Source organism: Strongylocentrotus purpuratus, unplaced genomic scaffold, assembly GCF_000002235.5.
Source record: "Strongylocentrotus purpuratus isolate Spur 01 unplaced genomic scaffold, Spur_5.0 spur5_scaffold_19, whole genome shotgun sequence".
In the NCBI taxonomy this organism is placed as follows: Eukaryota; Metazoa; Echinodermata; class Echinoidea; order Camarodonta; family Strongylocentrotidae; genus Strongylocentrotus; species Strongylocentrotus purpuratus.
Window position 1 is genome coordinate 21,788,440 of NW_022145604.1, and position 144,179 is coordinate 21,932,618.

The window sequence follows — 144,179 nt, forward strand, 5'->3', positions numbered from 1 at the left end:
GAAGATACAATTTTATGATTGTATTCAAATAATATCTCTTTAGGATTAGAGTAGACAAATTTTGATTGTTACTCTCCAATTAATTGTTGCTTATATATTTGTATAAATTCTATTTTAGCAGAAATTAGCACACTTGAATGGTTTTGGACTATAAACTACTTTTTGTGTGGTCTTAATTTCCCAAATGTTGCTAAGGAGATATACTGTTTACCGGTATATTTTTTTACAGTTGAATATTTGTACAGCTCATTATCTTTGGTGAATTGGCTGTAGTATAATGATTTATATATCGCTGTACATATTTGTTAGTGGCTAGTTCTAAGGCTCATTTACATTTTGTAAATAGGGGATTTCCCCTGTCATAGGAGAGGGTAAGCACGTGATATGTCAGGCATGACTTCACACAAGATGATAAATAGTCTATAAATAGCTTTCTGCATTTTAAAAATATAATGCATAGTTATAACATTTAAGCATTTTCTTGCAAGATGTTGATAAGTAATCATGATGTACATTGTTCAAAGTTTGAATGTTTGTTTTAATGCTTGATATTGTTGAAGGATTATGAAATTGATTATGTCACTATTAAAATATTCACATGCTTGTGAATTCAAACCAGAACATTTATCTATTCAACTACTGTTTGAAATGTCAAATATCTTAATTTTACTTCGAAGTTGTCAAATCTTGTTGTTTTTCCTTTCATATTTTTCACTATATTGTCCATTTTTTGACAAAGGTCAATGTTATTTTTTTACCACAATAGTGCTAGTGTCAAAAGCTCATCTAATACCGTGATAATCTTTTGAGATTGGCAAGCAGCAGTATTATTTTTTTCACGGCTACGCCTTTCTAATGTGCCTGAATTCTTTAGCAGGTAATGAAGTGAATGCAAATTTAAAAGTTTGAAAATTGCTAATGTGTGTGAAAAAAACAGTGATTGTAAATTGATGCTAAACCTACCCATTTATTCATTTTTCAGCATGTTAGCATCTTTTTAAGGATTTTACTGTTTATTAAAATCCAGGAAGCAAATGGTATCACCATTAATGGTAGCGTAACAAAAATGTACAAAGTGTGTACAGATAATATTTGCTCTTTCTGCTTATACATCTGGTAAATTTTTAGAGATCTGAATCAGATATCGTCAAGCCAAACTACAAGATTGTCTGTTCAAAGACTCAAGGGCATTAACTGTGTACAGTCAAACCTGCTTTAGTGACCACCTGTCTACAAAGACCACATATTTTGTTTCCCTAGAAAATGGTTTCTCATTGAAACATGTACTAAAGGAACATGTCTACAAAGACCACTTTTTGAGTGGTCACTATAGACAGGTTTAACTGTATTACAGTAAATGATTTAATGCCCTCTAGCTGTGAACGGACAAAATTTGCCTGATTGTCCTGAAAAGAAGCTTTAACCCCTTGACTACTGAATCATCTTATTCCCATAGACTTAACACAGGGACCACCAGGTTCCAGTAAGCAATGGGGTAATATGATTGACATAATGATGTGATAAGTCTAGTGGGTTGCGAAAGAAAGTCTTAAGTTCTAAGTAACAAACAACAATTAGCATATTATAATTGGTTTCTACAAGGTTTTCATAAGTGTGGGGGTGGATGTGTGTGTGTGTGTATGTAAATTGAAAAGTTGATCGTACAGTTTTGAAATGTGTTTTTCACTCTGAATATGACGACATGAACTTCAAAAATCATCCAAATTATTCAGGAACTTTGCCAATTGAATTGAAAGTTTTTATAGAGAATCGTTGCTCTGTTGTTTGTTTGTTTTTTCATGGGGGGAGGGTTGCAAACAATTTTATTTCAATATTGAGATTATTTTCTGGACATATTTGAATGTAATAATTCGCTGAAAAACATAATTTGTTTGCCATATAATGCTGCACTGTTCACCTTGTGCAATTTCCCTCTCCTCTTTTAAGTGAGGGCTGTTTTTTATCTTCTCTCAATGGGAAGATGATTTGTTTTTTTATTCAATGTTTTCAGAGACATATGTGTAGGACCCTGTAACTTGAAATTTGCCACAGATTTTGTTTGAAACACCTTTTCTCCAAGTGTACAGTAAAATTGCTTTGCCAAACTGTAGGATACTCATCATCTAGAACTATTCTGAACACCTTGAAAATGTTATGAAATGGATATTTTTGTGTAGTATTTTTTGTACTTCTTTACCAAAATAATGCAATACATTGCCAAAAAGTTACATGTAGCTGAATATGAACATGAATTGAGTATGTTGTATACAATATGGCAGTACTTGTATTCTTGCCAAAGCTTTGATGCTCTATTGAATTGTGAATGTTTGCGTGGGTGTGTGTTTTTATGTGTTTCAAATAGAGAGAATGTAATCATGTTTGTGTAGATATATTGCAATAATTGTTTCATTTTTTTTTTGTAGTGTCTTACTCAATGAGGAATAGACATGTAGATTTCTTTTCGTAGGTTCTTGAAGAGAGGCTCTGTACATGAAATTCATGAAGTTCATCAACATAACTTTGCATGGAATGCTAAAAGAGGAAAAACAAGTGCTCAAGAAAATGTCACGCCTTCAAAAGGATTACATTGATTTCTTTGTCTTTCTCATTCTTTTTCTCAATCTGTACTTCTTTCTCACTATATATATCTCTCCCTTTCTCTTTCTCTTTCTCTCTGTGTCTTTTTTCTCTGTCTCTCTCTCTTTCTTATTTTTTTTTTAATTTGTGATTATTTTTACATTAAATATAGATGGACTTGTTTGTTGAATTTCTCATACACTTTGTATTGGATAAAGGAGACAAGTACATGTAATTTTGGAAACATGTCTTATATATGCAGCAGTAAGTATGAATGTTTGATCACATGTGTAGTTGAGACCAAGTAAGGAGTTTACCAGTAATCTCAGTCTTTGAATTTCAATTAATGTGTGTTGAAGAAGAATAGACAATTGTGATGCAAATATCATTATTTATGCTATGTACCGTTTTCTTTGTATCAAATGTATTTGGTATTTTTTCCATCTTTATACTTCTACTATTTTCTTTTCTTTTTCTGACAAATTTCCCTTTTCACCCCTCTCTCTCATTCAGAGTCAATCTTTGTTTCTCTCTCTCCCTCTCTTTTCCCCCCTGGCTATCCCCTCCCCCCCCCCCCCCCCCCCCCCCCCCCCATTTCTGCCTCTGTCTCTCTGTTTTGATCAAGGGATTTTATGTTTAGTTGAAACATTAAAATTCATTTCATTGTATCATTGTTTAACATGAAATGCAAACAAATAAACTTGCAGGTGTTGCACAAACTTGTGTATGTTTCATCATTTGTGAGGAATGAATGTGCTTATGGTCGTCTTGAACAAAGCTCTGTATTCAAGAAATATTATGAAAATACTTAATATTGTACCAAATCTGTATATTTGTCAAGTTTGTTGCAAAATATTTGTCATTGTGTTTTTGGTGCTCTTTTACAGATTTTATAAATAATTTTCATATTACAGAATTATGTCATTAGGTGAAAGTGAGTCAAAATACTACATGTAATGTCTGTATGTAGTTGTATTTGATTTTTAAAATCATATATTTTCCTTTTTTGATGCAATATGATGAACTGAAAGTAAACGTGTACTATTTGTTATTGCATAAAACATTTCCATTGAAGTTTCCTTATGCTTCAAGATGATTTTTCACTTTGTTTTCATGATATTCATTGTCTAATATAATTGATGAAATTGCCAAATACAAAGCATGAAGAACATAGGTTTACATCAGAAGTTTCATTTATCTCATGTTGAACCCAGGCCCCAGTATGTCTATGAGCTCCCTCATAGTGCAATCAACAGATTTAACATTTGATTGAATTTTTAAGGAAAAGTATAACACAAAATACCTTGTACTCTATCCATCAGTTATTCATCAATTATTATACAATTTCATTACTGGTAATTTTATCTCAAATATACTTTTCTTGTTAAAAAAAATTGTTGTACCCAGTTAAAAAAAATAGAAGCTGTATTGGCCATTATTACCCAAAAGTTATGGATTATGAAATCCATTCAATATGTTTCTCAATCAAACAAATATGATGAAAAATTATTTACCAAATTGCACTTCATCATTCCTCTACATTCCCAATCCTTTGAATTCAGTCACTTTGATTTGGAGAAAGTAAATCATGTCTTCTCTACAGTGTTCATATTGCATTGTGTTCTTTATCTATTCTAGTTTTCCTATACCAGTACAAGATTATTTTAATGTTTAATAATCTGATAAGTCACACAAAGAACTTTTCTCAAAGATATTGAATGGCTATTTAACAATTTTTAATGCTGATATTTGAATTTTGATGGATTGAAAAGTGATTAATTCGAAGGAAAAAAATAGCAAGATTTTGTTCAAAATTGTCGATTGTAATTGATACTGAAATGTGTAATAATCTTGTTAGCTTCAAATTTGATATGTTGGAAGTCTCGAGTGCTGATGTTGGCATACTTTTAATTGTTTAGTTGAAGACTTTGTTATGCATCATTCTACCACCCTATTTCTACTTCTACGCTTTTACTCCTTCACTGTTTGACCTCCTACAAAACTGTATATGTAATATATTTTGTGTTGAACCATCGTGTGCCTTTCTATGTCATATAAATACTTCCAGAGTGCTAATCATGTGTCTTAACCCCCCCCCCCCCCTTCATCCTGGTAGGCGTTTCACAAAAAATGTCATCAGTGACAAATGACGGTTTCTGTTATAAGCTACTGAAATCCTTGCTTCTGATTGGTCATCAGCGGATTTGTCACTGATTTTTGTAATTTGTCATTGAAAAAAGGCTTTGTGAATGGGTCCCATGACCTCTATTTCAAACCTTTGGTGTCTGCTTGATAGGTTGAGAGAGAATCATTGAACTTTTGGTTTTATCTGAGGAGATTTGTTGGATTATCTTAATCAAGGAAGAAAGCACAATTTATCATGCCCAAGCACTTCGAATTTGTCATCATCATCATCATGTCCCATGTCTTCCTGACTATTTGTTCACTTGTGATATTTTGACAACTGCAATCATGCCACCTTTTTGTCATTGTCTACCTTTGGGGGAGGAGCCAATCTAAGGATAATCCTCTTCAAATTCAGAGGTTTTCTTCCCGTCTCTTCCGCTGTTCCTCTGTGAATTTCTCCCTCCTCTTACGAATGATATTTTGTCTTTGATTTTCTTTTGTGTTTTGCAATACTGATAGAAGATGTGCCATGCCCATACCCCTCATCTTGTACACTGTCAACTATTGTCATCTGGTATTCTTATCCTGAATATACCAAGTCAGGCCTAAAATAAAAACTTGTTGCATTGCCCTTTAGGTGCCAAAACATGGGTCGGTTGGTCGGAAAAGATTTTATTTTTTTTAACTTTTTTTTTGTCGCCCTCTTTGGGCCGATATTTTTCATTTTTTTTAATGTTTTTGATGTGTTTTTTTGTTTTTTCCCGCCCTCTTTTGGCTGATATTTCTCAGTTTTCTAGCTGGTGCAGTGTATGGTATTAAACTATAAACACGTACAAGAGGCCGGTGTCTACTTACACTCGTATACTAGGATATTAAAACTAGGGCAAAAGACTGGTGAGAATTTGGGAATAATTTTATTTTATGCATGTATTTCCCATTTAAACAAACAAAATACATATTTTTGTATTCATTAATATAACAAAATCTAAAAAACTTTTTTTAAATGCCGACCGTAGATTTTCAGATTTTTGGGTCGGTCGCAAAGGGCAATGCAACAAGTTTTTATTTTAGGCCTCACCCAACATCTGTTACACGTATATGGTCGTTGTAGGAGAGGTGTAAGGTCCTGTGTAACGTCTGATCCCTGCAGCAGTGCTCTTCAGTATTTGATATATTTGATGTGCTTCGGCCTCGAGGATACTGTTGGGGCTTGACTGGAAAATGTTCTGGTCTGGATCCTATGTCTTTCAAATGTTTTCCCAGGTGTTTTGAGTCTGTTCGGTACTTCTACATCTCCATTGGTTGTTTTTTGTGTATGGAAAGTGACCTGTTTGGGAAGTTCTGTAATAAAGGTTGTGATCCATGATGTAGCCTCAGTTCTCCTGTCAGGTTTTGTTATGGAAAGCTGTAAGGGAATAATTTACATATCATTGTGATAGTGGCTTTTCTGTCTGCTATAGGTCTGCTGTGATATTGTGTGCTTGGGTGACTGTCATCTTTTTCTCCCCTCTATCTGTCTCTCTCTCTCTCTCTGTTTCTGACCGATTACTCGTCCTCATTAGTTGACCAAGGAAAGTATAATACCGTTGTGCCATTCTCGATCTTGTTGCTATTAACAAGTTTTCTGTGCTTATCCTCTGCAGTTGAACACTTTCGGATTCTCTAGCTTAGTTTCAAATATCTTTTTTCTATTTAACCATCGACTGCTACGTGAGCTTTCAATGGAGAAGTTTATTTTTGTCCTCGTTCCTCATCCCATTTTAATCTATTTCTTTGTGATTTGCCATTCTTCTGAGTCACCATCGATTTTTGTCAACTTTGAAATGATCACTCTGGAAGGATTTATTATGATCATACATTGTAACATGGGTCTGATTTTTCATTTATTCCTAGGCATTAATCAAATGTACAAGGGGTATGAATGGGCTCGAAAATACTGGGGGAAATTGTTTGCAGATTAGATAATGAAACATTTAAATAAAGAGAGTTCCAACTCATTGATTATTATGAAAATGTAAAAGATTGTAACTGATTATTCAATTTCAAGAGTACAATTGAATATATACTTGCCATTCAAAATAATTGATCTCACCTGATGCGAGCACTTTCATAACCCCAGTATATCAGGAATAAAAACAAATTATATGTATACCGGTACACCTTGAATTCAAATTGTGTGTGATTTTGTACAAAATGGATTATTGCCATATCATTGCCAAATATACACATTCAGTGTATCTATTTTATTAGAGAAAACAATAATAAAATGAAAACAGGAAAAAAAAAAGGTCTTGTTTAATGGTGTTCTTTGTGTACTTCAAATGTTAAAACAGTGATGGTCAGGGTCATGAATTATGTGAAAATGTGTTCTTCTTATGGGGCATTGCAAGAAAGTTGCAATCAATTGCAAACTGAATCCCGAAAATCAAGCGTAAGTCTTGCGATTAATTGCAAATTTGTAATTGACCGCAACCTGAATTTCTTGCAATGCCTCATTAGTAAGAGAGAGAGAGGGAGGGGGGGAATAAAAGCTAGTTCTAGTTACCGCTAACTTAATTTAATTGTTCAAACTTTAATCCTAACAAAATCCCAGTAAATTTAGGAGACTAGTGGGGCATTGCAAGAAAGTTGAGTTGCAATTGATTGCAAATATCAGTTGCAAGTTTTGCAACTGGCAATCAATCGCAACTTTTTTGCAACGCCCCATTAGTCTATCGAATACCACCCGGCCATTAGATCGACAGTACATATATGGTCAACAAGCCGCAAGACCGACATTTACAAAGATTTCACTAAACCGGCGGCCCACATAACAAAGAAATACATGAGAGTATGTAGACGAGAAGAGTACTCCAAATCTTGAGATCCATGAGACTGACAAAACAAACACATAACTGGATAGCAAATTGTCGGTCTAGTTGGCTGTTGGTCTCTTCAACTCTCTTGCCCTCATAAGAGTTGACAAAAGGTCCGAGGGACAAACACTGTCGGTCTAGGGTTTGTCTGTTTTACAAGCTGTTGCCAATTAAAGCCGAAGTCTGCCTTGATACTAAGCTGGATTTAATAAAAGCAGAACATGAGAGAAATGGGTCGATGACAGTCTGAGCAAAAATTGATAAAAAATAAGAAAGTTTTGAAAGTGTGATCAATCAAAAACAAACTGGCAACTCTTTGACGAATCTTGCGAGGTCTTCTCCCATTTGCCCTGTACTAATAATCTTCAAATATTTATATTTTCCCATAAGGATTTTTCAATCATGCAAACATGTATGAATCAAGTCTGTTCTGTCATCAATAACTAAGAAAATAAAAATTTATGAAATGTTCTGCACGTAGCAAATTGGAGAGGAGCTCGCGAGATACATCAACGTTTTGCCAATTTTGGTTTCACTCATAACAACTTAAAACATTTTCTAACTTCATAACTCCCATTTTTAACCGGATATTACTCAGACTTTCACCAGCTTCTTTCCCATTTTTTCTGCTTTTATTAATACCAAGATCATGTCCGGATGGACTTTCCTTATAATTGATCCAGGGGAGTGTTTCACAAAGATCCTAAGTAGAACTTAACACTAAGTTGGACTTAAAAAGTATGGACAGCCATTGGAGCCTTAAAATGAAATATATTCAAAAGCAAAAATTGGAGTATTTTAGACTTTTCATCAATTCCACATCAAGAACATGAAATCTCCCATGATAATAGAAAATATGAATGATTTGAATCAACATTTCATGCCTTCTAAAAAAAAATTACAAAATATTTTCAAGGATGCTAATGGCTTCCCATAAATTTTAAGTCCAACTTAGAGATAAGTTCAACTTAGGATCTTTGTGAAACACCCCCCAGGGGGGTGTGTTTATTATCAGATTAAATGAATGTTTGATTGATTGAGTGGGTGGTGATTGGATGGGTGGTAGGTTTGATACAGTTGAGATCTATTCAATCAATTTTAAGACTTTTGAACAGGAGGAAAAATTATAACGGTGGCTATTGGTTGTTTCAGATTTTAAAGCATGATCAAAACAATTACAGAGAATTGGAGAAAAAAATGTTCTTTTATATTAACCAAGAATAACATACATTTTTGAGCATCTCCAGTTAAAACTCAGACGAGTATTTTGGAGGACCAAGAATCATGAAACTAACTCTTTTTTTTTTTTTCTTCTGATTTGTAATACAAGATACCATACGCTCCCAAGTCTGTCTGTATTCCCGACGTCAACTCAGGAGAAAATTCTGGTAAATCATTAGTTAATGTGAGAGTTTCTGACGATTTTGTTGTGGGAAATGTGTCGTATTTAGAATGAATGATGTAATTTTAACGTTAAGGCGGAGTTCTGTAGCGGTTTGACTTGTGAATAGCTGCTTGAAATGGGTAGAAATAAGCTGTGATGACGCAACCGCAATTTTAGAGGGTTGGCAGTGAAAGAGAGGTTAACAACCAATTTTTTGCGGGAGACTGCAGGCGTGGGATGGTCGCACCGGTACGTTCACAACTTCGGTGTATGATGCTGATAGTGCTCCGACTCGAGTCCCGGTCCCAGTAACAAGATTCGCCCAAAAGCTTTGCACTTGTTTTTTAAAGCAGCAGAATAGCACTGCAATAGATTGGTCAAATTTCTTTCAGTGATCTTCAGGACTGATCATGTCACACAATACCTCATTGAACTACAACTAGGGAGCTCCAGAGCCTGTTTATGAAGATGATTTAAACAGCGCTCGGGTTGGGTCACATTTTTTCACAATGTAAAGAGGCAGTAGACCTAAACTAATTACAGTTTTGACTCTGGGCATCTTTCCAACCACTTAAAATTATAAATTGAAGAAGTCTTTGATGGGAAAGTATACATGCACATGCACGGTAGCGGCGCAGCAAATATGAATATTTTTATTATAGAGCGCTGTTCGCTCGTAATTGCTAAATATGCAAGAGTTTGAGAAGGGCTTTGACTGGTGCATATTCAGCAATTTTGAGTTGCCTTTCAAACAATTACAAACTTGCTGTAATACAATACTTTGCTTTGGCAAACAATGCTAATGATATTTGAGGAGTTATAGTTTTGTTTCAGCTTTGATGAAGACCCAAGATCCTTTTCTCTTTATCACGCAGGTTTCCAAACATGTGGAAGCTTAGATCAGCTTTAGCTCAGAGTGCTCGCTGGCATTCAGCTCAACTCCTGCACAAGGTAAAGCCTAATATGAATAGAAAGAGATTTTTTGTGACAAAAAAAAAAACTGGGAAGGAAACATTAGAGGAAGATATGAGAGTATCTGGCTTCACCCAGGTAGATGCTAAAGACTGGAACGCTTGGAGAAGGTTCATGGAGCTGGAATGTAATGTCCAAACCCATAGGCCCGAATTCACAAAGGAGGTTTTCGTATGTCATATTACACGTTTTTACGCGTTTTTTACAAACCTGGTTTGTAAAAACGTGTCGAAATAAAAACCAAGATTTGTCGACAAACCTCCTTTGTGAATTCGGGCCATAGTGTGGGAAAAACGGATGTTACCTGATGATGGTGATGGTGATGATAGTGATAATGATGATAATTTTTGTTACAATATTCCTAAATCCAAATGCCTTCATAGACATTTTTTTGCTTCACTTTACAAGGTTTGTGCTCATGAGATACAACTTAATATAAAAGATTTCATATCAATTGATCATGTCTTCGATCAAATTTCTATTCTCTACAGTTTTATCTAGGGTCAAATCAAACTTGACTTGGTGTAAATTGAAACTGTAATTTGTAAACTATTAAATCATGTTGGTATACCAATACCAATACTATCTGCAGATGACAAGAACAAACAAATTTTCTCAAGTTGTTTTCCCCCAATGACTAAGCTTAGTAAGCTATGCTTCATAAAAGTTTGTGTGCACTTTGCCATCTCATTTTTGTGTGTTGTTAAGTCATGACCTTACAACATTTTCCAAAATATCAAGTTATGCTATTCTATGAAGAAAATTTTATTGAAAATAGGGATACTTTTTTAAAAGCCTATCTGCACTAGTTTGGCCAGGAGGGATTAGACCTCCCGGCATGGTCACTAACAGGTGGTTATCTCATCAAATCAGCTCTCAATTAACATAAGAAAAAGGGGACCATGGGGGACCAATGGGTACCGCTTAGGCATTGTTTGCTATATAGAGGCGCAAGTAGCTACAAATAGCGCAGTCCCGCTTTAAAAGAAAAAAATCTATATTTCACGATTTAGGATACTTTGTTTAAAGGAGAAAAAACATCTTTATTTTATGATTTAGGATACCTTCTTTTAAAGATTTTTTTTTTCCTTATTTCATGATTCAGGCCGGAGTACCAAGAGTGACGTGTATCAGCTGTTTGCACAGAGAGCCTCTGAATCCAGAATGGAATAAGCTTGCTGAGAAACAGTTGAAGGGAGCAGATCCGACAGAGAAACTCACATGGCATTCACCAGAGGTAAGCCTTCTTAACCACAGTGGCGTAGCTACAGGGTGCACCGGGGGAGGAAGGGGAGGGGGGGGGGGTGGCTTGGAGAATGATAGCAGTTCCTTTTTTTAAGAGAGAACTAGAAATGCTGTCGTGACCTGTTATAGTCCAGTGTCGGCCTATTAAGTTAATGATTAAGTGTTATAAACTGCATTGTAACACTGTTATTATTATGTTGCTGATCAAATAACTTGTGTTTGAGGAAAACAATTTATGCTCTGATGCTTTTCATGTTTCTTAGTGTCTAATTTCCCTACTGATCAAAATCTTTATAAATACATGAATACACAAAGAAAACCAGCACAGTTATTTACACAACCTGAAAACAGTAATACATTGCTTCGTAAAATCATACTTCTCGAAACAACACAGTGTATGACAAAGTGAGACCTGTTTACAAAGACCACTCATGGGAGACAAGAAAGCAGTGTTCATAGGCATGTGGTCTATATAATGCAGGTTCATTTAGTTTATGTTTCAATTAAAAACTTTATTGAAGGGAAAACATAAAATGTGGTCTTTATAGACAGGTGGTCTTTCTATACAGGTGGTCGCTGTAGCAGGTTTCTCTGTATTACACATATGTGTTTTTTTCCAAACAGGGTATTTCTCTGAAGCCACTCTTCACTCAACAAGACACAGCAAAGCACCCTGATGAGCTCCCAGGCAAATACCCCTACACCAGAGGACCTTATCCCACTATGTATGCACAGAGACCTTGGACAATCAGACAGGTAATATTCTTACTTTGTTCATATTGTAGAGGTATTGTGGTCTGGACTGTGAACTACAAGGTACAGGTTTGAAAGCCGTTTGAAACCTTTGGCAAGACAATAATCTACATTTTCCATTCTACCCAGGTGTAGTAAGTGGGTGGGTACCTGGTAGGATTCATTCCTTCAATGCACTAGTTGTTGGAGCTAAAGCCAGGGTAATAATCTTGAAAGTCCTTTGAAAGCGCATAGAGACGTTATATTACACAGAACGGCATATTATTATTATTATTATTGTTCTCCTTGATATTGAAAGTGAGAAATGTTTCTTTAGGAAGAAATACATACCGGTAAATGTTCAGAGGAGAATGAAATAGCATTTTGAGAAAATGATAATTAAATGGCCAATTCATTTAATGATAAATAAATTGATGTTGTGACAGGGTGCTTGTGTTGTGATTGATCGCAACTTGAAATATTCATAAATTTTGTATTTTTTAATAGGACTTCGCTCAAACTTTCACTTACCTGTTCCTCTCATTTTTCTGCTTCCATTAAAACCAACTTAATATCAGGGTACTGTAGACTTCCCCTTTCAACTAATCCAAAAACTCAATCTAACCATGAATCTTTGACGAAATTCATCTGGGAGCCATTGTCACCGCAGAAAATGTCGAGTCATTATCAGTAGACCACTGCCCTAGATATTGTGATAATTTCCTTTATCATGCATGAATATATGAATATTTATGTTATCCCTTGTGTTTTTTTTATTCAGTATGCAGGTTTCAGTACTGTGGAGGAAAGTAATAGGTTTTACCGTGAGAACATCAAGGCCGGTCAACAGGGACTCAGTGTAGCATTTGACTTGGCAACACATCGAGGGTAAGATCCTACCGTAAAGCTTTTCTTCTTTCTGCTTCTTTGCTTTCTCTATTGTTCTGTTATCCTCATTCTTTTTCCTTTCCTTTTCTTGCTCATTTTTTTCCTTCTTTTCACCGTCCTCCTTTTCTTCCTCCCATCTTTTCTTCCTCCTTTTTTCTCCCTCCTTTTCTTCCTTCTTTTCTACCTCTCTTATTTTCTTCCTCCTTCTTTTCTTCCTCCTTTCATCTCCTCCTTTTCTTCATCCTTTTCTACCTTCATTTGTTTTTCCTACTCTCTTCTTTTCTTCTTCCCTTTTTTTCTTCCTCCTTGTTTTCCTTCTTTTCTCCCACCTTCTCTTCCTCCTTTTCTCCCACCTTCTCTTTCTCCTTTTTTACCTTCTTTTCCTCCCTTTTTCTCTTCCTTCCTCTCTACCTTCTCTAATTCCTCCTCCTTTCTTTTCTTCATCTTTTTTAATTTTTTTTTTCTTCCTATATTCTTTTCTTCTTCCTCCCTTCTTGTTTCCTCCTCCTTTTCTACCTTCTTTTCTACCTCATTTTAGTTTACCTCCCTTCTTGTCTCCCTCATCATTCCTTTCTTCCTCAGCCTTAGCCTGGGCCTGAGCATTTGCCTTGGCCTATCGTTCAAATTTAACTTCCCCTTAACTCTGATTGTATTCCCTTGCAGGTATGACTCGGACAATCCCAGAGTGCATGGTGATGTGGGTATGGCTGGTGTAGCCATCGATTCAGTGGATGATATGAAGGTAAGTAAGGTGTTCCTCTTTTCAGCCTCATTTTGGACGATGGGGGCACATCAGTGCACATCACCTTTGATGCCAATACCGAATGCACATACTTTCAGAAAAATATACCGTGGGCATGTTTCTATGAATAGATTCAAGGTTTATTCAAACATATCTTCGCAACCAGATAATGTTTTACAGGATTTTTTTTTTTTTTAAGGATTTAGAATATAAAAAAGTACAATTACAATCACAATGAAGATATACAAATAAAATTACACAAAATACAAATGCAATTATGCAAATAGAAATGCAATTATGACAAACTTTAACCAATTGCGATTGTGAATGCATTCTTGTACTATTTTGGGGTTGAATACAAAATATGGTTTATGCAGGGTACAAGATTACCAACCAAAGCAACAAATCTGTCAATTCATACTTAAAGTCTTCAAAATTGTTTTGATTCTCCCAAAGCGCTAGTGCATGAGCTAAGGTGTGAATACATGCTTTGACAGCTGCTAAGATGCCTTGCAATGACTGAAAGGATTCATTCTGGAAATGATATTGATTTTATCGAGTGTGCATATTAAATAAGCTCATCCTTTTGATGTTTTTATCGTCATATTCCACTTGATGCCAGGTTTAGTCTCTCTGTCTCCTCAATTTCATTGTCATTTTATGTATATTCTCTTTATTTTTGTAGGTATTGTTTGATAGCATCCCTCTTGACAAGATGTCTGTTTCCATGACAATGAATGGAGCTGTTCTCCCAATTATGGCCATGTTCATCGCTGCCGCAGAAGAACAAGTGAGTATTTATCAATTTATAGGGAAATCAACCCTGATGAAAAGTTACTCTGAATGAATTTTTTTTTTAATTTGATCGACTCTCCTATTCTCTTAATTATATATTTTTGATTAAAGTCCCCATGTAAAAGGGACAAGGAGAAAATGAAAAAAATTGAACAGGAGGAGTTGTCCCTCAATAAATCAAAATTGACTGAGCAATTTGTTGACTTAACGCTAGACATTATTAATTTTTTCTTTATCTGTTTGAGTTGCTTGCTTTATATTATCTTGTTTTAACCTTCTTTATTTCTTTCTCTTTTTCTCACTCTATATCTGTCTCTCTAAATCTCTCTCTCTCTATCTCTCTCCCTCTCCCCCTCTTTCTCTTTCCCTCTCTCTATCTATCTCCCTATCTTTCTCTCCTATTTTCCTCTCTCTCTCTCTCCCTCCGTCCCTCTCTCTCTCTCTCTCACTCCCTCCGTTTCCCTCTCTCTCTCTCTCTCTCTCTCTCTCTCTCTGTTTGTCAGGGTGTAAGTCAAGAGCAGCTAACCGGTACGATCCAGAATGACATCTTAAAGGAGTTCATGGTCAGGAATACGTACATCTACCCTCCAGAGCCCTCTATGAGAATCATAGGTGACATCTTTGCCTACACCTCTCAGGTAACTCCTTTGCTGCTGCTGCTGCTGTTCTTTTTGTTGTTGTTGGAATTGCTGTGTTTGCCATCATATATTCAAGTAATAATAGTAATAATAATGATTAAAATAAAGCACATCCATACCAGGGGACGCCCTTTGAGAATCATAGGTGACATCTTTGCCTACACCTCTCAGGTAACTCATTTGCTGCTGTTGTAGTTGTTGGTCCTGCTGCTGTTTTGCCGTCATCTATTCAAGTAACAATAATGATATTAATAAAGCACATATATATTGTGGACATATCCATACCAGGGGATGCACAAGGCATCATGGCAGCATCTCACAAAACCGTCATATTAAGTACAAGTTTACCGACATCCCATTGAAATGGGTGTATTAAGTTTAACAAGGGTTTCAATGGGATGTCGGGGAACTTGTTCTTATGACGGTTTCATGGGACGCTGCCCATGGTACTATTGTTACCCTGAGGTAAGCGGAGCTGCGTGAGTGCGCAAAGACCATTCAGTGAATAACTTCCTACAGTGTACCCACTCACTGCACCCACATGTATGTATTCAGGTCAATGCCTTGCCAAAGGCCATTGGTGCCTCAGCTAGGACTCAAATTGCTGATCATTTGATCCACTGCATAGTAATGATAAAGAATGTGATCAGGTTGCCATCTAGCCAAAATCTTGATAAGTTTTTCTTTCTTCCTTTCTTTGTATCTCTATTACTTTCTTTTCCAGCACATGCCGAAGTTTAACTCCATCTCAATTTCTGGCTATCATATGCAAGAGGCTGGTGCTGATACTATCTTGGAGCTAGCCTTCACCATAGCGGATGGTCTGGAGTACTGCAGAACAGGTACCACTCTCCTCCATCTCACTATGCTAAATATGTGTAGCTCCTTGAACCATTTCATGTGCTTTTGTGTATAGTGTTTTGATCACTAAATAATAGGCAACCATGGGGACAGAAAAATGAATGAATTCTTTTCTCTTAGTTCTTATGTTTCTGAGTAAAGGGATGTCTTCAGAATAACGAGGTTTTAGGACTTGGTAGTACAGTAAAATCTGTCTGTAACGACCACCCAAGGGAAACACAAAAAATGGTCCTTGTAGTCAGGTGGTCTTCCTAGACAGGTTCCACTGTTTTATTCTTTGTCGCTATCCCCTCTCAGGCTTGAAAGCCGGTATGGACATTGACGAGTTTGCCCCTCGCCTCTCCTTCTTCTGGGGGATCGGCATGAACTTCTACTTTGAGATCGCCAAGCTGAGAGCGGCGCGTCGTCTCTGGGCCCATCTCATGAAGGAGCACTTCAACCCCAAGAAACCCAACTCCATGATGCTCAGGTGTCATTCACAAACCTCAGGATGGTCTCTCACTGAACAGGTTGGTGTTTATAAAGTGTTAATTCAATGTTAAATTGCTTAATTTGAAACTACAGACAGTGTAAGATAATGTTTTTTATGCCTCCGCCACCGAAGGTGGTGCCGGAGGCATCATGTTTTCGGGTTGTCCGTCCGTACGTCCGTATGTCCGTACGTCCGTCCCGTTTGACCGTTATCACAATATCTCAAGAACCATTTAAGATTTAAACTTAAGACTCGGGAATAGTATTTATCACCATAGGAAGACGATCTGATTAGATTTTGGAGTACGTAGGTCAAAGGTCACAGGTCACAGAGGTCAACTTATGAAATTCCTTGTATTGAGTTTGTTAGCGCGATATCTCAAGAACCATTTGAGATTTAAACTTCAAACTTAAGGATAGTATGTATCACCATAGGAAGACGATCTGATTAGATTTTGGAGCACGTATGTCAAAGGTCAAGGGTCACAGAGGTCAACTTATGAAATTCCATACATTGAGATTGTTATCATGATATCTCAAGAACCACTGGAGATTTAAACTTCAAACTTAGTGATAGTGTGTATCACTATAAGAAAACAATCTGATTACATTTTGGAGCACGTAGGTCAAAGGTCAAGGGTCATAGAGGTCAACTTATGAAATTCCATACATTGAGATTGTTATCATGATATCTCAAGAACCACTGGAGATGTAAAAACTTCAAACTTAAGGATAGTATGTATCACCATAGGAAGACGATCTGAATAGATTTTGGAGCACGTAGGTCAAAGGTCAAGGGTCACAGAGGTCAACTTATGAAATTCCATACATTGAGATTGTTATCATAATATCTCAAGAACCACTGGAGATTTAAACTTCAAACTTAATGATAGTGTGTATCACCATAGGAAGACAATCTGATTAGATTTTGGAGCACGTAGGTCAAAGGTCAAGGGTCACAGAGGTCAACTTATGAAATTCCATACATTGAGATCGTTATCGCGATATCTCAAGAACCACTGAAGAATTTTCACTTCAAACTTAATGATAGTATGTACCACCATATCATAATATCTCAAGAACCACTGGAGATTTAAACTTCAAACTTAATGATAGTGTGTATCACCATAGGAAGACAATCTGATTAGATTTTGGAGCACGTAGGTCAAGGGTCACAGAGGTCAACTTATGAAATTCCATACATTGAGATTGTTATCATGATATCTCAAGAACCACTGGAGATTTAAACTTCAAACTTAGTGATAGTGTGTATCACTATAAGAAAACAATCTGATTACATTTTGGAGCACGTAGGTCAAAGGTCAAGGGTCATAGAGGTCAACTTATGAAATTCCATACATTGAGATTGTTATCATGATATCTCAAGAACCACTGGAGATGTAAAAACTTCAAACTTAAGGATAGTATGTATCACCATAGGAAGACGATCTGAATAGATTTTGGAGCACGTAGGTCAAAGGTCAAGGGTCACAGAGGTCAACTTATGAAATTCCATACATTGAGATTGTTATCATAATATCTCAAGAACCACTGGAGATTTAAACTTCAAACTTAATGATAGTGTGTAGCACCATAGGAAGACAATCTGATTAGATTTTGGAGCACGTAGGTCAAAGGTCAAGGGTCACAGAGGTCAACTTATGAAATTCCATACATTGAGATCGTTATCGCGATATCTCAAGAACCACTGAAGAATTTTCACTTCAAACTTAATGATAGTATGTATCACCATATCATAATATCTCAAGAACCACTGGAGATTTAAACTTCAAACTTAATGATAGTGTGTATCACCATAGGAAGACAATCTGATTAGATTTTGGAGCACGTAGGTCAAAGGTCAAGGGTCACAGAGGTCAACTTATGAAATTCCATACATTGAGATTGTTATCATGATATCTCAAGAACCACTGGAGATTTAAACTCCAAACTTGTTTAAATTGCTCTATGGCGGAGGCATCATTTTCGACTGCGCGCAGTCAAAATTCCATCTAGTTTATGTGAGTGTTAATGTATTTCAGGTGTAAGATATATTGATTGGTGTTTTCAAAGTGTTAATTAGTATTAAAGTGCTTAATTTGAAACATATAGTCAATGTAAGATAATGTTTGTTGATGTTAGTGTTAATGTATCTCAGGTGTAAAATACATTGATTAGCGTTTACAAAGTGTTAAATTGTGTTTAGAGAGTGTTACATTGAAACACAATCCTATGATTCTGAAGTTTCAATCACAGATATTTAGTTGGTGTCTCACAGAATGGATTTGTGTTAACAAAGTTTTAATTCAGTGCTACAGTGGTAGAATATTGCAAGTGTAAGATAAAGTGCAACAGTCTTTAGAAATTTTGACAAATAAAATTTCAGTGCTGTATTGTAAAACCATATTCCTTTCCATCTCCTCTTTTTTCCCCGTTTCCTAGGATCCATACAACAACGTAATCAGGACCACGATAGAGGCGATGGCGGCTGTGTTTGGAGGAACCCAGTCACTTCACACAAACTCTTACGATGAGGCCCTAGGACTGCCCACCGTGACCAGCGCTCGTATCGCCAGGAACACACAGATCATTCTCCAGGAGGAGAGTGGCATCCCAAAGGTATTTTTGTTTGTTTGTTTTATTTATTCACCATCTAAAATAATTGTTTACAGATAATAAAATTCAGGGTATTACATCGAGATATAATACATAGTAGGAACAATGCATAAACAAAAAATGTTTGGAGTGCAAATTCCCTAAGATAACATAGCTGATGATAATTAGGTTGAGATAGAAAATGGCTTAAAATATAACATTCTGTTGTTACAAAAATATTAAAAAATACAAAATATATGTTTAATATCAAGGTTGTGGTCAAGGAAGGATAGGAGATTTTGTTTAGAGAGGATTGTTTTCCTGTATTTGGATTCATTACTTTTCTTACTGTTTTTGATTTTTGTTTTCCTTCTAATGCATTCAAATTGAATGCACACTTACAAACTGTTACATTCACCTTGTATAAGTTATTGTGTGTGCATAGTCAGAATCTGAACATCATCTGTTGTTAGGTCAAGAAATCCATAACTTTGTCAAACAACAACTCATATCATTGGAATGTAGTTCGTGTAGTTCATCACTAGGCTGGTTTATATCCGTTTGGGTGGATCCAGAAAACGAGTATTCAAACCAATCAAAAAGACACAAGACATTTGATACTCGATTTTAACATTCTTTATCTACAGGTACTTTTTATTTTGTACTCCACATTACCATGCTGCATCATAGTGACATACGTCTTATCGTCATGCAGCACTGGATCATGGCAGCAATGTGAACTACAGATAAACATTGCCTGTAAATTCTCTTATTCGCAAGGAAACATGGCATAAAATTGAACATTGTAGATATTGACAACAACAGTATACCACTTTGTTTTACTCTTATTTTGGTCACCTGACACTTTCCTATCTGATCACCTGACAGATTGTGGATCCATGGGGAGGCTCTCACATGATGGAGAACCTGACAGATGAAATCTACGAGGCGGCCAACAATATCATTGCTGAGGTAACCCTTCTACACTTTGTGCTCATTCACGAAAACAACAATTTCCCAGTCATAGATACCATGTAAACACATGGCCGACTATTTAACATATACTAACTGTAGGCCAGGGTGAAGTGTTTTAATGGACCTGAAAATTCAGTAAATACTCAAATATTTTTTTTTTATAATTTTTTAAGAAATTTGATGTATATAGGCCCAGGTTTCAACCCTGACAGACTAGGTACAGAGTTGATACATTGATTTATAGAGTGCAAAGTGGCCACCTCTTCCTTACAAAAGAATTGCCTATGCATTAAGGTGTCCTTCATGTGCAAAAAAATAGAGCGCATAGAGATATATTGTGATACGTACTATATAAGTATGGTGTATTATCGTTATTATTAAAGCACCATGTCTTGTTCAGCATTTTATGCATCTGTTAAAATTTTGCCTGGCTGGAATGCTCCCCAGGGAGTGGAAAATGTGCAGGCAAGCTTAAATCTAATGACTGGGGTAATAATGTATCCTGACAGCACTAAGAGATACAGTAGATGTATGAGGTGCTATACAAACCCAGATTATCACATTACCATATGTATTAACTGAATAGCTACAGCCCCACTCCATGATTTTGGTGTGATGTGTTCTTTGGTGTGTTTCAGATTGAAGAGATGGGAGGCATGGCCAAGGCTGTCTCAGATGGATTCTGTAAGCTGAAGATCGAGGAGTGTGCTGCCAAAAAACAGGCCAGGATTGACTCTGGAAAGGGTGAGAAGAAAAACACTTTCTTCTATCATTCATGTGTGCATGATTTTCAATAACACTTTAGTTTATACAATGTATGTTGAAAAGAAATAAATACTCTAAAAAAAGTATAGATTATGGTTGATTTTAGCAATCTGGTTCATTACTTCATGATAATTACCAACTGTTTTGATGTGAATGCAAAATTTGTAAGCTGAGACAAATTATGAATCAGACTTTAATAATAAATTTATGCTTCTCAAATAGTGTCATGTATTCTTTCTTATTCTCTCTTTATTAAATATATTTAGAATTAATGTTTATGTGGACAAGCAGACAGTATTAGCGTTGGAGCCACTGTGCTAATGTAGTGGCATGGCATGGTTTTGGCTATTGAGGGGGTACTAGCATCTCTGTAGAGGCACTGGGTTGTGCAACCTGCTGCTACTACCCCACTATGCTAACATGATACACATGATTTCCTAAACTTTCAGAAGTAATAGTTGGTGTGAACAAGTACAAGCTAGCCGTGGAGGAGCCAATGGAGGTGCTTTCCATTGATAATACTGAAGTGAGAGAGAAACAGATCAACAAACTCAAGGATATCAAACAATCGAGAAGTTCACAAGAGGTGAGTTTCATCTAATACTTATTGAATACTCAAGTCTTAAAGGGAGATGACGGTCAGTTTTGATTTGCAGAAGGTCAGAAGGTTATTTGAAGATGTATATGAACCAATGTAAATTAATATTTAAAAAGAAATTGGCAATTTGTACATGGAAATAACCAAGCTCTTGTAAAACAAAAAGTGTCTAATGCTTCCTTCCTTAGCAGAGGAGGTGCTGTGGTGAGATTATGAGGCCTGAAGTCAGGGATTAGGATTTCTCTGGTGGCATGATATATACAGTACCTTTGCCATTCTTGATCTTGGGGAGATAAATGTGTACCAAGTAGAAAGCAATTTCTTGAAATGCTTGAGAGCCTTATCAAACCTGTCATCCTAAAGCGATGGTAATTGATTCATGCTCCTTACTTTAGCACAACTAGATAGATTGCACAATATGAATGCGGGTTATTAAAATCACAAAACCTGAAATGACCTCTGATATATTGTTTTGTTGTTTTTTCCTTGCAGGCTGAAGCTGCATTAAATGCCATCTCAGAAGCCAGCTCAGGAGAGAAGAATCTCTTGGAATGCGCTGTTCAGGTAAATCACTTCATGTTTCTTTACAAGCCAACATTTTGGCATATAGATATTCTACTGGATGACAGGCATACGTGGCAATAGGCCATTTTCGTAATGTATTCAAATTCAATGCAAAAATCTTTGTTGAGTGCCTCGTTACAAATCATTTCATTCACCTGCTATGAATAATTGTATTTCAATAGTCGAAATGCGATTTGCATACATTGCGTATGTCTTGTAAGGTAACACAACCCATTATTTTTGTCCTACCTAAAAACAATTAATATATGCAATTCGCATTTTGACTACTGAAGTACAATTATTTCTAACATGGCACTTAACCAAGATTTATGCATTAAATTTGATTACATTACTAAAGTAGTCTATTTCTAGAGTTGTTGCCTCTCTGTGGTACATGTGCACACACGCACTGACAGCCCATTTGGGTGTGTTGTTAAGTTAGCAAACCTACAAGCCTTTGCTATATATATAATATATATATATAATATACCGTCACAAAAATAATAGCTTAAATGATATCTGCTCCTTCAGAAATCTGAAATATGTATCAAAGATCCATTTGGACTTGAGATGGTGAACCACTTTAAGAAAGATATAAAACTGAAGAAGAAGAAGAAAACAGAAAAAAAGATAAGCATTTTGTGTCTCATATTAAGTATCTTGTAATGGAAAGAATAATGACGATGATGATGATGATTATGATGTAATTTACTCATTCTTATGTTAATTTCATGGTATATACAGGCAGCAAGAGCGAGATGTACGGTGGAGGAGATCTCCATGGCGATGGAGAAAGTGTTTACCCGTCACGTTGCTAGCGACAGGATGGTGAGCGGAGCTTACAAGTCAGAGTACGGAGATGATGAGGAGATCCAAGCCTGCATCAGTCGAGTTGAGGTATGATTGTTTATTGGTTGATTACATGTATTTGAATTTGTGTTAATTGTAATTGCCATACATAGTTGTAACCACTGCCTTGTGGTTCAGGTTCTCTTTAGAATCTAAGGCTAAGGGAGCAAACCCTAACAGAAAACCATGCCACCATGACAGCATTGAGGTTGATTGACAATATGGAACTCCCAACATCCTTCGACCAGTCACTGCAGGGTCTAGTGCAGGCCTTCTCAACTGGCGGCGCGCGCGCCACTTGTGGCGCTTGCGGTCAGTGGGAGTGGCGCGCGACTGTTGCAACAACAAAACAAAAAACAGAAAGAAAGAAAATATATATTTTAGAATTAAATACTCAGCTAAATCAAAAAGTTGCAGTTGAATTTGAGCCCAAAATGCCTGCTTAACAAACAGTGAGAAAGGGGAATTTATCGTTTTTTACCATTTTATACGATTCTAAACTATAAGGTCTGAACAACAAATAAGCTTACGATGGGATACCAACTTTAACATTGCCAATCTCTGGAAACATCTTGTTTTTGTCTGTTTGATTTTCACTTTGTTTTGACATTTCCCGTGTTTATTGCACACAAAAAACTACATATAAATATACCTCCAGTGTAATTGTACCCAGGAATTGTACTGTTTTTTCACATCAATATAAAATTAATATGATTGATTATATTGTGGAATGAAATAGTGTTAGAAATGCCCCATTTGGGCCTTTTGAAAGCCCTAATTCCACCATCTTCAGGGGGCACCGACCCCTGCTACCCCCGTTAGGGCTTCACCCCTGGACCCCACCCATTTTCGGCTCAGTTGCTACGCTCCCTCGCAGAACAGTCAACCATACAGGGTGGCACTTCAACTACAAATTCTTTTCGTTTTGGCACTTCTAATAAACTAGTTGAGAAGGCCTGGTCTAGTGGTTCACACCGTCCTGGCTTGTCCTTCCCGGTGTGAAACTGCCACCAGTTCCCCGGCAGAGTGCCGTTAGTAACTTGCAAGAGCTACCGGTACTTACCCATCTTTGCAAGCAGCCTTCATGAAAGTGAAGGCGGTCATTGTCACTTCGCGACAGACAGCTACTACTACTACTACTACATGTATTTCAGGTTTTATGGGATCTGACAAGGCAAGAGCTGTCATGCCTACAATTTCCTAAACTATCCACATTCATAACCCTGACCCTGAACCTCCAAAATCCCTAATCCTACCCTTAAACATACTGTCAGTGCAACACATCAGTGGACCTACGGCTTTAAGTCCTTTACAAATTGCTAAATACTTGCAGATTAATGCCTTACCAAAGGGCACTAGCTCCTCAACTTACTTTTGAACCCAAGACCTTCCACAAGACCACTGCTCTACCACTTTGCTAAATTTTGAATGTAACCTTTAGTATTGCACTTTATTATACAATTGTCAGTCACCCAATAATAGCCCTCTGTTTCATTTTGATGTCTTTGATAGGACTTTGAGAAGGCGGAAGGAAGAAGGCCTCGACTCCTGGTTGCTAAGATGGGACAGGATGGACACGATAGGGGAGCCAAAGTGGTCGCCACAAGCTTTGCCGATCTTGGATTCGACGTCGATATCGGGCCACTCTTCCAGGTAAATATGATGGGAGAAAGTGTCTTCTGAGAACCAGCAGTACACTAACTCATATTGTGTTTCATACATAACATCCTTCTGGTTTTCAGCAGATCAAATATTCAATTTTCAGTAAAATTGTTGTACTCTTTGAATTCAAACACGATGCATGCTTAGCTTTCTTGCTTGCTTGTAGCCTTGTCAGTTCGAGACATCTATTTTTTTTGTGATGTATGTGACATTACTTCTGTTACCAGTCAGCCCAATGAACATATCCATGTATTTGATGCACTGTCTTCCTCTGCTTCTAAATGATAGGTATCTACAAAGAGTCAAAATAGCTCATTTAACATAGAGTTAATAGCCTTCTAGGGTATTAACTAACAGATTTAAAGATATAACCCTATGGTTCTCCAGAGAAAACATACCTCTAAATGGAGAAAATGAATAAGTCACCAAGATAATCTCCCAGGTTGTCCTGAAAATGTCAGTTAATTTTGTATTTGACTATATAATATGAATGGCAATGAATCCAATTTATCAATATGCCCATTGAAGCACCAAATGACATTTGAGATGAAAACAAATGTGTCAAAAAGAAACAATGTAAAGCATTTTCTATGTGCAGTTGTTGTGGCAGAAAATAGATTGATATTACACGGACGCAAATTCAGTGGTATTTATTTGGTCTGTCAGCTCTCTGATGCTACTTCAGGCTCCACTTGTCTCAATCTCATCTGATGATAATAATCAGGATTTATATAGCGCTTAAAATGAAATGCTGTCTCTAAGCTTTTTACAGATATTATTACCCTGGCCTTCGGATGAATTCACGAAAAGTGTGTACCATCTCCTATATATATATATCTTAGGAGTATTCATACCATTTGGTCACCATGAGGGCATATGGCAATTATGCAGGTGTCATTTGTAAGACGCACCTTTTGACCCCCGGGGATGGTGCGTCATGGTTGCGTCATGTTCCCCCAAATCGCGACGCACAGTACCGTCATGGCCGCAAAATGTCCGTCACAATACTGACCCATATGTGCGTCATAGTAAGTCACTTCACCACGTTGCGTCATTTGGTGTGTCAATGGGACCGTCACTTTCTCCAAGCAGAAGTGTTTCTCAAATGTGCGTCATTGGCTAGTCATTTTCATGAAATGGTATGTCATATGTTTGACTCAAATGTGCGTCGATGGAATGTAATGGTGTGTCACTTTCTGTGACGGAAGGTGCGTCATGGTATCAAAATGTACGACTCACATCGGTACAATGACGCACCATTCCCGGGGGTCAAGAGGTGCGTCTTGACAAGACAATGACAAGTGCATTACTAACTCAAAGGCTGTCGTCATCCTACATGGTCCCCATTTCTCTTCTGGGTATGGAGTGGCAAATGTAGATTAATACCTTGCCAAAGGACATTAGTGGTGTGTCTGGGATTACATTTAAACAACTCAACTACGACATCTCTCCTAACAACTCTACAGCATCGAAGACCAACTGGGATCCCTAGTTATTATGATAATGAAAAACTGACCAATTGCTATCCATGTTGTCTTCCAGACTCCTAGTGAGGTTGCCCAGCAAGCGATAGATGCTGATGTTCATGCCGTAGGAGTGAGTACATTAGCAGCAGGCCACAAGACACTGGTCCCTGAACTCATCAAGGCATTGAAGAACATGGGTAGAGGGTGAGTTTATGGCTTTCATTTTTTTGCTTTATAATTTTGGAAAAGGATGAGAGAAATATAATTCTGACTCTTTCGAGAAAAATCTATTTTCATCTATTAGAATACTGAAATAGTTTGGTTTAAGTTAGTAACTATGTGTTTGTTATGTCACACTTCATTCATGGGAATATTTTCTTAATTTTTCCTTTTCTTTCTTTCTTTTTCATATTTTGCACTATCACTAAATCATCTTTCAAATTTTCCACTTTAATTCATGTTCCAAAAGCAGATGACACAGTATAAATAATACCTGACATTTGAACCAAGATTAATATCAGATATGACAGATATGGGGTTAAATTTAGGGTAAGGGCTGCAGTTGGGTTTTATGGTTAGGGTTAGCTAGAGTATTTTCTTCAGTGTTTAAGTTACGTATTTCGTTCATGTCGTTATTGACCAGATATCATTTGACCTCAGAGCTTGTGCCTTAGAAACGGTTATAGGTTTAAAAATCATCTAAAATTATGGTGTCATAATAATAGTAATAATAATATTGGGCTCTTGTATAGCGCTCATATCTGTCAGACTGGACACTCTTGGCGCTCCTGATTATTTCCATGGCTTTAGCACGGCTGCCATTACGGTGCTCTAGCATTTCAAGGAATTAATTCCTACTCATATTGCATGCACAGATCAGCAAGTTTTGTTCATGTTCTAGAAGTTTCAATTATCAACTTACCCATTATCCCAATCAAACTGCAATACCCTGTACTATATTACTAACATGCTTCATAATGTGATTGTATTACAGTGACATTGGAGTGATTGTGGGTGGGGTCATCCCACCTCAGGATTATGATTTCCTCTTCAATGAAGGAGTTAAGAGCATCTTTGGACCAGGTAAGCTTCTTGGCTAATATTCAATTCAATATTTAGAATAAGTAAATTGTTAAGCTAAGAAATTTACTTAATTGTGACATCACACGGTCAATCAATAATAATGCGAAATTAATGCGCGCTAATATAATTGTGCGCAGGTTGTGATACTGCGTTAGAAAACCATATGCCTGCCAAATCAACGCCTCCTAACAATTGGCTTAAGTCTGGTAGGGAGCTGTCTCAAATCTAGGGTAAAATAATTAGCCAAAAGTTTGAACTGAATACCAAAATTGGCTAAGTATTTTATCTAACCCAACTACTAGGTACAAAGCTTAATTTTTTACTTAAGTATGGAATTGAATACGGGCCCTGAATCCTGAATCCTAAATATCCTAAGATATTACGATACTTTTGATAGAAGCAGACAAATTAGAGAAACAAATTAGTGAAACTTTGAGCCATATCTAATTAAAAATAGGAAAGTTGTGAATTTTTTAAGTTGTCATCAGTGAAACACAAATTTGCAACACAGGGACATATCTTGCATGCTCCTCTACAATTAGCTATGTACAGAAAATTTCATTAACTTTTGTATTCTTGGTTATTGATGATGGAATAAATTTGTTTCATACAGGGGTTGTATTATACAGTTATTGACTGGCAGGGGGTGTAATATAACATTATTTGGACCGCTGAAGGGAGTTATATTTCCCAAGTGGTTATATTTTCCCGAGCATTTTTGGGGAAAAAAAAAAGAAAATGTGGAAAAAATAATTTCAAGGGGAAAAAAAAAATTAATGAAAAAAAAAATTCACCAGCCATTAAAATATAACCAACCAGGAAAATATAACAATTTGGATCCTCGCAATTGATATCACGTGACAAGCTCTGGATCAATCACATCTCGGTCTCGGTCTAAGCTATCTAATATAAAAACATATTCGCAACATATATATTTTATGGGCTATGAAGGGTTAACCATATTCCTGGGATGTTTGTTTTCTAGGTACAAGGATACCCGTAGCAGCCATCAAGGTTGTGGATGACATCCAGGAGGAGCTAGGGAAGAGAGCACATGCTATGTGAGGCAAACCCCTCCTCTCTCTCTTTCTAGGATGATGGGCGTACAGTGGTCTCACAAGTGGAAGACTGTCGTTGATCTCGCTCTGTAGTGACCATCTTCATCAAGAGAAACGCTTTAAAGCTTCCCCATCCCCCTTCAGGGGCGATAGAACTTCCAATGGCATGGTCTTACAATCAAAATTTTAAAAACCGTAAATCTCGCTTTTTCAAGAAAACATATTCAAGAACAGCAACTTGGTTGGAGAGCCCATGCCATGTTGGCACCCACCCCCCCCCCTTCCCCAACAAAAATAGAGATCGAGATCCAACTTCCTCTGTCTCACAAATAAAAGCTTTCATGGATTTCAATGTTTAAAGAGTATGTCATCTAGAACCAACTTCTTCCCAGAGCACATACCATGTGAGACTTCTTGTTTGAGTAACAGTAATGGTGGGTTCTTAAAAAGCGCTCATGTTTGTCGGACTTGACACGCCTGGCGCTCCACCATTATTACCGCGGCTTTAGCATGGCTGCCATTACTGCGCTCTAGCATTTCAAAGAATGAATTCCTGCCATGTACTCATTTACATCACCTGGGTCGTAGATGTAACTTCAGTTGTCTCACAAGTAACAACCTTCATGGATAACACTTTTGAAAGAGCATGAAGTCAACAGAACCAGCTTCAATCGAGACCCCAAGCCATGTGAAACTCTTCATTTGATGAAAATGTAGCTTGCATCGTCTCATAAACAAATGTTCTCAGGCATATCACTAAAAAAAAGACAATATCTTCAAGAGAACCAGAGCTGAGAATGCTCTCCAGTATTCTGTCAGAGTAATCTAGAAGAAGAAAAAAATTAAGGAGTAGCAAATGGAAATGATAACATTTTATTTCCTCAAATGTCCTGGGAACACCATATGTTGAAATATCCCATTTTAGAAACTGCATAGTTTGATGATGATGAATGGCTTGAAGTAGATAATAAAAATTTCTAGAACTTATAAAGTCCATTAAATTAGTCATTTAGCATTGCAGAATTTGCTAATGTTTTTGTGCAATACTGTTTGATTGTGAAATGCAAAGATTGTTTCTGAGAGCAACATTGAACATTTGTACTACTGTTGTGATATTACCTGTACAAGTACAATCCACCCTCATGGGACATCGTAGCTATCTGAATAACTTTTGTTTTCTTTTTGTTAATATTACCTGTATTTTAAAAAATGCATGAAACTTAAGATAGTAAAATTGCAGACTATTGGGTCTTTAATGCAGTAAAACCTGCTTTAGTGACAACCTGTATAGAAAGACCACATTTTTTGTTTACCTTGAAAATTGGTTTGTCATTGAAACATGTACTGAAGGAACCTGTACATCAAGACCATCTGCCTCTTAAGACTACTTTTCTTGTGTCTTTTGAGCAGTCTTTATATACAGGTTCCACTGTATTTGAAATCGCACAATACTACTGTATCATCATTGATAGAAGCAGGAGGTAATTACTTTCATAGCTAAATCAATAATACTAATTGATGACTAGTCATAATTTTGTTATTACCATACAAGATTATGATTATTTTAGTATGCTTGTGATAAATTCTTTCAATCAGTATTATCGGAAAGACTTTAAAAACTCACCCACAGTAAATTCCAATTTCCTTTGCGCATTACCTTTTGAAATGGGAAATCGAAGTAATATTCAAGTGACATACTACATAATAAAATGTGATTTCTTTTCTAGGGTACTAAACTGCACTTGAGTAAATTTCTTTAATTCCATTTTTATCTTGTTAACCTTGCTGTGGGATAATTGTAACCATTTAATGGCTCTATTGTGTTGGGGTTTGTGTAACGTTCATTTTGCATTTCATAAGGTAATGATTGTGCTACTCGCATCTACACAGATTGTCCATATATATATTGATATCTATCATTTGTATTAATGGTATGTATTTATGCATTTTTGTATTCGTATGACATTCAATGATATTTCGGTCCTAATTGGTGAATTTATCAAAGATATAAGTCAAATGTCAATATGAGATGTGTTACATGTGTACAGAATTTTAAGGCACAAACTATTGTTATTCTAAAGCCTACAATTATTTGTTGGAAAAAGAAGACTAAGAAATAAATTATATCTTTTCAACAAAATTGTTTTCTGTCTGTGATTGTTAAATTATATAAAATATATAGAACTTGTAAATTACAGGAAAACTGGCGATAGCTATTTGCTTTTGCATAATAAAAGGAAGGAAGAAAGGAGAAGATCAAAGAAATAAGAGAGAAGAAGATAGACAAAAAGACAGAAGGTAGAAGAAGAAATTAGGATGAAAATGAGAAGAAAGAAAGTAGGAGGAAGAGAACGAGAACAAATAAAAAAAAATTAAGAATTGAGAAGAGAACAGAAGAAAGCACACTGTAGAATGAAAGAAAGTAAAACAAAGAATAAGGAAGGATAATAAATAGGAAAGAAAGGAGAGAGAAGAAGTGGAATAAGAAGGAGGAAAAGAAAAAAGGAGAAGAAGAAAAGAAAAAGGAGAATGATAGAACAGGTAAAGTAGAAGAAAGAAAAGAAAGAGAGAATGAGGACCGTTCCGGTGTGACGAGCTAGTCTTATACATCCATCGGTTTAGTTTGGAGGAGGATAAGAAGATAAATGGAAGAAAGAAGAAGAAGCTTTCAAGAAGTAACATGGAAAAAACAAGAAGAGTAAAAGGCAAAATGAAAAGAAAGAAGATGAAAAAGAAGAAGAAAAAAGAAAAAAAAGGGGAAGAAGAAAGAAGGAAAAGAACTAAATATAAAGGAAAAAGATGGAGAAGAAGGAAAAGAAGAGAGAGAAGGGGATAGGGAGAGGATGAGGACCACCCCAGTGTGATGAGCTAGGCTTAAACATCCAACGGTTTAGTTTGGTGGAGGAGAAGAAGAGAGATAGAAGAAAGAGTAAGGAAGAGAAGAAAAAGCATTCAAGAATTAAGATGGAATACAACAAGAAGAGGAAAGAAAAGAAAGAAGATGAAAAAAGAATAAGAAAGGAGAAGAAGATAGAGAGAAGGGGATAGGGAGAGGATGAGGACCGCCTGGTGTGACGAGCTAGGCTAACACATCCATCGTTTTTAATTTGGTGGAGGAGAAGAAAAGAGATAGAATAAAGAAGAAGAAAGAGAAGAAGAAGCATTCAAGAAGTGAGATGGCTAAAAACAAGAAGAGGAAAAGAAAAAGATGAAGAAGAAAGAAAAAGATGAAGAAGAAAGAAAAGATGAAGAAGAAAGAAAAAGAAGAAGAAGAAAGAAGTAAAAGAAATTAAAAAATTAAAATGAAAGAAAGGAAATGAAGAAGAAGAAAGAAGAAGTGAAAAAAGAACGAAAGAAAAAGAACAGGAAGAAGAAAGAGGAAGAAAACTAAAAAGGAGAAGAAGAAGACGATCTCTCTTTAGGATTAGATATAACATGAGGGGAAGAAAACCCCATAAGCACAATTTTGTTTTCTTTTTGGGATGCTACCGCCCCCCCCCCCCTCCCATGAGAGAGCCTGGAAAGGTCCCCTTTCCGACAAACCATAACCCTACATCTGCCCTGACGAAGAAGAGATATCGTGTCAGTAAACATTAACGCTCTCGCTCGGTATTCCTATTCAGCTATAATGTGATTTTGTCATAAATGAAGTGCAATGCGCGTGGGGCTTTTATCTCTGATATATTGATGAACAGGAAAGGATCTCTCTCGCACTGATGTCCTTCATGAAATTCAATGAATATACAATCTTGACCGCATTTTAAATCTTTTCCCTTTCTCGATACATATCTTTTATGAGCTATATCCGTTGCCTCTGGGTTCAAAACAATATTTGATAGTCCACTAGGGATAAGTTACGGCTCAACACAAATATCAGCAAAATGATTTAAGAACAAGGAACGGTAATAGCAAAGCGTCTCATTTACTGCGTATGTATTATGACGTAGACAATGCTCACGCAATGGCATGTTACACGCGCGCGCCGCGCCTCTGTTGATATTCATGGAGCTTTTAGCATACAACACATGGGCAAGCGCAAGGAAGGGTTAACATACAAAAGAATTCACGGAGAAAAGAGAAACGAATAATTCGATTTAGAAAATGCATTAAAGCTTTCACAACAAAGCAATTTAAAGTGGAACACGTAATATTGACTCAAGGATTGTGCCAAGTAACATGTAACGAAAAAGTTTTCATCAAATCCCACTTAAGGGAGAACACTCTAATTTCGGAGACAAATTTTCTCTGGAAGATTTAATGAGGACGTGACGCGAAGGGGAACGAAAGATGTCTACAGCAATGGCCAATAAAGTAATGCCGGATACTCAAGGTGAATTTGTAAAAGTAAAGAGACCGGACTGCCGATTGTCAAAAATATCCGCACTTCGAAAGGATTTCGACGCAAAAAAGGCTGCAGTTTTAAAGGGAAAGCCGAAGGAGAGAAGAGCAAGCGGTAAGTACACATTTCTCTTTCAAATCGATCTAAATTATGTTTCGCCTCTATTACTATCCCGATTACTATGCTTCCATTTGAGGTGATGAGTGTCTAGAACTTAGTTATTTTGTTAAAGATCATCGCTACCCTACATTGGAGCGATAAAGTGATGGAAATGATGATGATCCTGATGGTGGTGATTATGATGATGACGAAGATGATGATGATAATGTTGACGTTAATTCTGATGATGCAATGAGCAATAGATTACAACAAGCAACAATAATGATTAGATTACTCTTTAAATTAATTTTGAAGTTTCAAAATAAATTGTAATAATATGTATAGGAAAAATTATATTGATAACTGCTTAAGAAAAAAAAACCTGTATACAATAAAGGATTCTAGAGACAGAGAGATTAAGAAGAGATGTCGTTTTTTATTAGTATGCATTAGAAACATTTGCAATTAATGTCATTTCATATTCAAAACATACAAAAATAGTCACTTCGGCCTCATAACTTCTCAACACACAATGAGAAATTACTTGAAAAAACTTACTAAAGCAATGGGGTTTTTTATAACAGAGCCAACAGAAGAAGTAGGGGGTAAATATCATTTGTGGGTATTATCATTTTGTAGAAATAGTACCAGTGGTAGAAGTAGTAGTATGGTGAGGAGGAGGAGAAGGAGAAGTAGATTAAAAATTATCAATAACTGTTTACAGTAGTAGTGGTGGCATAGTAGTAGAAGTAGTAGTATAGTAATAGTAGTAGTAGTAGTAAAAAGTAGTAGTAGTAGTAGTATAGTAGTAGTAGTAGTAGTAATAGTAGTAGTAGTAGTAGTAGTAGTAGTAGTAGTAGTAGTATAGTAGTAGTAGTAGTAGTAGTAGTAGTACTAGTAGTAGTAGAAGTAATAGTAGTAGTAGTAGTAGTAGCAGCAGTAGTAGTAGTAGCAGTAGTAATAGTAGTCGTCGTAATATAGTAGCAGCGCCCGTATACAGTAGCAGGAGGAGGATGAGATTAGTTGCTTATGAGCCTCTTATACCTTTTTTTAAAGAAATATTTTCACCATCTTCATTAGATGTGGACACACTAGTGACTAAATTCTTTTCTTTCTACACAAGCAGACTTTTTATCAGCAGAAGAATGAAAGATTTTTCCCGTATTTATTATTATTATTGTTATTATTATTGTTATTGTTATTATTATTGTTATCATTGTTATTATTATTGTTATTATTAGTATTATTATTATTGTTGTTGTTATTATTATTATTTATATTCAATTCAATTCAATTCAATTCAAGTTTTATTAAAGACGTGTGTCGCAGCCTAATGGCTGAATTGGTCATGTGTACAATTAAAAGACTTATTGCATTTTTCAAACATAAATATAGTTACAATTGATTTGTCAATATTGAAATATATATAGTTAATATGGTAAGATTGCTATCATCAACATTATTATTCATTATCATCATCATTATTGTGATCATTATCATCACCAGCATCATCGTTATCATCATCATCATCATTATTGACACTATAAAGATTTTGAGAATATAAGACTATAGTGACCATATTTTTCACCTCGTCTTCACAAGATGTGAACTTAGTTGATACAGTCAGACCTTTGGCTGATCGCTATAAGAGTGAGACTATCGAGCGAACAGGTCACGCTGTTTAAAGTTAACTTAATAATGGCGTATCCATGCAGTAGAGGAGTCGGGGTATATTTATTTATTTATTTATTCCGTTTTATTTTAACAGGGTAGCCCCGTCAGTAATCAAAGTACTGTTTTCCAGGGGGCCCTGTACATAAATGAACATATATGAAGAAACAAACTACTTGAACAATATAAACATCATGGAAAACATTAATACATAGCAACATTTAACAGAAAGTGAGTAAAGAGTAAGAGTGAATAATGAAACAAAGCCGTAGTAAGAATGATAAATTTCAATGAACAATTTCAAATCGATAACAATATACTCTGATTATTATCAATGATCTATTTAGATTTTAACAAATTATTATATTGAGAAATTTATGTAAATATTCATGAAAGAAATAAATAAAGAAAGATAGGCAAATTTATCTTTAAGATCGCTGCTTAAAATAGAGAGAACAAAAATTATTCTTGGTCGGGGCATTTCGAACTGAGTGGGGTAGGCTATTCCACTGAAGAGCACCATCAACTGAGAAGGCACGTTTTCCACATTCTGTTTTAATTCTTGGAACAATGACGCCCAAATTGTCAGCATTCCTTGTTGAGTATCTATGAGTATGGGCGGACAGGGTGAACATATCATATAAATATGATGGGGCACTATTATTCATAACATCATACATTAATTTACTTTTATTGAACTCCCATCTTTTTTCCATGTCAATCCATCTCAGGGTACTAAACATTTCAGATGTGGGAATCAAAGTATTTATTTTCAGGACAATTCTTGCCATCTGCTTGTGTTGCTTAATCAAGATATCTTTTGTTCTTTTATTACAAGTACTCCATGAAACACTACAATAGTCATAGTAAGGAAGGATAAGGGAATTGGCAAGTAGTTTGGCACTATTGATTGTGAGATATTTCGTGACTCTACGAAGTAGGGCCAACCTAGAGGCAATTTTATTTGAAGTGTATTTCACATGATCCTGCCACGTCATGTGCTGGTCTAGACAAACTCCCAGATATTTTACACTTTGAACTTGCTTGATTGGTACATTAGAAACTTTTATTGCGATTGGTGTGTATTGCAAGTTCAGCAATTTCTGCGGTGTTCCAAAAATCATGAAGCATGTCTTGTCCGTATTCAGGGTAAGTTGGTTTCTTTCTAACCACTTTCTCACACAATCCAAATCATGATTAAGACATGTTTCGATTTCCCTTGGATTTGAAGAACTGTACATAAGGGCAGTGTCATCTGCATACATAATCACTTTACCGTGCTCGATGACTGATGGAAGATCGTTCATGAAAAGAGTGAAAAGGAGGGGCCCCAATATAGATCCCTGGGGGACTCCAGACTTTAACTTTAGCACGTCAGATTTTTTACCTAGCAAGGAAGTACACTGCGCCCGGTGTACAAGATATGATTCGAACCATGATAATGCTTGTCCCGTAATGCCATACAGTTTTAACTTATCTAGTAATAATCTATGATTAACAGAGTCGAATGCCTTTCGTATGTCAAGAAAGACTATTCCTGTTATTCTACCTTTATCCATGTTAGTCAACAAATAATTGCTCAAAATTGCTCAAAAATGCAAGTACGGGTATATACCCCTCCCCCTTTATTTGAAGGCCCAGAAACATAATTATCAACATGAACTATCATTTCCATCAGGTGGGGCTCCCAAGGTATATCATGCACCCCCTTGTTTTGGGGGAGTTTCTGGATACGCCTCCGGTTTACTCACCCATCCTGCAGTATCATTAATACACGGAGACCTGAAATAAGATAACATTGGTGGAGCGTATTGAGAGGGAGTGCAAACACATTTGGTAGATTAAACACCTTGGCTAGTCAAACATGTCTACGTACAGGGTGTATGTTCGTAATAGCAGATACTGGTAGTGACTCTTCATTGCGTTGTATAGCTTACAGTGTTTTAAGCTTCGGGAGAACAGGTTCCCCCCCCCCCTGTCTTTGCTTTCCGGAGAGGAGCATCGTGACCCCCCCCCCCCCCCCCCCCCCTCCTCCCCCTTCCAGCCCCACCTCTACTTTTTGTCTCTGTCACTCCCCCTCTCCACTCACTCCCTCCCCCTCTCCCTTGCTCCCTCCCTCCCATCCTCATTTCCTCTTTCCCCTCGCCCTTTCTCCCTCTATATCTCTGCCTCCCCCTCTCTTTCTGTCCCTCCCCTTCTCTATCTTCCCCTCTCCCTTGATTAATCCTGCTTCTTCCATAATAATGTGGGCATCTTAAACCTTGACACAGTGACCCTAAAAACTCTCTCGTATCGGAAGGTTTCTCAATGCGAGTGTTAACCTTTGCATCCATTTTTGGATTTCAAACGAAGGCACACATCCCTCGGAATTTCCAACTAGAGCAAGAAAGACATTACGACGATGTAAAACTATATGAGTTAACACCATTCAGACTTTCAAGGGACTTTTAAATAATTTAACATAGGCTTGTTGTTTCCGACATTGATGCCGACTTAAATCCGTTTGGGAACATTGCAACCGGAAAGAAGAATCTGTCCCATTAGTCGAACTGCGCGAACAAATCCGAAACAAACGACAGAATAATCTACATGAAAGTTTGATAAAACCAGATCGCAAAGATTTTTAAAGAATCAACTCAACTGAGGGCAATTCCAATACCTTATTGTATTGCCTAATCATTGTCTTTGTAATCTTCGAACATTTTCAGAAGGTATGGACAAGGCCATTAAACTTGCCTCATGTTGACTTTTCGAAAGCCTTTGCGATCATGTTTATTCTTAGAGCTCTATAAACATGTTAAAAGACAGATGTGAAAATTCACAATTGCAAATACTTTCAGTAAAATTTTCTGAAGGGTAAATTTAAAACCAAATCGTATTACATGTATAAAAATCATATTCATTATACGTACCATGTCTTCGTATTATAAGGTTCGTACATTTTAAATGGTAATGGACGAGACTAACAATTTGCCGTAAGTACATTTCTCGAAAGTCTTTTCTGATCCTGATTAAAGAAAGATATCAACGTTTCGCGAGCATGATAAGGAACAATTTATACAAGCGTTTGTCGTGGAAATGAACTTGACAACACCTTCGATATTCAACACCAGATGTGATTCAAAGTCGCCTGGATTCTTTAAGATGCAACTGCCGGGCGAGTGAACTTAATAGGAATTCACCGAATTGAATTCATCTTCGACATTCTGGCATTCAACGTGAAGGTTGAAATTCATGAATAATATCTGTGGAGTAATGGCAGCAATATATACGCTCTTTCTTGTAAAATAAACGCTATGGAGTTGACTCAGACACGATGCCCCATGCACTTGAAAAAGGTCTCCAAATTAACTTTAATGTGAGGGTCATTTCAAGGAAATCATCAGAACGAACATGGCCAGGCCTGTTATATCTTTCAGAGAAATGATTCTGGTGACAACAATAATGCTTCATGGTCATTTCCAATTGTTTCGTTTTTTATTTTGCACTGTGTCTTTGAGAATTCCATTGTAATATTTTTCGAATGAAACATGATTCTGATTGTATTCTGTATAACAGTAGGTAGAAACTGTTTGTATTTCGATTAAGATCACTCGTGATAATTATTTTAACAGCGGTCCTTTGTATATAAGACGATCGCAAAAACTTTCGAAAAATAAACTTAAGGTAATTTCTATAGCCCTGGTAATCGCCTTTTTGAATGAGCGAATATTACAATAACGTATTCGTAATACAAAGCAGATTTGTCTGAGCAAAACTATTAAAGGTACTGAAATTATCATCGAGTTAAAATAATTATCAGCGATAGTGTTTTATGTGTTTAATGAAGATTTTATGTTTAGTTTGTGGACGCTACTGGAAAATTCAGAGGATAGGAAACTTGGAAAATCAGTATGTCGTGTTCAGTAATATCATAGGTACAATGCAAAGCTATGTACTTGATAAGGTATATGATATAGTTTGTCTGCAGAGCTTTCCGTAAGGCCCTATCTCACTGAGCAGCGAAGGCTACTTTTCTGACGAATGTTGGCGAAAATCAGGGTTAACCTTTTTTGATGTTCAAAATTTCTTTGCGACATTAAAAACGGTTTGCGACAATGGAAACTGTGTGCGAACTTTCTTGCAACCTTTTACATACCTTATGCAACCTTTTACGAACCCTGGCGAAACCCCAAATTCGCTACGTTCGCAAACATTCGCCGCTCAGTGAGATAGGGCCTTAGGGAATATATTAATCAGTGTCGCTCCTCGTGTACTTAAAGGCACCATCGTTGCTTTGTAGGGTTATTATTATGACTAATGCTTCTCTGTCAAGTTCCTATACTAAGAGACCTTCTAGCGTCTGCCATGGGCCTATGATACTATACACAAATCCTTATTAAGCCCTTAACCTACATAAAACCCAATAGCAAACCTTACTCTAACCCTGCATTAAGTTATTTGACGTCTTAAGGGCCTATCTCACTGAGCAGCGAATGCTTGCGAACGTTGCGAATTTGGATTCGCCAACTTTTCTGACGAATGTTGGCGAAAATCAGCGACATTAAGTGACGTTTAGCGACAATTAGCAACATTTGAGCGAATGTCTCCGAAAGTGTTTGCGAAAGGCAGTTGGCGACTATTAGCGACTGTAAACAAATGTTAGCGACAACTTTTGCGAAGATTAGCAACTATTTGCCAATCCTTTGCCACTATTTGTGAACGTTTGAGACCTTTTGCTAACTACTGGTACTCAATGGGTCGATTTTATAAAGGAACCATATGGTAACGTGGTCGCTAGCTTTGGCGAAACACAGAGAACTGACGAAAACAAAGAGCAAAATCGTTTAACAACCATTTGCAAAGGCTTACGACTGTTTTGCAAACGCTAACGACTGTTTTGCAAACGCCTGCAACTGTCTGCGGAAAAATAAATTCGCAAAGAAATTTTGATCATGTTCAAAATTTCTTTGCGACAAGAAAAACTGTTTGCGATCTTTCTTGCAACCTTTTACAACATTTTACAAACTCTGGCGAAACCCCAAATTCGCTACGTTCGCAAGCATTCGCCGCTCAGTGAGATAGGCCCTTTAAGAAGCCCGGTGGAAATGTCGCCTAAGCATGATTTTGTCAAAATATTTCGAAACCATTGTCATATTTCCATTTGAAGATTTGGAGAATCATGACATGCTTTATTTTGAGAGCCAGAAGGCTGTTACCAATGATGCGTGCTAATGCCATTTTAACACTCAACAGCCGATCATAAGATTCAATATAGAGATTACAGAGATACTTGCATACAGGCGCGTACGCAGGATTTTTTTTCAGGGGGGGGGCGGTTAACATTTTTAAATCGGGCCGAAAATTTCACAACGACTCAGCCAGCCGCTGAATAAGCGGGGGGGGGGGGGGGAGGGGGATAAGAGGACACTTTTTTTTTTTTTTTGGGGGGGGGGGTCTCGAAATTTGGAAATTTGACATTTTGCTCCGTTGGGGGGGTAAGGTCTACTTTTTTTTAGGTCAGCCATTGGTATAATTTATATATTTTTTTTATTTTTTTTTATTTAAAACAAAAACAAAAAACAAAAAAATCCCAAAGGGGGGGGGGGGTTCTCCTCCAAAATACACACATAAAAAATACCAAAGGGGGGGGGGTTCAACCCCCAACCCCCCCCCCCCCCACCCCCACCCCTGTGTACGCGCCTGCTTGCATAGTTGTATGGAGACAAATCATATCGGCTGTTGAGAGCTTGAAGGACGCTATCGAATGTAACACCCTTTTGGCGCTTAACAGACGGTAATAATATTCAATACATGCAGAGGTGCATGTCGTCTTCTTAGTGCAGACTTGTCATGGTAGCAGTTGCCTTGTTACTAATAATTAGAACATGTAACATATCTCATAGTCTGTCTTCTGATTTGATAAGAGTCGTATATCAGTCAATATCGGAGCGCTCCTAACAATATGCGGTTGTACTCTCTATATCGGAAAGTCGATGGTGCGCTACACTGCAAACACTGCAAACACTGCAAACATTGTAAACACTATTGGATACATTTTGGGTAAGGTTTCGCACAATCAAGATCATCCTTGACAAATATTGAGTAAAAAATGACTTAAATTATAGGCATGTACTTGTCTAATTTGGTCGGAGACAAACTTATCCTATATTAAATGTTGCGCAATTTTACCCAATACTTTCAATTTGGTGTCCATATTTATCAGTCATCATTGATTTTGTCGGAATTAGGAATGTCTAGGATAAAAAACCTAAATTGTTAAGATTTCTCTTCATAATAGTTTTTGTCAGAACTGTAGGGTTAGTTTAGTGGGCTTGAGGATTAGGATTTTGGAGGGATAGATATAGCATAGTGTCACAATGTTGGTGTTGGATTGGAGTTGCGTGTCGTCGGAGGAGAATGTTTCGCGAAACCCTAAGTATCTGCAGATTCAGAGAAAGCTAAACAAGATTACTCTGTTTCTAGGACACATAATGCCTAACTGCGAGTTTGGCCGACATATTATGATGTCATAATAAACGTGAATCACACGCGTTTGCATAGCGCACACTCGTACCTTGATATTATGACGTTTGACTTTACATTGTATATGGACAGGGTATGGGGTTCTTCCATTTAATGTTAACGCCCAATTTGGCAAATTCCGATGAAATATCAAGAGTTCGTCTATGGTTTACTGTCCTTGATTCTCTGGCGGGGGAGGGGGTGCCCACGTCCACGTCCACGTCCTATGCTTAGTGATAAACTGTAAAACTATTGATATAATAATCATTACTAATATTATTGATATTATTAGTATTAGTTGTAGAAGTAGTAGTAGTAGTAATGTAGTAGTAGTATCATTATTGTTCATTGTAATGAAATGACTTTGTAGCTTGTGTTTGATGTCTGCCTGACTTGCATGCCGGTATAGGTAGGGAGCTGTCTTAAATTTAGGGTAAAATACTTAGCCAAAAGTTTTAACTGAATACCGAAATTGGCAAAGTATTTTATCTAAGCCGAAGACTAAGTAAAATACTCATATTTCAAACTTAAGTATTGAATTGAATACCGGCCAGTCACCCATGGCAGAAATATTATAAATATGGTAGCATTGACAGGAAACAAGTTACATCTCATCATTAAATAAATTTCAAAGTCATATCGGTTTATTTGGTTATGACTTTTAAATTAGGAGCTACCAAAGTTCGGTACACTTTTGTTTGTACGCACTCGTTGAATAAGTGTAAATAATGGCCCATGGAAAAGAAGATAGAATGACATTTTTTTCTTCTTTTAAATTAAGATATAAGCCTAGTTGTCAACTTAAAGATAAACTTGAGTTCTGGTAATGCGATTGCATTGCGAAAGAAATGGTGTGGAATGGATCAGAAAAGTTGATCATATAGCATGTAAGTAACGGTGGGTAATGCAAGGTTCTGGAGTCATCAAAATCATCATAAATTTGGCAGAGTCTTGGTAAAGTAACAATCACTTACATAGAAAGATGCATATGGGACAACACGCATGGTGTCGGGGCTAGTACTACCCTGATTTCCTTGTCTTTCTATGCTCATTACTCAGCCAGTATACATTTTCTTTCAAAATTGTTCAGCACATGACATTTATTTGTAATCTTGAACATTCAGTGTAAGTTTCGTTAAATTCTGTGAGAATTCATTTTCTTTTTTTTACCAGAACTCAAGTTTATCTTTAACATGTTTAACAGGTTTTCATGGATATGGGCTCAGGTCAGTGAGAGTTTGAGAAAATCTGATAACGGATAAGGCTGTAAATTCATCCTGTCTGTAACCTAACGATTTCCTTGCGATTTCTTTCTTTTTTAAATTGTAGGTATTACCGGACTTAAAGATGAAGTTGAGTTCTGGTCATGCGATTGCATTGTGAAAGAAACGGTGTGGAATCGATCTTAAAAGGTTGATCATCTAGCATATAAGAATTTGTGTGTATTGTATAGGTTCTGGAATCATCAAAATGATAAGAAATATGGCCAAGTCTTGGTAAAGTTACAAACACTTGCACAGAAAGATGTATATGGGACTACACGAACACGTGGCGTAAAAAGCTGGCCCCCCCCCCCCCCCGATTTTTACGATATTACATGCATATTTAGAATATGAAGGCATTTGAAGAGCCAAGCTTTTGAGGGAACACGTCTTAACTGATGTTCTTCCACACTTGCATAATAAGGATGATAACGCTCACAAATTATTTTTCACCTCTTCCCAAAACTCCGACCTTCTCTTTAAGGGGGAAAACAAAAGGGCATAATCTAGCATTTCCTTTATCAACATGTATATCCTGATATGGAAAGAGAAACAAATTATATATCAGCACGTCGTGTATCCGGACAGATTGTTATGCGGGGCAGTTGATGATTTCAAATAGTATTTGAAGAAGTTTACAAGCAATATTTCATAAATCTTTTAAGACTAATTTCGAACAATATTATATAGGACATAATTATGCTAATTATGGTTAGTGCTATTTGATGCTTATTTTTCATAAACTACCAACGGAAAACGTGACAGCTTTACTTTTGTTAAGTGTTCTGACCCCCCCCCCCCCCACCCCCATCCTGCACTCGTGGCACATCCACACCAACACCCACACACCCGCATCCACATTCACATCCGAGCACACCATTCTATCATGGAGATGTAACTATTTAATATAACTTCCCCTTTTTTATTTTTTTTAATATGAAACAAAATCATTTTTTTCATCATCACTTCATAATCCAACATTATTTGATATGCTTAAACGTTCATACAGATAATACCAAGATTAATATCCAAACTTAAGTTTAATCTACCAAATCTTCATAGGTCTAGAGCAGGGGTTCTCAAACTTTTTCCTTGACTTTCCAGATGTGATTCTATGAAAGCTGAAAGGTCCGAAACAATGGGCAGATTTAGTCTACTTAATCAATTATTTCCATAAATATGGATTTGTGATATCATACATTCGTGTCTTTACACGTACCTTCATTTCAAGAATTAAGACAGTCAAGTGGGAGTTCTGGTATACCTGTAGGGTATATCAGTGGGAAAAGTAGCACTGTTTTCTAGCAATAATCTGCCTAAACATTGGCACAAATGGAGTGATTGAAAGACGAAGGCATTAATGCAAATGTTCAGACAATCTACTCCTAATATATACAGTAATGGCACTTGTATACTGAAGAAAATGAGGCTTGTGTTTACATGTATGTCTATAACTGATCTAAGGGGAATTGTTACAGTTTAATCCTTAAAAGACCGGGTTATTTTGGTACACAATTCAATTCAATTCAAATAATTTTATTTCCAAAACTCAATCAAAACATGAGCTCTCAGCCAAGAAGGGGGGGTCGCCCCCTTGGAATCTCAGCCATGGAATTACGAAAAATTATTAAACTTGGCATTTTGATAGAGGATCTCATACAGAATAAGTTCATGAAATTTCATATCTATGTCTCGAATGACTTTTGAATGATTACTAATTAACTATTCACATATCCGCGAAGTGACAATTCCGCATGGTGTACAGTACATAATTTATGGGAAAATTTTCATTTTGGCAGCGCGGTGATTTTTGACACTACGCAGTACCCATGGTACCCTTTGGTCGAAATTATATACATTTGGTACCAAAAAGATAGGGGCAGAGTTGATTCTGCCCCCCTGTCTTCTTAAGGATAAACAAAAAAAGAGCCTTCCCGACGGTCCGGATTAACATGCCCCGCGGTCCAGACTTTGGGGGATCCCTGGTCTAGAGTAACATTAAGAGTCATTTTTGCTATTTCTTCCATCAACCGGTATCAGATGTGTTTGCCACTTCATATCTAGATTGATCCAAGCTCTAATAGGGCTATTAGCTTAATACATGAATCAGATATACTAAAATCTGAGATGTGTACAGTAATGTTTGGAACAAACTAGCATGGGTCTGCCCGAAAATAAGTCAGACCGTTACTACTCGTTGGGGATCAAGTCATTGGTCCTGAGATTAATGGTGAGATTTTTCACCAGTGCATTCCAGAAAAAATCGTGATCTCTTACGTCTTCGGTCCAATGTTGGTAGGGTCTGCCGTCACTTAAATATAACCTTGCTAAGAATGGTATCTCCTCGTCAGGGATGTCTTCGAGAAAGACCACGACTACGAATTCGGTCTGGGTGTCGCTCACATGGTCCATGGCGATGCGGAATTTGAGCATGAACCAACGATCGTGCACGGCGGCTCTGCTGAGTAGAATGATGGTTTTGTAACTATGGCTCACCACGTAGTCGACGGCGTCCAGATAGTGCATACCAATGACGAGGTCTTGATCACCAAAGACATTCCTCTGGAACTGCGGAAGCCGTTCTTCCAGAGCTGGTTGGAGTTGTTGACGAACCCATTCTTCGTCGTCATCGTAGAATATGATATTCAAGTCAAACTCGTAGTCGTTGTGGTCCCGGGCGTCTCGCATCTCTCTATATCCAATTACCATTAGTTTCAAGAGAAAGAATTTGTACTTCAACTGCCATCGGTTGTGATAAAGGACCGCGACGATGACAACCAAGAAAATGCCGGCGAGAGGAGTCAAGCATACAAGAACAATGTTAAGTCCACAAAGTTTATTAGGATCAAAATCAAGGAAAGGTTTCCCGCGAAGGGGCTCTAAAGAGGCTGGTGAACAGACGGTTCTGTTCTCGTCAATGACGTCAATATGTCCACTTATCCAATCGCGGAACCATCGTAGGTTGCAGTTACACTCGATAGGGTTCAATGAAAGATCGAAAGATAGAAGCGAAGATTCTATCGGTTCAAATGTCGTTTGGTTGAGACGGGTTAATTTATTGTTTGATAGCAAAAGTGTATTCAGTCTAGGATTGTTCGAGAATAGTTGTTCATCGAGGTATGCCAAAAGGTTGTCATCAAGATCGATAATTGTCACTTGATCTAACATTTTGAATATATCAAAGTTAAGTTGTTGAATTACGTTTCCACGTAAATTTAGCACCCGAAGCGATGTCAATCCCGTAAAAGCTAAAGGATGAAGGCATGAAATATGACAGTCTTCTAAACTAAGGGTCTGGAGAGCAGAGAGTTGTTCGAAGATCCTAGCTGGAAAGTCATCTGGAAAGTAAAGATCTAAATAATTGTGGCTCAGATCCAAAGTAGTAAGATTTGACAATCCGTCAAAAAGAGAGACATTCAGGGTTTTATCCAAGAGATTAAATATCAACAGCCCCGATTCACGGATTTCCAAATCTACAAGGCCTTGTGAATCTTTGAAGGCTATTCCAGCTTGCATGAAGACCATTGGGCTGTTCATGTTATTCAGGAAAAGGGTCGTTAAGTTCGGGGCTACCGGTTGAAATTTGGAAAAACTGCAATAGTTCAAGTCGATGGTTTTAATTCCCATCAGTTTCGAAAACGACGTGATTTCCAGGACAATAAGGGCTTTGTTCAAGCTCAGATCTAACAGCGTTAGATTTCGCAAACCAAAAAATGCGAATTCTGAGATTTCTGTCAAAGAATTGCCGCGTAAGTGCAACTCATTCAAGTCCAGTGCCCATACGTCGGAATTGGGGTTTATGTATTTTACTTTATTGAAGTTCAAGTTCAAAACTTTTAGCTCCCGCATGCCTTGAAAGAATACTGGTTCAACAGTGACGATTTCGTTGAACGTTAGATCAAGTTCCACGAGTCTTGTCAAGTTTGAGAACACGTATAGAGAGAGGGATTGTACCTTTTGGTCGGTGAATCGAAGCACGGAAAGAGAGCAATTACGCAAGAGACCAAAGACATCTCGTGGCAAGACTGTGAAATTGGCATGAATTATAGTGAGCTCCACTATTTCAGAGCGACAGATCCCGATAAAAGTATCCTTCAGTATCTCAAGTGTCAAAGGGTATTGTCCAAGGACCAGTGATCGGGCATGCAAGGATGCAATTACGTTTGGGTCCACTGATTTAATAGGATTCCCTCTCAGATCCACATAATCACTCTGACATCCGAAGATGACAGATTCTGCCGTGAGCTGCTCGATTTCATTGAAAGCCAAGCCAACATTCGTTGCTCTGCCACAAAGGCCCATGTCAACGAAAGTGAGTTTGTTGAAGTTAAGGTTTAAAGAATCTACAGACGGGCTCCATTTCAGAGTGTCGTTTGGAAGCAGCTTCAGATTCGCATCAAACATTTCCAGAATGGACAGGTTCTTAGACCACCTGAACAGGTCTGTAGCTGGGAGAACAATATTAGGGTTGAATGATAGTATTAAGTGATTTAATTCCTTTAGAGGGTAAAAAGATGCAGATTCTATCATTCTGATGTCGTTTGAGGAAAGATCCAAGACCTGGATCAAAGGGTATCTCTTGAAAGAAGAACTCAAGATGAAAGTGATATTGTTGGACCCGACGTCCAGTTCTTTAATATCGCCTGGAAGATTCTGAGGGATGGAGTCCAGCCCACGATAATAGCAATCAGCTTTCTTCTGCTCGGCATCATAATGACATAGCATAGAAGGAGTAAACATGGCATCTTGGTGTATGGTTTGTATGAGGGTTGGTGTTAGAATACACGCTACAACCAATGGCAGACAGCGTAGAAGAGGTGCTCGTCGTGTGAATGCCATAATAACTGATTCCTGCTGAGTCTGAAAAAAAATAAAAGTCAATAAAAAATATTTTAAAAAGCCAACTTTCACATTAAAGGTAATACAAAGTTTTGGGAAATTTTGGAAATTGGTTGGATAGTGATTCTTTACCATTTTGATATATTTTTATGCCCCTGTGACGAATTATAAGCACTAGAAAATTTAGCCCCTAAAAAACTTCTGCTTTCGAGAAAAATTGAATTAAAAAAATTACCGGTGCTCCCTGTAAATTTTGATAAATTTCAAATAGCGCCTACGGCCGAACAATGGTAGCTGCGACCATGAAAATCTCAGAATATGTAGTTGTGATATTTAATTTCCAAACGGGAATAGCTCATCGGTCGATATTAGTCAAGAAACATTGTTTTATAGCTTAATTAATATCTTGACCGTGAGAGGGAGCTATACAACATAAAGAGTTTATTATTACAATTTCATAACTTTAGACTTGATTTCAACCGCGACAATGATTATTGAATATTGATGGATCGCATATGCTTGCAATATGTTACTTTGAACCAAATTCATGACCCCATACTAAAACTTTGTATTACCTTTAACAATTATAATCCTGACAACAGGCCTATCATTGACCATAACTCTAACCTAAATACACTCTACTCATGTTTAGTAACGTACGTATTCTTCACTTAATTGTCATGATGATTATTTTTCTCACTAAAGCTTGAATTATATGCTATGGAATAGTATTAAAGTTTAGAGCCATGGTAATGGCTGTTGGGTCTTTAGTCAATAAAGGGCACATTTTAAGGGTTGGTTTCATTTGTGAACTCGAATATCTCTGCAAACGAGCAACTTACCCGGTACCGTTTATTTAACCAGAATTACACTTTAAAAAGTCAGAGACAACTTCGGAAAACAGAGAACAGGCAAATACTTCGAAAAAGGCGAATACTGCACTGTAAATACAGAGCCCTCGTCGTTCACTGCGAGTCCGTTTAGTTCTGACCAGGGGGAGGGGGCAAATATAGTAATGAGATTTGTTTTAATTGTTTTTATAAGAAATAACAGCCCGTTTGAAAGACTTCTTGTTTTATTTTTTTGTTGGCGTCTAGACCGTCCAGAGTTATACGTACATAAGTAGAACAATTCTATGTTATCAGTTCGTGAAAGTAATCCCCAAGTACATCACTCGAAATTGTTGAAGAAAAAGTGAGCTTATTGGCTAGAAAGAAATTCGTAATTAAAAAAAAAAGATATTGAGCTAATGAAGAATTACTGTGTACACTGTAAATCTACACAGCAGTGCGCGATAATACAATGATTTTGAGTAGAGGTATGTTGCGATAAATTTAAAAGTCTTTAACCCTTATGTAATTCCACGTCATTTTTTCATTCACATACAGCACAGTAAGAAACAATCGTAAGAAAATAAGAATCAGTTGTTCATTTCAATTTTTGTATTGTCAGAGATCACTTCACTTTTATATTTACCTTAACTATAAGAAAGATCAATCAAGTATTCAAACGAGGTTATTCTGCGGACTCAGAGAATCTGGCAATAACGACTGACTTGGTTTGGAGAAGAATCAATCTACACCTCTGCGAGAAGAGCTTCAAGAAAGCACATTAATTGTTACGCCCTGTTAAAACCATCTTTGATGAATGCTCCAGTTTCGGTTTGAGAGCAAAACAAGAATATTTTAATCCAGGCAGCACATTTCCTGCAATAAAAACATCCTATTTCCGCTGTAAAGTGAAACTGTATACTTTACTACATTCTTAATCATGTTATTTTCCTAGTATAGCCTGAACATAAAGTAAACTTCCGGGAAAAACCCGAGGCAATGTAGAATCATTTCTCCATTATTGAATATCTTGATTTCTATACAGTGCGTATAAAAAAGTGTACCCTTTGGTAGCTTCTAATAAAAAAAATACCTTGTCTAATTATGCCATATTCATAATTGTGCTGCCACGGATGACTGAGCAGCAGGCTTTTCAAGCAGTATTGTCAAAATCCTCTTGTACCAAGTCTGGGCTGAAGCAATGCATTTGAGTCAAAAGCTATTATGTGTGTATTAGTTCCAAAAAAACAATAATATTGCACACTTATTTACATTCGCTATTGGGTAAATGAAAAGAAAAGGTGTTAATATCAACTCTAACTCAAGGAAATGCTTATTTCCAGCAAAATCTATAATATTTTCTTTAATATGATGATTACAATCTTGACTCTATTAGCATCCCTTGTTTAAACACATGGTTTAACAGCGTCATAATATAATATATTATATATGACGTCATATTTTTAGCCTGCTCAGAGGGATGGTTAAATTTAAACCTCCTTTGTGAATTTGGGCCAATATGCTCATTACGCGTGTGAAATGGCGCAGCGGAGATGTGAGCAGAGAGAACTTAGATATCATGAGACAAGAAGTTAGTAGGCTGTTAAAAATAATTAAAGTTTATTCCATGGATTGAAACAAGGCTCTGTGAAAGATTCATTGCATCATTTTAATATGCACTGAAGTACGGGGCATAATTTAACTTTTAAATGGATTTAAGACCAAAGAAGCACATGCATATGGCCTGACCTACATTCGTTCCATCAGCCCAAACTTGGTACAAGGCGATTTTGACAACCCTTTTTAAAGACCCTGGTGCTCAGTCGCCCGTGGCAGATATATTATGATTAGGATATTATTGCACAGTGAGGAAGTAGATTGTAATAAAATGACTTTGTAGCTTTTGTTTTATGTCTGCCTGACTTGCATATCTGGTTGCCTGACATAGCAACCAGGTATGCAATCACAGTGGCGGATCCAGGGGGGGGTTGGGGGGGTTGCAACCCCCCCCCTTGGGCGGCCCCCCCCCCCCAAAAAAAAAAAAAAAAAAAAAAAGGGAAAAAAAAGAAAAAAAGAAAGAAAAAAAGAAAGAAAAAAGAACGCACGCTGGAGAGAAACCCTTTCAAGTGCAAATATTGTGAGAAGATATTCAACTCATCTGGTAACTTAACCAAACACATGATAACTCTGGATATAACTATGTATTAAACTGTTACTTGATTTAAAAAGACGTTATCATGCACTGCTTTTTATGGTCTCCATTGTGTTAATAGATGCCAGGAAAACATCACTTACGGGGTTCAAATAAACACCCCCAAAAAAATCGGCTCGCCGCTTCGCGGCTCGTGGACGATGCTCCGCATCGTCATTATTTTGGTCAACCCCCCCCCTTAGCAAAAAGCTAGATCCGCCCCTGAATCAGGTGGTAGATTGCTTTACCTCTTATTGATGTGATGCAAATGTGTTGTACTCATGTTCTAATATGTCTGGATTAGCATGCCAGAAGAAAGGATAAAAGTGGGCCTTGTGTATTGGCACGGGGTAGATAGACTAGAGCCTGTAGATATGTGTTGACCCTGTAGGGAGTGGCAAGACTGCCAGTAGAAAGAGTCTTTTTTGCCTGGAATTAAATAAAGCAGAATGACTTTGAACTGGATACACTTGAGCCTGCGTCCTCATTTTCTGGATTCACTACAAATGGCGTTGTCGGCAGGATTACCTTTTGTAGCGGCGGGACTCGAACCACGAACAGTGTGATCCACAGTCTGGTGACGTCTCCACTAGACCACGACACCTCCGCGATCCATGATCATGATCATTATCATCATCGCTATCTTCAGCATCATCATCGATGATGTTATCATTATTGTTAACGTTAAAGGTACCAGTCCTGGTCATGCGATTGCATTGTGAAAGAAACGTTGTGGAATCGATCAGAAAAAGGTTGATCATCTAGCATATAAGGCCTCATAAGTTCTGGAATCATCAAAATGATAAGAAATTTGTCCCAGTCTTGGTAAAGGTACAAGCACTGTACACATAAAGATGTACATGAGACTACGCGATAATCTACCCAGTCCGAATAGATTTTCCGAAAATTTGTATCATCACGTATTAGCCAAAACATATTCTTTCACATGATTGGTAATGAGAGCTTCCATTTCCTTTTTTTTTGAGAGGGGGGGGGGGGCGTTTTCAAAACTGGTCTATACCATTAATATTATCCAATTCTTTTTGTAAAATGGAATAATTTCATTTTAATGATTATGTTTTCGTTCCTAACAGTTCCGTCAGCGATGACAGATAAATCGCCCGGTCATCGAGATAGTCTCGTTGTTGACCTGGGCGGGGCGGGGCGTCGGAATTCGATGCCCACCAAGGAGTCCTTGTTTCTCGCCTCAGGGAGTGACTTTGTGAAGAAGATTTATCGCAGCGAAAAGGCGCTCAAAGATGAGCAAGAGAGGCAGCAGAACATACGACGTTTTGTCATCCACCCTTTCAGCAATTTCAGGTAAAGGTTGATGGCTTTATACTTTCCAAAATAAAGACGAATTAGAACTGAATTATCCAAGTTTTCTGTTCAGTTGTCAGGTTATGTAAGGTGTTCATGTACTGTATAGTTGTCATTTTTACAAGCGCACACTTTCTCATCTAATCACATCAACTTTCGGGTTCCCATGTAACACCTGGGTGGAGAGTGGCAATCGTAGATCAATGTCTTGCCAAAGGACATTAGTGCCGCGGGGGGACTTGAATCGCGGATCGTGATCCACAGTCCGGCGACATAGGCTATCCACTCGACCACGACACCTCTACTATGTGTATCTCTCTCTCTCTCTCTCTCTCTCTCTCTCTCTCTCCTCTAAGTTTCTTTGTCATATTTCTCCGGTTTTTTTTCTCTTTTACCCTCTCACTCGCTTTTTATTCTCTCTTTTTCTGCCCTTTTCCCTGTCTTGTACTCTCTCAATAGTCTCTCTCTCTCTTTCTTTTTGTTTTTTTGACCAAAAAGCTCTATCCAGTCCCCCCCCCCCCTCTCTCTCTCTCTCTCTCTCTCTTTCTCTCTCTCTCTCTCTCTCTCTCCCTTCTTTTTCTTTTTATTTCCCGCTTATTTCTCCGCTTTCACTCTCAATTAGTTTTCTCATTAATTCAGTCTACCCTTCTCAGCTGGCTCTCTTGATTTCTTCTCAACACATCTTCTTAGTCATCTATTAACTAAACTCACAATTTCTTCTGTTAAGAGTGCAATCACTCCCGTATCTAACTCCACATGATTGAATACCGATGAATCCTGTCGAGCAACAGCCCCTAGAAAAAGCGCCTATATGTAGTGATGTCCATAGTGGCATAACCTGGGTCCATCCATTAAAGGGGCGCTATAGAGTGGTCAAGTGTGACGTCATCAAAAACTATTTTTTAGCGTTTCCAAATTTGAACTTTATTTTCCGAAAGAGCATCAAAAATAATGTGCAAATGAATCGCATATGTTAAGCATTGGCTGAGATATGACCATCCGAATAAATAGATTTCAATGGGAATTTAAAATCGCTGTTTTTTTGCTCTGGTTCGTAATGTTATGAACCGGAACAAAATAACAGTGATTTTCCCAATGAACTCTTATGTATTCAGATGGTCATATCTCAGCCAATACTTAAAATATTCAAATGGTTTTCGACACTTGGCCACTATTTTTGATGCTCTTTCGGAAAATGACGTTCAAATTGAGAAATTCTAAAAATAGATGTTTATGATGTCACAGCTTCGGTACTCTCTAGTGTCACTAGGAGGAAACCAAGCCTTTGGTGGGTGGATTGCAAGAGAACATGTCAAGTCCATTGAGAGAGAGAGGGGGAGGGTTTTGGAGGATGTAGTATTATGTTATTTCTACATGGCCCCTCTCCCTCTCTCTCTTTCTCTTCAGTCCTTTCTTTTTCTATTTTTTCTGTCACTCCATTTTGGACAAGTACCCCCGTGTCCCTCACACTCCCCTCCCCTCTCCAACTCCCGCTCCCCTGTCGTCCCCCCCCCCCCGACCCGAGTATAGCAACATGAAACTACTACGGATAGCAATGACACTAGTCGTAGGTCACACATGGCTTTCGATATTTTTTGTCTTTGACCCTTCTATGGAGCAATATTTATTAATCATATCTTCAAATAATAATTATATAGCTAAATCTGATATAACTATGATTGCAATCAGTGGCACATCCAGTATTATTTTGCAAACCAGGAAAGGGGCGGCAACAGTCTGAAAAGAAAACAATTTGACAAGCATGAAAGAAAGGGGGAAAGGGTTGTCCCATTTTCAGGTGCCTTTTTGGTTTAAATTAATTCTGAGTTCGGGCTAGGGAGAGGGACACATGGACATATTTCATTCCAGTTTCTTCTTCTGTGTTGTGTGTTTGTTTTCGGTTGGTTGATTGGTTTTTCTTTTCTTCCGTGTACTCGATGACAGATTTGTTTTGCCAAAACCTTCCCCTCTGCCCCCCCCCCCCTGCGTTCCATGCAATTATGTTTTCCTTCGGTTTGAGGTCGACTGAAAATGTTTAGCCGCCCTTTTTTCAGCCAAATATTCTCGTAGCTTTGATCGGGCTAACGGCGGGAGAGTCGATGACTGAATTGAGACCTCGCTTTGTATACACGGCCGAATTCCAGGCATGCTCCGGAACATGCGAATGTAACGGAGCGTAGCAATACACCTTTCAACAGTGGCATAAAAAAGGGGCTATTAGGGGTGGCGGGGCACAAACCCCCAGGATTTCTTTTTTTATATAGGGGAGAAAGAATGGATGATATCTCAAAAAGGGAAAGGGAGGTAGAATTAAGGAACGGGAAAAGAAGACAATGCGATATATAAACCAACACTCCTAAAGCACTCTTCGAGAGAGTCGATCGTTTTCTCTTCAGTATTTTCATCCATCTCGTAAGACCAGCGCCTTTTATATAAACCAGTGTCTGAATGCACATTACGTCTCTCACTAAACAAAGATGAATAAGGCTTCTTGTCGAAATGTATATCCTCATGAAATTCAATTTATTTACTGCTTTTATAGTTATAAGATTTATCATAAGAACATCAAATTAATGTTTGGTCAGGTACAGTCACCTTTTTCCATGTTTTAAATTAATTTATTTATTCGTTTTTTTTTAAATCATTATAAGTGGTATTATTTTTCGCTTGCTCTTTTGTCAGAGATCGTTAGATATTTTGCCCCCTTAGCAAAGTTCTTTGGAGGAGGAAAGAAGACACCAAAATGAAGCGCTTTCTTTGTGCGGAGATAATGAGTGGTATCCAATTACATGGTGTGTGCGGGCAAGTATTGAATCAAATGACCGAGGTAATAGTATATCTGTAAAAGCGCTTAGAGAAATTAATTTGTATTAAGCGCTATATAAAAGCTGAATATTATTATTATTATTATTAATGCCGTTTTGATCTTGTGACTCATCTTGTTCCTCACTGCGGTTTTTCATCACCAGATGGTACTGGGATCTATTCATGGTATTCCTCCTGCTCATTACCCTCGTCCTTCTCCCCGTCAACGTCGCTTTCTTCAGCGACGACATCACCATGTACTGGATCATTATTAACTGCATCTCCGACACCCTGTTCATGCTCGACATCACACTCAACTTCTTCACCGGGGTCATTGAGAACGCAGAGGACACGGTAAGAAAACAATGACGACGACGACGACGACGACGATGATGTGAAGCTGAAATGAGATTGATAATGGTGATGAAAATGCTATGATTGAGATGACGATGATGATGATGCTTGTGATTACATCGACAATGTAATGGTGATGGGAGGATGATGATGACGACGACAATGATTATGATCGAGGCAAAGGATGGTGAATAACGTGATGATGGTGATCAAAAAGATATGATGATATGATGATAACGGTGCTGATTATGATGATAATGATGGTGTTGGTGTTGGTGCTGTTGGCGAGTCTTACAAATTGTTGGTGATAAAGAAAGCTCCGTAAACTCTTCTTCACCTTCTCTCACTCACTTCACCCCCCCCCCCCCCCCCTTGTTCACCCTCTCTCTCTCTCTCTCTCTCTCTCTCTCACCCTTTCTCTTTCTCTCACCCTCTCTCTTATCTGTCTCCCATTCCCTCTCAACTTTGTTTTCCTTCTTCCACTCCAGGTGACTCTGGACCGAACAAAGATAATATTCAGCTATCTCCGTGGTTGGTTTTTCCTCGATTTAATATCATCATTCCCTTTCGACTACATCTACCTGTTCCTTGGACAAGTAGACTTTACATCACATACTGCACTCGCTCTAAGAATTCTCAGGTAAGACAAATATTTATTTGTATTCACGATAGGCAATAACAATCACCAAACGTTATATGAAGTCATCATTTTTATGTTAGAAAGAGATTCACCCACACAAACTTCAACCTTCTCCTTCAACTTTTTAATCAACCCAGACATTATGATTGTGGGGTTCTGAAAAGAATCTCATTCCTTTAATGTACAATCATTTTTTCCCCTCTCAGTTAAATCAGTTAAATCAAGTAATATAAAATATTTTGTCTGATTCTCAAACTTAAATGTACTCTGTAAACTTATTTGATTACGAACATACTTGTCAGTATTTCGTTACTTGTATAATTCATTTGTTCTATTATATATTGTATTACTGTATGGTTTATATATTTCATTTAATTTGTGGATATTTGAGTGGAAAATAAATCAAATCAAATCAAATCAAATCAAATCAAAATCAAATCAAATGTAATATTACAGTATATTTTTAATAGTAATTTAGAAGCTTGTATTTCTTCCTCCATTCATTCGTTTATTTCTAGTTTCAGTTAAGAAACAAACATTCGGTGCAGTACATAAACATAGAGACATCATATTCTTACACAAAAGACTTGTTAACATAATATCTGAATCTGAACACTGAAATAATGAATTCATAACTAATTTAAGTGATATAAAAAGAGAAAGAGATAACATTTCTTGCAAAGGACAAGTAAGTCCTCTGTAAAAACTACTCTTATTGTGAGTTAAATGTTTGTAATCAATTTGAATTCAATTATACATTTGAAATATGATAATCTGTCCAGAGCCAGAAGGGCATTAACTCTGTGTAAAGCCCTTCTAGCTTTCAACAGATGGCTTCGCTCGTAATGGAAACAACGCCTTTATTGTATCATGATACCCATAAAGGAACAACATTTCTCAGAAAAGTTGCGAAACAGGGTCCCTGTATTTGGTGTAATGAATAAGGACAAAAATGTTCAATATCATGAGGATGAAAGATATATTTATAATTCGTCTTGTATGGATAAAAAATGTGTTACTACGTGGCAGTCACTTTAATTTTTGTTTGTATAGGGGGATGGAAGAATCACATTGTAACCAAATGAGTCCAACAAATCTAACTTTATGATTGTTTTCTTTGTTACTTCGACTTTATCCAATAAAGAAGCCGAATATATATATCTTTTTTATGATATTTTTTTCTTTCTCAGATTGACCAAGGTTCTCAGTCTGTTGCGATTGCTTCGACTGTCCAGGCTCCTGAGGTATATACATCGTCTTGAAGAGGTATGAATATAGTAACCCAGAAAAAACAAAGCCCCCCCCCCCTAAAAAGGGGTGTGACACCCTTTCCTCCCCTTCCTCTGTTCAAAATTTCTATCGGCAAAACTCGAATCATCATTGGAAAATTTATGTGAGATTTTGGACTTTGCTTGTTGTTGGCAGAATTATAGTCCTTATTTTGCGCACACTGCTTTCGGCGTATTTTAGCAGACGAACCCATACCAACATTATTACACGAGGCCTAGATAAAAGATAGTAAAATAAAAACTGGTATTCCACAGAGGGGATTTGACAGAGTAGACTCTAGCTGAAAAGTCAATTTTGATTACGCGGTGTTATAGATTCTATGCATCCACATGACTATATATTTTGGTGATTGTGTTCATAATATGAAGAAAAAAGATAATAGAATAAAACAAGTATGCCACAGATAATGATGATTTCGGAAGGCTCTCGCTGAAAATTGTCATTATGGCATTGTGTGCATATTCAATGTACACTCCGGGTAATACTATGCATAAGTATGACTATATGTTTTGGTTCAATTATGTATGTTATATATTCTTAAACGTCTATATAATTGTGTAAAATGCAAACGACTTAATATTTAGATCTATGTAAACGTACATTAGGCCTATGTATTGATTGAAATATATTATTCAGAAAGACAAAATTATTACACCTTTTTTCCTTCTAATTGTACAACAGCTGTTGAATGTCGAGACGGCAGTGATAAGGATTGTTCATTTAGTCTTTGTCATGTTGCTTCTGATGCACTGGAACGGTTGTATTCAGTTCCTGGTCCCGTTCTTCCAGAACTTTCCACCGGACTGCTGGGTGGTCATCAACGGTCTTGAGGTAAGGACCAAGAACTTGTAAATTGGTCTAATTAGAGGTCTAGTCTCTGGTCCGTCAAAAGCGCAAGTCCAAGAAATTTGGTTAATTTTGAGGGTGCCATACGATAACTATTATTACGAAAAATGAGAATAGACAATATTGAAAACAAGATCTTTCTTGATCCAAGCTATATTTAATCCAACAGTCTTTTTCTAATATTATGTTGATTTGGTGATACCCGAGATTTTACAATTTCCATTACTTTGGTAATCAATACCCTGAAACTTCGAAGAAAAAATAAAAAAATGCACAAAATTCTCTCATTTTGCTGCCTTCCAAGGTAATGTTGAATTTGTATATCATTATGTTTGCTTTAGATACAGTTAACAACTAAATAGTTCACACCATTATCAAGGTTTGTAATTTGTTAAGTATGTGAGAAATCGATTTGTTCATGATTTATGATCTTAAAAATGTGACGCATTAAAAATTGAATCTAAAAGTATTCAACAAAGGCCCTTATCCAACCAGTCCACCTTACATTATCGTGTTACAAAAACAACTTAAATACAAAGGGTGTGAATAATCATTTTATACGCACGCCAGCTATTCCCCATTCCTGACGACGGATAGTCAAACTGTTGGAAACATCGAGCTCCTCCTACTACTCATCCTCTCCAACCGGCGCTATAGTTCTCTTTAGAACTATAAGCTCAAAGAAAGATTACCGACAGTCCTTTTCAGCACTCCCCAATCCCTCTCTCTCTCTCACATGGTGCAACCGTATAAGCCTACTGTATATGAACATTTAGTTATTAATTGTACATGTAAATATTTGTTCTACTTTTTTTCATTTGAAAATTGTTTTCTTCCCCCTGATCAGAACGCAGGCAAGCTGGAGCAGTACTCCTGGTCTTTCTTTAAGGCCATCTGCCACATGATTAGTATCGGGTTCGGTCGCTTCCCGCCCATGAACGTAACGGAGATGTGGATGACCACATTCAGTATCATGCTAGGAGCAACCTTCTACGCCCTCTTCATCGGCACCATGTCAACCCTCCTCCTCGCGGTCGACGCCTCGGGAAGGCTCTACAACGAGAGGGTGTGTCCTTAATTTTTTTTCTCTCTTTGTCTCTAATAAGATGTTTATTTAATATTCAAACAATAACATAATTTTACTTACAATTTAGCAAAACAATGGAACATCAATAATACACATAATATTTGTTCAAATATAACTTTTTATTCTGTTAGTCATTTCTCTCTTAAAGCTGTACTGCTTGTAGCTATACTTGCTCCCTCTATATAGAAAACTTCCCTAATCGGTGCCTGTTGGTCCCCATGATCCTCTTTTTCTTATGTTAATTGAGAGCTGAGTTAATGAAATAGCCAAATGTCAGTGACCTCGCTGGGTGGTCTAATCCCTTCTGGCCGAACTAGTACAGATGGCCTTTAAATAAATAAATCAAATTCAAATCTTTATTATCATACATAATACTTATTACAAAAAATAATCATTTGATAAATAGACCAAAAAACAATTGTCATTATCAAATCGATTTCGGTTTGCGAATTTATTTTGAGTAAGAAAACAATATCTATGTCTATTTTAAAATTGAAAGGATGTAAAACAAAGTTCTTTAAAGGGTGTGTCCTTAATGTCATCGGGATGGCTGTCGTTCACGATATCGATGACGTAGCTAGATTGAGATTTTGTTTTCTCTTCGGTTGTCGTATTCGATATCGAATTGGCTGTCAAGCTCGACATCGACTTGATCACTATTAAGTTGTCATACTTGACGTCGTTTCGGTTACGGCATTTGAGATTTGTTTTCTTTAATTTACGCTATGAACTCTTTTTTCCCCGTTTATTTCATTGTTAAACAAATTGGAGGCGTAACAAGCTCGACCAATCATCGTTTGCTCACAAAACTCTTTCCGAAAATCAAGATTTTCTCATGTAACAACATGTAACAACAAAAAGCTTTGGTTTCCACTTTAAAAATTATACCATCACCTGTAAATGCGCCGTTGTTGCATCAAATGAATATGATAAGAAAATGTTTATGACGGCAGCGTCTCACAAAACTGGGACGGTTCTAATTGGACATCACATTTGGATGTCTGCAAACTCAGACTTATGACGGTATCGCTAGACGCTACCCGGGTTTCATTGGGTTTTACAATTTGGTACAAATTACCTCCTTTCTTAAGTGCTTATGTGCATAATTTTTTATAATTCTACCAATTAACAGTTGAACATTGTTATTAACCATAATGTCATTCATCCTCTTTGCAGCTAAATCAAGTGAAGGAATATCTCCGATATCGCAAGGTTCCTATGAATACTCAGCGTCGGGTATTGAGTTATTACGAACACAGATACCAAAGAAAATACTTTAATGAGAAGACAATCCTCGGGGAACAATCTCATCCAATTAGAAGGGTAAGAAATGATTGATTGAATAATCGATTGATAGTTAGACGGATTGATTGGTAGATAGATTGGCTGACTGACTGATTGATTGACTAATTGATTGATTGATTGATTGATTGATTGGTTGGTTGGTTGAAGACTCAGCGTCAAGTCTTGAGTTACTACGAACACAGATACCAAAGAAAATACTTTAATGAGAAGACAATCCTCGGGGAACAATCTCATCCAATTAGAAGGGTAAGAAATGATTGATTGATAGTTTATTTTGGTTGGCCATTGGTTAATCATTGATTGATTTCGATCGATTTATCGACTGATTGGTTCAATGGTTGATTAATGATATTGATTCACAAAGCAACAGAATTAGCATTTCCTTTCAAGCTAAAAGTGAATTGGAATTTTTTTAAATCAAGCTTATCAGTTTTTCTAGAATCAATGAAATCTATATTTCATATAGGCCTACATCTGAATTATGACGGGGTATTGTTGTTTTTAAAATCTAAACATTTAAATATGCTTGTACTTGGAGATGACATCTTATCAAAATATGCTGAGTGAGAGTCACGGAAAGTAATCTTCATCTGAAAATAGAATGTACATGACGCCATTTTGATTTGAATTGGTTTCTGCGCTTTCCAAAATACAATAGCACAATAACAAAGAACAATGTAAACATAAGATATTATACAAATATGCAAACAATAAAAACTTCATGCCAAAATATGATTTACATATAAACATATAATAGCGAACTTAATATTTCGATAATATATTATTATGAATTTAAAGTATTATCCTAACTATCTGTGGAAAGTGCAGGGGACCGCCATCATAAGCAACATTTGACTAGGGTTTTACTTGATTCCGAATCATATTTCGATCAAATTTTCCTCCTTTTGACAATCCTCCTTTTGACAATCCTCATGCATAATTCAGGAGATTCTACAGCACCACTTCAACAACTTCATAACAAAGGTCAACTTCCTCAACGAGGCTGACCCCGACTTCGCTTATGACGTCATCGAGAAGCTGAGCTTCGAAGTGTTCCTTGAAGGTGACGTCATAATAAAGGCGGGTAGCTTGGGCGGGGCCATGTACTTCATCGAGCACGGCACGGTGGAAGTACTCGTGGATGACCGCATAGTCAACCGCCTTAGCGACGGGGATCATTTCGGCGGTGAGGAATAGATTGCTCTGTTTCTCTGTCATAGTTCCATCTGTATCTCTCTCATATTTCCATGATCTGTATCTCTACCATAGTTCCAGTATCCTTTTTATCTTTATTTGATGTATAGGTTATTTGTTTAGACTAACATTTACCAATATATATTTATTTTCGTCAATATAATACACTGCATGCAGGCACATTTTTACGAGGGGGAAGGGGGTGGGGCTGACACCTCTTATTCGAGTATCAAACAATTTTTATTTCTTCGTTGAAATATATATATTGTAGGTTTGGAAAACAATACAAATTCGGGAAACTCCCGATGCTAGAAATAAAAAGTTACAGTCACCAGGATACAATCATATACGACATTTCCTTAACATTCTCGTCGGGAGGGGGGGGGGGGGGTGTGCAGAATGTCCGCCGGCCACATCATGATCGCACAAATATTAGTTATTTTAAAAGTCTTGGCCGGGGCCTTCAGCACCCCATTACACGCCATGTACGCTCATTACTATAATCCTTAAAGCCCCACTGTCCTACTTGCTCCCTCTATATAGAAAACTTCCCCAATCGGTGCCTGTTGGTCCCCCATGATCCTCTATTTCTTATGTTATTAGAGAGCTGAGTTGATGAGATAGCCACCTGTCAGTGACCTCGCTGTGTGGTCTAATCCCTCCTAGCCACACTAGTGTTGATAATCTTTAATATATGCCATTTTATATCTAGAGTCGTGTTTAAAAAGAAATCGGGTGCTATCCTTTTTATCTTGCTCTTTTTTTGTTTCATCCGTTGTATCATCATTGCAGAGATATCGCTGTTGATTGACGAACGCCGAGTCGCATCCATCATCGCAGCCACGACGTGTGATGTATTCTGTCTCAGTAGAGAAGACTTCCACAAAGGTAATAAGACAAGGGCCTCGTAACACAAAAGTTACAATGAATCGCAAAATGGCAATGGCATTGGCAATGGCCAAACAAGATCCTCGTTGCATGGACATATTTTTCAAAAGGCTGTCCATTAACCAATCAGAATCGTCGTTTTAAATTAGCAATAGATTGAAAATCATTGTAATACGGGGCCCAGGCCCAGGACCAGGAGCAGAGACCAACGGGTCATACCCCATGCATACCCAAAACACACCAAAGACACACGAACAAGAACAGACCATTGAATGGCCAAACCGACGCCAGCTCGAACGAAAATTGGCAAACTTTGGCCGTTCGAGGGAGTGCAGTGTGCTCAGTTTAATGTCAGTAAATGATTAAGTCCATTTTTCATCTTCCCGGCAAATTAAGTGGCACCCAATCAGCGATAACAATATGATGACAGGTGTCAGTCATAATGATATGATGACGGAGGAAAAATAGGAGGATCTTAATGATGGTGGTGACCAAAGATGCTGTAGATAATAATGAGGATGATGAAGACAATGATGATGATGGTGAAGGTTATATGAATAATAGTAATAACAGCAATGCTAATTATAATGCTGATGCTGATGAGGTTGGTGATGGTAGTAGTGGTGATGATGATAGTAATAATAATAGTAATAATGACATAAACCTGCTTATTCACACTTGCCATTTTTAAAACAGCAATTACAATTTTTATCCCCCATATTCCTGTTTATTCGTAGAAACCATTTTGAGGAAGATTCACCAAATAACCTAATAGGAACATTGCCCATCTGGATCACTGTTTTGTTCTCGTGCTCATTTTGATTATTTTTTTCTACCTCTTCGTCTTGTTTAGTTTTGAAAGATTACCCCGAGATGGGAGCTCGTATGGCCGAGATCGCCCAAGAACGTCTCAACACCATCGATTCCTCCCTCGATACGGTGGATGAAGAGGCAGGGTGAGTGCTTTAAAGGGACAAGTCTACACTGATATTAAAGCCCCCCTGCACTAGTTTGGCCAGGAGTGATTAGACCTTCCTGCATGGTCACTGACAGGTGGTTATCTCATCAAATCAGCTCTCAATTAACATAAGAAAGAGAGGATCATGGGAAACCAATGGTCACCGATTAGGCATTAGCTGCTATATACATGTAGAGGGCACAAGTAGCTAAAATCAGTGCAGAGGGGCTTTAAAACAGTTTACGTTATCAGATAAAGAGAGATAAACTGATGAATAAATGTACAGTTAACAACTAAATGATTCATACCCTTACCAAGCCTTGTAATTATTTATGCATGTGAAAACCAATTTGTCTCAATTTATGTTTCTTGAGAATGTGACATATTAAAACTTACATCTAAAAGTATGCAACAATGGCCCTAATTCAACTAGTCCACCTTTCATTCTTGAGTTATGAAAAACACAAAAGTCATCAAATTTACAAGGGGTATGAATCTAGTTGTTAACTGTACAAGTAGTTGTTATCAGTGCAACCCACATTGGTCACTCGTTTTCCCCGTACGAGTTGCAGCTCTCTGTTTTTCTCACAAAGAAGTACTTTTTGAACAAAACAAATAGAATTACATGTATATCTCATTTTATTGATAGAGATACTTAAAAAATATACGTAAAATAATATATCTCAATTGCAAGTAAGAGAATCTGTGGTAGATCCACGAGCCATACACCCACTTCTCTCTCTCTTTCTTTCTCTCTCACACACACAATCTCTCTCTCTTTCTCTCACTCATTCTCCGTCCTTTTCTCTCTCCCTCGTCCTCCTCCCTTTTCTCTCTCTCCCTTCCTTCCCCCTCTGTCTCTCTCTGCCTTCCTTCCCACTTTCTGTCTCTAAATCACCCTCCTGTTTTCTCTCTCTCCCTTCCTTCCCCATTTCCTCTGCCTCTCTCACTTCCTTTCCCCCTTTCTCTGTCTCTCTTTCCCTTCCTTTCCCATTTTCTTCCTCTCTCCCTTCCTTCCTCCTTTTCTCTCTCTCTCTCTCACTCCTTTTTCTCTGTCTCTCTCTCTCCCTTCCTTCCCATTTTCTGCCTCTCTCCCTTCCTTCCACCTTTCCCCTGTCTCTCTCCCTTTCTCTCCCTTTCTTTCCCCCTATTCTGTCTCTATCTCATTCTCACTCAATCACTCTTGTTTTCTTTTACAGAGATGAAGAAGAAGCAGCAGCAAACAACAACAATAATCATCCTGCTAAGAATGACAAGAAAGCCAAGAAGAACGACTTGGCCACCCCTCAGAAGAAAGATAATAAACAAAAGATTAATGACTGGCTCAAAGAGAACTTCGCCCAGAGAATCTAAAAAGTAGTTTTTCATGGCCCCATAACATTTTCATCGTCCCATACTAATTTGCTCACTGAAAATTGAAAGATCACAGTGTTTTGAACCACTGGCTTTGGTGATGAAAAGATGACAAACAAAAGAAAGAGGGAGTTTACAAAAAAGAACTTCCCAAATACATAAATAATCAAATATGGGAAACCTATGGGGCTTAATAATTGGAGAAGTTTTATGCACTGGTCTTTTCAAAAAGGAAGACGGTTACGTTGCATTGGAAAATGTTCATAGTATTCAGCTAACTAAGAACAGAAACGATGTGCATGATCATATCCAGCAATAACTAACATCGCATTTGATGCATTATGTCTTGATTTTGATAAAAGCCGGCGATAGAATAAAGAATACGGAACACCGCAAAATCAGTTTTCATCAAGAAACTTTTATTACATTCAGTGCCACAATCCAATATATCTCTTTACGGATGGACAAAATGGGAATAATATCCTCTCAGACAATCCAATTCATTGTTTTTTTTTGTAACTTCATCATAATGATGAACATTTGTTTATTTTCTATGACATCACAGAGACTGAAATGACGTAGCAGCTCACTGCAAAGTTTCAAGACTTTTGTTTTGTACAATTAACTCTGTATTTACACAAGTTTCGAACAATCCCTGACTAATATGTAATTTGATTAAAAGTTCAAGATCATGGAGAAAAGATTTGTAAAAATGAATCAATGAATTCAATAAATTTTGATGAAATGCAATCTCTCAATCCTTGCCAATAATATTTAATGATGTGTTTGCATGAGATCTCTTCCTCCTTCTGTAATTACACATGTAATATGTTTTACCTATTTTATGAGTTCTAGGTTTCTCTTCACATTCTGGGTTTTTGTAAGTGCTATGGTACATTTTGTTGTTAATGCCCCTATATAATCGATACTTTCATCATAGTTATTATGAACATTGTCTAACAACATCAACAATAAATATATCACAATTCATGCGTGTAAGATACATTCCTTGTTTGTCAGAAATTGAGCCCGACTTCTGAAGAGATATTCTCATTCATTAATCACACAAAGTGACTACTTGCAAGAAATTAAATCTGTACTGTAGTTCGTTAGTTATTTTTTATCCCCCTCTACAGAATAATGGTTAATTATGTTGGTTTGATCTTCTACAGATTATGAAAAACAACTATTGAGGGCTAGCAACAAGAAGCCTTGAAGGGTTTCAAGAATATAAATGATTGAACTAGCAGAGACTCGCCAGTTTCTCATGATTTCAATGGAAAAAAGTCCTTATTGGCATCACATTTGGACCTAAATCATTAGTATGTCCATAATACCGTGAAAATCTGACACTTTTGGAAACATGCAATTTTTTTCAGAAATGCAAATTTGCATCCATTTCCATTGTTGTGCTCAATTAAACTTCTGCAATCTGGACCAAAAGCACATTTGTGAAAGTTTCTTGCATGCTAAAATGTTGTGGTTCTTCCCCAAAGTGTTACAAGCAACTCCTTGAACACAAACAACCAGTCATGGACATAGATTGGGCTCTGCTCCTTACTCCATCTTCGTAAAAACATCCATTCAATAACAACTTCTCTGTACATACATGTTGCATTATAAATATCACAGTTTCTCCGATGAGGGCGCTATTTATTTCTGCTGCGCATGTGCCGCGGCCTGCACACACTTGGCCATCGTCTGGGAAGCCCTGCTGATGGAGTCTGTCATGTAGAACTTATCTAGGGTGGTCTGCTTCACTTGCAGTGCCTGCTCGGATAGTTTGGTGCTCACAGTCTGTGGAAACAAAGAGCAACACAAGAATCATTACATGGGACTATGAAGTGAAATTGCTGGGTTTAGCTAAAAGAATCAATGAAATTAGATTTGATATGTACAATTGTCAATTTTATAAAAATACTAGCAATTTTTCATCTTATATGATTTTGTTTCCCTTGAAAAACTGCCCTCAATTACTTTTTACAGGATTTTGTGCATCCAAATATTTTAATTTCCTGGAAGGAAGAATACTTTATTAGGAAAAGACAAAAGACATAATTCTCTAAATCTATAAAACTAAACCAGCCACATTTATCTAAATGCTGACAAAATGCACCTATAGGTAGCTCAGCAAAATTTAGTGGCACAAAAAGCGCAACAGTTGGTGAGGCTTGTGAATTAAAAGTTCATTTTTTAAATATATATCTGCATGAAAATTGAGCTTACATTAAGCCTAATTGAGGTTCTACTAGTATTAATTGTGATTTAGAACAATTATGCTTTCGGGACGTGTCTTTGTGTGCCACATTTTGCTAAGCTACCCTAATGAGCTTCAACCGAACCATGAGACTTTTTGTTAGATTAGCAGTGCATTTTTACAAATTATAAAAAAAACCAAAGGCAAGAAATCCTACCTTGCCCAGGATACTGGACTGTTCAAAGAAGTTAGCCTCCTCCAGGTCTCCATAGCGTACGAGGTTTGGTGAGACGTCAGCTAACCTCTGCCTTACTCCATCGATATCATCATAGCCAAGCTGGTTTCCTGTGACCTGTACGCATACAATACAAGAGGAATGGAAATCATTAATATGATTGCATCAATATCATCGTATCCAAGCTGGTTTCCTGCTACCTGCACGCATACAATACAAGAGGAATGGAAATCATTAACATGATTGCGGGGCCCTCATGGTTAACAGTGTTAATACTGATGAGGGCTACCCTGGGTAAACAAGTTTATTATTATAATTATTATTAATCATTAGGTCTCCTTCGATCCCCCATAGCTGTACAGTATAACCTTTCAGTCACGTTTTAACATTTCCAATGTAGAACGTTGTGCTGTACTCGAATAAGGGCGATGATATTGTAACTCGTCATTAAGGTCTCTAAATTGGCAACACATTGTAAAAATATAAGTTCACTATTTTCAAGTCAAAAATTGGTTAATTAATGCAATTTTCTTTCACATTGGATCATTTTATGAACATTTCCATTTTGTTTCCTTCAAATCGTTCCTGTTTTCACGAAGTGACGGTAGTGAGGAAAATCCGCATGCAAATTGTATGCGATTTTCATTCACTACCGTCACTTTGTGAAAATAGGGACGGAATTATGAAGAAGTTGAAAAAAGATCAATTGTTGCCAATTTGAGGATGAAAAGCTGATTACTGTAAAAAATGAAACTGTGAACTCCTATGGTTTGATAAACTGCCTCAAAAACGTCTCTCACTCCACATTTCTGTTTCTTATAACACAGATAAATAAGAACACCTAAGAGCCTTTGCTGCACGTAGCTATAACTTAATTTAACATCATTCCATCCATCATTTATTTACACATGTTAACTTGGACCCACAGAACTAGTGACTTAAAAAACATTGCTCAGTACCTTATGTCCAAAATAAGTGCAATTATCATTTTAACCCTTTCAGAACAGGATTTATATTTAGGGCTTAATTGATCACATTTTGCTTTTCAAAAAGGCAACAATTATATTTTTCTTTCATTGCTACATTGTAATTGTATTTTTAAATGGTGTCAAAAAGTTGAAAACATTTCTAATTTTGACAGAAAAACAATGATTTTAAATCTCTCTACATGTTGCCAATTTAAGAATTTTGAAGCTTATTTTCCTTTTTAAAAAACCTGGCATCAAGCACAATATAGTCATGAGACAAAAATGTTTGCAGTGTGTGCATACATTTTTACCCTTCTACTCATCTGACATTTCTTTTAGGGCTCTGAATCAAAGGTTTTTGAGCAGAACCACAAAATGTGGAAGTTCTGTCGTGAAAGGGTTAAAGGAATACATCAACATTTATTGATAGTTTATTCTCACCTCTGAGAGAGCTCTGATGATCATCCAGTCCTCGCGAGCGAATCCTGGTGGAGACACGGCCAGTCTGGTGGTCGGAAGAGATCAATTGGATAGAATGTTAACTTAGGTTTGGGCTATGCAGTGATCTGGGCCTCGTCTTTAAAAGAGTTGATATTGATTGCAACTTATTTGCGATCGATATCAATCGCAACATTGTACATAGGAGACAGAGGACTGTATACTAGCGATCGATTAGAGGTCTTGCAATTGATTTATTGATTTAAATCAATCTTATCTCTTCATAAGACAGGGGCCCAGTAAGCTATTAACTCCAATCATCCAATAAGGATATACTATCTGCCCATGGGCATATAAAGGTCATTTGTACCAAACTGTAAGACCCATGAGACGACTGCTGGATTTGTGCTCATGAAGGATATATGTTCATTAAAGTTATGTAATCATTATTCATTTATACACTGACGGTACATTCTAGGATACATAGGTGGAAGTATTCTTTACAAGAGGCAAACAAAAGGTATTCATGAAGCACCTCCCATTACTTTGACAGTGATTATTTTAAAAAGCACAAAGAGGGATGTGTCCATGTGTAAAAGATCTGTGGATATCTGGGGTCGTTTGTACAAGTGCTATCTTGGAAGTGGCTTATATCAATATCATATCTAGTAAACTGAAATGTGCTGATAAAAATGTTGATTATGACAAGCAGGAAGAAGAGGAGGAGGAGGAGCAAAAGGATGACTATGATGAGGATTAAGATGATGATGATGATGATGATGATGATGGTGGTGGTGATAACCATAATGTTTATAGTAATGCTGACAGTGACAATGATATTAATAATAGGATTGGAGATTTACCCCAAGGGGTCAACAAAGTTTACAAACATGTACAACATCTACGATTTTTCTCATTAATCATCTTGCATGGACAGTACTTCAGGGCATCGATTGGTAGCAAACGAAAATTTGGGCATTTTTTAAAAAATGTGACGATGGAAGATTCATTGATGGTAATGGTAATGATGGGGATGGGAGGGGGGGGATGATGACAACCAACATATGCCAACCTTGTTTGTTGGGCACGTCCCTCTGTATTGACGTATGTGGCAGTTTTCTCTGTGTATGCAGCTCCCGGTAACACTACATCAGCCATGGAAGCTCCTGCATCGCCATGATGACCTGTAGACAAAATGAATAATTATTGTAGTTAAATATAAAGATGATGATGAAGATGATGATATTAATATCAGCTCTAGCCAACACTACCGATAACGGTATGAACAGAATTCAATGAATTCTTCCCTACCAGGTTCTTCTCAACACCAGGGTGGAGAGAGGCAAATGCAGGTTAATGTATTGTAAAGGACATTAAGGTTTTGGCTCAAAACCTACTACCTTGGCATCTCCAGTCAAAACAAACTGTAACACCTGTACCAGAAATCGTTTGCAAATCTCTCTTCATATATTCTAACCAACCGTAAACTGAGTTGTGACCGAGCCAGCAGTTAGACGAAGGCATAACAAAAAACTGGCATCCCTGGTTTAACAGTGCAAGTACAAATTTGCATCATTAACTTATAATACCGCAGTCACATTACCAGACCACCTTCCAACGGACTCCCAACCAATAGATTTGGGGCAATTTGCGGTAATTTAATGCTTTGTTTGGTCTGGTGTAGGTCTGGTATCGGTCTGGGCCCTGTCCTATAAAGAGTTCCAATTGATCCAAATTAATGGCAAGTCCTCCAATCAATCGCAAGTTTGCAGTCTCTTATCTCCAATGTACATAATTGCGATTGATATCAATCACAAATAAGTTCTGATTAATGGTAACTCTTTATAAGACGAGGCCCTGGTGTCAGTCTAGTGTCGATCTGGTGTCTGTCTGGTGTAGGGTGTCGTTGGTGCGATGGAGGAGTTAGGTGTGCATACCTTGGTAGACGATGAAGCAATCCTGAGGCAGATCGTCCCTCGTGATGGTTCCCTCGTCGGCTCCCAGAAGGAAGAGGACCTTGGGCTTGGACTCTCGGATGTGGTCTACGCCAGCCTTGTAGCCAATGTCTAATGCAGCTACTTGACTTGCAACCTGTCAGGAATGCAAATAATACAGAAAATGATTTTAGAATATAATATCCATTGCTATGTCAGACAAGCTCCAACAATGCCTGTAGAGAAAGAATGTGAGGTTTTTGTATGTGAAAGCCAGTGCTGCTAATATTTGCAAGGGCTCCTAGGTTTGGTATTGTAATGGTTGTGATGTAACAAGAGACACAACAACAAAAATCCTCTAAAAAATGATTTTTAGAGGATTTCTACAGGGCAGTGCTTAGCAGAGATTGTGAGACGTTTGGATTGATTCAGGTGAAGAATACATGAACAGGATTAATTCCCGTAGTGGGTAGTTCTCCAGAAGTTGGTTGAAGACATGCTACTAACACCAATACAGTGAAACCTATACACAAGACCGCTCAAGGGAGGTAAAATATGCTGGCTTTATGAGCAGGTAGTTCTGTAACTTTACTTTAGGACGAGTTTCAATGAGAATGCTTTTCAAGGGGGGAAAATGTGGTCTTTCTATATAGCTGGCTGCTACAGCAGGTTTCACCGTACACTTACCATAAACTCTTAACCTACTTCTGTCAACGGATGGGACAAACAATGTATTAATCCATTGACAGAATTCTCTTATTCCTGTAAGCATCTATACAGGAGCTACCCAGTTTTAGTAGGTAATGAGTTAATATCAATTTAGACCAAAATAATATTAAAGTATAAGGTTTTGAATTGATATATAGTGAATAAAGTTAATGGAATAGGTATCTAAGTGTACAGGTCACTGTGAATTTGAGAGGGTTATTTGGCTCTGGACCCTGAACCCCTTGACCTTCAATCCTTGACCAAAGGAACTAACCCTCTGCAGGACGTTCAGCACCCTCCACTCCTGTGGCGCCTGACTGCTGGCCCTGACGGCCTGGGCGAGGGATGTCAAGGAGGCATGGATGGCAGCACCATCAGCTCGCTGGAAGGCTCCGCTACCCACGACGATCATGGGGTTCTTGGCGGCCTTGAGAGTCTTGGAGAAGGGGTGTGAGCCGTCGGCAAGCTGCTTCAGGACCGCTGTGGAGTCCCCAATATGCTGGAGAGGAGGAGGATGCACCAACATTATTATCAACAGAATCGGAGTAATGTAGATAGTTTACATGTATGTATGTTTGTTTGTTTGTTTTACCTGACTGATACAAAAGCATGTGTATGCTTGTAAGTAAGCAACCAGGGGACCAACAGCTTTAAGTCTTCTCCAAGGGACTTGGTAATGAGGATTAATGCCTTACCAACCCGAGACCTCCCGGTTAAGAGACCAATGCTCTACCACTGAGCCATAGCGCCTCCTTTTGGACAAAATATAGTCTCATTCTTTATGAAACTTCCATATTTTTCAATCATAAGACTTTACTTTGTATCATACAAAGAGTGCAGTTAAGAAAATGAGATGTAACATCTGAAATCATCCAAAATCACTTGAAGGAATAACCTACCCATTACAAAATAGACATGTTCCTATTAAATGCATATCTAGTGCATTTCAGCAATGGAAAACAATATCAAGTAACCTTTGCCCAGCAAGCTAAAGGTCAGAATTAAATAAACATGTTATTAGTATGTTCACGAGACTTGAGAGAAAAACATTGTTAAAAGGTTGTAAACATATGTTCATGGATATATCTGTAAAGCGCTAAGAGACAGTATTTCGTATCGAGCCCTATGCAAATCCAGATTATTTATTATTATTATTAAATTGTAGAGTTGGCGTTGCCATACCTCATAGTCGTAAGTAAGATCAACCTGTTGGCCGATGGAGGCCACCTGGAGGTCGTTATGAACCCAGCTCTTGCGGATGCGAGCGTTGAAGAGAGGCGCCTCGTACCGGGGGTTGGTTCCCACGAGCAGGATCAGGTCTGCTTCCTCTACTCCTGCAATGCTTGTGTTCAGCAGGTAGTTTGAACGCAGATCCGTTCTGGAAACAAAAATTGAAGGCAACAATTACAATACTGAAGACAAAGACTAAGATCGACTTTAAGTTGGACTTAACTTTAGCAGGCCGCTCATGCCACTGGTTGCTCTCACCATTGATATCTCAATTACAAGCTTTAGATAATATTTTTTTCATTCAGAGGTGTCGTGGTCGAGTGGATATGTCCCCGGACTGTCGATCACAGGGTACGCGGTTCGAGTCCCACCGCGACACTTATGTCCTTTGCCAAGACAGTTAAGTCCAACTGAAAGTCAATCTTAGTCTTTAAGAAACACTCCCCAGATCAACAAAAACCATTGTAGTTTGGAGGTCCTGTCAGTGTTTACATTTAAAGTTTACTGAAGATCTTTGATTGGACCTCCCAAAACAAAATAATCTCAAGCATGTATCTCTTAAAATGAGTGGAAAAACCATGAAAGGATTATTATTCAACAAAGTCTGTTTCCTTCTTTGCTAACAGAGTTAAGGATTATAAAATACACATACCCTGCAGCGTCCATTGGGAAATTTTCTTCTGTGCATAGTCCTTCGGAGCCGAGTCCATTCAGTAGATCTTTCAGTGATACCAATGACTGTTTGAAAGAGAGGAATAGGAAATAAAGTAAATCAGAAGTTTCATTCAAAGCCATGGGATTGGTTACACTCAGAGTCAAGTCTATTGAAGAAATCTTTCAGCACTTCTCATGCCTATTTGGATGAAAATGATATGGGAGTGTGCTGAATCAGAAACAGTGGTCTATTCATTTAAAGTCATTCAAATGATTAAACTCAGAGCCAAGTCTATTCAATAGATCTTTCAGTGATACCAATGCCTGGTTGAAAGAGAGAAATATAAAATACAGTGAATCATAAGCAGTAATAAATTCTCTTTCCCCAGACTTCAAATTTGTCCATTTTAGGGCAAGGTCACTTTGTATGAATGCCTTTTCATACCTAGCCCACGATGATCTGCACCTAGACAAACACGTTGGATATACATGCTTGGAGATGTTGGATTTTCTAACACTTCTTTAATGACTGTTTTACTGCGAAAAAGTCAAGGAATGTCACAAAGATCTTACCTCTGCATCTACTAGACCACCAGCAATGGCTGCAATTTGATTTCCTTCAACTTCTGAGATCTGCAAGTGGATATGGCAAACAATATATCACTCAATTGGTACAACAAGAATTAACATGTCCCTTTTTCTTTCTCATTCATAGTCCATAGTGTGAGCTCTGTGTTTTTTATAAGTTATAATGATATATGGCAGCTATGGATCTGTCATGTACACTTGTTCAACTAATGGCTAATTGCAATACTCCATCTTTTCTTGTTTGGTAATCTTATATATTTCTGATAAAGTGAAATTATATATGTTAGAGGAAAAAGAAGTGCTTTTGAGTCATTACATTAGCATGGAATTGACCGGTTTACTAACATATTCATATTTCATGCATACTTTTTAAACAGCCTGAAAGCTATGTCTGAGGCTTTCCCGACAAAGCAACACATACCGTATGCAGACTGGAGTCCAGCTATTGTACTTCATTCATTGATGAAAGGTTAATTGAATAACTCATCACTAGGTCCCCAGGAAAAAACATCCATAAATTTAAATATGCTTGTCAACCGTTCTATTGCCTTTGATACTTTGAAAGGTCTGTGTTCTACTAATTCAGTTAATCCTTACGCAACGAAACCACGTGTCGGGTTTAAATTTTAGTAGAATACAGACTGCAGTGTTTACCTGAGCAGCAACTCTGGTAAGTGCTTCCTCCCAGTCTGTGGGTGCGAGGTTGCCTTCTTCATTCTTCACCAATGGGACGGTCAATCTCTGCCTCTTCAGACCATCGTAGGCAAAGCGACTCTTATCAGACAGCCATTCTTCATTGATTTCCTGCAACAACAAAATGGCATGTAGACTGTTCAGTATCGTACTTGAGGTGGAAACAGAAAATGTTATACTCATTTCAGCACATTAATTAACTTAATTTTTTTTTATGTTGAAATAGTGAATAATACAACCATCCTCAATATCACGTAATGAAAAAGAAAGACATTAGACCTGACGACATATTTTTATCTGGACCCCATTCAGCAAGGGTACAAGCTGTCAATTTTTTGTTAATGTTATGGAAGATGGTCTAGAAATGATTCCTGAAGTTATTCACTCTGCATTAAACAGGTCAGCCAGCATATTTAACACAACCTAATCCCTATACAAGATGACCCTAGTTGACCTTGGATGACCCTTAACCTAGCATGACCGTGTAATCTTAATGATCTCTCCTGCTCAGGTGTTGACGATGTTGCTACCCACCACATCAATTAATGTACATCTCATCATATTTAACACAACCTAATCCCTGTACAAGATGACCCTAGTTGACCTTGGATGACCCTTGACCTTAATGTGACCTTACCTCATTCATTCTAGGTAGAATCCTCATGACCTCTCCTGCTCTGGTGTTGACGACGATGTTGCTACCTACTGCATCCAATACATCAACTGACTCGATCTTACGCGTCTCCCAGGAGCGTGCGGTGAAGGCATAGGGCTTGGATGTTAGCGCCCCCACAGGACACAAATCTGCCAATGACAATACACAATTCCAAAGTACTTTGAACCAATCTTACATTTCACTAACGAAAAGTACATTGTGATGACATAAAGGGACAAGTAAATACTTTTGTATACCGTGAGGTTGAACATTACTTGTTATTGAAAATATGAAGCTTCTATTTTAGCACACCAACAGTTTTAAGTACATTTAGATTAAAATCAAGCATTTTTTCATGATCAGTCATCAAAGGTTTTGGAAAACATTTATTCAAATTTTAGTTTCTGCTCCTATTTCATATTTTGCATAATAAATATCTCAAACATTTCTTATGACCATACAAGCAAATTTGTCCTCGTATCAAATACCAGTATGAAGTAATGTGAATAAGCTCAAAATTCATGAAGACTAATGACAATAGAAGATTACAGTGGTTTGAGAAAGCTAGGCCATGTTTGTTGACATACCTATGACGTTTCCAGAGAGCTCTGATGCAAACATTTTCTCAATGTAAGTTCCAACCTATTGAAAAAACAGAAGCATTACATGTTACATGTTATCTTGATTGTAATAATAATAATAGGTCCAATTACTGCGGTTAATTCAAGGTGTCATATTATTCAACACATGAGATGATTACCATTTTTATAATAAATGCGGTACAAATTTAGACATGAAATCAATATTCTACAACAACAACAAAAGTGAGTGAAAGTTGTTTTTTTAGTTTGGTTTTTAGTTTTGTTTTGGTGCCTTTACAGTATATATGATACAGTATTTTTTAATTTATCTCATCTAGATATGAAGCATTATATTTGCTAATAATATCAAAGATTACATCGCAGAAACACATTCACATGTAATAATTACAGTTTAAAAAAAAAATATATAAAAATCTTCTTTTAATTCCCAAGTGCCGTAGCATACATGTACCTGCATGTCACCTCCCCTGCCTGTTGTACCTAAGTCATCTACTCCTGCTACTTCACTGGCAAATCTGATGGGGAACAAAACATCAATAGCATAAGATAACGGCATTTGAAGAATACATTAACTATACAGGGATATCAGACTTTTTCCATTCCAAAATGACCCAAAATGACACCAAATACTTAATAATACAAATAATAAAACTGATGGACCTGAATACTAAGGAAGCCATTTCATCATCCAAGATGAAAGCGAAGTAAATGTTATCTTCATCAAAATACTGAATTGAACACCTGACAGGCCCTAGTCCTTGTGCTTTAAAGCTTATCTGCACTAGTTTGGCCAGGAGGGATTAGACCTCCCTGCAAGGTCACTAAGGGTGGTTATCTCATCAAATCAGCTCTCAATAAACATAAGAAAAAGAGGACCATGGGGGACCAACGGGTACCGCTTAGGCATTGTTTGCTATACAGAGGGCGCAAGTAGCTACAGGTAGTGCAGTCCCGCCTCGAAGCTAATCTACATACCTGATACATCTTGTGCAATGAATACAGCGTGTCATAATGGTCTTGATGAGTGGTCCAACATTCTTATCTTCCACTGCCCTCTTCCCTGTGAATTGGTTGTCTACAAAGCGACTCCTGTCACTCCCAAAAGCCATGGACTGGTCCTACAAACAACATTTAATTAATAAATGTATTATAATTTAATATGTTACTCTAATTGATTTTTCATAAATATTTGCTACCTGTATTAAATTCGCTCTTACATGTCTTTAGTTTAAGGTTTCTGCGTTTGGTTCTTGAAACTAGTTAAATATACTTGTACATGCTTATTTTTTTACTTTGTAAAGCAAAGCGCATAGAGAAACTTCTGTTTATTATGTGCTGAATAAATCAATCTTTATTATTATTATTTTTTGAAGATGAACAACATGCATTAGGAGAGTGAGAGAGAGAGAGAGTCTGTGCAACGTGTCATACTTAATTTCACAAAGAATAAACAAATCTTCAAATCCTCGTGAATAACTAAATGGTGGGAGGGAGGGGTGGGGGTAAACAAGATGAAAAGTAAGGAGACTTTAAGTGCCTATATTGTATCATAATTGTAGGATTGAAAGGGGAAGCACTTGATGACCTTCATGAATCAAACTTCACCAAAGGAACCAAAACTATACCTAACTTCAACCCTAACCCTAAACCTATCCCCCAACCCAATCACTTCTCTAGTCTGATGAAACAACGACACAAGTAAATTTCACCAACGAAGAACTTGATTTCAGAAGACAGATCGATACAGACAGAGGAACAGATGACATCAGACAAGTCAGAAACAGAGACAGTGACAGTGACAGAGATGAATGCACACAAACACAGACAGATGGATAAAGAGAAACAGGAGAGAGGGAAATGCAAACGGACACACAGATAGACAGACGGAGATAGAGAGACAGAGACAGAGAGAGACACACGACAGAACAGACAGTACGGGGAAAAGGAGGGAAGGGGGACACAAAGGCAAACTGACAGAAAGATAAGATGAACAGACAAGAAGACAAATACACAGATGTACAGGCAGACAGAGTCACAGAGACCCCGTTCTCACTCACTTTGAAAGTGGTCTTAGTTAGACCGCTCCAGAGGAACGGGTCTTGAGGAACGGTTTGGGAGCGTACACACTCCGAGCAGTTTTTAATGGCTCAAACCGCTCCACGAGTCAAAGTGGTCTTGTTGCTATGGCAGCTCAGGTCAGCAGATCAATTTTTTCGCGCGCGGAATACAAACCGTATGTACCATACTACATGTTTCGCACCGAAGGTCACTAGCTCAATTCCGTTCAAAGTACGCTTTCCGTTCACATTGCACCTTAGAGCGCTCCAAACCGCTCTTAATAAGACCCGCTCCTCAAGACCACCTCGGAAGGTGGTCTTCTGGAGCAGTCCAGAAGTCCACTTCCTGGACTACTTTGACCGTTCTCACTCACCTAAGAACCGCTCCTGAGGAACGGGTCTTAGTTAGAGCGCTCCAGAGCGCTCCAACGAAGTGAGTGAGAACGGGGTCAGAGAGAGAAAGAGAAAGAGAGAGAGAGAGAAAGAACAGACAGCAAATGGAAACGGAGGAAAAGGGGGAAAGAAAGACAGACAAACAGAAGGATGAACCAACAAGAAGACAAACAGACAGATGTACAGACAGATAAAGATATATTTTCGTACCTGGAGATCACACTCTCCTCCCTGATCACAGATGGGGCAGTCCAGGGGATGATTGACCAGGAGAAACTCCATCACTCCTTCCCTGGCTTTCCTCGTAAGTTCCGAGTCTGTCTTGATACGCCATCCCTTCATGACTGGCATTGCACAGGCAGCAACAGGCTAAATACAACATGAAAAGAGGTTAAAGTACAGACTAGAGTTAAGTGACATATCTTCAATGTCTGTATGATTTTATTTTCTGTTTAGGACCTGTCAAAATATAATTTCATGTACACTCTCAGCGCTGTGAGCAATTCTGTGAAATGGATATGGCGCTTTAAAAATAGTCATTATTATCAATAATTCATTTTTTATGTTTAAAGATAAACTTGAGTTCTGGTAAAAAAAGAAAATGAATTCTCACAGAATCTAACGAAACTTACACTGAATGTTCAAGATTACAAATAAATGTCATGTACCAAACAATTTTGGAAGAAAATGTATACTGGCTGAGTTATGAGCATAGAAAGATAAGGAAATCAGGGTAGTACTAGCCCCGACACCATGTGTGTTGTCCCATATACATCTTTCTGTGTAAGTGATTGTTACTTTACCAAGACTCTGCCAAATTTATGATGAATTTGATGACTCCAGAACCTTGCATTACACACCATTACTTACATGCTATATGAATAACTTTTCTGATCCATTCCACACCTTTTCTTTCACAATGCAATCGCAGTACCAGAACTCAAGTTTATCTTTAAAGTCATCAAGTAATGACCAGGTAAAACAAATTCAACCGTTTCTGTACAATAGACCAGCTCACAGTTAACACAAGTCCCAAATGTACTTTGTATATCTTGAAACAATCACTCATACAGCGATGGAGGTGCTACATAAATAGCTTTTGATTCCCATTTTCAAAGAATACTTCCACCTGTGTATCATGGAGTGCACTGCTTGTGTATAAATGAACTTTCATGAACACATATCCAGTATTTTGTCTCCATGTATTTCACAATTTGGTCTGCAATGACCTTTATCTGCTCATGCTCAGACTGCAACCGTGAACTGGCTGATTAGAAATTAACACAGTAGACAGGCATTGTGGTTCAGATACCTTCTTCAGGGTCGGGGAACAGGTTGGGACAGTGTAAAATTTGTGCAAATCTCTAATCTCACCTTGGCTGATTTCTCCACCTCTACAAGACACATGCGACAGTTCCCCGCAACGGATAACCTCTCGTGGTAGCAGAACCTAGGGATCTCGACTCCAACCTCAGCACAAGCCTGCAAGATCACAATAAAAAGACAATTATTCCAAAATGTGATTTCTGTTTCATAGTTTGCATAAAAGTCCCAGTTCCTAAACTTTTAACTTTTTAGGGAGATGCAAGTTGGTCTAGCGACATGTTCACTTGGAAAGTTCTCTGTCTTCCCGTACAAACTGACTCAGACGACCCCGGTTCGAAACTGAGTCACGTCTTTCGGATGGTGACGTTTAAGGTCGGTCCCAAGATGTAAATAATTATATCTGATTGATACACGTCTGTAAAAACCAAATTTTACACACACACACTTTCATCTTTGTAGGGGCAGAATTAAATTAAGGGGCATGGGAAGAGAAACTACTACTCTCTCCCCTTATCATAGGTCCTTACTTTGCTCCCAACCATTACAAGGAGAATTACATGTATCTTGAGGGAGGGGCCAAGGTTTACCTGAAGGACTGTAGTTCCTGGCTCTACCATGACGCTCTGATCGTCCACAAAGACCTTGATCTTCTCCAAAGCAGGGGAGGAGGTGGAGACCATACGGGAGGAGGACGTGGGCTTCAGCAACGCCCTGGTTGCCGACCACGCCCTGGAAGCTGGTGCCCTCAACATGGTGACTGGAGGAGAATGGAACAGAAAGATGTACAATAACAACAATAACAGCAATAACAATAACATAAGATAATGGCTTGTCATATATACAGTGCATCCAAGAAAAAACGAAACCGAGCATTATCGATATTTTATCATTATTTAATCACAATTAAAATGAATAAATGACACATATTTGTACAGTTTAAATCCTCCCCTTTCATTTGATGCAACTTGTATGATGCATATTTCATGCACGAGTGATTGAAAACAATTTGGAGGGTACCAAAATTTCATTTGGCGGGCGGTATCTGAATTTCAAAGAAAAAATCACATTTCTAGACAGTTCATTTTCTGCCCTTTCATATGACAACTCAATCAGGAAAATGAGCCACATGAGCCAGGCCAGGAACAAAGTTCCGTATGTTTAAAGTAATGCTTTCATTTCCATAATTTGATTAAACAAATTCATTTTCACTGGCTACCTGACATAGCAACAAACAGAATTGACAAAAGACTTAACTCTGTTTCGTTGATGATCAGCCATGCATCATGAAGTGTCAATCAAAATGCATGCAAAATCGAATGAAATTGGATGGATGTGAACGACTAGATCTAGACCTCTATCTTTTTAATTTAACAAATGAACATGATTTATTCATTTAAAAGCTTGGAACAATGCAACTAAAAGTTAAGCCAAACTGTAGTCTGTAGCCTAGATACTTTCAGTATAAAATTACCCAATCTTCTGTTATCGAAAAATAAGGTATTATTAATGAACATTTGTTTGAAAGGTTGAGGATTAATTTAGCTGCCTCATGCCATAGAGTATTACACACAGGAATTTAAAAAATAGAGGCTTACTTCAGTTTTTGCATGGAATTCTCTATGTGAAACTTACCGACAAATCAACACGAATATAAACCTCTACTAAAACCACTGTTGCCTAAGAGTGATGAAAAATTATACCCTCCGGTCCCTCGGATCAAACTGTTTCGACGCTAAAGTAGAAATGGGCTCGAACCTTGAGTCTTCTGGTAATAAATCGGCCGTTTTGTCGCGGGGCAATGGAGTTACACAACCCGCACTGCCTACACACGTAATGGTTGAATTAAACGAATGAATAGTGCATGCAGAATATCTACGGTATCCTCAAAAGAGGATACTATGAGTGAGGGAAATACACTTCATTACTTCTAGCTATTCATGGCCATTAACAAAAAAAACATGTTTAGCGTCCTGCCTTTTTTTTTTAATGGGAAGAAGGAGGCCCTTGTTTTCCCCTTTTTTTCACCAAAATGCCGCTCGGTACATTTGCCCTATAAGTCAGGCTATTTTTCAAGATGGACGCCAGAATTTTTGTTTTGTTTTGTTAAATCAGAAATTGATGCTTTTAGCAGTAGACCTATGTTTTTCATGTTTTTATTCAATGAAGAAAAAAATACGAGGCGGCCCCAAAAATGGAAGCGGGCGGGTACACTAAACATGATTTTTTTTCTATTGACTATTTTACATTATTTTACATAAAAAGAGCTTTAATTAGTAGAGGTGCTTTCATATCGCTTTGGTGTAGTTAGATTTGTCCTGTACATAATTATATTGATTGACGTGAAGTGCATTTCGAGCAATTCTTGAGTATATTAAACTGGATTGTGTGAACAAACATATTATGAAAGCGTAACAAGTAACGAAAATTTCATTGGGGTGTGAATTTAATTTCGTTCACTACTTCATTCAACACTTAGTATCAGAGCAGCGTTTCACGAAACCGTCATAAGTACAAGTTCACCGACAATCCATTGAATTGCTCATCTTGACGGTCAAGACGGTTGAGAACACATATTATATTATAATAATAATAATAATACATACATAAGATTTATAAGGCGCCAAATCCACTTGACAGTCAAATGCTCAAGGCGCAGCTTGTGCAAAAGATGAAATACATACTCTCTTTAAAAAAAAAAGAGTGAATTTTCACTCTATTTTCACTTTCTTGGGAGTGACGTCCGTGATCACTTGTTTAGGAGTGAAAATCGATTGATTTTAGAGTGCTCTCTAAGAAGAAAAGAGTGAATTTTCACTCTATTTTCACTACATTTTCACTCTCCAGAGGAGTGACGTCCGTGATCACTCGATTTTTTTTAGAGAGTTACATGATACATTTATACAAAGTGCTAAAAAACAATTTAAAGAAATATCTGTTCAATAATATTTAGCTTATTGATTACCATAACCATGGGTGTCGATCCCGGGGGGGGGGTGGGGGTTATATCCCCCAATATTTAAGGTGGGGGATGGCCTGTACAATCATCCCCCCCCCCCCCAATAATTCACCATCAAAAAAAAAAAAATTAAGAGAAAAATTAAGGATGAGAGCCCGATGAGAGTAGTTAATGGTTATTACTCGCAAGATGACCATCAATATACACATTTTGCTATCTCATTTTCATAATACATACATACATGTATATACGAAGTAAATAAGACAACCGTATAAGAGACAAGAATAAATTGAATTTTCGCTCATACGGCTTCATCAGGAATTGATGAATTTATTCAATTTGTTCAATCAACAGCATCATAGAAATGCAATGCGCCAAATGCAAAGACGCAGCGTCAAAAAGCAACGAGCTAAATGTTAAGCGCGAAGCGCAAAAATAGCAATCTGCAATGCACATCAGACAATCCTGGACAGTGTAAACATAGATGAACTCTGTGACGATTTCGTGATGAGATCGGAGACAAGGTGAAAGATTTTCGGACATTAGTATGACTTATAAAATAGTTCTCTAGTTGTTATGTAGTTTCCGTTCACCCTTTTTAAAATTCACGTCATTGTATCTTTATTTTTGTTTTTTTCACTCATTTTATTTCCTGATATTTCCTAAACGTTTTTCATTTTTGGAGAAAGATTATTATGTTACAATTTATTTGTAACACAAATTATTTTCAGTGGGGAAACTGAATTCAGACAAGGATTAATATAGAGAACAGTACAACGAATCGTCTTCTTTCTCTAATAATTCAGTGAAAAGGGCAAAGCTGTTAGGGGGCAACTGAATTCAGACGTGGATTAAGCGTAATAATCAAATGAAACGTCAAAGTACACGATACAACGAAGCGTCTTCTTTTACGAATAATTTAATGAAACGTAAAAGCTTCCGCGCTAAGCGCGGAATGGGCGAAATGAATACAGACAAGGATTAAGAGTAATAATTTATTGAAACGTTAAAGCTTCCGGGGAGAAACTGAGTTCATGAAGGACACGATACAACAAATCGTCTTATTTCACTAATGTGAAAGCTTCCGCGCTTCGTGCAGGAATGGGCGAAAATAAATTCAGACAAGGATTAAGAGACGAGAATGGTAGGCCTACATAGGATCGTCTTCTTTCTTTAATCATCTAATGAAACACCAGAGCTTCCTCGCTACGCGCGGGGAAGGGGGAATTTGATTCAAACATTAAGGATTAAGAGTCGAGAATGGTACATCGAATCGTCTTCTTTCTTTAATAATCTGATGAAACGTCAGAGCTTCCGCGCTACGCGCGTAGGAAGGGGAACTTGATTCAAACATTAAGGATTAAGAGTCGAGAATGGTACATCGAATCGTCTTCTTTCTTTAATAATCTGATGAAACGTCAGAGCTTCCGCGCTACGCGCGTAGGAAGGGGAACTTGATTCAAACAAGGATTTAGAGTCGAGAACGGTCCACATATGGAAACGTTTGCTTGTATTTGTCTCGTAAAAGAATTTTAGAACAAACTGACTCCCACACGGTGTTGAGTGCTCAGGGGTCACAGGCCACTGGCTTCATCGGGCAGGTAGTTCCATTATGTGAATGGGTAAATTAACTATTACAAAATGAGGGGACTCATTACATTGTACAATAGGGACACACATTGTTTTTATTGTGCAGAACATCCTCTTTTATTGACTTACTTATTGCATGAAACTATAAAACCAAAATGCATTTTGTATTCTTACAATAGGAGTTCAAAGAATAATAACAGGTGAATGAAATGCATAAACACCACAAACACCTGGGGAGGAAGCATTCATAAATTTGAATACATAATTATAGTTGATAAACGACTCTGATAAAACTATAAGACCAAAATGAAATTTGCGTTCTGGCAATTGGAGTACAAAGAATGATAGCAGGTGAATGAAATGCTTCAACAGCAACACAAACACCTGGGAAGCTAGGAAGCATCGATAAATTTGAATAATTTAGTTGATAAACGACTCCGCATGTGGACGTTTGTTGGAGCAGAAAGCAGTGGATTCTTAACAACACGAACCCATTTAACAGAATGTCGGAACGTAAATTAAATTTGGCGCGGTTGGAAAATGCATCTTTTTACCCTACGACTTTAATGGTACGATCCAGTAAATTAAAACAGTAAAATGGCTCTTATTTTGAAATTAATCATTAAATAAAACCCAAAACTTCAGTGATATCAGAAAAAAAATGTTATATCTTACTAATAATTAAAAAGAGATGTATGAACATTTTGAAAGTGTCGCATTTTACGATAAAAGACACCGATTGAGCGAAGATGACGTCATTTGTGCGCTTGCATCAGGGAATTCAAGGTCAAAAGGTCAATTCAGACGCTGATAAGTTTTTGGTCGAGCCTTTTTGTTTCCTTTATTCTGACAAAATTATACAATCAATCAAAACAAGTTTAATACCAGAATAAAGCTAACGATTAGTATTTTCATTAACCGCTTGCCCCAAAGTCGCTTGACCACAGTGAAACGAGTGAGAGCTTGCGAGAGCGGCCAAAGTGTGATTGAAACTCGCTATTTGCTCTTCTCCAACGCAAAAAGAGACGACATTGTGCTGGATAAAAGTATTTTTTCCGACGAAAGTACAGAAAATTTGCATATGGTCTTTTTATATTATACTTTATGAAATGTTACCGGAGTGATTTCCGGGCGCCCCAATGCTGGAAAGAAACGCACATTTTAGATAACTTCACTTTTTCATGGAAAAATGCTCATTTGTTCTATGCACGCAAGTCAGATTGAGCGGATGATACAACGTTTCCATATGCGAATCGTCTTCTTTCTCTTATAATTTAGTGAAACGTCAAAGCTTCCGCGTTTCGCGCGGTAGGGGAGAAACTGAATTCATGAAGGACACGATACAACAAATCGTCTTCTTTCTCTAATGTGAAAGCTTCCGCGCTTCGCGCAGAAATGGGCGAAAATGAATTCAGACAAGGATTAAGAGACGAGAATGGTACATCGAATCGTCTTCTGTCTTTAAAATAATCTAAAGAAACGTCAGAGCTTCCGCGCTACGCGCGGAGGAAGGGGAACTTGATTCAAACAAGGATTAAGAGTCGAGAACTGTCCAACGAATCGTCTTCTTTCTCTAATAATTTAGTGAAACGTCAAAGCTTCCGCACTTCCGGGGGGGGGGGGACTCCCCCTCCCTGCACGCAACCCCCTAGGGACCGCGCTTCGCGTGCTCACTACCGCCCCCTAAAATGAAATCCTGGCTACGCGCTTGGGAGGGGTGCAACTTGCCACACGCTTCTACCTCTTGATTGCTTTGATCCATTGCCGAAAATATTTTTGCACCTATCATCCCCCCCCCCCAACCACGGATACAAATCGACACCCTTGACCATAACCTTTCATGTCTGTACCTTTCCTATAAAGGAAACAGGTACAGACATGAAAGGTTATCGTAATCAATAAGCTAAATATTATTGAACAGATATTTCTTAAGATTGTTTTTTAACACTTCAGCAGAACTGCTATTCTTAATCCATTGAGGGAGAGTATTCCATAATGAAGGCCCAGCATGAGCGAAGGTTCGCTCCCCCCCCCCCCCACTTTGTTTTAACCCTAGGAGTAACAAGTAAGCCAGAGTTTTGAGAACGTAGCTGTCTAGAAGGAAAGTAATGCTTAATCAAGCCGATGTTATACTGCGGAGCAGAGCCATGTATACAGTGAAATAATAGCAAAATAATATAGTAATGACTGCTATCATGAGAGACATAGTTGTTTGTATACGCTCAAGGGGGGGTTACATCGTGTTATGGCTATAATTCATCCTTGATTGTTTATCCTGCGGTACTAGATTGATTCTTTGAACCAGTAAAATAAAAACAACCTCACAAAAACTTGCTGGAAATCATCTTCAATTATAAAAAAATGATTCTCATTTTGTACAGGGACCTCAGGACCTCAGTAGTATGTAGTGTTGGGCCTACTATAGTATTATGATAATCTTAATTTACTTATCTTTCTATTCTCATTATATCAGCCCGTATACACGTTCTACCCAAATCATTTGGCACATGTCATTTATTTGAAATCTTGAACAATCAGTGAAAGTCTTGTTGAAGGACGCAGGTTCGAAACTGAGTCACGTCTTTCGGATGGTGACGTTAAAAGTCGGTCCCCAGACGTAAATAATCATATCTGATTGATACACGTCTGTAAAAACCTAAAATACACATACATACACAGCCCCAAGGGCTTTTCCTTTATTTCTTCCTTAATATTTTTCTTATTCTTCGGATTCGTAATTTGTCCATCTCATTCGGGAGCAAAACTGTAACATTCTACCATTATGACAATATGAATTTATCATCAAAATATGCTAAAGGAGATTTATACAAAAATTCAAATAGACAGCGTCACTGCCTGAAATCCGCTGACGATTGTCCGAATATACAAGATTCTCTGAGTGGGGAGGGTTGCAGTCTCCCAGCAACGTATACCTTTGTATAGTGATGCACACTCATGAGTGCACACTATGAAATCTCAAAAAAGCACCCACGCAAACATACACCATGGACAGGATAGAACATAGTTATATTCAACAGAGGGAAGAAAACAATAATAATCAAGGTACTCTAGCTAATATTAAAGCTTATCTGCCATAGTTTACAGGAGGGATTAGAGCGCCCTGCAAGATCACTGGACAGGTGGTTATCTCATCAACTCAGTTCTCAGTTAACATTAAGAAAAAGAGGATCATGGGGGACCAATGGTCACCGATTAGGCATTGTTTGTATTATAGAGGGCGCAAGTAGCTACAAGTAGTGCAGTGGGCCTTTAATAGCACTTGTAGCTTCATAAGCCCGGCAATCATCATTGCGGAAATCATTGAATGACGATGGAAACGCCATTAACCACAACAACAACAACAATTGCAATAATAGGCTCAGTCGAATTACGAGTTTGACCGAGTCCGAGTCCCTGAATAATACCTTGCAGGCCTGTTTCTTACGGACACACGATGCGCAATATTTACCAGTATAGTCATACCGGGATGGCCATCATATCTCTCTTTCTCTGCATCATCTTGTCCCCCCCCCCCCCCCCCTCTCTCTCTCTCTTTCTGTCCTTCCCCCTCTCCCTCCCTCATTCCCTCTCTTTGCATCTCTCTCTCTCTCTCTCCCTCCCCCTCCCTCATTCACTCTCTCTCTGCTTTTCTATATCTCTATACTTCTCCTTCTCTCTCTCTCTCTCTCTCTCTCTCTCTCTCACTCTGTCTGTATTTCCCTCTTTCTTTAAGTTTCTCTCTCTCACTCTCGCCCTCTCCCTCAATCAGCACCTCTATCTTCTTCTTCTTCTTTCTCTCTCTCTCCCTCTCTCTCTCTCTCTTCTTCTTCTTCTTCATTTTGTCAAACTCTTGTAATGACGTTTTCAGAATAAATACCTCAATTTTATTTATAACCGCATTACAGCTGTATAAATGCTGTATTATTATTATTATTATTATTAAAGAGAACTTTAAATTCAAACATGATAAGGGGCCGGGGTAATAAGAAAATTGTGAAATCTGTTCATTTTTTCTCAGAGAATGATTTCTGACAACTATATAGCGTATTCTTGAACATCACGATATTCATGATTTTGCTAGAGCAAAACATTAAAACACTCGGAACAAAAACTAAATCAAAGTTGAGGGTTAAAATGCCGGCCGTACTATTAGGGTACGAAATTTCAAGATATTGTTGTCAGTATATAAGCCTATAGATTTCGCATAATACCACTTTTCCACACGTTCCCTCTCCAGAAGGCAGGTGCATATTTGTAATTTGCTTAGATGAAGTGTTCGATTCCACAGAAAGCTATTCTCTGGCAAGCTCTTTACATCAGTACTCAACGGATAAAACGTGAACACCGCATCACCTTTCGGAGTATTCATCATGAAATCAGCTCAAAATTAAAAGAGCAGACGACAGTATGTTCTATCGAAATCGAATCGGTCAACGATACGCAGCATAACGCGATATCCACAATGAAAAAGGGGAGAGATAGAAATATCGTGCTGTAAACATGGTCAATGTGTGAAAATTCATTCCGTCTTTGAAATTTGAGAAAGTACATTAAAGCGAGAGCGGGGATAACACAATTAATTGAACTATGTTTATAAGCCTTGTTTTTTTCAATCGATAGGTGATCATTAATTTTTCTTTTTCATTTCAACTGCAATGTAAAGTGCAGTAACATGTTCGTGACTCGTGTCACTTTCAGTATACAGGCCTTTTTATTAAAAAGTTATTTTTTGTTGGATTGGTTCGTGTGTCCTTTTGCCCCCTCTTTTCTTCTTTGTCATTAAATTAGAAATCCTGATTTATTTAGAGTTCAAAAAGATACACTGTGGATAATTTAACCCTTTGGGCATCGGATTAATTTAGGTCTAAGTCTATTACCATATTTGGCGACCATTTATTCTCACTGGGGAGTGATTCGTGCGCCTTTATAAAAAACGTTTTCAAACAAAAATATGGCGCCATATAAATGCTGTGAAGATTCATCATCATATCTAGAAATAAAATATGTTCAACATGTATGAAAATGAAATGAGCGTCAAACTGTATGACTTTCGTCATCTTAACCAGTTTCATTTATAGAGTGGCGAATGGAGATTATTGTATTGTCGAGGGGCTTGCGGGGGATCGAACCCGCGACCTTCGCATCTCAAGTAAAGACTAATTATGGGGCGTTGCAAGAAAGCTGCAATCAAAAGTTGCAAATTCCCAAAATCAAGCGTATATTAAGTCTTGCGATTAGTTGCAAATTTGCAATTGATCGCAACTAAATTTTCTTGCAACGCCCCGTTAGTAAGAGAGAGAGAGAGAGAGAGGGGGGGGGGGGAATAAAAGCTAGATCTAGTTGATTGTGCACACAGTGTGTGCGGGCAAGCACTGAATCCAATGACCGTGGTAATAATATATTTGTAAAGCGCTTAGAGACATTATTAAGCGCTATATAAAAATTAAATATTATTATTAATATTATTATTAATTAATTTAATTGTTAAACTATAATCCTAGGAAATTTAGGAGATTAGTGGGGCGTTTCAATCGATTGCAATATCAGTTGCAAATTTTTCAACTTGGAATCAATCGCAACTTTCTTGTAACGCCCCATTAATGTTCAAACCACTCGGTTGAAACACCTCAACATTCTTTGTTGAATGTATGATCAATTATATTTCACAATATTGGAGATGGGAACATTACCGTCAGTACTCGGACGCTCTCTCTCTCTCTCTCTCTGTCTGTCTCTGTCTGTCTCTGTCTCTCTGTCTCTGTCTCTCTCTCTCTCTCTCTCTGTCTCTCTCTCTGTCTCTCTCTCTGTCTCTCTCTGTCTCTCTGTCTCTGTCTCTCTGTCTCTCTGTGTGTGTGTCTCTCTCTCTGTCTCTCTGTCTCTCTCTCTGTGTCTCTCTGTCTCTCTGTCTCTGTCTCTCTGTCTCTCTGTGTCTCTCTGTATCTCTCTCTCTGTCTCTCTCTGTCTCTCTCTCTCTCTCTGTATCTCTCTTTGTCTCTATCTAGGTCTCTCTCTCTCTGTCTCTGCTTCTGTCTCTGCCTCTGTCTCTGTCTCTGTCTATCTCTCTCTCTGTGTCTCTCTGTGAGTGTCTGTCTGTCTCTCTCTATCTCTCTCTCTCTCTCTCTCTCTCTCTCACACACATACAAACGTACAGGCAAAAACACAAACACACACCCTCACTCTCGCACCAAACACACTCACACTTACAGTCTCTCCTTTTATAAACATGACTGACAATGACAATCATTTTTTTTAAATTTCCTTAACGGCCCATTTTGGGGCATGGACAAAATACAGTTGAATAGTACAAATATAATGTTTAACAATGATATTCATATACAAAATTTAAAAAACACACAGAAAATCTTTAAAAACAAGAAAATATTTGGCAGCGAACAACAAACAAATTACACGTGAATTGCAATAAACTTCTAAATTCAACGAAAAATAGAAGAAAAAAAAGGCAAGTAGGACAGAATACTGTGAACTTTGTTCATCAAAGGTTCTTTAAAGGTGACGCTCAAAGCTAAAAAGTCACTTGAAGGTCGTAATAATTCATCTAACTTGTTTACGATCAGAAGATCCATCTCCATTGCGGTAATAAAAATCTCAAAGGCTTTGAAATATAATGTGACCAAAACCCAATCAAATGATAACTGTTTCCTTCTCTTTCTTCCTGACCTTGTACATGCGAGTATCATGTATTTTTTTGAGTAATAGCAAACGGAAAGTTCAATAGCAGAAAAGTGCATTCAACGATAGATCATTCTGGTAATATCCCAAATCCAAGATAATTATTGTCGTTTGATTTTACAGTCTTGGTTGATCTTCGATTTTTATGTAAAATTCAAGGGAGTGTCATTTAAAAAAGTATAAATGTATAAATCATTCGATAAAGTGATGGGGAGAGGGAGACAGATGGATGGTGACGATGCATTGTGGCTTTTCTTTCAAACTACCCTCGTTATACAGGGCATATCTCTTGAGAGGGTTGAGGCTTTGACATCTCTAAACTGCACAGAGATTGATAATGGGGCGAGTTCAAAATTAATAATACGGGGCAGTTCAAGGGAACCTGGTCATTTGGTGTCCAATGCTATTATGGTACTCTGAATATATTTTTGCATTAAAAGTGTTGTATTATTTGGTAAATGATCCAAGATCTATTAGGGCTCGCCAATATTGATACAAGAATCAGTATTATACTAAAATCTTTGATTCGGTCGGTTAGGTAAATGGGACCAAATAATATGGGCTTGCCCAATAATATTACACCAAGATCTTATATATACGTATGTAGTAAGCAGGAATAATGCCAGACATAACACAAAGATCACCGTCTTCTCTGCAATTCGTAAGATTGACATATAGGGTTTCTTGGGATCATTTGTCATTTATCCACACAAAAAAGAAAGAAAAAAAGAAGAGTGCCAACCGCCCAGAACCCCAACTTCATGTGCAATGGCTCTGTGTGGGTCCATCCTTGAGGGGTATTTACCCAACCAGCTGGGGGGGGGGGGGGCATTTGGGCATTGATTTTGCTAAATTATAAAATGACGCTTATACAATATCATTGCTTTGATTTGAGATGCGTTTGTTAGGGGGTCCAATATTATTGTCCTCCTTTCACTCTCCTTCCTATTCACCCTTTATGTCTCTCTCGCCCTTTCTCTTTTTTTTGGAGGGGGGGGGGGGGGGCTATTCGAGTGGGAGAAGTGCCCCGTGCCCCTGTAGCTACGCCTCTTGCCCTCCGTAGGCCTATATACTAACTATAATTAGAATATGTCTTTCATTATACTTTCTTTCTCAATCAATACCTTTTATTTTGTCAATATAGATATCTCCCGATCCATTTCAAATTTGCACCTGCGCAAACGTGTTGCGCATTCATTAAAATCAACGTAGCTTGTTGCTTCTGTTACTTTTCTCGCATTTTATATGGATAATGAAAGTCCGAAACTATCATGAAAAAAAGTAATTCAAAAATGAAATAAAGGGACTAGAATGGCATTTGTATTCGGCTTGGATATTCTAAATTGGCTGAAACTGTGTGTTGTTTTTCTTTGCCTCACAATGTTTTAATTTCATTGTATGATGATAAAAATAGAATAGGAGGTGAATATTAAAGTAATGATCCAATGATATTCAACCTCTGTCTTTTTCCTGTCTCTATCTCTCTTTTTTTCTTTTAATTCTTATTATTCGATTATTAGGCCTATAAATCAATGACGTTATTCAAGATATCGTAAAGGAAAAATTGTCCAAAGTCATATGCAATATGATGTGATATTTTGATGATGATTTTTGACAATGATTCTTTTGCCTGACTGCAAAGAAAGCATGCATAATTATTATGTCTGTATGTAAACAACGAGGGGACCGACGACTTTAAGTCCTCTACTAGGGACTTGGTAATGAGGAGTAATGCCTTACCAAACGGCACGAGCGCATTGAATTGGTTTCGAACCCGGGACCTCCCGGCTCCTAGACCATTGCTCTATACCAATGAGCCATCACGCCTCCTTCTTTAAATTATTCATATTTATCTCCACCTTTAGTATACCTAACAAACAAGCATGTTCCTGAATCATCCAATATTGGGTAGAATTTAGCATCCTTTTAAATATACAGTATCAGTGATACAAAAGAAAGAAAACATATATGTTTATGGGGAAAAGATCATTTTATCTGTGAATAGGTGATGAAAATAATGTATTAGTTTTGAGCTGAATCCACATTCGACTAATCTGCGTTTTGGGGAGATCTACATGGTAAACGCCATTCGAAAAGTTCCAAAATGATTCTGCACATCGTCTGTTAACAAAGGCTTCAGACGCTTATACCAAGGAGCACTAAACATTTGAAGATATCAATAGTATTATGCTATAACACATGAAACTATAACATTTTTACACAACAGGTTGACCTCGAAAATAAAATGAATTCTTCGTTTTTACCCAACAGGTGCATTTTCAGCGTTTGTACACGCCGTAATAGCATACTTCATTGTCATCAATATTGTGGAAAGTAACATGATAAGAGAGAGATTCAGAGAAAGTAATAATAGCGAGAGGAAAACGCAGTATGTGTGTTGCAGAAAGAGAGATGGAGGGAGAGAGGGAGAGGGTGGGAGAGAGAGAGCGTGAGCGGTAAAAGGTTTCCTGACGATAAAAAGCGCGCTTTATTTGGCGCCTTTTTCCTGGGCGCTCGTCTGCGCGGAGAGAGGGACAGGTGATGCGGAAACGCTCCCTCGCGCGCCCCTACACTTTCCTATTGTTACCCCTCCGCTTGTATAGCTGGCACTTATTGCCTCCTACCACTCTTGAGCAGTGGCAGAATAAACTCATTTGAACGACTTTCTCTCTTTTTCATAACTACTCCCGAACAATAAATCTGATGCATATGAAAGGAAAGGCTGCATTAATCATATATGAATAATTTCTGGGCGGCCAGGGTTCGGCGTAAGATGCGGTCATGCCATCTCATGATTTATGATATTTTTGACGATTTCCTAAATATTCTAATTAACCTTGAACCTTGATCTTCGTATGATCTCCATCATCATCATCTTCCAGATGACATTTTTAAGATGGACAAGCGGTATTGGTTTTAAGCAAATCTGAGCCGGGTGAATCATCAAATATTCAACAGGCGACAACCAATCAAAATGGCGCTGACACGAAGATGCGTATAAACTTAACATCCATCTCATCACTGAGTTTGTATTTTTGACCAATGGGGATGTAAGAGATACGGGTAGATGAATGGGTTGCTTGGCAACCGGATGCATTTTAGATGATGAGGGCGGTTCCGAGAAGGAATTGCCCCCAGGGGTTCGGGATATTTGGGGGCGCTTTATAACTAGAGGCGCATCAGTTGGTGTATGTCATTAGATGTTTTGAGAGAGCTCGGAGAAGAATCGTTGGTCAACATATCTGGTAGGAACATCTCGATCTGACCTTTCATGTCTGCATGATTGTACCATTACTAGGAATCATTTCTGTTATCTTTGATCAACCCAATTTCAACGAAGACTTTTCGTTTCAAAGTCAAGTTCAGCTGGTTTCAAGTTAATATTCAAGCAACCGGAGGTAAGATTGAATTTTAAACTTCATCAAGGCGTGGTGGTGGAACTGTGTTAGTTATATAATACATGTCTACGTGGTAGTGTCAGCGTTTTATTATGCATATCGTAATATTAGTCACTTCTCCAACTTTTGATTTTATATTTTTTACGCTGTCATGATAGCCTATAAAATTAGATTCTCTTACCAATATTTGTGTTCTATGGTTTTACTTTTTTTTTGTATCCGTTCTGATCTTATTTATTTTCATTTTGAAAATAAATAGTCACCTTAATCCTTGGTGCTATACATACCTTACTGTATGCTATTCATTTTCATTATAGAAAGAAAGTGAGTGGGTGAAAGAGAGAAGGGAGTGATAAAAAAGAGAGAGAGAGTGTGTGTGTGTGTGTGTATGGAATTATTGCGATGGTTTTTGTTTTTATATTCCTGCTCGATTTTAATTATACCTTTCGCATGTTTTATGCATTTCCTACGTATTATCACCAACGTCACTGGGTAAAATTTAAATCATACGCGAACCAAAATAAAACTTGTCTCAAGATGTTAAAGATTTAGGCATAAAACATGTAATGGTACACCCGCAAACCTACTGTATATAAAACATGTATTCTAAAACATAATTGGACTTGTACGGAATGTTTAATTTTAGAATCGTTACTTTTATCGATAAGTACTTTTTGTGAGCGAGCAGAGGATACAATGGATTTGGTTGGCCTTCATCATCTATTTTGTCCACTATTAGAAATACAAATTTGCATTTAAAAAAAATCTGAATGTAAACGGTCACTCCATTTTTCATTTAAAGGCCGCTGCAATCTACGGAGAAAATTTAATTTCTTACAGAATGCATTACTATTCTGTTATCATCAAACAAACAATATTGTTTAATTTAACAGAATGTCCATGTATCTAGAATTACCGACTGCTTGACAGAAGTGCATAATTGTTCCTCCTGATTTTTTGCGGTCAATCTTGTAAACTCTGTTTTCATTAAAAATATATATATATATATATATTAGAAGCCTTTCAGTTATTGCAGATAAATTCAAAAGTACAATGTTTGATCTAAATCTATTGATTTTTACGTGAAAAGCATTAAATTTTAATTTCGTAGCGGGAAACAGAGATGGTGGACAGGTGCATTTCACCCATACTCGTTTAAATTAATTATCGGTGCTATTTTCTACCAGACGTCGTCCTTTTGGTATAGTGCCAATTAATTATGGACTATCGCTTACAAATAATTGACTTAACTCATGATCATACGATATGATTATGTATGATGAGACATGTATGCCCACGATTATAGATTCATCAATTTTCTATCCGTACTCTCTTTATTATAAGATGATAAGATTATAACATTCCGCGCTTGCTATCTTATATACCAAGCGTATGCTATCATTTGGGTTTTATTCAAAGTCGAATGATTCTAATTTTCGTTTTGTTAATCTTCACCTAACATTTTTAGGAGCTTCATACTTGTTGCAGACTTATTGATTTCCAAAATGAGATAGAAACTTACTCCATTTAGAAGAGAAAAAAAAATATTCCTTCGTCATAAACAGAAAGAGAAAATGAAAGGGTATAATGGGCACACAAAGTTCAGAGAGAAAACGTTTGTTCTCCACAAGAAAAAAATAGGGATCTCACCGGAGGTCTGGGCAGTTTTAGGTGGCCAGAGCAGACTCACTCGTGGCTTCGAAACTTTAATCTTAGACCATAGTGTCAATCAGTTCAATAATGGTCATGAAGACATCTCTTACACTTTATGATTTCGACACTAGTGTTCATATCACGGTCAGTAATTTAGATAAGTAGGCTTACACGTAATAAATAATACTGAAGGAATTAGAGGTAAACTGTCTAAAACCATTATTTTTCCATGTTCATCTATCTTAGAATGAATATTCTTCGTCTATATGTTTCTCAACTGTATTTGCCTACCCATAGAGATATATCTCTAAGTGCCTACCTTACTTTCTTGGTTGTTTACGCGAGTTATATTTTTTGATCGTTTGTGATTGTACCTCGCTTTCTTTTCTTTTTTCCGTTGTTCGTGTACATTGCTCTCCTGTATTTTCTATTATTGCAATTACTGGAACTTTTCTGAATTGATGTTAATTAAATAAAAATAGAAAAGATAAAAATAAAAGTCAGAGCAGAGTAGATATTTATCATATTTGTTTTTCTTTCCGTTTATTTTGTCCCAAATATCTTGTCATATTGTATTTAACTAATATTGATGTATTTTGTCTATTGTTATTGAGAAACTTATACTTTAAAACCTGTGTAATTTAAAAAACATACAAATAATATATTGTCCTTCTTCTTCTTAATATTATGCCATAGTATTGGTTCAGTAAAAACAAAATTTTGACGACGTAAAAAAGAAAGAAAAAGGAAAACAACAAGAAAACCCAAATGTGGCGTCGATTCAACTGTTTAAAAATATCCACTTTTACAAGAAACATAATCTGAATTCAAAATTATAAAATATCATTGATTGTATGTTATTGTAATACATTTCAGAAGCAGGCCTCTTTATCTATAAATGCCACCATCATAACCACCCTATTCAATACCACGGAAGGTCTTAAAAATTATAGCAGAACTATAAATATATTGCACCTCACTAAGTTATTCATGCATAGTGTGATGTGTCTTTTGTCTTCTCTTTCCCGGGCAGGTGGAGTTGAAAAAGCATCGTCGAATCATCGGAGTCTACGGATGAGGTCAGCGTTAGAAGCACGCAATGTCGCCTTGAAAGAGTCCACTGTGAATGAAGATTATCTTTCTTCAGTCGTGGTTTGCAAGACAACGGTGCCGCCATATTCCTCTCTCGCGCAACTAACTTGAATTTAATCTGCGGTTCTAAAGATTATTATCATTATTCATCGAGAAAGAACTAGTATTGGGCACATCTTTACGGAGTATCACTTGTTGTTTGCCTGACTGTTAAGACCCAGTAACAAAATGACCTACGACTTCACATGAAAGTAGGATTTTCTCAGAAGTTTCGTTTTGAAATTGGCCTCGTGAGATGAAAGACAGACATCTATAAAATCGATGGTCAAAATATTACCAACGACAAAGGTTATGATCAACAACAAGAGCAGCAGCGACAAAAATAACAATACCGACAACAACATTACCAACAACAACAACGAAGATAATCGATACAACAATCTCCCGAAAATTCTAAACTGCCGTCCCAACGCTTCCAATGCAACATCGGCGCCGTCTCGTTATAGTTTCAACACTACTATCTCTTCATTGGCTCATTCTTTCAACCACGTGACCATGTTCGCCAAGACCACTCAATATGGCGCCACTCGGAGCGCACGTCGCTTCTCCACTGGACGCTTCCTGGTTATCACGTGACGCAGTTTGGCACGAGCTCAACGTGCAAAACTTGAGATAAGGTCAGCTGTTCGGCTGGCCGCTACATGCTGTTTTGTTCGTTCGGCTCGCGTCAAATTGCAGTCACACTATCAACAACAACAACAACAGATCTCCAATCCGCCCGTATTGCAGTCACACTATCAACAGATCTCCAATCCGCCCGTATTTCAAGGACAACAAACAGCTGCTACAAAGGTTAACTGAACATAAAATGTGCAAAGTCATCGAACAGACTACACTGGCGGGTCCAGTGTTCTCCTGCAGGAAGGAGTGGTGGGGCACAGTGGTCCAAAAAGTCCCTGTCAGGCAAGGTGGGAATGGTTAACACATTTTAAGTTCCTTCCTAAAGGCTCGTTCAGACAGTGGCGGATCCAGGGGGGGGGGGGGGGCCCGGGGGGCCCGGGCCCCCCCCCCCCCCCCTTGAGAAAAAAAATCATGTAAAATCACGTGATTTTTACCTTTTTGGGGGGTTGGGCCCCCCCCCCCTGGCGCTCAAGGGGGGGGGGGGTGCAAATTGAATTTTTTTTGAGGATCAAAAAAAAAAAAAAATGTGCTCACTACCCCCCCCCCCCCACTGAGCGAATTTTTGGCCGGCGCGTTTTTCAAATTTTCGGGAGCAAAAAAAAAAAAAAGTTGGGCCCCCTCCCCTAAGAAATCCTGGATCCGCGCCTGCGTTCAGATATCGCGCTGTAAATTGACCACCGGAAAAAGCCACCACGGTTTATTTCGTTTTATCTTGTAAACATTTATGAATGGCAATTTAGGACTCGCACATATTAACTGAGCTCTGTTTTATGATGTAAAGAAATTTGAAGCGAACTATTACACTTATTTACGTCATCATTAAAAGCCAAAGCAAAACGCTGCAGTTTTGCCGCTTCATATCTAAACAAACCTTTACTTCAAAATTATCCGAGACTTACAAGCAAACAAAATGTCGTGTTATCACATTTTAATGTTGTTTTTAAAATTCTGAATTAATAATGGGGTCTTATACAATGTATAGTAAAATACCGAGAGTGACACAATCATTATTTAGTCATCATATTCGAAGTGAGCTAACCCCTATTGAATACCCATAAATAGGGAACAAATAAAAGACAACTCTGGCATTTTCTATCTCATTATAGTAGGAAAAAGGGAGAAGAGATAAATGCATTAGTATCTGGATTTATATTTTAGAAACCATTTATACTACTTCAAAAAATAAGTGGATCAAGATAACTTTTAAAGGAAAATTTGGACAAAACGTATTATTTAGCGTTTAGCAAGACTATGATAGAAATTATTTCAAAAAATCAACCTATATTATATACGTTATTTCAATAGCCCTGCGCGTCATCGGCGAACTTCATTTCAATGGAGTAAAAATACTTAACATTTTTTAAATCATGGCATCATTAAAACTGGAAATTAGCTCACTTAGATGGACCGTCTGCGCTTCAGGGAGACAATACAATATTGGACGCACGACTCGAAATACACGACCACAAATGAATATAAAATAAAAAAGAATAGTAGAAAAATGCTCGTCTTTGATATCGTTTTCCACTATCAATCATCTAAAAGTTGTCTCAAAACACCATGTATGATTTACGTACAACCAAATGAAGTACATGTACATAATCAAGAAAAAAGAAGCTCTCTGGTAGTAATATCATACTATACATTTCCCCGTGACAGTCTTAATTTATAGCCCTTTTATATATTTTGTTTCAAAATCATGAAGTTCGACAACCTTTGAATAAGATAATATATATATTTGGGGGTTAAGTCTATATACCCCACACTAATAATCTCCATGAGCCACATTGTATTTATAATGAGATAGATAAATCACAGGCTTCAAGATTATTTAATCACCTGATGCAGAAGCTTTGAAATTGACACCCACACTTTTTTATGTGGGTATATCAATGTATTATTTTGTTTTCCTTCTTTTTTGTGCGTGTTAGTTTTTGCATTTTATGAAGGATATAAGTTTCTGTAACTTTTTGATGATCCAACCACTTCGTAATTTCCTTTAATGTATTTTCCATTTTATTGGCTGATCCGTGTTTGTAAGAAATATTTCATTTTGTTTTTTGACTTTGCATGTTTGTATAAAAAGTGGTGAATAAATTCAATTCAATTAAAGATTATTTAATCGTTTCTATAATTCAATTTAATTAAAGATTATTTAATCGTTTCTATAGTGCCGTTGTTAAAAGGGTTGTCATGGGAGATAATCAAGACTGGAAATGGGTAATTTTGCACAGCCATCGAGTTGCTCAAAGCAACCCTTCCATCAATTGGTGCATATTGTTTTGTGCAAAATTGCACGTGTGGCAAACAAGCAACCATTCAGAGAGGCAGAAAAAGAAACCAAAATGTTCATTACCCTTTTCATAACTCTTTTCATAACCCCTCTAACTTTCAACATCAACATACAATAAGCCAGTTCATAGTTTGCAGTCTGAGCATGAGAACATAAAGGTAATTGCAGACAAAATACATGCTCATGAAAGTTATGTAATCATTATTCATTTATGCACAAGCAGTGCACTCCATGATAGTTACACAGGTGGAAGTATTCTTTGAAAAGGGGAAACAAAGGCTATTATGTAGCACCTCCATCGGAGTGATTATTTAAAAATGTACAAAGTGGGACCTCTTCATGTTTTGAAGATCTGTGGATATTCTGGGTCATTTGGGTCATGTGCTAACCGTGAGCTGGTCTATTGCTCAATCACCACTGCCATTTTTAGAAAGAAAAACACAATAAATGAACAAGAAAAATGATTCTGAAATATTACGTCTCTTTGGCTTGCTTTATTCCATTGCAATGTATAAGTTATCATCTGAGTACAATACATAGCATAATTATTTATGATACTGCAATAGCTATTTACCACTTGTCTAAACAAGTTTATTAATTTACATAGGAGGAAGAAACACTTATATTTTTATACACATATATTGATATATTCTTACTTGATGAAATAAATATACATTTAGTAGTATTTCACACTTACATCTTATTCTGAATATATTGAAAACTGAATGTCACAATTGCTCAATGAAATCTGAAAGGTAAATCATCAATGATGTGACTTCAAAGGTATAATAATATAATTATATCATGAACATAAACAGTTTGTCTTGTGTTTTTCATATTACCATACAGTATACATTTACAATTAATAATTAATAATAAATGTGCATGTTATTATCAATTTGATTGCTATATGGTTAAAAAGGTTCATAACTTTATGTTTTTATGATTTTGTTGAGGGAAAGTTTTCGGAAAAAGGCTGTACGGACTATGTATTGCCAATAGCCATATCTGCCTTCCTATGGGCAGCCAACGAAATATGTTAGTAATTTTGTAATGTATTGACAAGAGTTAAGAGCAGTTTCTGAATATCAAGATAAATAATGGTGTATATACATATAATTTTATGGAGTAGGATAATTTACACAATATCTTACATTTATCTTATGTATCATACACATTCATGTAAACCCCAAAGTATTCATAAAAAAATCCTTGTTTCTGAAGTATTAAAGTGTGCATAATCTCATTATATTGTTTATTGATTCTCTGTGTTCCCATAACTGTTTGCACATGCATGACATGTTAAAGAAAAAGAGAACATAGAGCAGCCGTAAAAGAGACAGGTAACATTGTTGCAAACTTACATTTAGATATTTGGTGAGTTTTGCAGTGTACTTGATTGATTTCATAATTCCATTTTCTTTTTAAAAGAGTACCAGTTCCTAGAAATTCCAATATATTTTACCCCAATTACATAAAAAAATAATCTCTTGAGGTCTTTGTTTACTTTCTCTACAAGAGTGCAAAAACCATTCATCCCTATCATGGTCAAAATATAATCGTTGAGTTAATAAAAATAAGTGCTATAAGCAGTTAACTTGTGCATGGGTTACACTATCTTCCAACATTTACCCCTATTTTGGAAAATACAAGGGTTAGATCTTGAATCATAATAACTCTTTCCCCATATTCAGTTAATAACTAATCATTTTTGTCAAAAATTATATAATGTAAAAGGTAAGGATTTTAAGAATGACACATATTCAATATTCTGTACAAAGTACAAAAATGATTACATTTCTGATGTGGTAAACTGTAACAGCAAAAATGCACAAATAAAATCTCTTCAGGAAATATACATGTGGATGTGTCCAAATTATTGAAAATACAGACATGTTTTTTTAAACTTTACAACTCTTTAACACAACATTGCATTTCAATATACCTCTTCTTCGTCAAATATTTTCACTGAAAACTCTTATACTCAATACTCTTATTGATACCCATTCTTGCATATTCCACTGTGTAATGAAATTCTTGAATACATGAATACAATATAATATTAAGCAAAGACGTGTGAAAGGTCTGAACATTTTTTTGAAACCAAGAAGAGCGTTAAATGATACAAATTAACACCCTTCTGGCTCTCAGTAGTCATTTGAAAAACATAAAATTTTACTTGGAATGAAACAAATCTTGTTAACAAGATATACAAGTATGAATCTGTGTAAAGTAACATTAATATTGCATTTCTTTTCTTTTTTGTCTTTGTACAAATTGCAGAGTTTGAATCAGAGTGATATTCGCTCACCATAAAGAGTGTTACATACACTCAGAGCTAGAAGAGCATTAAGTCATGACTTTCGCAAAGATGTGACGCCCATCTTTCTCTCACCACATGATTATATTTTTGTTAAAGTTTTTACATTGTGAAGTAAACTTCGTACACTAACACATATTGTAGTAGAACTCAGCCGATGTACTTTATATTCACGTATCCAGCACACATAGGTTATTCCAATATATGAACAACAAAAAAAGACATGAACTTGATGTCTAGTCAATCTGACTTGCGAAATTGTGTCCTTTTACATGAACAAAAAAATAACACCCCTAAACAAAATCTTTTTTAGATTCAAGTTTAAATGTCACAAACAAAATTTCCAAGAAAATTTTGTATGCAAGGATATATATATCAATATTTATCAATTAAGCCTTTTCATCTACCTTCATTTAAAATAAAATTTGGAATCTGATTATTATACATTTGCTTTGGTGACATCTTCTTCAGGTTTTCTATTTTGTCAACTATAAAGGGTTACTTCTTGGCTCAAATCTATGTAACCTACTGTATACTTGACTTAAAAACGAACTACAGTCAAACCTGTCTTAGTGGCCACCTCTCTTTAAAGGCCACCTGTCTTTAGTGGCCATGCATTTTGTCTCCCGAGAGAGAGCAGGGGGAGAGGGAGGGGGAGAGAGAGAGCGAGAAAGAGAGAGAGAGAGAGAGAAATGTGTGTTGTAGAACCCATCTAGAAAGGCCACCTGTCTACAATGGCCACTTTTTCTTTTTCCTTGGGTGGCCTTAATAGACAGGTTTGACTGTATCTTCAACCTCAAATCAAATTCACTACACCATTTTTGCATCATGAAAAAAATCAGGAAATTTGTTTTATTTCAATGGATGTAAACTACAGCGAAAATGAAAATTGAACTGGAGATGTAGTAATATTCTGAGGAAGGCCTTAGAAGGATAACATAGGAATTCTACCATGAGAAACTATCCATTTTCAAAGCAATCCAAGAAAACAGATTTTTTTTTTTTAACTTGAGCACGAGTAAGTTAATTTGTTTGCCCAAACACATACATGGAGATATGACATTATAGACACTGCTTGAGGTACAATGTAGCTTGTTACTGTTACTTTTCAGTGTATGGAATGCTAGCAGTATTTAAGATATTAAAGGTGCACAACGCTCAATACCAAATCGGCAACTCAAGTAACTATACATAAATAGAAAAGGCAAACAAAATTACTACCTGGTGAATTCTAAATACATGTAGGTCATGGTATTTGTTTGTATAAGACATTATAGAATTTTAATATCGTCAGTAATAAAATAGAGAAATATATTGCTTCATGGGAATAAACAAAGAATTCTTGTTAGAAATATTGGGTGAGGTAATATCATAATTTTCTCCCTTTAATACACCTAGGATTTTTCTAGGAAGTTTCAATATCTATTATAAGCTACTGAAATCATGGAATTTGATTGGCCGAGAGCAACTTTGTCCATGAAATTTACAATTTGTTATTGTTAACAACTTTTATAAAAGCTTAAGCTTTTTTTTTGCGTTGGTTAAAGTCACATTGGAATAAGTATTTACTGGGCTAGTCCAAAGTGATTGTTCCATCTGCATCCCACAATCTATTATGTTCATACTTCCGTGTTAGAAATACAATAGATCAATCTAGACGTAATAATCACTCCGGCAAATCAAACGGCCTAAAAATAACATTTAAATGAAGAAATGTAGTTTGTGAGCATACCTTGTGCACTCTGACTATTGCAACATACCCGTTTCTGTAATTTTGCGAAAAATACATATACCGAGTATCTACAGGTGTATTTTTACATATGATATTCTCTTCTTTACTTCAGCATCAACACGCATCACTATAGAAGTATATCTACTACTGCACCTGCCTAAGTCATTTTTTGTATTTAATAGTCTACCCTAAAATCCCTTAAATAATAATACTAAATCTAGGAAAGTATGCATCCATCTTCAATGAATACATTTCCAATCATCCTCTTCCTGTTATGTTATATAATCATTAACGATAATAATAATAATAATATCTGTAAAACGTTTAGAGACATTTCGTATTAAGCGCTAATCCAGATATTATTTTGTCATTAAATTACCCAAATAGAGCAGAAGGAAAAAATATGAAAAAGTGAAAATTAATGATCTAAAGATAGAAAAGAGTATCAACAATCTTATCGGGGTTATATACGTATCTAAGGTATTGTATACTATTAAAAAACAGTGATTTCTACATCCTCAGAAAAAGAAAGAAAGAAAAAACAGCTCATATTTCTTTAACCACATAGGGCACAGATGATGCTCTTTTGAAGGATTTACAATTAAAGGGGAGTTCAGTATCATTAAAGGTGCTATGCAATTTGATGTGGTCGTTGATTTTCTCCTACTACATCTTTTATGTTCTCTTTCTATCAATATTCACATACGTGTCCATCTAACCATGTTCATCATCTCTTACGTCAAAGAAATGTCTTTTACTGTTTGTCTATCTCTCTCTCTCTGTCTCTCTGTCTCTCTCTCTCTCTTCCTCCCTTCCTCTCTTAAACTCTCTCTTTCTCTCTCCCTTTCTCTTTCTCTCACTCTCTTTCATTTTCACCCTCTCTTTCTTTCTCACTCTCTCTCCCTTTCTCTCTCCTTCTCTCTCTCTCTCTTTCTCTCTCTCTACCTCTCCTACCCTCTTTCTTCATGAGCTACACTTGCTTTGATATTCCTCCTGTCTGAACGAGAGCTAGAAACGGATGTCAACGATCGGTCAATCACAACCTCCTGAAGTACATAACACAACGAAACAGAAATCCGCTACACGTGTATGTCACTCTAGGGTCAGTGTAACCGCCCTTTACTCTCTATCTTCTGTATCCTCTATCAACTATCCTCTGTACCGCGTTCCCCGTCATACTCTCATCCAAGAAACGAAACAATAGAGGGCGCAACACTGGAGTTGGCGGAGGCCATTGCGTCTGTGCAGGATGGCCCTACAGATTTGCCGACAATGCCGATGAAACACAACACCAAAGATAGATAACTTTGAATCCATCTCTAATTGATATCGTTCTTCATCACCATTAGTATCCAGGATCTCGGAGCAGCATAGAGCAACTCTTTTTTGTTGCTGAGGGAAAGTAAAGATAGATATCTTTGTATGCATCTCTTGGTATCGTTCTTCATCACCACTCCTTTCAGTAGTATCCAGCATCTCAGAGCAGCAGAGGGCGGCTCTTTTTTGTTTCTGAGGGAGTGGTGTAGCGATCAGGTCTTGGTCTTGGTCCTGGTGTTGCAATCAGGTCTTGGTCTTGGTCCTGGTGTTGCAATCAGGTCTTGGTGTGTTGCTGACACAGTTGCCAGACTTGTTCTGGTGTGACGGACATGATGAAGTCTCTGCTCAGCCCCCAGTCCAATCTGGAGATAGAATCACCAAGGTCCTGCTCCCCTGTAGGAGATCTATCAGAGATATAAATGATATGAAAGAGCAATTATAACATTGATAACAATAATAATAATAGGTGGTGGTTGTTATTTTACCTGACTGCTAAGAAAGCAACCAGACAGCTGACGGTTTTAGGTCCTCACTGAGGGACCTGGTAATGAGGATTAATGCCTTACCAAAGGGCACTAGCGCATCGCATTGGTTTCGAGCCCGGGTCACCGGAATACGAGAACGCTGCTCTACCGACTGAGCTTTCGTGCCTCCTCTTATAGACTATAGTGCAGCTACTACATAAATATACTCTACTGCACTTAGTACAAGGTACAATTAATCATTACCCCCTGCTGTAGCTGAGCTGCCATAATAAGGTGCTAAAGCATTCAAGGGTTTTCTTCCGACGGGTACCCATTACTTCACCTGAGTGGAGAGTGGCAAATGTAGATTAATGTCTTGCCAAAGGATTATTGATATTATTATTACCTTATTCATCAAATCAACATAAAAATAACACAACATGCACAACATTTGACAGAAGCGGAAAAGGGATGTAAAGAAAGAAAACTTGAAAGTTACAAAATTAGATATGCTTACAAGGAGGATTGGTCCCGGGGAGCAGTAATGATGAGACGGAGAGCTTGGGATATCAGCCATTCCTCACAGTCTACTTCACTCTTGACCTCATCTGGTTCAGGCCCGTACAACATGGCCGCCGCTCTGAAATAAGAATATGAAAGCCATGATTAGATTTCGCTCATGACTGGTTTATGGTTAAACAAGACTAATGCGACTGCATCTCCTATACGCCTCTGACCTAAATTCAGTATAGGAAATGGATGGAATTATTTGTGACATATTTTAAAATAATCCCTGAAATAAGAATAAGAAAGCCATGATTAGTTTTTCGCTTATGTAGTATTGGTGTATGGTTAAATTAGACAAATGCAACTGCGTCTCCTATATGCTCAGTGTACTAGGAAATGGATGGAATTATTTGAGACAAAGTTTATTCCTGAAAGCTCATGTGTGACATTTTAACAAAACATATAGCAGAACAGAAGGGGATAATTCTTCTTATTATTAATAAATTGCTCACTCGTGCATTCAAGAGGATATAATAATCACCTTAACAGAGCAGACTTGACTGGTGGCCTGTTCTCAGGATCACTGCACAGCATCTCTGTGAGCAAGTTATGTAGATTCCTTGATAACCAGTCTGGAGGGGTAGTGACTTGTTGGTTGCTAAGTTCAGCAGAGCCTCCCTGTGACCTAAGGAGCTTGACTAGTGTGGCTGCTATGGCAAAGGTGTCTCCACTTTCATCTGAACTTTGACCTGCAGTGACCTGAAGTCAAAGGTCAAATGACAAGAGGGAATAACGAGATGAATTAATAGCTCAAAAATGCACAACAAGATATACATAAATCACAAAGAAGTTTGACAAAAGACTTAACTCCGATCAGCCATGCACAAAGAGGACGAAAGATTTGATGCATGGCTGATTGTCAACGAAACGGAGTTAAGTCTTTAACTCTGTTTGTTGCTACGGCAGGTAGCAAGTGAAAAAGAATTTGTTTAATCAAATTATGGAAATGCGAACATTACTTTAAACCAACAGAACTTTTTATTCCTGGCTCATTATTCCTGATTAAGGTGTCATATAAAAGGGCAGAAAATGAACTTTCTAGAAATGTGATTTTCTCTTTGAAATTCCGATACCGCCCTAAAAATGACTTTTTAGTTTCCTCTCTTCAAAAATGTTTTTAATCACTCATGCGTGAAATATGCATCATAAAAGTTGCATCAAATGAAAGAGGAGAATCTAAGCCTTACAAATATGTGTCATTTATTAATTATAATTGTGATTAAGTTTCATTTTTTCTGGGACGCACTGTATATCTGACTTTAGCACTAAATTGAACATCATCCTTAGGCAATGTTTACTATGTAAGTACATTGTAAACCATGTATTCTATTTGCAATTCTTTCACCAACTTTGGGTGAGAGCTAGAAAGGAGTTAACTAAAGCATTTTACAGGCACATTGTAATCTTTGCATTCCATACGTACTTACGTACTGAACTTTACACAGTCTTTAACATCTTTATAACTCTGAGCAGACGACATGCACTAATAAACGATGATATATCAACAAGATAATGCTCTTCTGACCCACAGAAGCAATATTTATATGCAAGTGGGATTACACACTTAATTGTACACATTAACAATGTATAAATCAAAAAGCACAATTAAGGCTCTTAATTTGGGACAGAGGAATCTCTGTATTAAATCAGCAATAAAGCAAGCTACTTCACAAGCTGCCATTGTCTGTGATGCAGCATAAATCAGAATCAGCTAGCTCTCTGTGAGCTGGATTCTTGGATGAAAAATTAATTTCACTTGGTGGCTTTCCACCTGCTCTGTCCCAAATCAACATGATGACACAAAAGGACTTGGCACCATCACAATGGCAGATTTGGGAATTATAGTGAAGACAGTCCTTTAGTAAAAAGGCGTGTATGAGCACAGATTCTTCCATCTGCTTTCCTGTACTAAGATATGATTAGCACTTGTGACTTGGGGAATAGCATTATAATCAGAAAATTTTAATTAACATTTTTTTGTAAAGATTCACTTTAATACTTCGAGAAAGAAAATTGGATTTATTCCAAAAGGGTACCCTTTTAGTGATGTGGGTCAGATGTAGATGAAAATGAAACTATTATTGACCTATTTTTTGACCGATGGATTTGAATGTACTCTGCAAAGTATAATGATAATGACTATGATATTAATGATCTTGACTATGATGATAACTAATAGTACCACCACTACTTCAACTGCTACTATACTTCTACAAGCACTAGACAAAAAGTAACCATAACATGAACAATGAGAACAACCACAGTAATAGAAGAAGAAGAAGAAGAAGAAGAAGAAAGAAGAAGAAGAAGAAGAAGAAGAAGAAGAAGAAGAAGAAGAAGAAGAAGAAGAAGAAGAAGAAGAAGAAGAAGAAGAAGAAGAAGAAGAAGAAGAAGAAGAAGAAGAAGAAGAAGAAGAAGAAGAAGAAGAAGAAGAAGAAGAAGAAGAAGAAGAAGAAGAAGAAGAAGAAGAAGAAGAAGAAGAAGAAGAAGAAGAAGAAGAAGAAGAAGAAGAAGAAGAAGAAGAAGAAGAAGAAGAAGAAGAAGAAGAAGAAGAAGAAGAAGAAGAAGAAGAAGAAGAAGAAGAAGAAAGAAGAAGAAGAAGAAGAAGAAGAAGAAGAAGAAGAGACAACATACTCCATGTTGATGGATTTTAAATGTTCATCATGGACAACTTTTAACGATCACAAAACTCCATCTTACCTCTGGTATATTAGAAGCCATTTCAGGAAGGGGTGTATTTCCACCCCTCTTATCCAACCGTCTCGCCTTCTCCAGACCCCCTAGGACCACCCTCATATCTTCTGTCACATAGACACACCCGGGATGGATGTTACCATGGACCACGCCTTCCCGATGCAGGTGCTCCACAGCTAGGAGCAGCTGGAGGAGGATGCGAGTTATACCGGTGTCTGTACAGGGCGTCGGCTCCTCCTCAGCGTTCATTATCCCCCATCTGAACAGCTCTTCAAGGGTCAGTTTGACCGATGAGTAGATGAGACACCGGAAGACATCCTTATCTGGTTGATACCCTGCATCTTGGGGTAAGCCTACATCTCCATGCCCTCCTTTTGAAGGGTGGTGACCAGTTTCCTGGCTTCCTGGAAGACTTTCTTTGCTCCTTGAAGGATTTGCCTGGAGCTGCATCAGGAGCTGCTGTGCAAACCTACCCTCTCCAGGGAGGGGCACATCCCAGTGGTGGATGGGGAGGAGAAGGTGTGGGGATGGTGAAAGTGTCTCCTCCACATGCTCAACAGCATCATTGTTTTCTTGCTGAAACGTTTTTGAATTATCAACCTATAGACACAGAGGAAAAGATTTAAAGAAAGAAGAGATCTGTTGATGAATTGATTATCATTTTTCTTTACATACCTGACTGCTAAGAAAGCAAGTATAGTGAACATTGAGCCCACCACACACAGTACGATCTTCCTACAAATACATTTTGAAGATATTGCAATTATAATAGACATGGAGATCTAAACAAACATCATCTTCCTGATTTAAGGTTATATAACTGATAAGAATACTCTAAACTGGAATTTTACACATTAAAGCCTTCTAGTCAGAATAAAAGCCGAATCAGTTTCACATTGTAGACAATTAATTGCTCTTCAGAGGGTGTTTCACAAAGATCCTAAGTTGAACTTATCTCTAAGTTGGACTTAAAAATTATGGAAAGCCATTAGCATCCTTGAAAATATGTTGTAAAAGTCATTTCAAAAAGCATAAAATGTTGATTTAAATCATTCATATTTATTATCAAGGAGATTTCATGTTCTTAATGTGTAATTTATAAAAAGTCTAAAATACTTGAATTTTCGCTTTTGAATATATTTCATTTCAAGGCTACAAATGGCTCTCCATAATTTTTACGTCCAACTGAGAGTTAAGTCTGACTAAGAATCTTTGTGAAACATCCCCCTGGTCTGACATCACTACAATTCTGAGCCGATTTACCTTTTCCTTCTTCATGGAAGCATGAAATCCATTTAAATTTTAGTTCTTATTAATCACATGACAATTCATTCATCATTAAGATTTTAAAAGTTCGAATGGTCAAATGAAATGCTATTACAAATTCTTCAAAAATTGGATCATAGTCAGATCGTAAAGTGTGTAGTGGGCTTTACAGATCTAAGTACTTTACTATTGTACCACATTCTCACAGTGCATCATCAACAGCGCCATCTACGACAAGAGTTGACCAAGCTTGCAATAGAACAGCAAGCAAATTCTAATAAAGTTTTAACTGATTTTGTAAAACAAATCAATTCTCAATATTATATAACCAGTTACAGGTGTATAATAGATGAACATCTTAAATAAACCTAACTCATTGATAGTATGCTTAAAATAGTTTGACCAGCAGTCTAATGAAAATCCATGTTATACTTGTATACATACATGTATCAAAATCAATTATTCAATACCACAGATTAGCATGATAGAGTGAACTCACCTTTAATATGCACAGTTTGTCATTCATCACACACTTAAACTGTGCAGATATATTGCCACCGGGTCCAGAAGTTTGACCCCATTTCTCTAAAATATCAACAGTTTGACTGGACTCTGACTCTCCTCCATCAGTCAATTGGGTTGAATACTGCCCTCTGGAGTCCAAATGCTTATCGTTCTCATTCATGGCCTGCAGGACCCTTTTTATGTTCTCAGTTCTGTTTGGGGAGGCAACCTTCGTGGCAGTGCTAGCAGTGTTCCCGCTGTGGAAAGCCACTTTGGGGTAACTGGAGTTCAGAGAGCGCCAGCACTCCCTGGTGAAGGTCATGCTCAATGTCGGCTGCTTGACCGATGTCCTTTCCGTCTGGGCACTCTCCTTGTCACCCGACAATTTTTTTGAGGAAGCTCCATAGTCGGAACCACTTCCGTAATCGTAAGAGGATGATTCTGATGATGGCGACAGCGATGATGAACTGGTTGATCGCTCTGAAGGACTCCTGATACTCAAGTATTCATTTCCACTTTCAGGTTTGAGGTCAGAATTCCTAGATGGAGTGCTTGGTCTGTTTCTCCCGTCAATCGTATAATCCTGAGGACCTCTGTTCTCCCCTGAGTCAATGACATAGTCGTCTCTTCTACCTGGTAACACTGGAAGTGCATTTAGTCTTTGATTATCATTCAGCAGTTTTAAACACAACTGTTCTAAATTTCCACTCCCCAAATTTGAGTCCAACTTTTTGGCTAGAGCCTGGACCAGGTCAGAATCTGATGATGTCTGCAACGATTCCTCAGAGCTGGAGTCCGCAGCAAGAGCAGCATCCAGTGCCAACTCTAATCGATTCATTCTCTCCCCCATCATCTGATTCTGCTCTTTCAAGCTCAGTTTATCCTCTAACAATTTCTCAATGACAGAATGCAGCTGCCTGACTTCTGAATTTTGATCTCCACCAGAAGCGTCCATGATATCCCTCTCAACATTCTGCAGATTGTTTTTTCCAAGAGTTCTTTGTCCGTACCCTACTGCAGCGGAACCTGAATCTTGCAACAGTCTTTGACGCTGCGATCCTTGGTCATTGGAGTGATCAGAAATCGTGAAGCATCCCTGAGAGTTTTTCTGGTGATCCCTGTGGCCACTCAGAATGTCAGGACTCCACTGCACATGGTTATCAGGTCCACTGTGGCCATTATTCGCCGTTGCACTACCTGCAGTTGATAAAATTCCTGGATGTCGTATATGTTCATCTCCGAGCCTCCTGGACGATCCCATTTGCTGATGGTAAACATCCCTCACCTCAGGATTCCTCCTGGGTGTTTCAGGACTCAATCGATGGGTAACATCTACATTTTGCAAAGATTCATTATAACCGGTACTGATATCTCTCCTAATCGAATGCTCATGATGTGGCAGCTGCCTTGTAGGCTGTCTATTTGTTTTGTAACTGAAGCCATTTCCGGACGACTCTTGAAACCTCAATTGACCATCTCTTTGCACCGGAAACCCATGATATTGCCCCACAGGAGCGCCCTCTGAATGTTGCCTAGGCAACGGAGGACTCCATCTCCTGTCTTGTTTCAGATCCCTTGAGAAGTAAGCCTCACCAACATGTTTGCAAGGACCCTGCCCTCTACACTCTCTTTGCATCTCAGGGTTCGAACCACGACGCATGGGTCTTGAGCTGTCAATGAGATGATGATGGGGACTTTTTTTGTGAGGAACACTGTGTTGATTAGATGGTGGAGACATTCTGCCAACTTTGTCCAACTGTTGAGCCGAGTAACATCTGGTTACTTCTACGTCTCTCCTATTAAAGAAATAGAACAAATGGTGTTATGTTTAAGAAATTTGTCAGGTTTGCAGGCATCTGTAAATCTTAATAGTAAATAAATATCTCTTTTACATGCATGATAAGGAATACATAAAATAAGAAAGATTCACAAATAGTGACATAGTAAGGCAATCATGTTAGTATTTCACATAATTTACACATATGACTATCCTTCCTTTTTTCATCTGAAATTGATTAACCTCTGGACAAGACCATTGTCTAATTGTTGTGATACCAAAAGGACCACTTTTCACTAGTCAAATCAAGAGATTTTTAAATGCTTGAATGAAATAAATGGATAGAATTCATATGTAGTATGGGACGCATAGCATAGAATTGTTAACATGCAACATCAATAAAAGCCACAGCTTCTTGTTGTATTATACCCTCTTTTACAAATGCTAGACGAAAAAACACTTCAAAAACATTAGTATTCTTCTTCTTCTTCTTTAAGTGCCATATCCTGAGGCATTGGTCACCATGGAGTGCCACAATATTCTATGAAGTAATTCATTCTTCCCGAGATCAATTCCAATTCCAGAAATCCCACTCTCCACAAAAGCCTCCTTCTACCTCTACTCCTCCTCCTCTCCATTATTCCAGTCATGTTAATATACCCTTCCTTTTTACTCAGATATTTCAAAACTGACCACCCCTTTTTTCAGCCCAGAACCTTAAATCAGTCCCTCAAAGATAGACATGTTCTTTACCCGATTGCCATGACATGGTGCAAGGGGGGCTTTGACAGCTTCCGCTGAAGACTGTTCCACTCCTCATCGTTGTCAAAGAACGGGGAATCATCACTCTCACTGGCCACTCTCGGCTCTCTCCAGCTGGCTTCAACAGGACCGTCGGTTTGATAGGCCGATGGGAGGGATGAACTCCGACAAACAGCTAGGACACAAAAATGACATCATCATCATCATCATCATCATCATCATCATCTTTATTAATTTGGCATCACCTGTGCCTTGGAAGTGAAAGAAAACTTGGTGACTTCTTTGTCAATCTTTGTTCAGAATATTAAATTAATAAATGAGTACAGGTATGAGACACTATTTTACTGTGGAGCGGAATGGGCATACAAAATTTCACCATCCTAAAAAACATTTTTAGGACGGCACTTTCTCTTTCATATGCAAGTTATGTGCAAAATGTTAACAGGCTCGAAATCACTGTTTTTCCATACCAATGGGCAATTTTTCAACTTTCAAACATAAAACCTGTCAATATATAGTCATTTCAGATATATATCTTTTTACTAGAACAATGTACATGTAGCAATGGAAGAGAAATACTCTTTTTACCAATCTGAAGAAGAAAATGTGATCAATTTTGCCCGGAAGTTATTCCTGTCTGAATGGGAAAATAGGTTAATATCTACCTTAGATATCAAATATATTTCATTTCATTCCATTTATTTATTTAAGCACGGAGGCCTACCTCAGCCCGCGGACTGTTCTTCCGTAGGGCCGTGCATATACATAAAAACATAAAATATAAAAATAACATATATACAACATATTTCATCATAATAATGATAACATAAATATATACAAAGCAAATATAACATATGATTATACAGTTTCTATATGGAGATGAATGACAATTTTCTCAAATTTTAAGAGACATCTATTTTCTCAGTCTACAAATACTGCAGACTTCAAATGTATGACAAGTCTCCAGCATTGATCAAACAGAAAAATATACATTTAGATTTGTTACTAGTAAAACAGAGCATGTACATGTACTATTAAACATGTCTGTCTACACATGGAGCTTACTACTATGGCTAGGCTTCTGTGCCAGGATCCTGATCCAACATAACACAACCTACTGCTTTACCTTTGTGACTAGTCTCTTGTGCCAGGAGGTTGAAGATGGACTCGTGTCCAGCGGCGTCTGCCCCTTGCTGGGCCGTCTTGCCGGTGTTATTGAGGAAAGTTTTGCTGGCTCCAAACTCAAGCAGCAGCCTGCAGAGATGACTAGAGCCCCGGTACGCTGCGAGGTGCAGCGCGGTGTCTCCATTCTGGCTCTGGGCGTTGACATCTGCCCCCCTGCAGGAAAAATGGAATAGTCCAAGACATTCAGTGAGGTATAGTCAAACCTGTATAGAAAGACCGCCTGTCTATCTAGACCACATTTTCTGTGTCCCTTGAATAATGTTTCTCATTGAAACATAAACTGTCAAAGAACCACTATACACAAAGACTGATTTTCTTGTCTCCCTTGAGTGGTCTCTATAAATGGGTTTCACTTTCTATGCAGAGCCATTTAACTTGGGGTATTTTTTGACAGGCTATTGTACATTTGACCATGAACAAACAAACAATAGATGCCCTTTCCAGGATAGAAATATGGAATGATCTAGAAAGATAAAACTTCAGTCGGATTAATTGAGAGGAATATCGATGACAATGGATAAATTAAATCACACCTTCCCAAAGAAAACTGTGTGCCACGACAGTACATGCAAAAACCTTCCTGTAATCGATAAAGTCCATCACCGCATGAACATTTTTGGTAAGCCAGAAAACAATAATTATCAAGAGTTTTTTTCGTGGTTTGCTAATTCCTTTAATAGGCTCAAGATGAACCCTTCATGCACTATTTATGCATTCTAAATAACCTTTAACTATTTTTTTTTTTTTTTCACTGAACCTGAAAATAAACAAATGTTTCCCAAAGTTTTTTTTTTTTTTTCTTTAAAAAAAATTAAAAATTCCTTTACAAGGCTCATCATGACCCCTAGATGCACTGTTACTGGTATGCATTTGACATTTCCTAATGTACTAAATATATCCTTACAATTCAATGATGAGAATACAACACATATTCTTGGTAAAAGAGCTTTTATATCAATCGCTGAATCGGTTTAAATAGTTTTTCTTAATATTGCACACTGTCAGGAACCAGTAAGGAGGGTAGGACGTGGTAAATCACTTCCTAAATCTGTTTAAATAGGGTTTTGTTAATATTGCATACTGTCAGGGACAATGTCGTAAGACATTTCCTGAATCTGTTTAAATACTTTTTAAAAAAAATATTGCACACTGTCAATATCATCAAGGTGAGGAAGCGGTAAGACACATCCTGGGGGGTGTTTCACAAAGATCCTAAGTTGAACTTATCTCTAAGTTGGACTTAAAAAATTATGGAAAGCCGTTAGCATCTTTTAAATATTTTGTAAAATTTATTTTGAAAGGCATAACATGCTAGTTCAAATCATTCATATTTTCTATCATCATGGGAGATTTCATTTTCTTTATGTGGAATTTATGAAAAGTCTGAAATACTGGAGTTTTTGCTTGTCAATATATTTGATTTTAAGGCTACAAATGGCTTTCCATAATTTTTAAGTCCAACTTAGAGTTAAGTTCAACTTAAAATCTTTGTGAAACACTCCCCAGGTCGGAAAGTTCAACATTTGATTTAGTTTTTAGTAGTAGAAGTAGTAGCTCTACACAGAGCAAATTTATTTTTCATTTCTTTTCACATAATAGACAATACTAAACGTAATGATATAATAGAAATGAGCATTGAAATATCTTTGACATTGTTTTTTAGTCATTGTAATGCAAAATGATTTAATTACAGGAAATGAAAAAAACTAACCTACTTGAAAGCAAAGCTTGTTAGATGTAGGTTCACACAATCATAATTATACTTTATACATTTATAATTTAATTTTGAAAAAAATTACGGAATCAAAAAAACATGACAGACAATAAAAAACAAACAATTAAACGAGACAACAAAAAAAAATCAGAAACATTAGCAGAATGACAATGACAGGATGATGATGATAAATGAAGAAAATAAGAATGAGAGAGTAAAAAACAGAAAAGGTGGAAAACAGATAAATAAATTAGTGCCAATTACACCCAAGCCCCAAATTATTCATCCAAAGGTCTTGGGCTTTTAGATGAAGGATCTATATCCAATCAAAAAGGTATTCCATTTTTTAAATACCATTCTTTGTAGTATAAATACATGGTAGTGCTCAATATTCACAGGAGCCCCGGACCGGGATACTTGGGTGCCCAAAATCTTCCTCTAGATCCCTAAAATTTCTAAATTTTGCAAAGGTACAGAACATATGTAGGGTGTTTGCATACCGATTTCTAAAAATTATTTCTGGACCCCCTGTGAGAAAAAAATGAGTGTGAGAGCCCCATGGTCTAAAGTGTGATTGTCCTTTCTTGCAGCAATCAAAACTAAAAAATAGAAATCGGGCAAAATAGTTTTAATGCCCTTCCGCAGGGCACAAAATGATACCTGCGAAGGAAGGAGATGGTGCCTTACCGGGCTAACAGTAGCTTCGTCGTTGTGAGATGTTTCCTGTCCACTGCGGCCAGGAGAGGGGTCATTCCATACTTGACCGGTATCTCTATATTCGCTCCATTGTCCAGCAGCAGTGCCACAATCTCATCATGTCCACTGTAACACAAGAGAATTCATAATAACAATAGTTAAACATATTTGTATAGTGCATAACACATAGGCATGATTGCATGTCTCTATGCGCTTTACAGAACAGACTACAGAAGGAGTGGAAATGGAGCGCTGGGTTCATAGTTGTGAGACCTTACGAAGTGCTGAATAAATATTTGTTTTAATTAGTCCATGATCAAAGCTTACATAGATTTGAAACATTTGTAACCTCATCTTATGTGGAGCTTTTGCAATCATTCATTTCCCTTTTTTTGTATCTTTCTTTCTTTTTGCCTTCTACTATTTTCCTCCATTTTTTCCTCTCTTTTATTTTTCCCCCCCCCCCAAAATCTATACTTTCTTAGCTACACATTTTGTCTATCTATTGATTTTCTAAGCATACTTTGTTCATGTTATATTGTAAAACAGCATCTGAGGAACTAACACTTCAACAGGCTCTGCTTCTAGTTAGTTCCTCTTTTCTCTTGCTTTTTTTCCCTATCATATTTGTCTTTTCGTTGCATATTTTTGTAATATAATTATTCATTGTATTATGTTTTGCATGAGAAATAAAATCAATTGAATCAGTACGCATATTCACAATGACTTTGCATTCCACTATCTCCTTTTCTACCGGCTGTATGTTTATATAGATGTATATCAAGTTACTATGACAGCGATAAGAAAGCATAAGGTTCATGTAAAGGTGATTGATAAATATTTTGTGAGCTTTGGCATTCTTTTCAATTTCTAGAGATCAGTTCCCCTTAAGATTTTTTTCATAGTTTGTGGAACTTAAAATAAAGACTTTTTGGCTGGAATGCAGCCTTCTTTCTGGTTCATACTGTATTAACAATAATCCTTAAAGGTCCCTGACACCAGAAAACAGATATAGGAGATAAGGCAATTTTTTCAGGTATTGCCCCCAAAGATATGGAAGATATGGAATTCCTTATCCCTTGAATGAAAGAATTGCAAATCTCTGGCAACTTTCAAAATTTTTCTTAAAAAGCATCTTTTTTACTTTCTTTGTATTTTTTCTTTCTTTTCAGCATTCAATTTTTAAAATTGAAGTATCTTCACTGCTGTTAATGTGCTATGCACATCTTGAAAGGGTGCTTTATAAAACACTAAAGCCTTGTTTCCTACATGGCACAGTAAACCCCTTTTTCAAATGCCACAGGAAGATGAATATTTCTTTGTCTAAATAATGAAAGGCAAGTGGAGGTAAAAACAAATCTAGAAACAAATCTAGAAACAAATCTAGAAATAAATCTGAGAAGCAAAATGAATATCTTAAGATAAATCTTTATCCAATTATAAATTTAATACACAAGCAAAATAAGCATTCAATCTATTCTTAAACTGAATGGGCTTATTGGAGATTTGCTATCATTGAGGTCTTTTTATGAGCTTAAATATTTTTCTTTCTAGTCTCTAAATTCAGACCTTTTATGAGCTTTCTTTAGCTGATCTCTCTCGCTATATTTATATTTCTTTCACCATACTTACATCTTTCAATAATAATATCAATAATTGATTGTTCATTTGTATAACCACTCAACATATAATGCTAGAATCTCATTTATAATGATAATAATAGCTTTCATTTATAATGAACCTAATACTTTGTTTCTAGGTGCAGTACATATTATTACCCCGGTCATCGAATTCAGGCTTACCTGCACACAATGTATGCACATTCTCCACTCCTTGGAGAGCATTCCGGCCATTTGCCATTTTACAAGCTTCACTTGCTTATCCAACCACATTATCTTTTGCATCCTACTGGGTGGAGAGTTGCCAATGTAGATTAATGTCTTGCCAAAGGACATTAGTGCCGTGACGGGACTTGAACCCTGTACCATGCGATCTGCATTTGGGTGGCTTATCCACTAGACCACAACACCTTAACAAATTATACATACAACTTTCAATCACATTCTATATAAACAAAGTGACCTTTGACCTACCCATTTGCAGCCCAGAAGAGTGGTGTTCCTTTCCTCTCGCTATCCCTGCAGTTGATGTCAGTCCGTCCTGCACACAGGATCCGACGGACCTGGGTTAGGTTACCAGTCTTAGCGGCCTCTATCAAGGTTGCCATAGCTACCAGCTGACATGGGCGATCAATGAAATATTTGTTCTCACTTCATACCCTTTATAGGTGGCACAACCTCCATTCTGTAAAAAAACAAAGTAGAAAACAAATTAAAGGTGATGCAAAGTTTCAGGAATTTTGAAAATTGGATTGATAGTAATTCTTTAAAATGTTGATATATTTGGATGCCCCTGTGGATGTATTATAAGAACTAGAAAATTCAGCCCCTAAAATACTTTCGCTTTCGAGAAATTGAATAATAAAAAATTTACAGGTGCTCCCGGTAAATTTCAAATATTTCTAATAGCGCCTAAGGCCATTCCATGCTAGCTGCGATCATGAAAATCTCAGAATATGCAGTTCTGATACATAATTTCCAAACGGGAATAGCAAATCGGTTGATTGTAGTCAAGAAACATTGTTTTTCTTTTTTTTTAAATCAAGAATGAAAGGTGGACTGGTTAAAATTGGGGGCTTTGTCAAATACTTTTCGGTGAAAGCTTTAATAGTTCACATTCTAATGTGAAACATAAATTGAGAAAAATCATTTTTTCATCTACCCTAAAATATTACAAAATTTGGTAACAGTATGAATCATTTAGTTGTTAACGGTACATATTTCCTGGTGGGACGAAGAGTGATTGAAATAAAAGTCAAATTTGCCATTGTACACATACTACATAATGATAATTTAAAACATTTTTGTTCTGTTTGCCTCTGATGAGGTGTTTTTTCAATTTTCAACAATAATCATAATTTCACAAACAATTAGGTAAAGCAATGGGACATCAATAAAACAAATAATATTTGTTTAGATATAATTAAACAAATTTGCAGGAAAGTTCATATTTTGTACTTTCAAATGTTCATTTATTTTTAGACTGTGAGTCATTTCTCTTTTCAATAAATATATCGAATTCAAATCCCTATATCATACCCATAATTATTATGAAAAATAATAATTTTTACAAATAAACCAAAAAGACCAAAATGCAATTGTCAATAATTAAAAACATACTTCAAGCAATCAAATAAACCCATGCTAAAAAGGAGTGAACATCACCTTTTACCATATATGGTCATGTTTTTTTGAGCGCACATCTCCCCCCTTTTACCATCAAAGAGATAATGAAATTTCAGCAATGCAAATTGCCTTATAAGGAATACTTGTTTGGTTGTCAAGCTAACAAAAGCACATGCTTTTGAGCAGATCTCTATTAATAACTTATTGATACAATAAACTGTTGAACTATAAAGCAAATAATCTAAGCCACTATTTGCCTGGGGCTTATTCTCCTTCTCTAGCTAGGTCCACACGAAAGTCTGTACAAAAATGCTATATATTGAATTTGAATGGGTTTATTAAAAAAATTAACATGAAATGGAGCTCAAAGTCGATACTGTAAAAAATAAAACAATGGCAACATCACACAGCAATATCATAAAAATATTTAGAAAAATGTTTCCAAAATGCGGATAAGTAGCCACCTAACAATCAAGTATTTGGTATGTGGTTTTAAATTTCAAGGTTATCTCATAGTTAATGCACCCTGAAAATGCACCGTAGTATAAAAAACCTTCAGTTTAATCTTCAAAGTTATAAACAATGAGCAAATCTTGAGGTTGACATGATTACTAGGAGCTAGCTGCAAGAGGTCCCAGCTCAAAGTTTTTGAGAATGCAGTTAAATTCAAGGTTTCCCCGGCCTGCAATAAGAATGACTGCTTGCCAAGCTGGAAGTTCAAACCTGTAAATGTTCCTTGTTTTGGTGTTATCGGTACGTGTAAACCTGTGTGAATAGTAAGTTATCGTTTAAAAATTTACGGTTGTGCTAACTTTAATAAAGTTAAACTGCGATAGCCTCGTGCGAACATAGCATTGTTATGGAATGTACTAGCCATGGAGACCTACATTCAAAATAAAGAAACTTTGAATCAAGAAGCAAACGTCACTGATTTAAAATGACTACTTCCTCAATTTAGTCTTTGTTCAGACTCTCTGATGCATCTCAAACTGAGCTAGATTACAAACATAATGTCGTCTTGCAACATTAATCATGAATAAGGTCTGGAGAGAAACCCCAGGTTCTTTAATTTCAAAGGTCATAACGTTATTTCTTTTCTTTTTACATAACTTGTGCGTGCAGTACATTGATCAAAATAAGTCAATGACTTGAATCAGTGATGGTAGGATCCACAAATTGATGTTCATTGAATTTGAATTTTTGTATTATTTGTTATGAAGTAAAGGAACAACATGATGAGGTCTAATAATCAAAATGCAAAGAAAAGGTTGAGATTTGCCTTAATATGAATGAGAAATCTAAGAAGTCCTGACAAATTATTTGATACATGTGAAAGGCAAATCTAACAAACTTATTTGCCTGCAAAAGCCCTGACAAATAACTTGATGTAAATTTCCATTACATAAAACGCAAACTTTTATTTGCTTGACCATTGAAGCGGAATCTGAAAAGTCCTGACAAATTATTTGATACATGTGAAAGGCAAATCTAACTAACTTATTTGCCTCAAAAGCCCTGACAAATAACTTGATGTAAATTTCCATTACATAAAACGCAAACTTGTATTTGCTTGACCATTGCAGCGGAATCTGAAAAGTCCTGACAAATTATTTGATACATGTGAAAGGCAAATCTAACTAACTTATTTGCCTGAAAAGCCCTGACAAATAACTTGATGTAAATTTCCATTACATAAAACGCAAACTTTTATTTGCTTGACCATTGAAGCGGAATCTGAAAAGTCCTGACAAATTATTTGATACATGTGAAAGGCAAATCTAACTAACTTATTTGCCTCAAAAGCCCTGACAAATAACTTGATGTAAATTTCCGTTACATAAAACGCAAACTTTTATTTGCTTGACCATTGAAGCGGAATCTGAAAAGTCCTGACAAATTATTTGATACATGTGAAAGGCAAATCTAACTAACTTATTTGCCTGAAAAGCCCTGACAAATAACTTGATGTAAATTTCCGTTACATAAAACGCAAACTTTTATTTGCTTGACCATTGAAGCGGAATCTGAAAAGTCCTGACAAATTATTTGATACATGTGAAAGGCAAATCTAACTAACTTATTTGCCTCAAAAGCCCTGACAAATAACTTGATGTAAATTTCCGTTACATAAAACGCAAACTTTTATTTGCTTGACCATTGAAGCGGAATCTGAAAAGTCCTGACAAATTATTTGATACATGTGAAAGGCAAATCTAATTAACTTATTTGCCTGAAAAGCCCTGACAAATAACTTGATGTAAATTTCCGTTACATAAAACGCAAACTTTTATTTGCTTGACCATTGAAGCGGAATCTGAAAAGTCCTGACAAATTATTTGATACATGTGAAAGGCAAATCTAACTAACTTATTTGCCTGAAAAAAGCCCTGACAAAAAACTTGATGTAAATTTCCATTACATAAAACGCAAACTTTTATTTGCTTGACCATTGCAGACGAATCTGAAAAGTCCTGACAAATTATTTGATACATGTGAAAGGCAAATCTAACAAACTTATTTGCCTGAAAAGCCCTGACAAATAACTTGATGTAAATTTCCATTACATAAAACGCAAAATTATTTGATAATGCAAATTTAAGTTCACACAAACTTACCGGTACAGGTACATTAGTCTGAGCTGGAAGATTGAATGATAGGCAATAGCTATTATGTGCATGGAGGAGATCAATGCATGGGCCGTCCACAATCAAAACGTCCATAGATTTGAAACGTTTGTGACCCGGCCTATTTCGACTATCTTCTTTTCTACGAGCTGTATGTTTATAAACATGTATATCAAGTTACTTTAATAGTGATAAGAAAGCAGAAGGGTCAGGTAAAGGTGATTAATAATATTTTGAGAGCTTTGGCATATTCTTTTCTAATTTCTAGACAGGTTCAGACAAAAGAAAGTCTGTTAAGTTTTAGGTTGTGATTTAAAACTGAAGAATTGACGATATCTTGTTGTTAGGGACCATACTGATGCACTTTTTGTAACAAAACTTTTAGTTAACTCAAAGTTACAAACCTTCTATTGAAAGTAATTTATTTTTAGATTGGACTTGCCCTTTAAGGTTAACGCGATAACTACGAGCAGCGGGATTCCTCACTCGAAGTTATGTGCTGTGAGGATGTTATTAACTTCAAGGTTACACTTATAGTATAAATGAATGCTTTTCCCTGGTTAACTTAGAATAACTATTGTTTCGGTCCAGTGTGAACCCTCATCTTTGTTATTGGTTCGTTGTTTACAATTTTGAGGTTTGTAAACTTAAAGTTGAAACAATAGATCTGTTTAAACATATACCTTCTGAGTAGAATAGAAGAATATCATAACAGCAATATCACAAGTAAAGCATTGCTCTTGAAATGCTCCTGTATGACTAGAAATAGTTAAAAACTTTTGACAACATTTTGATGCCACATTGCAGCGTAGTCCCCTGTACCCATATACACAGTATCTGTGTGCAGTGATTTTCACTCCAGATGCAATTTTCTGCAAGACTGAGTAAATTTTGTATCATTAATAAAATAATAATTAGACCAATTTATATAGCACAGCTACTCCATCAATATACTCTACTGCATTGCGACGAAAACAGAACTCCTACTTTACAGACACACAATAAATTTAATGAGGTGATTCCATATTTGCCACTCCCAGTTACTTTAAAATTATTCCTTTCACAATATGTTTTCATGATCAAAATAGTCAGCTAATGTGAGTCATTGTTATACATTTATGGCCATTTATGATGGGGGAAGAAGGTGCAAAGTACCGGTTTCAAAATCGGAAATATTAGCAGTATATAAATATTTGAATTACATTTTAAACATGCAAATATTAACACTGAGAATCAATTTAAATCTAGTAATTGATGGACTAAGGTCAACAACAAAAATGAGGAAGTTTGTTTAAGGGGGTCAGATTCCTATTGAAGAGCAAATAAAAAGCAGTTTACAACTAGCTAGGACATGTAATATCCTTCTTCTTATTCTTCAAGCAGTTCAATTTGTTTTCTTCTGCTTGCAACTAGCTAGGATATGTGTTTAGCCTTCTTCTTTTTCGAGCAGTTCTATTTGTTTTCTTCTTCTTACTACTACTTTTAAGGTAATGTAGAATACTTGTCTCACAATAAAGTGAACTGTCTAAAAGTTACATGGATTCTGAATGGGTAATATGTTTTAAATAGGAACACTGTATTTTGAGATGTACAACCATACAAATTTGTATAGCAAATCACATATTACATGATTGAAAAGACTTTTGAAAAATCAACTAAACAGCAATCAGAATACCCACAATACTGCCTTAATTAGAAGGGTCATGTCTGAATTACACAATATGTCATTGTCATCATTCTCATTTCAAAGTGATCGATGCACAAGGATTTTATTGCAATTGACATGGGTTGATTTTGGGGATGTCTTTGCAATGGTCTCAGAACACATTTATAAGAGTCTACATTACAGGTGATATTCGAAAATGTTGTAAACTATTTCCATTCGGATTAATTTGAGTCCCATTTAATTCTGCCAATGCTGTAGGGGTTTTAGAGCGGGTGACGGTATGTTCTATTGATGAGGCCAAGGGTGAAGATTTAGCAATTTGTTGCACCCATTTTGGGGCCCCCCAAAACTACCAGGATCCAGGCCCGCGGCCCTGCGTATCATATATTTTGTGCATTCAATGCTTCTCAAGCATTGTGCTTGTTGGGATTCCCCAAACCTAAAGTGAGGAAAAAAATAATAAACTGGCTTTACACTTATTGTACAAGTATAAACCCCATTTAGCGCACACGTATGCATGTATGGTTTAATAACACAATTCTTAACAAGTTAACAGTATGTGTTATAATAAACTGACTTTCCACTTATTGTACAAGTATAAGTCCCCATTTAGCACACACGTACCTAGATAGTACGGGGAGGGGGAAGAAAGACAAAGTGATAGAGGGAGGGAGGGAGGGAGGGAGGGAGGGAGAGAGAGAGAGGGGGTGGGAAGAAAGACAAGGTAAAATAGAGAGAGAGAGAGAGAGAGAGAGAGAGAGAAAGAGAGAGAGAGAGAGAGAGAGGGAGAGAGAGGGAGAGAGGAAGAGAGGGGGAGGGGGAAGAATGAGAAAGTAAAATAGAGAGAGAGAGAGAGAGAGAGAGAGAGAAATAGAGGGGGGGGGGGGAGAAAGACGAAGTAAAATAGAGAGAGAGAGAGAGGGTGCATGGAGGGGGAAGAAAGACAAAGTAAAATAGAAAGAGAGAGAGAGAGAGAGAGAAGGAAAAGTAAAGTTACTGAGAAAGTATAGATACTTAACAAGCTTCACTCCAACAATCAACAAAGATAAACAAAAACTTTCATATGGACAATTACAAAGCTGAGACATACAACATGCTTTACAAAATCTGTCCATTTTAAATCTTGGAGAAGAAGAATTCTAAACCTGTTGCATTTTCAATAAGAGCTGTGCCCTGGTATAATAATAATAATAATATAACTTATATCGCGCCAAATCCACTCTGTGGAGTGCTCAAGGCGTGTGTAAACAGGAAAAACTATCAAGACTTGAAAAGGAATGTTTTGAGATGAGTTTTGAAATAATAAAATAACAATAAAAATGCTGCTTATAAATAAAGCCCTTTCCACTGAAGTCTCATGGAGTCTCTATTTGTATACTACAAGTCATCCCTGACCACTTCCCAATGGCTTTCAAAGAAAGAATCCTGTTAACTTTACATTCCTCTAAACCCCATAGAATAAAGCAAACTCTGCTTCTTTCATTTTCAACCATTTCAGGAATCAGGATACACACTTCAGTCATTACAATTGCCTATTTACATTTCCCACAATAAAATATATCTATTTTAGAAATATCTGTATGAGCATAAACACATACTTTCACTTAAAACAGAGAAGTGATTTAATCCAAAAGGTGAAAACTTTAAGAAACAGATCTTTGAAGTGTTTATTTCAGAAATATGTTTTTGTACATAAACATATCTTTCACTTACAAAGGATAAGTAATGATATTGATTTAAAAAGGGGAACCTAACAAAAGAAATAGTTCTAGAATATTTATTTCAGAAATATATGTATATGACTGGGGTAATAGTATATTTGAAAGCACTTAGAGACATTTGTATTAAGCGCTATATAAAAGCAAAATATTATTATTATTATTACAAAGATAAGTGATTATAATTCAAACTAATTACTTAAAATTGATCTAAAATATTCATTTCAAAATATGAGCCCATGCAGTAGTACATGACCACATTTTCAGTGTTAAAGTGTAACATCAGTCATGTGCTCTACATACATTCTGACACAGCTTGTGCTCAACTTTTATTTTGGTTGCAAGTTTTTAGTTTGGCGAGAGGACGGCTAGGTAAAAAAAAAAAAAAAATGAATAGATTAGTAAAGTAATCTATCAGCTCATTTTGGGGGTTCATGGCTGTATAATGTGGGCTCTTAAACTTATGCACAGCCGGTCATGCAACCGATTATTTGCGTTCTGGTTGATTCTGTGGGCAGACGTTGTGATGAGCAAGCGGCGCCAAATGAAACCATGCAGGTACATATCATAAACAAAGAGAAAGGTCAATCACAAAGAGAAAGGTCATTCATAAAGAGGAAAGGTCATTCATAAAGTAGGCTGAATTCAACCAAAACTTTTATAAACCCAACATATTCTGTTTTCCAATCATATTCTAAAGTATACCGGTAAAGATATCAAAGTAAAGTCTTTAACAAAAAAATGCTGACCATACATCAATATTGCTATTTAAAAATAAAAATACTAGAAATGTTAGCAATCATAAAATGTATATTTCTTAAATTTGAAGAAGTGATATTCATGAAAAAGCATTTTCTGAAGAAAAAAAAACTATAAAATCCATATACAAAATTCAATGAAAATTAAATGCGAGCTGGTTAAAAAAGATATCTCTCTTAAAATTAAAGAAGTTCTCTTTAAAGTTTAAGATGAATACTTTTTATACCTGTCTGTGTTGTTCACTATTGTATATTTAATAATAATAATAATAATAACACTCAGTTTTTATATAGCGCTTATTAGAATCACTAAGCGCTTCCAAACTTGGAGATTATTTAATGTATCTATAAGTTTTTTTTTATTACTTGTAAACATGATCCGTTTGGGTCCCTGGACCTTTGAATCATTTACATCTATATGTGTTATTAAACCAAAATAAATAAATAAATAAAATACTTTTTTTTATTTACATGAAATCCGGCAAACTGTTCATGCTCATCAATATTGTCTCTTCTTTGTAGTTACGAATTTGTTAATTTAATAACTCATTGTTCCTAAGTATCATTTTGAGGGGTCCACAATTGTACAAGCATTGCTTTTTAGTGGACCCCTCTGTTTCCAAAATTTATTCCTAAATTGTTGTAAATGTTTATGATTGATTTGTAATGTTTTGTTGGAAACATAAATAAATTGAAATTGAAATTGAATTGAACTTACAAATTCATCTGTTTTGAGCCACTAGTGCATTAATCCTCTGTAAAATTATATAAATGAAGCCCATCTGGATCCAAACAGACGGTTAGAAATTTGATGACAGAACTAACTATCACTGATATTCTTTCACGATCCCAGTAACAAATGAGGAAAAAAGCAAAGAAAAAACAAATTTACACAAACTGACCAAAAGCGAAAATCAAGAATTCTTATTGAATTAGAACAACATTTTCGGCAGCATAGAATTACATTTTCAGGAGCAGAAAATGCACGAACATCTGTCAGTTTGAGATATTTGTGTGAATTTCAGCCGTTCCCCCTTTTTCATTTTCTCCCCGCAGCCATTATCTTATTACATATCCAGGGACGGTGGATGTTATTGGGTAGCTCAAAAGGGGCTTTCCCTGCTCAGACCCATTTGGAATCTGCAGCAGAAGGGGAAAAATAAGACAGAGGATTGAACTTTGCTGGCTGTTTACTTGGAGCACATAGAATGGTTGGGTAGTTTTAAGGTTCAGACTGTTTTCATTTCCTCTTTCTCTCTTTTTTTTTCTTTCTTTCTTTCTTTCTATTTCTGTATATATCTCTCTCTCTCTCTCTCTTCCAATCCCCTTTATCTCTCTCTCTCTCCCACTTTCTATATTATCTGTCTTCCTTTTCCTCTTCCTATCTTTTTCTTGTTTAATGTTTATTTCTGCTCTCTCCCTCTCTCTCTCTCTCTCTCTCTCTCTCTTTTCCCCTCTATCTCTCCTTTCCCATAAAACAAAGAGAATTTAGTCAACATACAAAATCCCACAAAATAAAAAAGGATCACTGATAAAACCAACCACTTGTTTACTGAGTACATACGATGTGTTTTGAACTTTGGATTTTTCTATCTATGGTGCAATTTTTTTATATTTTTTGTTAAATTCGTAACCTCAAGCAAAACAACTCTTTGAAAATAGCAATAAGGTCAATCTTTCCTTTCATCAATTTGATAAAAGGAGTAACATAAAACAAAAATAGGACAAGGTCATGGCGTTCTAATAAAGAACAGGAATTTCAGTCAAGAGAACCCCGCTATCTAACAGAAAAGCAAAGCTAACCTCAGACATAATGATTATTTGATCTTACAGGGTAAACCTGTAGAAAACCAAGATGAATATTTCCAGGGTATTTGAAAATACATTTGTGTTTGTTACAGAGCATAAGCTCGGAGCTAGAAAGGTATTGGCTCAAATTCCAGGGCATTTAAAATACAACTAATGCCTTTATGGTGGTCGATTAGAGAACTGGATGTTATTTAGAAATCTAGTGTTATTATTGTTTTGTTGCCGTTGTCATTGTTGTTGGTGCTGTAGTAATAATAATAATAACAATAAAAATGATAATGATAATGATAATACAATGTCAAAGATATTTCAATGCTCATTTGTGTTATATCATTACGTTTATTATTGTCTGTCATTTTTATATTATTTGAAAAGAAATGAAAAATAAATTTGCTCTGTATATAGCAACTACTAAAAGAAATAAAAAATAATAGTAATAATTCAAATGATTATTATTATTAATTATCAACAATTATTATTGATGACATGATGGTCAGATAAGAATGGGACCCAAATTATGTTTCATCAAGCATTCTTTTAAAATGATGCTCAAAACATGCGTTTCCCTATAAGATATTGCATCATATACAAAGTCAGATAACAACAAAATGATATACCCATACAATAAATGGTGGACGTCCGTTCCGCCGCCACGTAGGATCTATTATCGATTGTCGTCTTGAAATGTTAATTATGTGGCCGAAGAACATGTAGTTACTATCCTACATCTACTGTATAGGTTGCTAGCAATCGACATGCGCCTTGAAACACAATCATGACACATGCATTCATTACTGTCAGGAGCTTATGTGTACAATGTAATTCCAAACCTTTGTTGACCAACTGCACCTTGCATTGAGGATTTGCATAAAATGTATCGACAGGTTGTAAGACGATTGGTCCTACATGATTTCCTACATTACGGAATGACTGTTAGTTCAACCCGGAATCAACACTACATTGTATGCCTTCATAGCCATCCCTAAGCCTAAGCTCTACAAAATTACCCATTTCTGGTCTTCATCGGTTCCTTGAAAACCCTTTTAACACTGGTGCAGATTAATCTTCTCTGGAAACAGTTGAATAATCTTGAAGCCTTTGGCAAAGCTATCCCATGATAATTACATGTACATATGGCACAAGGTAGATTATTTCTGTGGCATATCTATATTACTAATACGCAAAATCGCCGCGGGGGGTCCAAACGGGTACAAAACGGTTCCTCAAAAACGTCTTTCCCCGACCCCGCCCGCCTCCGCCGTGGCGCGGGGAGGGCGGCACAATTCCACGAGGTCTGTCTCCCGTAACCCGCGTGCCACGTCGACCCCGCGATCGACGTCCATGCCGTTAAACGCGGTTCGGGGTGCCGGGGAGGACGGGCGGACGAGAGCACGGCGGGCGTCGTGGATTGCGAGGAGGCGACGAACCCGCGAGAGCGAGTCGGCAAGGCGTGCACCCGCCCTCTGTCTAATTATCAAAGAGAGACGAAGAGACACACGATGGACGAGAATCCACTCGCGTCAACGGGTGTAGCAAGTCTAATTGAAAAAGCTGCGGCGTATCCCGAGTAAGACCTCTTGCTATAGGGTTCGCTTTGTAGCATGTAAGAGAAATACACATCAACAGACGACTCACCCGGGTGAGGGGTTGTAGCAAATATGTACGCTCAACGGGTTGAGCTTACCCGTGCTATGCGTCTTTCTATAGGATATGCTTTGTAGGCCAGGCGGACCTGCTGTGTGTACGAACGTACGTGTATAATGTTTGCGATGATTCTACGCTCACCGTCACACGCACAGCTCAGTCGGTTCGACTCTGATTATATGATGATTGCCGTGATTTGTATATAGTTTACGTGAATAGAGGTATGCAAGCAGGGTTACTTTGGTATTAATCTGTCCATGTTTACTGAATTTCGAAAATCATTCTTCAAAGTAAAGTTTTCACAAGAAATTCATCGTATCGTAACTGACAGTTCAGTTGCAAGCTAGCTGCCGTGAGGCACGGGCAGTGCAGTGCGCCACTGCTGCCGAGCACTGTCGGAACTGTGACTGTGTGTGAGGTGAGCTGAGCTGAGCTGACAACATTTTGAAATTGCTCTTATTGCCCCTATTTCAATATAGTTTCGTGACTAAAGAGGTATGAAACCTGAGCTTAGATTGTGATTATTCTGTCCATGTATAGTTGTATGCTGAATTTCGATAATCATTTTTCAAAGTAAAGTTTCCACAGTGTATTGCCACCGCAGCTGAGCGCTGCTGTCGGAGCTGAGTGTGTGAGCATGGAGTAGCGGTGACCGGAGTAGCCAGGCCTGTCCGTGGTGTGAGGAGAGTCTAAACAACACTTTGAAATTGCTATTATTGCCCCGATTTCAATATAGTTTCGTGAATAGATGTATGAAACCTGGGCTTAGATTGTGATTATTCTGGCCATGTATAGTTGTATACTGAATTTCGATAATCATTTTTCAAAGTAAAGTTTTCACAAGCAAAGTAAAGTTTTCACAAGAAAATCAGACGGTCGTCATGGTCGTTTAAAAACATGATAATACTTTTAGTATGATACAGTTCTTGCATCAAATCAATTTTTAAAGTATGGGGGGGGTCAGGTAACTCAAAGCGATTTGAGTGCAGGCGTGGTGTCCACGGGTACAAAGGGCTGAACCCCCGAAAGCTCGGGGGTTTTGGGCATTTAATTACGGTCAGATGAGCATATTTTTAATACCTTATTTGTGACACTGGCAGGTCGATCACTAATTGGCGTAGCGTCCATAGTAGAGTTGCGTACCAACTACGCTGAGCTGAGAGTACGCTGGCCTACGTTACCATACCCTGAGGAACGCAAAAAAAGTACGCAAGATGGACGCAAACCATTTAATATGTTTAACAAAAAGTAGCCCCCCCCCCCCAATTTTCCCAAAATTTGATATAGATCGAGTCCCCGAAAAAAAAATCTTTCACTGGATTCTACGCTCACAGTCCCACACACAGTCGAGTCAATTTGTGCACAAACCGTCCGATTTTTCGCGTAAAATCTTTACTTTGAAAATAATTGTACACATTTTGTGAACAATGCCAACATAATCATAATCCAAGCCTCTGCATATGTAGTCTTTTCATGAAACTACATTGAAATCACAACATTAATAATGCAAATAAATCGTAATTATCGAGATCCTATCTGACATAGTTTGTTTTACGATGCGCCATTTATGGTCAAACAGCATATATTATAAAAATTCTCGATATAAAGATAATCTAATTTTTTTTTGGATAGCACATAGGCCTCTATCTATCTATCTATTTGGCCCCTCCCCTAGAATCCCGTGGATTTTCCACGGGTCTTGCTAGTAAAGATTTAAACTAGGTAAAATGTGTAGGCTTCAAATTAAAGAATAAAGTCCTGTATTGTCTCTGTTAGAAAATACTTAGTCAATAATGATAAGAGTTCTATGTAATCTACATGTGTATTCAAGATCCCCTAAATATCGGGGGGGGGGGGGGGGGGCTCAAATATATGTTAAGAATATCTTGCTACCATAAATATTCTAAAGTGGTTGCGGTTTTTATGGATTTCCAGCTTGACATCCTAAGCTTCCAATAATAACAATACTGGTAATGGTATTGTATTAAAGCAATGCTATTTATGAGCAAATGGCACTATGTTGCAAATTTCATGATGGATGTTCATTGCAGAATTTATTATTACTCCATAATAAAACCATTTTTAAAAACGCCAGCTTCCTGATACTTCATTCTAAGAAATATAAATCTTTTTCTGATCAAAATTCCGTTACAGAATTCATCAATTTGAAAATCAATCATGAAATCCATGAACATAAGCTTTATAATCCATCATGCAAGGTAAAATAAACTCAAAAGTCAAATTTGATGATTAGTTCCTCTTTTCATGTAAACTCCGATACATCCCTGCAATCCAACTTTATTTTCAAATACAAGGTCTGCAAATCTGAGACTAGGTAATTGGCAAAGGACTGCACAGTGTACACGTATATAATGCCCTCAATACATGTACACATCTGCATTAGATCCGAGTATGTGCACGGAGGTCCGATATATTGGATATCATTCTGTCATCCTGGGTTTGGATCACTACAATATTCTGAGCAATTCGATTGCGGATTGGCCAATTTTTACCTCTGGAATATTCCATTCCCTAATAGAGGAGGAAGTTCTTTTGGTGGATCTGAATATGAGAAATAATAGACCTAAACGATAAAGCAACTTTTATGATTTGATTCAAACCCTGGAAACCTTAAAGAAGCAATTTCATCACTTCCTCTTCTTTTGTTTTCTTTCTGATATTTAACTGCTCCTTCCTTTCTACATTATCTACATACCGGGGTAAACAGTGTATAATTTTTTACCTCTTCTCTAAAAAAAAAAACCCTCTAAAACTGAAATTGGTTACAAAAATCTCCAGTGATATTATTTCCGTTAGTTCATCATCATCATTCTGTAAAGTCAGCATTTCCCTCTTACGAGAGGTTATTGACTTTCGCGCGTGATGACACGCTCTCTCTCTCCAGTTCTTCTTGTCTCGAGCATCCTCTTCATTTAGATCAACCTTACTGTCTTCTTTTTTCACCATATCTTTCCATGAAATCTTTGGTCTTCCTTTCCCTCTTATGCCATTCAAGTCCAGATCCCAAGCTCTTTTCACAGGTTCATCATCTTCCGTTCTCATCACATGACCCATCCATCTCAATCCACTTCTCTTTACCACTTCCACCACAGTTTCTTCCAGACCCAACCTTTCCATGAGCTCACTTGTAGTTTTTCTATCAGACAGTTTCACAGCACACATGCATCTCCCGTATCACAGCTCTTTCTGCTCTCCTCAAGACATCTTCTTTTATAGTCTTCACATTCCAAGTTTCCGTATCACGGCTCTTTCTGTTCTCCTCAAGACATCTTCTTTTATAGTCTTCACATTCCATGTTTCCGTATCACGGCTCTTTCTGTTCTCCTCAAGACATCTTCTTTTATAGTCTTCACATTCCAAGTTTCCGTATCTTGGCTCTTTCTGTTCTCCTTAAGGTATCTTCTTTTATAGTCTTCACATTCCAAGTTTCTGTATTACGGCTCTTTCTGTTCTCCTCAAGACATCTTCTTTTATAGTCTTCACATTCCATGTTTCCGTATCACGGCTCTTTCTGTTCTCCTCAAGACATCTTCTTTTATAGTCTTCACATTCCATGTTTCCGTATCACAGCTCTTTCTGTTCTCCTCAAGACATCTTCTTTTATAGTCTTCACATTCCATGTTTCCGTATCACAGCTCTTTCTGTTCTCCTCAAGACATCTTCTTTTATAGTCTTCACATTCCAAGTTTCCGTATCACGGCTCTTTCTGTTCTCCTTAAGGTATCTTCTTTTATAGTCTTCACATTCCAAGTTTCCGTATCAATACTCTTTCTGTTCTCCTCAAGACATCTTCTTTTATTATCTTCACATTCCCAGTTTCCGTATCACGGCTCTTTCTGATCTCCTCAAGACATCTTCTTTTATAGTCTTCACATTCCAAGTTTCCGTATCACGGCTCTTTCTGTTCTCCTCAAGACATCTTCTTTTATAGTCTTCACATTCCAAGTTTCCGTATCACGGCTCTTTCCGTTCTCCCTAAGGTATCTTCTTTTATGGTCTTCACATTCCAAGTTTCCGTATCACGGCTCTTTCTGTTCTCCTTAAGGTATCTTCTTTTATGGTCTTCACATTCCAAGTTTCCGTATCACAGCTCTTTCTGTTCTCCTCAAGACATCTTCTTTAATTGTCTTCATGCACATTCCTAGTTTTCGTATCACGGCTCTTTCTGTACTTCTCAAGATACCTTCTTTTATTGTCTTCACATTCCAGGTTTTTTAACCATATATATATATATAAAGACACACACACACATATACATGCATACATATACCATCCGCTATTATAACACAAGCCTTTAAAGCCTGTCTGTACTGGTTTGGCCAGGATGGATTAGACCACCCAGCATGGTCACTGACAGGTGGTTATCTCATCAACTCAGCTCTCAATTAACATAAGAAAAAGAGAATCATGGTGGACCAACAGGCACCGCTTAGGCACTGTTTTCTATATAGAGGGAGCAAGTAGCTACAAGTAGGACAGTGGGGCTTTAAACGTCATCCATCCCAATCTGAGACCTTCTTGCCACTGCAATCTCACATCCACCACCATGCACTGTTGATTGTATCCCCAGGGCCCAGGATAATCTAAATCTATGTCCGACGTGCCTCGACAAAGGCAGATTCAATTAGGTGTGACAATAATGATTATTTCAAATTCAATTTTGTGCAGCTGTTATGATTTATTTATTTATTTCATTTCCAGGCAAGATGATAACAATACATAGAAAACATCACAGGGCTGACAAAATGATATACCATTAACAGTATGATATTAAGCACCAGCCAATGCCTGGGGATCACCTAAAAGAATTTAAACTTCTGTCGAGAGGCTCTCCACATCGGCTGGTGCATATATCATAATATTGATAATACATACCGAATCCAATTTGATGCAAAAATGTATCATTAAATAACCAATTAAAGGTGTCAAAGTTTGTTATTAACTTTCAAGTACCGAGCACAAAACTATTACTGGAATTTTTGCACCAATATCAAATACATGATTGATAATTTGGAACTATGGGTGCTTTCAAGCGACACCTTTTTCGTTTAGTTTAAATCAGGGTCGCGTTCAAGCAATTTTTGTCGTAAAAATAAACGTGTTTAAAAAGGCAAACATGAAACGCTGAAAAAGATGCGTTTGTATCGCTAAAAATCGCTTGAATGAACAGAGATCTCAATCATGTCGACCGTAAACAAATTCAGGAAGCACGCGGCAAAGTTGACCTACACTTCCTGGGTAAAACTGCACAGTGTGATGAGCAGTGGCTGGGCTTGAATTGAGCGAGAATCAGCATTGATGAAAAATCGCTTGAACACTCTCCCGCAGTAACCATGCTTTTTAACGGCGTTTTGATTTGTGATTCATGTTTGAAACTCTAGCTTTAAAAAAACGTTTGAACGCACCCTATATGGCTCTGGGAAAAAATGGAAGGAATTAGTTGGAGTGACAGGGTTGCCAACAAAGAAGAGCTGGAGAGAGTGGATGAACAACGAAGCTTGAGAAAAGCAATCAGTAGATGGGGAAGAAAAAACTGGATGGGGGGGGGGGGGGGGTGGGACAAATCTTAACGCATTCCCTACGGGACCAAGTGGTTCCTGTATTAAACATGCATACTTGTAAAACCGACCCGGGACCTGATTCACAAAGCCTTTTCTCAATGACAAATGACAAAAATCAGTGACAAATCTGCTGATAACCAATCAGAAGCAAGGATTTCAGTAGCTTATAACAAAGACTGTCATTTGTCACTGATGTCCAAGTTTTGTGAAACAGGCTCTGATTCTGGACTTGCACTTCAGGGTATCAGCGACCAATTTAGCCCTGGTATAAGCTCCAAAAGACCTCCAAAAAGTTAAGAAAACATGAACATTTTAAATTTTTAAAAAAAATATACAAAAATCTCCTGTATATATAAAAAGAGTATTTTACACTGATATAAACATAAATTTAGATCCTTATATCAAAGTTATGCCACTAGCTATCAGATGCTAAAAAACATGTTTTTCAACAATTATGCATTTTGCTTTTCAGGCATACATGTACAGTATACATGTCGCTATACATGCCGCTGCACTTTGATAAGTTGCCTAGGTAATCAATAAACCCCCAAACAAACAAAATAAATTCCTAGAATGTCATCAGAAGATGAACAATGTTCAATACAGAAAAAAAACTAAGATATTTACAAAGTAAAACAGAAAGAAGAAGTGAAATCAAAGAGATTCAAGCAAAACTAAAAATGGTTTGTAGTTTGGTTAGAAAGGTCACTCGGAGAGAATAGCAAGCTGTAAAATAGAAAAGAGGAAAGCCGCAGGGTTTTCCCCCGTTTTTCTCTTTGGCTACCACGATTGAGGAACCCTGGGAAGTTCATAATGCATGTAAATCTTAAAGCATGATGTTAACTATGCCACGGACAAATGATCGCAAAAAGGAAAGCACATACCGACAAGAACTAAGCACAATGAGGACAAAGTAGATCAAATTTACTTTTCTAAAAAAAAACAGTTTCACAGGTTTTGCTTCAAGTCTTGCCTTTTATGGGCATTTTCTTATCCATGCTTTATGATTTTCCTCTTGCTGTGTTTTTCCCTTTTTCCCCTTCTTTTTAATAATCACAACTAGACTTGTATATTTTTTCTTATAAAGGTGAATAATTATCACCTGATGTACAAAGCAAATACACAATTATGATATGATTAAGCAATATCATTTAGGATAGCTCTCGGCAAATAGCAGACGTCACCTTTATTGACATTCGTAAGTTGAAGTGTCTGTACTTTGCTTATTTAATTACTTTATCGTTGTGTGCTTATGATATTTTGTATTTATGTAATGGGCGATCCAACTTTACAGGTTTTCGCAACCTTCATGGAAAGCCCTGCATGTAACCTTTGTAAATAGAGTTAAAATTTACTGTTTCCTTGTATACTTTAATTTTTATGTTGCGGAATAAATTGAATTGAATTGACACTGTAAACTGATTTCTTAGCTGTTTTGTACATGTGCATAACAATATTTATGTGCAATTGCTTATTTGTAACATAGTCAGCATACATCTTGACTGATTTAAGCTCTGGTAGGTCAATTGGATGGGATAACTAATCAGAAACGATTCAACAGGTATACACCAAAACTGATGATGAGGATGACGTTAATAATGTACATTTTTATACTGTATGAGACCAAATAGCACAGACTTGCCCTCTGAAATAAGCGGAGTTGGTCTTAGAATATTTTAACACTTTAATTGCTTTCTTCGCCTCTCTGAATATTCACCTGTTTGTCACACATGCAATTTTGCACAAAAGAAAAGGCATCAATTGATGAAAGGATTGCTTTGTGCAACGCAATGGCTTTACAAAATGTCCCATTTGCAATCTTGACAACCCTGTAACACTGGTACAGATTAATCTTGGACTAGAAACAATTAAATTAATAATCTTGAAGCCCCCTGTATATCCATCCCATGATTAATACAATGTGGCACAGGGGCATTTATGTGGCATATACTCATGTCAAGAGTTAAATAAACTTACCTTTGATCCAAAGCTATAATGTGATGTCTGCTACAATGTTACCAGCTTCATCGTCACTTAAAACACACAATGCACAAGCATAAGAGATCTGCAATGAAATGAGAATTTACAAAATATATGAATATTTCTAATGATTAATTATTAAATTAGGGCAACTAAACAGATTCCTAGTTTCTTGTATCCACTTCCCTTTCTGGGTACATTTCCGTTTTTATTGAAATAAAGTAAAGAATAATCTAAGTAATTTTACATTGTTTTGAGCCTTTGTTGTGCTTGTACATGTACAAACATAAACAGAATTTGTATTGAAAGTGACTCAAAAGCATATGGTAGAAAAATCAATAGGGAAATCCCAAAATGCATAATGGAATAAGCCAATTTCGTGATGCAATCAAATTGAATGCATTAATCTTTGTTATTAAAGTGCCTTGTTATTTCAGTCAGAATGTGAGGTGCATACATTAATTATTGCTGGTGGGACAAAAATTATGGTTTGCCATACCTAACAACACGCAACGCAATGTATTGCAATGAGCATTCTGACTATTGAAATACAATTATTCGTAACAGGAGACTGAAATCATTTTTAACAAGGCACTTTAATAACCAAGATTTATGCATTAAATCTGATTGCATTATGAAAATGGCCTATCATATTATGGTACCATGAACATGAATTTACATTTTAAAATATATAATTCTATTGGACATTTTGTCTGCTCCTAGCACTAGTAGATCTATCAGCTTCATACAGTCATCACATATGAACTCTGAGATATGGTCGGTACCTCATTGTTTAAAAATACAAGCAGCTATGAACTAGCCAATAATATGCAAAGCCTGTATTGATCATCCAATCTTCTTCCCTGCCTATTCAATGTATGCATATAATTTTTTCCCCATCAAATTGAATATTCAACCATCTACTAATTTTCAAATCAACCACATCCTATTTTCACATGAAACAAAAATAAATAACAATTTGGTTGTAGTGGTGACAAGGACAGATTAGATTCCGTGGACATGATTCTTTTTGTAAACCAATCCACACTTTTATAGCGTAGAGTCATGGTGGTCGATCCCAACAGATAAAGGAGAAGAGCAATCTCTCCTAGGTCCATGGTTCACCAAACCAGCAGACTCAGGAAAGAATAGGGGCGTGTGACACCCACCCCCCACCCGCACCCCCCCCCCCCCCCCCCCCCCCCCCCGCCCTTGCAGCCCTAAATAAATGTAAGATTAATAAATATTTACCAAAAAGGAAGATTGAGGATGTACACATGTAAGGAAGAAGAGAAAGGGTAATGGGGGCATGTGCCCCTCACCTACCCCCCCCCCCCAAAAAAAAAAAAAAAAAAAAAAAAAAATCTGGCACAATCCACATTGAGTATACAATAAAGGAGCCCAGATGCAACTCAAAAGTTTCTTCAACCCTAAAAGCTATCATAAATTGTTTGTTTTGTTTTGTACCGGTATTGGTTTCTGTTTTGTTTGTGAGTGTTTTTTTCCTGTTAAAGAATATTAATAACTTTTCTTCTTCTTTCCTTGATCAAGGTGATAGCTTTAGATAACAATTAAAAAGATTCAGATTCAGTTTTTGATCATCCATGATTGTAAAAAGCTTTTTTTGATTTTCTCAAATTTTAGAAATTATTCTGGCATCATTACCTCTTTAAAGGGATCGTTTAACATTGTTAAATCTGAGATACACGGCCCTACGTGTTATCAGTGTCTGTGATATGGTGTAATATTGAAGCGCTTCAAAATGATCAAGAAGTGCCTCAAAAAGTAAAAATCTTTGATTGACCAGTTTTACCATACTCGTTTTCCCCAATAGACTGTAGTGTTATGAAAACCGTCAGGCGAACGGTTTTCAAAATTTGTAATTCCAATCATAAATATCTTGATAATCAGACAGGCGATCGGCTTGTAAAAGTCATGGGGTTCCTGACTGACCTAAAGGTTTATAATTATCATTGCATCATGAGCTAAATCCAGAATTTTATTTCAGAATCTAAGACAAAGTTACCGGATCCCTTTAAGTCGAAGAGGGCTGAAATTCACACAGCATCACATACATGTACATGTATAGTCATTCCACAAGAGCTATGAACCATAATATAGGACCTCGTGAAGCAAACAGGAACCACGCCGCTATGCTACATGTACAATGTACATATTCATTTAAATGACATAATTTTTGCATCAGCTGTTAAAGTGTTTACAAGGTAAATCTCTAATTTGTGGAATTCCCCTACAATACTCTGTAGTCTGCAAGGACAGACTCTAATTTAAAACATAACAGAGTGAACTGAGTCTTTCAGAATATGCATGTAATCTCACGGACCAGCCCCTCTGCATTACTTTCGAAGAGGTTCCGTGTCTGTAAAGTAGTTTTCCATCCGAACAGAGCATTATGAAATATTAAATGTCACATGCATGCCCATGAAGATGAGAACTGTCGACAGCTCCTCAAATGCAGAATAAAGAACATCAATTACCGGTATTTGGAATATTCTTTTGTCATTTCAAAATAGATTTTACTATTCAAATCATTTTCCTTGACAACCGGCAAAATATTTACGTATCCAGGAAGTTGGAAAGCCTTACAAGAGCATGTTAGTCCGTACACGCCCCTCACTCATTAATCTTACACAATACGCCTCAGCTCACCGCACAATAAGATTACCAGCATCAACAAATTAAATACATGTGTTTGAATCATTTATGTTTATACTGCCAATCATGTTTGGGGTAGCAACTGCCCTTTGTACACAGTACAATGGCAGTCATGACTCAAGTGCCTAGTCTGCAGAAACAGACTCTAATCGGACAGGTAAACACAACTCCACAAAGTCTTGAGCAGAGCCTAGCTCTGTCGGACTCTGGCTGTGTCAAATATACGGAGTCTGAGCAGCCTACATATACAGAGCCAATAGATTATAGACTGTGCAATCAGCGTAGTCTCACAGTGCTGACACTGTTAAGCACGACTGACAGTGGTTTGCGCCTGTAAACTAGCCAAAAACGTGCATGACCATATAAGGAATAAATAAATGTCTGCGTGGAAAAAGGGGGATTACCCTTCGGTTATTTCCAGGCGCAACGTGCATTCTTCTTTCCTCATGGTTGATCATTTCGATGCTATTTTTGGCACGCCCGCTTCCTAATTCAATTCACTGGATATTTTTGGCGCGTTGGTTGCATTATGAAAGGCTTAAAGTGCAATTCAACCTTTGTAATCAGTTTATTAATATGAAAGTAGAAAAATAAGAGGAACAGATTGACAAAAGTTTGAAATGAATCAGGCTAAAAATAGGAGAGTTATGAATGTTTGAAAGATGTCTATAAAAATATTAATTTCAGTTTGTCTCCTAGTGTGTTCTCCCTTGGGGCATTTCCTGAAATATATTATGGACATTACATCAAATTATAGGTCCTCTAAAATGAAAAGACCCTCCTGACTCACAAATTTTGAGTAAAAAAAAAGTATTTACCGGTAGTCATTTTGCGTGTTGGCGCAAATGAGAAAGCTGGAAGGATGCAGCACGTTTTCTTTTCTTGTTCACTTTACACAGGAATTTCATTTTAAATTTTCACACCAAGATCAACAAAAGACAAGAACTCAGCTTCACCTTTGGTCGAAAGGTAAACATAAATATGAACCGGCTAATTAATAATAATAATAAATTACATTTATAAAGCGCTTAATACAATGTTTCTAAGCGCTTAACATAACAAGGTACAACATAAACTAACATACAGCAATAATAATACATAATTCTAATTATAACATTACAGATAATTAAAAACTTACTTAAAAGCCCATGAGACCGACAGCCCAAGTGACTGACAACCCATGAGACCCACACCCTTCAAGACCGATATCATACGAGACACACAGCCCACTGGACCGACAGCCAATAAGACCGACAATGTCAGTCTAGCAAAGCTGAAAAGAGTCAGATTAGGCAGACAAGACAGATGGTCCATGTGACCGACATACCGGTCTTGTGGGCATATATTACCTTTTCTGAGAGTCCACTGGACCGATATTGGCATGCACTTCTCATGGGCTGCCCTAGCTGATATGGACCTTGTCACCTACTCATTCTTCCATGACAGAACAATTGACCTCTTACACAATTGATCTTATTCCACATGACCCTCAATTCTCTGATGTTATGGTTTGTAACAATAACGTACAGATCCTTTGCATTCAACTCACCTGCAGGTATCGCAAGTTAGCACTCACGCTGTAAGACATTGTAAACACACGCATGCATTCAGATAATAGGAATATCTTGTACACCAGCTACAGAGCTATAGTGCGGGGTATCTGCCTAATTGCCTATATAATAGGCAAGTGCACATTTATAAACTTACGTGAGAGTCCTGAAATAGAACTTAATGGGGTAGTATGGCAGAAAAAAAGAGCTTGGAATTCCCCTTTACCAAGATGGTAGAGATCCAATTAAAGGAATGATACCGAAGCGAGATATTGATCATCAAACATTATAAAAGGCAAGCTTATATCCTTGAGTTTTAATGATTATTCCTGCTTTGGTATCCTCAGCAAAGTAGACTTCGACCGCAGCCCAAATTGACACACCGGTAGCTCAATTGGAAGAGGGACATTGAAACAGAATACACATATTTGATCACCAAAGTCAAACCCCCCCCCCCCCCCCTGTATTCTGATGATCACTCTTAGTAACCTCTGAAAAGTAAGCCATGGCCAAAATTGACCCCCTGCATGCACTCAATTTATTAATTTATTAAAAGTATGTGCATGGTTCACAGAACAGGCTAATCAGGGCTCTTGAAATGTATCCTAATTGTTCTTTTCTGGCAATTAAAGTGACCTGCTTTAATTGAACTTTGGATTGCAACAGAATGAGTGGGCAAACTGTACAAACAAAAAGAGTCCATAAAAAGAAATCATATATTTGCATTCTCAATTCCATGGAAGTATTGCAGTTCGGTTGTTGTTGCACTTGACTAACAAAATCGGATCAATCACGACAAGAAATGGGGACAAGCTAGGCGGGGATAGGGAGTAACAAGTTAATTGGTCTAAAAATTGTTTGTCCAAATATTGAATTAATTCACGAGGACCACACTTGAAACTGACTATCAAAATTACTTCCCTTTCTTTGTCTTGGGCAGGGCGTTGGAGGGTAAAACCTGACCCCCTTCACCTTAGCAAATTTGCACTGGTTAAATTTGCGGGGAATCTACAACCAAAAAACAAGCAGTAGGCCGACATTGAAATACAAATTGATATGTTCGAAGATTGGGGGCATTTGTTTTGTATTCATGCCATTCACCCTCTTTATTCAATACAGACATGTATGTTATTATTTGATAATGCAATTATGCTTTTAATTTAAAAAAAATCCCCTTCTATTTCTTTATGGTTCAATAACCCGTCAAATGAATGGCATTTAATGTTGAGACTGCTTTCATTTTCACTTGTATGAACTTGTATTACAGGGAAATAACATTCCTTTATGCTTGATCTTTTTCCGCATCTATCCGAAACTACATGCCGGCTCTTAAAGAGAAGGTCCAGTTCTGGGAAAGGTGCAAAAGCAAAACACTTTGTGAGCTTTTTCATTCTTTTTATATTAGTATGGAAGAGAATCATAGAAACAATTTCCTAGGGAAAGAATGGCCCCACAGTTGCCCTCATGTTCAAAATATGACATGTTACTTGTGTCAAAAGGTTGTAAACCACAACTTTCACGCCACATGTCTGTGTAGTCCCATATACATGTACGGTACACATTTCTGTGTAAAGTGCATTCGACTCTTAGTAATTAAGCTAGACCGAGTCGATTTCTTATCATCATGATTTCAAAACCTTGCCGTATACACCAATACTGATATGCAACAATAACATGATCAACCTTTCTAATCACTTCTAAACCCCTTCTTTCACAAATCAACTGCATGACCAGAACTCAACCTTTAATTTTTAATCACATGCAGTATTGAGAAACTAATTCCTTGCTCAAGATTGACATCGCGCGCGTGTAATCTGTGGATTGAAAATCCCCTTTTATCACTGTCCGCAATGGAATGCCGTTATTTCCTTGGAGTTCTTGGAACTAGCTTTTGTACCGCCACCTCCTCGTAAAAAGATGGAATCAGGATGACAGGTGTACATATCTCCAATAAATGTAGGACTCAGACATGTGTCCGCAAGCCAACTTTTCACGGTATAAAGTCCTTGGCCTTTGCTGAAGGGCGGCACATATGGTTGGGGATTCCCAATCATCTAGTTCATTGTCAACGAAGTACATGTGGCCATTCAAGTGTGTCATAGTCCGATAACATTAGAGCGTAAAATCATGCTATTCCGTCCGGGGATATGCTCCGCCGAGACGACATCTGGCTCCATCAAACCCTTCTCCTCCCATAAGAGGAGAGCCTCAGAGGTCAAAAGGGGTTATGAAACTATTCCAACCAGAGATTTTTTTCAGTTGAGATAGCATAGATCACTTCATCACAATTCAGCAATGAGATTTGACCATGTAAATCTATTAGATTTCTCAAATTTCTAGTCTAATTCTGCTTTCTCTTTTTTTTTTTCGGGGGGGGGGGGCCTGTCTATTTTAAAGTAAATATTTTAGATAGTGGCCTATATTCAGACTATTCTGATTTTACATGAAATAAAGAGAATCTCAGGAAATCTTGACAATAAAGTGAGAAAAAAAATCATGAATACAGCGTACACGTAATTTCAACTTGTATGCCAACAGCTGTTTTCTCTTCAACATAAGGGCAGGGTAGAACTAGAAGGACATGTTTTATGCCAGAGGAAAGAAAACAGTTTTCTTATTTCTTAAAAGACCATAGGACAAAGAAATGAAAATGCTGACAGATAATCTTTTTTTTTAAAGCCTCCAGTAGTCAGCTAAAAACTACTGCATGTACATGTAGCTACATTTTCTGAATACCTTGCAAAGATAAGAAATGAAAGTACTGACAGATAATCTTTTTTTTAAGCCTCCAGTAGTCAGCTAAATACTACCAGCTACATTTTCTGAATACCTTCAAAAATATCATAACGCTTTGATCAAAAAGGAGTACCAGGTCGTCAGATCTATCACACAAGCCGGCATTTATCAATTATACGAAAATAAGCTCCAATTATTTTTTATTTCCGATGCCTTTGCATTTGGCAATTTTGATTCCTTGACAAATAATATCAGTTAAGTAACACGAGATTTTTTTAAAATAAGGATGATGGGATTAAGAGGTTGAGAAATGAAGAAAAAAAACAACATTCAGATCTTCTTTCAGGGAAGATAATACAAAATGTATGGTTATTTTTAATTTGTAATATCTACAAAAGTACTGTCCATTGTTATGATCGGCTGGCGCTCAGCATTTGTTGCTGTTGTTTTTGTTAAGTATAAGCCTACAGCTTCTCCAAAGTATT

The 144,179-nt window shown here is 37.1% G+C and overlaps 5 protein-coding genes and 1 non-coding gene across 9 annotated transcripts in view; 3 read left to right on the forward strand and 3 right to left on the reverse strand.

Moving 5' to 3' along the window:
- The first annotated feature begins 8,896 nt into the window (after nucleotides 1-8,896).
- LOC576452 (methylmalonyl-CoA mutase, mitochondrial) lies at nucleotides 8,897-30,042 on the forward strand. Of its 2 annotated transcripts, none has more exons than XM_030990580.1 (20): nucleotides 8,897-8,947; nucleotides 9,819-9,894; nucleotides 11,021-11,152; nucleotides 11,785-11,916; nucleotides 12,674-12,780; nucleotides 13,444-13,522; nucleotides 14,208-14,312; nucleotides 14,821-14,955; nucleotides 15,680-15,797; nucleotides 16,114-16,325; nucleotides 18,730-18,906; nucleotides 19,771-19,854; nucleotides 20,496-20,601; nucleotides 21,072-21,208; nucleotides 21,713-21,784; nucleotides 22,529-22,681; nucleotides 24,146-24,286; nucleotides 25,838-25,965; nucleotides 26,756-26,844; nucleotides 27,830-30,042. In XM_030990580.1, the coding sequence occupies exons 2-20, from the start codon at nucleotides 9,829-9,831 to the stop codon at nucleotides 27,907-27,909; spliced, it is 2,253 nt and encodes a 750-aa protein (XP_030846440.1). In that variant the 5' UTR covers nucleotides 8,897-8,947; nucleotides 9,819-9,828; the 3' UTR covers nucleotides 27,910-30,042. The 2 variants fall into 2 exon arrangements, with proteins under 2 accessions (XP_030846440.1, XP_030846439.1); XM_030990579.1 differs by having other exon boundaries at nucleotides 8,902-8,964.
- Nucleotides 30,043-32,189: 2,147 nt separating this feature from the next.
- On the forward strand, nucleotides 32,190-64,050 carry HCN2 (hyperpolarization-gated and cyclic nucleotide regulated channel). 2 transcript variants are annotated; one of them, NM_001033010.1, is given in 12 exon segments: nucleotides 32,190-32,355; nucleotides 50,732-50,957; nucleotides 53,927-54,116; nucleotides 54,605-54,756; nucleotides 55,947-56,022; nucleotides 56,728-56,877; nucleotides 57,740-57,958; nucleotides 59,156-59,302; nucleotides 60,230-60,470; nucleotides 61,271-61,366; nucleotides 62,220-62,322; nucleotides 63,524-63,677. In NM_001033010.1, coding segments are annotated over 12 exon segments (1,920 nt in total).
- On the reverse strand, nucleotides 42,639-48,244 carry LOC105438617 (toll-like receptor 3). Its single transcript, XM_011666644.2, has 2 exons — nucleotides 48,093-48,244; nucleotides 42,639-46,637 (listed from the first exon to the last, which is right to left on the reverse strand). The coding sequence occupies exon 2, from the start codon at nucleotides 46,614-46,616 to the stop codon at nucleotides 43,968-43,970; it is 2,649 nt and encodes an 882-aa protein (XP_011664946.1). The 5' UTR covers nucleotides 46,617-46,637; nucleotides 48,093-48,244; the 3' UTR covers nucleotides 42,639-43,967.
- Nucleotides 64,051-64,075: 25 nt separating the features above from the next.
- On the reverse strand, nucleotides 64,076-80,206 carry LOC582178 (NADH-ubiquinone oxidoreductase 75 kDa subunit, mitochondrial). Of its 2 annotated transcripts, none has more exons than XM_030990581.1 (18): nucleotides 79,988-80,206; nucleotides 78,943-79,112; nucleotides 78,404-78,511; nucleotides 77,240-77,398; nucleotides 75,555-75,697; nucleotides 75,031-75,094; nucleotides 74,565-74,619; nucleotides 73,960-74,126; nucleotides 73,284-73,433; nucleotides 72,615-72,674; nucleotides 72,040-72,125; nucleotides 71,340-71,535; nucleotides 70,432-70,656; nucleotides 69,453-69,606; nucleotides 68,588-68,699; nucleotides 67,519-67,582; nucleotides 66,092-66,226; nucleotides 64,076-65,474 (listed from the first exon to the last, which is right to left on the reverse strand). In XM_030990581.1, exons 2-18 carry the CDS (start codon nucleotides 79,105-79,107, stop codon nucleotides 65,331-65,333), a joined length of 2,187 nt encoding a protein of 728 aa, XP_030846441.1. In that variant the 5' UTR covers nucleotides 79,108-79,112; nucleotides 79,988-80,206; the 3' UTR covers nucleotides 64,076-65,330. The 2 variants fall into 2 exon arrangements, with proteins under 2 accessions (XP_030846441.1, XP_030846442.1); XM_030990582.1 differs by having other exon boundaries at nucleotides 78,943-79,122.
- A 16,176-nt stretch (nucleotides 80,207-96,382) lies between these two features.
- On the forward strand, nucleotides 96,383-96,482 carry Mir375 (microRNA mir-375). Its single transcript, NR_036388.1, has one exon. It is a non-coding gene; the product is annotated as a microRNA mir-375 (primary transcript).
- A 7,414-nt stretch (nucleotides 96,483-103,896) lies between these two features.
- Nucleotides 103,897-144,179, reverse strand: part of LOC593232 — a 40,849-nt gene continuing 566 nt past the window's right edge. Inside the window, exons 2-11 of the mRNA XM_792718.5 lie at nucleotides 136,730-136,817; nucleotides 117,800-118,010; nucleotides 115,698-115,832; nucleotides 113,238-113,449; nucleotides 112,103-112,286; nucleotides 109,568-111,368; nucleotides 107,809-108,402; nucleotides 105,590-105,807; nucleotides 105,059-105,181; nucleotides 103,897-104,481 (exon numbers count right to left, since the gene is read on the reverse strand). Of these exons, the coding sequence (XP_797811.4) occupies nucleotides 104,352-104,481; nucleotides 105,059-105,181; nucleotides 105,590-105,807; nucleotides 107,809-108,402; nucleotides 109,568-111,368; nucleotides 112,103-112,286; nucleotides 113,238-113,449; nucleotides 115,698-115,832; nucleotides 117,800-117,933 (3,531 nt within the window). The 5' untranslated portion in view covers nucleotides 117,934-118,010; nucleotides 136,730-136,817 and the 3' untranslated portion in view covers nucleotides 103,897-104,351. The remainder of the gene's footprint in view (nucleotides 104,482-105,058; nucleotides 105,182-105,589; nucleotides 105,808-107,808; nucleotides 108,403-109,567; nucleotides 111,369-112,102; nucleotides 112,287-113,237; nucleotides 113,450-115,697; nucleotides 115,833-117,799; nucleotides 118,011-136,729; nucleotides 136,818-144,179) is intronic.

Bases quoted from the DNA above. Each gene is read 5' to 3' on its own strand.
- HCN2 (XM_030989780.1), top strand. From the start codon at position 50,713: ATGTTTTCGTTCCTAACAGTTCCGTCAGCGATGACAGATAAATCGCCC. The intron at 54,117-54,604 runs GTAAGAAAACAA...CTTCCACTCCAG, and splicing joins TTGAGAACGCAGAGGACACG to GTGACTCTGGACCGAACAAA. The intron at 56,878-57,739 runs GTAAGGACCAAG...CCCCCTGATCAG, and splicing joins TGGTCATCAACGGTCTTGAG to AACGCAGGCAAGCTGGAGCA.
- LOC582178 (XM_030990581.1), bottom strand. From the start codon at position 79,107: ATGTTGAGGGCACCAGCTTCCAGGGCGTGGTCGGCAACCAGGGCGTTG. The intron at 70,657-71,339 runs GTATGGCAACGC...CCTCCTCTCCAG, and splicing joins ATCTTACTTACGACTATGAG to CATATTGGGGACTCCACAGC. The intron at 66,227-67,518 runs GTGAGAATAAAC...GTATGCGTACAG, and splicing joins TCATCAGAGCTCTCTCAGAG to GTCACAGGAAACCAGCTTGG.
- LOC576452 (XM_030990579.1), top strand. The intron at 11,917-12,673 runs GTAATATTCTTA...TTTTTTATTCAG, and splicing joins GACCTTGGACAATCAGACAG to TATGCAGGTTTCAGTACTGT. The intron at 13,523-14,207 runs GTAAGTAAGGTG...TTATTTTTGTAG, and splicing joins ATTCAGTGGATGATATGAAG to GTATTGTTTGATAGCATCCC.
- LOC105438617 (XM_011666644.2), bottom strand. From the start codon at position 46,616: ATGGCATTCACACGACGAGCACCTCTTCTACGCTGTCTGCCATTGGTT.